General features: G+C 33.3%; 4 protein-coding genes, 1 long non-coding RNA gene and 1 other non-coding gene across 7 annotated transcripts; 4 read left to right on the top strand and 2 right to left on the bottom strand.

Moving 5' to 3' along the window:
- Nucleotides 1-23,186: 23,186 nt before the first annotated feature.
- TRNAN-AUU lies at nucleotides 23,187-23,258 on the top strand. The gene has a single exon. It is a non-coding gene; the product is annotated as a tRNA-Asn (tRNA).
- Nucleotides 23,259-25,134: 1,876 nt separating this feature from the next.
- Nucleotides 25,135-29,952, top strand: LOC114389126. The gene is made up of 3 exons (XR_003661703.1): nucleotides 25,135-25,301; nucleotides 26,612-26,667; nucleotides 29,694-29,952. It is a non-coding gene; the product is annotated as an uncharacterized LOC114389126 (long non-coding RNA).
- A 2,223-nt stretch (nucleotides 29,953-32,175) lies between these two features.
- On the top strand, nucleotides 32,176-35,527 carry LOC114390295 (abscisic acid 8'-hydroxylase CYP707A2-like). Of its 2 annotated transcripts, XM_028351002.1 has the most exons (7): nucleotides 32,177-32,655; nucleotides 32,789-33,104; nucleotides 33,285-33,674; nucleotides 34,248-34,422; nucleotides 34,546-34,652; nucleotides 34,788-34,906; nucleotides 35,031-35,527. In XM_028351002.1, exons 1-7 carry the CDS (start codon nucleotides 32,450-32,452, stop codon nucleotides 35,122-35,124), a joined length of 1,407 nt encoding a protein of 468 aa, XP_028206803.1. In that variant the 5' UTR covers nucleotides 32,177-32,449; the 3' UTR covers nucleotides 35,125-35,527. The 2 variants fall into 2 exon arrangements, with proteins under 2 accessions (XP_028206804.1, XP_028206803.1); XM_028351003.1 differs by lacking the exon at nucleotides 35,031-35,527 and having other exon boundaries at nucleotides 32,176-32,655; nucleotides 34,785-34,893.
- A 14,481-nt stretch (nucleotides 35,528-50,008) lies between these two features.
- LOC114389357 (AP-4 complex subunit epsilon-like) lies at nucleotides 50,009-60,347 on the bottom strand. Its single transcript, XM_028350010.1, has 10 exons — nucleotides 59,261-60,347; nucleotides 58,406-58,621; nucleotides 58,182-58,292; nucleotides 56,775-56,972; nucleotides 56,545-56,676; nucleotides 56,382-56,438; nucleotides 56,167-56,283; nucleotides 54,966-55,043; nucleotides 54,090-54,233; nucleotides 50,009-51,657 (listed from the first exon to the last, which is right to left on the bottom strand). Exons 1-10 carry the CDS (start codon nucleotides 60,047-60,049, stop codon nucleotides 50,554-50,556), a joined length of 2,946 nt encoding a protein of 981 aa, XP_028205811.1. The 5' UTR covers nucleotides 60,050-60,347; the 3' UTR covers nucleotides 50,009-50,553.
- Nucleotides 60,348-77,773: 17,426 nt separating this feature from the next.
- On the top strand, nucleotides 77,774-79,844 carry LOC114389634. The gene is made up of 3 exons (XM_028350347.1): nucleotides 77,774-78,376; nucleotides 78,485-78,687; nucleotides 79,203-79,844. Exons 1-3 carry the CDS (start codon nucleotides 78,263-78,265, stop codon nucleotides 79,441-79,443), a joined length of 558 nt encoding a protein of 185 aa, XP_028206148.1. The 5' UTR covers nucleotides 77,774-78,262; the 3' UTR covers nucleotides 79,444-79,844.
- Nucleotides 79,845-88,072: 8,228 nt separating this feature from the next.
- LOC114389523 (long-chain-alcohol oxidase FAO4A-like) lies at nucleotides 88,073-98,179 on the bottom strand. Its single transcript, XM_028350210.1, has 3 exons — nucleotides 97,769-98,179; nucleotides 96,575-96,844; nucleotides 88,073-90,176 (listed from the first exon to the last, which is right to left on the bottom strand). Exons 1-3 carry the CDS (start codon nucleotides 98,144-98,146, stop codon nucleotides 88,350-88,352), a joined length of 2,475 nt encoding a protein of 824 aa, XP_028206011.1. The 5' UTR covers nucleotides 98,147-98,179; the 3' UTR covers nucleotides 88,073-88,349.
- Between the last annotated feature and the right edge of the window lie 46,000 nt (nucleotides 98,180-144,179).

Here is a 144,179-nt window from a genome sequence, read left to right as displayed (position 1 = left end):
ACCAAAAGTTCTTTTGTAAATGATGCTTCAAGATCACGAACAATCACTTCGTGATACGTGTGCAAAGGAAATGCCTTAAAGTAGTTATATATGATCTTAGACAAGTTCTTCAGATACAACATCAACTTCTCAGCTATACTACAATCTTTGGTAAATGAAAAAACAACAAGTTCTTCATCAATTTTAGTTTTTTGAAGACGGAGAAGAGTATACTAAAATATTTTCTTGTCATACTATGCATGGGATTTATATTTCTAGAACTCTTGCTGAGCCGTACACTTGTAAATGAAAATATTGGGTAGCCAAGAAAGTATGGAACGAGATAAATAAAAATGAATAGGAAATAAATGAATAAATCTAGCAAGTAGACGAAACTAACTAGTCAGAAAAATCAATTTACATGTGTGGGAAAAATCATTCAAATATTGAGAAGAAAAAACATGCAAATAAGTAGGGAAATGGAAGAGAAAATTCATTTAGATGAACAAAGAAAATTACGTAAATAGATGAGAAAAATTAAAAATAGTGAAAAAAAAACCATACAGATAGACAAAAAATGTTGATAATAAGCCATTTAAATTGACAGAAAAATAGACAAGAAAAATATCAAACAAATGGGTAAAAAAGGACAGGTTATTGGACAATCCATTAATTATAGACGACAATAAGAATATTTATATAAATAATAACAAATGGAAAGTACTCAGATAAGTCTACTTTTATAAGATCCTCATGTCTAGGTCAAAGAAGGATACATCAGATTTATTCAAAAAGATGTACATGATTGGAAAAGTGGACCTACGGAGTTTCCACAGCCGGTATTAAACATCAAAACAAAATTTATTCTCATCCTAAACTTTCTTCTCATATATAAAAGAAGTGAGTTTTATTTTTAACCATAAGAAGTGTTAGTGAGTTGTATGTAAATTTTGAATTAATTTCTTTGTTTTAGTTTTCTATAAAAGCACGTGCAATGATTCATGTGTGTGCCTATTGGGTTCGACACTACATAATTTGTTTATCAAGCGACATCATTCTGGGTCTAAACGGTGCAACACCACGAGTTCATGCACATAGCATTCTTTTGCATGGTTTTTCATATTTATTTATGCTGATGACCAATAAACCAAATGCCAATAGAGGTGTACGTGGTTCGTACAGGTGACCTTCTGTTGCTTCCTTGGCTTGGTTACTTTCCAATATATTATTTTGTCAACACAAAACATTGGAAGACATTAATTCATTATTCTTTCGACAAAGTTTTTGTGAGCAAGGGAAAAGATTGTGGGTATGGGTGCAGATGTTTCATCTGTTAAATTGTGGGCCCATTTTTTTTAAGGAACTAAGATATATTCTATATTTAGCATCTTTTTTTTGGAAAGTTGAAACTTGAAACACTCTAAAATGGGGAAGTTTGATGTGCAACAATCCGCAACTTGTATCCCATTTTTATCGTTCAAGAAATTATAATAATAAAATGATGGATAGCGTATCAATATTTATTGGTACGAGTATTAGGAGGATTGGTTTCTTTGAAGTTGAGTTGAAATTATTATTAAATAAATAAAGATGGCTTAAAGTTTTGGTTTCATAAGAACTGAAGCGCCTAAAATTAGTAAAAATAAAGAGATTTTATATTTATGTCATGAATGAAATTGAAATAAAGTCAATATTGACCAGAATGTATTTACCTATAATATAACGCTAAATATAATAAATGATAATGAAGATAAAAAATCTAAGTCTATAAAGAATTATAGACAAAGAAATTATTAATCAGAATAAAAAGACTTAGTTGAGACAAAAGTGAATTCATTTTCCAAAGTGAATGATTTTTGGACTTATAGTCTACACACCTGAAGAGGTAAAACACAGTTAGATTTTTAGACATATAGTTCGTACACCTAAAAATGAAAAACTAGTTAGATTTTTGGATATGCAGTCCATATACTTGAAGACGTAAAACTAGTTGGGTTTTTGGACTTGTAGTCTATATACTTGAAAAGGTAAAACCAATTATGTTTTAGGACTTAGGTTATACACTTGAAGATGTAAAACAAGTTGGAGACAAATAGATTTTTGTGCAAAAGCAAAATAAGAACGGTGAAGTTGAGAGATAGAAACATTACTTGACATTAATTTTGAAGGCATATATTCACCTTTAGTGGATGTGAGTGCTTTTAATACGTAATCATTCTAGTAGCACATGAAGGGCTATGTTTACATCTAATGGATGTTGTTACAACTTACTTATATGACTCTCTTGATAATGACATTTGCATGAAACTCCCTAAAGGAAATCATTTGTCCAATAATGCATGTTCTCAAGAAGAATACTCTTTATGGACTAAAGCAATTAAGTCACATGTTGTATAATTGACTTAGTGAGTTCTTGCTAAAGGAAAGATATAAAAGTGATCATATCTGTCCAAGTATTTTCATTATAATCTGATAATAGATTTTTCATAGTTATTGTTTATGTAGATGACATAAATACTATTGAAACTCTTGAAGAGCTTCCAAAAATTATGGATTGATTAAAGAAATAATTTGAGATGAAGGACCTAGGAAGCACAAAGTTCTGTTTTGAAAATTAAGTGTTTGAATAATAAAATTTATGCACCAAGAAGCTTATATAGCAGATGAGCTTAAAAGATTTTATATGGAAAATCACATTCATTGTATGTTCCAATGATTAATGGTCTCTAGACGTGAACTAATATCCTTTTAGATCTTGAGAAAAAGGATGAAGTACCATGTCTTAGTGTTATTGAAACACTAATGTATCATATTATGCATACACAATCTGATATATCATTTTTCACTTATTCACTAGCAAAATATAATTCTTCACCAATACAAAGGCATTTAAACATATACTTCATCGTATTAGAGGTTATTTGTTAGATCCTCTTAATGATATGTCATAACTTTGCATGAGGTGATACAACAATTTCATGACAATATCTTAAGCAAGCCAAAATAGGCACATCAACTAATCATGCAAAAGTTGTAGCTAAACATGAGGAAAAAATGGTATCGATGATCACATGTGAAGACAATGTTACATGTATTGATCAGTCGAAAGAAGAATACATCAAAGGAGATAGAACAAAACATATTTTTATCAAACTTCTTTTTCATCCATGATCTTCAAAAGAATGAAGATATAAATGTTCAACAAGTTCGTTCACGTGAGAACCTAGAAGGTTTCTTTACAAAGTCATTATCAAGGAAGCCTTTTGAGCAATTATCTCACAAAATTGGATTTCTTCATTTTAAAGATGATTGTCTGCATGAGAGGGAGAAATAAATATGTTCTTCAATTTTTTTCCTTCGCCATGGTTTTGTCCATTGAGTTTTTTTGACAAGGGTTTTAATGATTCAGGTGATATGTATTGAAAGATGATGTACTCTTTTTTCTTCATTAGGTTTCTACCCCCACAGGGTTTTCCTAATAAGGTTCTAACGAGGCATATTCTTAGCTACTAAACATCCAAGGAGGTGTGTTATGAATAATGTATTTGTGGTTGTCCATATATTTCTTTATCTTTTATGATTTATCCTTATTTTTATTTATCTCTTGTAACTTCTCAAATATCTTTTGTATCTATAAGTAAACTACTCCTCTTGGAAATAATACACACAATTATCATTGTCTCTATATTTTTCTCTACTTCTCTCTCCCTCTCTATTATTCTCCTCTGAGCTACATTATATTTAACAAAAATGATATTATTAGAAGTTAAGAATTCCTTGTACTAGCTCATGGGTGAGGGAAGGATTGCTCCTTATGATAGGGTTGTATGATCCTAGTCAGTGGCAGACCTAGGACCTGGGGTTAGTGGGGGTAAACTATTTTAAAAATAAATCTAATAATAATTATCATGTATGCAAAGATAAAGACATGAATGGTTTAATAAAGCTAATCTAATAAATCACATAGCTCGCAATTGTCCTCTACGTGATTTCATATTTTGGTATCATTGAATGATCAACTCGTTATCAACATTATTGAACACATCTTTCAATATAAATGACTAGACAATCATTCATACATGCATCTTTCATTCAATTACGCAACCTATTTTTCACAATTTTCATAACAGAAAAGGCTATTTCTACTATTGTTGTGGCAACAGGAAAAATCAATGTTATCTTCAAAAGACGATAAACTATATGTCTTTTAAATTTTGTCATTTTCAATTAAAAATAAACATTTTTCCTAAACTATTCTTCATTGGAACTTGATATCAAGCATAAAAAAGTCTTTGGACTTATAAAATGAAGGGTATTATGGAGAAAGTCTCATTAAATAATATATAGGTAATTAAGATTTGTTTATATTTGAGACAAAAAAAATAAGAGTTTTTTTGTTGCTTATATTCGAGAGCGGAGGGAGTATTTTTTTTAGGTAACTAGAAAAAGTTTTTTTTTAAAAAAAAAAGAAAGAAAAACCTTTTCTTACTAGATAGATGCACCTAAATTCTCCCAATAGAAGCTTCACTAAAATGAGTAAATAAGCCACCAAATTAGAATTCAGTAGTTGTTGAAACACTACAATTAGTGATGAACCTTCTCAGGAAAGATTGAAAACAACCTCCTATAAATAAAATTAGTAAACAATAAAATATGAAATATAGAAAGCTACAACAAATAAATAAACAATTTACTAAAAGGGTTATAAAAAGAGAGAGAAACACAACACAATTTTTATCGAGAAACCCAGTGTAACTTTGAATGAGAAAGCTTATCTTCAATTGCATCGGCTCAGAGTGTAGGACCAAGAGGGAGAAAACTGGGATCTTTTTTTCTTTTTTGAAGTTTGAATGTGAAAGCACATGGATTGTAAAAGCAATCTCTACCCAAAAAGATTGTAAAAGTAAAAAAAGTTCAGAAAGAGATAAAACGGGAAGAGAAAATTATTCACTTAAAAGTTAGTACACGTAGAAATTGAGTGTGAACTAAGAACAAGTAGGTGGGGGGTCAGGTACACTAGAACAGGGGGGAGGGTAAAATTTTAATCTAATGTAAGATAAGAGTATGATCCTATGGAAATGAGTGGAGTGGCATAAATTGAGAGTAAATTGAGGCTTTAGTAGCCTTACATTTTAATATAGTGGATAGCTTGAAAGACCCCAAAGATGAAAAGTGTAGTCTAAGCAATAATGACTTAGCCAATTAAAGAGAGGACCATTATAGAAAAATGTTAAAAATAAGAACAAAAGCATAGGATGATAACAAGGGTGATTAGTACAATAGTTACGAGAAAGGTTGGGGAATCGATGAGATACATTGACAACAGAAAGGCATAGATTCAATCATAGTTGTGAAGGATTAGTTAAAGACCAAGTCAGGGTAAAACCTTTAGAGATAAGTAAATATGGTTAGCTTGGTAGAAGAGTTGAACTTATACCAGTAGAGTCTCTAGAGCATTCACTGGGATGTTATGTCTCATTCCTATAAGTTTCCTTTTTTTTTCAGTATACAAGTGGAGATGCTTGTTGATGGAGCACAGGATCACAAGCAAGAAGTATGAAGATTAGTTTTTTTGATGGATTTATCTACAATATTGTTGTATGTTAAATGCTTTGTAATTATTATGTTAAGTATTTAAAAGTTGTTGGTTTAGGAACCTTTATTCATGTTTATAACTTCTGATTAATGAACTCTAATTAGTTTTAGCTTTAAAAGATTTACATGTGCCTAGACATCTAAGCATAGTTACAATAATTAACTTTAGGATGTTATAGGTTCGAGGTCCAAAGGTAGGGGGTAAAAGGATTGTGACTCGAATTGTAAAATTCTCTCTAAAATGCAAAATTATATTTATACCCATATATATACATAAAAAATAACAATTAAAAAAATTATGACTCATAATATAAGTCATAAAGATTAAGAACAAAATAAAGAAAAGTTTGTCATCAGAACAATAACCCAAACAAAAAATAGAACAAAGATTAATAGAAGAACACACATCAAACAATAGAAAAATAAAAGAACAACTAATAAGCTAACACAAATGTAACACACCAAACATACAACGCACACCACACATTATGCAAATACAACAATCAACACCTACCACACACTAGCCATTACCCAATACACACTAAAGGCCAAACAACATCAAGCTCATGTGAGCAACAAAACATAAGATGAATCCATCAATGCATGCATGGACAATGACTAACGATTATCAATCATATCAACAATGACTAGTGACAATGATGGTAGTGTTGAAGGCAGAAAACAAAGAGGAAAGGGCAATGTTTGTTCATCACACCAAAGAGGAAGACTCAAGCGTTTGTTTTAGTTTCTTTGATCCCAATGTGAGTTTCCTTTTTTGGTTTTCGAAATGGGTTTTCATGAACAAACCATAGAAGCCCACTTCACAAAACTCGAAAGGGATCAACAATCCAATGATTTTCTACGGAAACTTATGATTCACAAGTGATATGCAAATGCAATGATCCCTTGTGTGAGTTAGCATGAGGATCCCCCAAACTCATAGACTCATAAAAGTTAGCGATTTACTTACAATTTTGATGATATTGTTATTAGTTATGCACCAAATAATTTATAGGATTAAAGTTTGTCAAGCTCTTATCATGTTCTTATTTTGCTATTATATTTGATCTTATCTTATTATATTTTGATCATTAAATGAGTTCTAAAAGTCATGTTTATCAAACTTTTTTTATTAGAGTATAATTTATTTTATCCTAACAATGCATAGAAATTCATTTCAATTTTATTTATATTTTTCAAATTTCTTCAATATATGATTTGTACTTTAAAATCAAATGTCACTGAGTGTGTTTTTGAACTGTCGAATTTATGTGCTTTTCATTGGTGTCGGTGGAATGGCAATGGAATTTTCAAAAAAAGTTGTGGGGTCCATCGTTGCGAACTTCCGCTCTATGATGCGCAGAAATGTGAAGAAATAAACATTTTTTACTTTATTATCCTACTTGTTCGTGCTTAAAGTTCCTTCACTATGTTGGGGAAGCTCCTTCCGATGTACTTAATCAGATTTGAGTCGCACAACACATGTGCAAAACTCCCAAGAAAGTTCTAAAATATTGGAAGAAAAAGAAAAAAAAACACAAAATTATAAGAATTATAAAATGACAACATTGTGCCTATTATCTATATACAAGAGAGTTCTAAAAAAAAGTTAAAATATATTTTTCGTCCTCATAAATATGAAAATATTTGGAAATTCGTCTATATAAAATTTTCAATATGTTTTTTCATCCTTACAAAATTAAAATGTGTTATTTTTGTTTGAAAATTCAAACATTTGAACATATGTGCATGGCTTTTTACATTGGTTATATGCACAACCAATGTAAAAAATGTCACATTTTACATTGATTATATACATAACCAATGTAAAAAAATATCACATTTGCATTCTATATATGTATAATTAGGGACAAATTCAGAAGTCTATTGAGGAGGGTTGAATTTTTTTTCTTTTGAAATTTTTTAAATGTCTAACTTATAATATTAATATTTTAAAAAAAAAATATTTACCATTTTTACACAAAAAATTGAAACTATTTTTTTTAAATGACAATAATTTTAATAGTATTCATAATAACAACAAACACACAACAATTTTATACAATTTTATATTAGTTATCATCTTAATCATTGTCATAATTACTACAAACAATTTTTTTTTACAATTTTACACTATCTAACCTTAACCATCATTATTTTATATCATAAAATTAATTTTACACAATTTTATATTTAGCAACTTAAAAATACATTTTGTAAGAAAAAAAAACTTAAAACACATATACATAAGAAATACCAAGAGGGGGGAGGGGGGATAGGACCCCTGCCTGCCCTCTTCTACATTTCTCACTATATATAATTGATGTAAAAAATCATCATCTTAATTTCGGACTTATTCGAACCTACATCCGTGTCAAAATAGATACATTTTGATTTTATGACAACAAAAAAGTACTAAAAGGTTTGCAGAAATGAATTTCAAATATTTTTATATTTATAAGAACAAAAAATATATTTTAGCAACACAAAGAAAATGCTCAAATATAGTAGTTTTTATCTTTTTGTGAATTTTTAAGTTTTGCACGATACTTGTGGGGGAATGGTGAAACATGTTTTTATTTTAGGTCAAGTAGGACAACGATTACATTTTTACTATTTATAGGATAAAAATATATTTTTATTTAATGTTAAATTTTTTTCTTTTATTTTTTAAACAACTTTAGTTCAAATATTTCTTTTTTATTTCTCTTCAATCAAACAATCTCTATTTCTCACTTATGTATTTTCTTTTTGTTTTTTCTGACCTACCTATTTCTTCTCCCCTGCCAAACATACCTAGGCAATAGTGAAATTCATATTTTATTATAATATCTCTCTTTTGATCTAGTAATTACTAAAATTCCCGTGATTTTTATCAACTATTATTCACTAACTTTATGGTACAAGTTAGCATTGTCAAACACAAGTTTTTTTCTTGTATTGTTATGAGTTGTAAAGCATTAGCATTATATAGGACGCTAGAAATGGATACATTATTGTGACCCAATTGTAAAAGAATCTAAACATTTATAATTTTCTTTATTCTGACAAATTAGAAATGCGGGTAAATCAAGATAAACCCGGGATTTATAATTAATTAAACAGAGCAGTTGTATTCAAACCAAATACTTATGCACGCAACCCGAAGCAAATGAAAGTACAATGGATCAACGTTTTGAACACTGCAAGTCAGCTGTAGGATTTACGTCGTCCTCAGTTTTTCACTTTTTCCATAACGGAACACAATTTCAATAATAAAATATATTCAATCTCGAATTCTTATCTCGTTAATGGAATACAATTTCAATCATAAAATATATTCAATCCCCTAAATTAACATTTAAAATTTTTTTAATGAAAAAATATAATTAAAAAATAATTTTTTATCAAAGATCGTTTGGTCCAGTTTTTTTTATAGAAATTAATGATTTCTTAAAAAAAAATAGAAATTAATGATTAACAAAGCTAATGACAAAAAAATATAATTTTAAATGTATTATAACTTGGTTTTTATAAATAGGATATGATGTAGCAACTTATAATAAGTAAATAAAAAACTTTATTTAGATTTGATTATGTTATTTTATTTATTAAAGTGATACAGTGATATGGGAAATTTTTATTAGATTTTTTTGTTTAGACTATAAGCATTTTTTTATTGAAATAATATTGATATGATCATGATGGACGATAAAAAAATTTCTTTAGATATTTTAAGTAATTGCATGCTCAAAATTCGATCTTGAGATAATTGATTAAATTGGAATAATCTTATATCAATTAATCAACACATTAGTTTAATTTTTTTTTTATAATTATCATAATTAGGACTTTTGACCCTTCAATTGATTGGATTTTAGATATTACTATAAAACTAATATCTGATGTAAGACTTACTTATATTTAAAATTTATTACATCTTTTCAAGAATGTATTCTTTAAGAATCGAACAAAAGTATTCTCTAATAAACTAAGTGTGCAATACTAACTAAGCTACACTTATTATTAGGTGCATTGGGTGGTTTATTAGATGCCCGTATACAAATTTTATATAATGTACATAAATTATATATTCTAAGTTATACTAAAAATTTAAATTGCATTTTTATTAAAAATTTAAAATTAATAATATATAAAAATGAAACTAATTTTTATTATGGTTCTTCTCAAGCATAACTTTTTCTTAAAATATTCTATAGCAAGAATTAGGCACAAACCAGATTACTAACCATATCTAAAGAAGCCTCTAAAATCATTGATGTCACTTATTAAATAATTTAAAGCTTACAAAAATAAAAGAAGCCTCTAAAATATGCTAGTCAATAAACCATAAAAATAAATTAATCGATAACTCAAAATTTTAGGATGATAATTTAATAATTATTTTTAACTATAACACCTATATATAATCAATTCATTAATTTTTAACTTCATTTAATTTATTTTAACTATTTAATGAAAAGTAAAAATAAAAATATGAATAAAATAATTTATTTAATACAAAAGATAAGTAATATATTAAATATTGAGTAATAACTTAATAAAATTAAAAATATTAATAATCCATAATCCATCCATTATTATAATAAAAACCAGTTAAGACCCACTTAAAAAACCCCGCTAGATCAACAGTGTTCCCGCCTGGAGCTTTTTATTTTCTTCAACATTCTATGGGTTTCTTAATTTTATATATATATATATATATATATATATATATATATATATATATATATATATTTCTTATTATCTAAATTTTGGTTCTTAAGAGTGTGAGACGATGATAAATTATTATTTAAAAAATGAAAAATTTAAATTTAATTATTAAATAAATAAAAAGCATGATAAATTAATTTTATTATTAATTTTATGAAATTAATTTATCATTAAATTATCCACAAGATTCATTTATCACATTTTTTATATATTAAGAGACTAAATTTAATTTTTTTATCTTTTAAGAATTAATTTGTTATTATCTCATGACCAAAATGGATATTTATCTTTTTTTTCTTTCTCTTTCTGTTTTTCTTTTTCTTTTTACGTTTCTTTCTGTTTTTCTTTTTATGTTCATTCTTTCTTTTTCTCTTTTTCCCTTTTATTTATAATTATTTTTACTATTATTTATAATATTATCATTATACTATGATTATAAATAATATAACATTATAAAAAATAATTATAAATATAACAACCGATATTTATTTTATATAATAATTATATTAAATTTTTTTAAAATTATATTTATAAATTATTTACTAAATATATGTTATTATCCATAAAATATTTATCTATGATAATTTATTATTATATAATTTTTGAAAAGTACATTACGTTTTATACCAATAAATATATTCTTTCTTTGACGATCAAAAGCATTATACGACTTCATTTCTTAACAAAGAAGACAAAAACAATTCTCTCATTTTATTTGCTAAATAACATCATATTATTTTATAGTAACAATATATTAATTTATTATATTGTTATAATATTATATTCAAGATGAGTTGTATTGGATATTTAGTATTATCTATAGTATACTGTTGGAGTTTCTAGTGTAACAAAAAAATTACCGTTGGAGTTTGCTACACTAGAATCCGTCAAATAACTGCACAGTAAATTTTGAAAATTTTCGAAACATGTGACTTTACCATTTGAAAGTTAAACTTTTGTAAAATAATATTATTAAAATAGTTTTTATCATAATAGAATATTCATATTGTAATTGCTAAATCCTTTCAATAAATTATAAATATTAGCATAAAAATAAAATGTAAAGATACTAAGAAAAAATGAAAAAATAGTTAAACGTATCACTATATATTATAATCATTAAAAAATAATAAAATAAGTTATCAAAAATCAGACAAATAGATTATAAAAAATAAAAAATTAATAATAAAAAAGAATAGATAAATGATATTATAAAATAAAAACCATTCAAAAATCAAATAATATTTTTGATATTAAAAATAAAATAATTTTTTTACTTCTGAAAATATTTCCGATATTTTATTTAGTTAAGTGATAACAAATTTATTATAAATGTTATTTTTTTAACGATAAATAAATGTTTTTTTCCCGAGTTTAAATGTTGTTTATAAAGTTGCGAACAATTTTTTTGGTTAATATTATTTTATAGTCTTACGCATATCATATTTTACTTATTTTTTGGTTAATATTATTTTATAGCCTTACGCATATCATATTTTACTTATTTTTTGGTTAAGAATATAAATCATTATACCATTTTGTGAAATCAATATATAATTATCTTATTTTATATCAAACACAAACTTTTAAAACATGAATTCTTTTAATATTTTATACTTAAATAATTATATTGAAATACTGTCTCAAATAATTTTTAGAAACAATAACACCCCGTGCATCGCATGGTGCTCTTTCTAGTATAATAAAAACTGGGTAATCTCATTAACAGTGTTGTCGCCCATTTTTTTTTTCTTTTGTACTTTTGTTTTTCCATTCTGTGTCTTTTTTGCCGAAAACTTTAATGTTCTTCAACCAAATAACGGTCATTTAAGTATGTTAAAATTTATCTTTTTCACACAGATTTTCTTATGACTAATTGTATGTTGCAATTTCAATTAAGATTTGACATAAAAGTTTGAAAATTCTCGTATGTCATAGTTAAAGAAATTCTTTCCCAGCTTTAAATGTTGTTTATTAAGAAACTTTTCACAATTAAATCTAAGTTACTTATATATTTTTATTTAATGTTGTTTATAATTATATAAATATCATGTTTTGCCTATAGCACCCATTTGAGGTGGTTGCAAATTTTTTATTTGAAAATATAATTTTTACAACAAAATATATTTTTAAAAAAATATGAAGTTGAAATTATATTTAAATCATTTTTTTTATTTTAAATTTGATTTCGTTTTAAAATACACATTCATTAGAACATAATCATTTTCGCAATCACATCAATATCATCTTCATAATGTTTGTCAATATCACTATCAACCATAATACTGTCATAATTATTATCATTATCACCATTATCATTATCACCATTATCATATGAACTTAATAAAATCCGCACCACCTCAGTAATACCATTGATTTCATCACCATTATCATCATACAAAAACATTCCTAAATTAATTTTAATAGGATAAAAAGTTTTAAAATAACTTTATTTTGAAAGTAAAAATTTAAGAAAAAAACTAAAATAAAAAATAAAATTTAAAAACTAAAAAATGATGGTTGCTTTTAAATTTTTTGAATCTCACAACTAAAATTCGTCCAAGAGAGACCTTGAGAATTTTAAGCATTTTACTTTTTGTGAAATTGATATTCATATTTCATTTTCTTATAATTACAACTTTATAAATTCTAAATTTTATATCAAAAAAAATTTTTTAGAACATAACTCATATATTCATTCAACTATTTCATTCTCATTTTATAAACTTAATTATACTAAAAAATTATCTTAAACTTTTTTTTTTTGGTGATAACATGCAGTTTCCCGTGTATCGCACGGGCGTTCTTTCTAGTATTTCTTAATTTATGTGTCAAAATTTTAAATGTCAAACAAATAAAGTATCAGTATATGATATACAGCGTGCATTGGACAAGTGGAGTTTATGGGGAAATGGGAATAAACAGATAAAAGTTTACTCGATCATATCAAATATCAAACTCATGATGGAGATTGGATTGAGAAACAAATCTAGGGCGGATTCTTGTTTGGTAAGATATTTCCTGGATAAATTTAATAATTCTTTTATGCCATAGCACTGTGTTGCGGATTAAAATTTCAGATATTTTTTAATAAAATAAATATTATTGTATTCAATAAGTCTTTCAATAAATCTCTTTGAAGTTTGAAAATAAGTAATTAGTTCATAATTTTGATTTTTTCGTTGATAATAAAGTAGTTTAACGTTCTTTTTTTTATTATATTTTGTAATTATTTTGCTTTAATACATTAAGTTTTAAAATTTTCATTCTAGTCCTTTATGTTTTTTAAATATATTATTTTGGTCATTTTCTTAATTTTCCGTTAGAAATGATAGTGTTTTGTTAACTTTTAAAATGATTTAATGTTATTTTTGGTTCTTTATGTTTTGTAATTGTTTCGCTTTTGCCCGTCAGAATCATCTTTCAATGAAACGTACTGTTCGATCCCTCTTTGTCTTGTTCGTCTTAGCTCGACTCAATTGTAGATGTCAAATGGAAAATTCTCTACTTGTTTGGTCCAATGGTGCATGGCATTGGAGGTCTTGCTTGCACAATTGTTTCGCTTTGATATATTAAGTTTCATAATGAAAAGTTTAATGTCACTTTTGTTTCATTATGTTTCACAATTATTTCGCTTTGGTATATTAAGTTTAAAAGTTTCATTATAATTATTTATGTTTTCGAAATATATCATTTTGGTTCTTTTTAAAAAATTAAAAGATAATAGAACACTAACATTTCTAACAAAAAATTGAAAAAAAGATCAAAATAATACATTTTAAAAATATAAAAGATATGAAACTTTTAAAACTTAATGTACCAAAGTAAAACAACTGTAAAAAAATAATTGACCAAAAGTGACATTAAACCTAATAAAAATGTCAACATTATTTATACATGACTAGTTTCATGAGGGAAAATATCCTAATATAAATAATTATCTATATTTGGAGTAAGAATATGTTAAATCATCTGATAAAAAAATGTGATTAGCCTATATTAGATCTGATCACTGTAATGACCCGTCAACATTATATGAAATTAGAAATTAATTCAAGTGAAATATTTTATTTTAATTTATTTAAAATTATTTTATTAATTTGATTATAAAATACTTGTAATTTTTCGCATTTTAAAAGGCAAAAACTAAAACACACAATGGATAAAACACCACATGATATATGTGTGTGTGTGTAGCCTGTTCTAGTTCCCTTACGAAAATTTCATTATTAGGTTAGCCATAATGGTTAGATTATGATTAAAAATAATATACGGTTGAGATTAAAGTATTTAAAAATTTAAATTAAAATCTAATATAACCAAAAAATCTCTAAAAAATTCATCAAACAAATCACATCCTAAAATATCTCAATTATTGTTAACCCATCGCCATCATCATGGTTGTCATCACCTTTGCTAACATGACCGTCGTCACTGTCACTATTGTCACCACTGTCACCACTTCTATTGATATGATCATTGTCGTTGGCAGTGATGGTGGTGGTGGCAGCAGTAGTGACGACGATGATGATTATAACGATGATGACAATGACAATTGATAACAGTGGTAGCGACAACGACAATTATGGTGGTGGCTGCAATGGTGGTCATGATGGTGACAGTGATGATGACAAAGGTCATGGTGACAGGTGGTGGCAGTTAATGATGGTGGCTACAACAATGGTCATTGTGGTGGCAACAACAATTATGATAGTAATAGGTTAATAAGATATTTTAGGGAGTGATAATTGCGATCTTTATAGATTTGTTTGTCATTTGGTTAATCTTTTAGAGATTTGATGATATATTAAATTTCAATTTGAAATTTTAAATGTTTTAATCCCAATTGTTTATTATTTTTAATCTTGATTCGATGGTTGTTATTAGTAGTTCTCATGTTCTTACATAAGATATTGTTCTCGTAGGAATCGTGCTCTTTCTTTCTTTCTTTCTCTCTCTCTCTCTCTATATATATATGTATATATATATATATATATATGTATATATATGGGATTGCTAACATACTCATTTTTCTTTTTTGTTGGCACTGATTCAGACGAGTTTTGACTGATGGAGGATTCTGACCAACAAGGAAGTTGAGTGAAGTGTCACCATGTAAAGTGTCATAGAGTGTGAGTCATCGAGACATCAATAATCATGGGTACTACAAATGGTATTGGAGCAAACCTTTAACCCAGTACGGTGTGGTTCAAGGATGAACCAATAAGAAGCTAGTGAACATGTAACACACTAGACAGATCACACCAGAATGAGAGAGATCCAAAGGTTGTGAAGGTATAAGACTATTCAATTGAGGATGATTTAAAAGGAATTAATTGATACTACGTATACCAACAAGATGCGTTTACTTTTTGATAGCCTATTACTTAAGAACTCCACAGTTAAGTGTGAGTGACTTGGAGTAGTGATTGGATGAGTGACCTTCTTGAATGTTTTTCCAAGAACGAGTGAGTGAGAACAAAACACACTGAAAAGTCTCGTGTCGGTTTGTGGGGACAGTCCATAATCTTGATTGCAGTCAAAACATATTTTTGAGTTCTTGGAACGAGGTATCTACGGATAATTCTGACTGATGGAGGGTTGTGACCGACAAGGAAGTTGAGTGAAGTGTCACCGTGTGAAGTGACATAGAGTTTGAGTTGTCGATACGTTAATAATCAAGGGCATTACACTCACCATTCTTTTTCTTAAAATCTAATGGTTGAAATAAGTAACTAATCTTAACTATTAGATCTAAAAAAAATGAATGCGAGGATCATAAGTAACTCTAAGGGGTTGTTTAGTTGTGAGGAAAGAAAATAAGAGAATGAAAGAAAATAGGTGAGAAGAGAAAGGAAGAGAAATATGTAAGAAATAGAATGGAAAGAGATGTGATTTGGTTGAAGAGAAATTAGGAAGAATAGAAGAGAAATATTTAAATTAAAGTTGTTCAATTAGTAAAAAATAGAAATAAAAGAAATTGGTTCATTGAGTAAGTTACCATTTTAACCATATTATTAAGGTTTATTTATAATTTTTTTTAGGGAAGATAGACATAGCAAGCAAAGAAGGCCAAGAGGAGAAACAATACAAAGCTTAATTTGTGAGTTATGTTTCACGATTTCAATCACGAAAATGGCATCTGCTGTGACTAGATTGAAATTCCAGCAGACCTTTCTCGCAATACCAATCCATTTTTTGGTTCCAATAAAAAAAAAAAGCATAAGTAATTTCATCATCTAAGATATCAACAATTAATAATTGGATCCAATTACTCCAAAACATGGTCTCAACAAGGAAAAAAACTTGATTAAGAAAAAGTAACATTCCCCACAAGTATATATTCAAGTGCAAATCACACAAACATTGTAACCTAATTCCAACCCATCAACTGTAATTTCAAATGCAATATCAACAACCCCCCTCTAATGGTCGCACACCTACCTTCCATCATTCATCAATGCCCCCCAAATCCAACAAAAAAAACACATCATAACCTTTCCCATCATCTTCATGTGCAACAACCATTATTGCAAACCCCAGCTACGATGCAGAGCGCCGCCAAATGCCTCAATGAAACTTCCACTACTAGCAATGACAAGACATTTGACAACCTTGGGCTGGCGGAATCGACAGTGAAGACATGTCAGGAGCTCAGAATGTGGAGCGCACAAATGGGGGGATAAATGAGCTTTTTTCTCTCCTCCAACACTAGTTGTTTTTTTGTGTGTGCCTAGCTCACAAGTTCCACGAGACAAGTAAAGGGCATGATAGTAAAAAAAATTACAATGAAAAATTCTTCTCCAATCTTCTCATATGAGAAAGAAAAATAAAACTTGTGGGTTCCACAAATTTTTTTAAAAATTTCTCCACACCTCTTTATAACCAAACCAGCACGGTCCACACACTTCATCAGTCTTCTGTGCCTCTCCTCTCTCTTATTCATTTGAACATAACCAAACTGGCCTTGGGGTTACTTTTCATCTTCACTATTCATTTTCTTGGAATCTAATGTTTGTAATAAGTCACTAATCTTATCCATTAGATTCCAAGAAAATGAATGGTGAGGATGGAGAGTAACTCTTGGTTTAAGTTAATCCTTCATCTCTCTCTCTCTCTCTTTCTCATATATACAATTGAATAAACCTTATGCCCTATGACACTCCATCATACATAAACTGATACAACATAATACAAAACCTCAGAACAAATAATAATAGCACAGAGAATTAAGGAAAATGAAAAATTGGAATTCTGTATTATACTGAAAATCAGAAAATTACAAAGGAGAATGTCTCCCTTGTCCCAGAGCTAAGCTCCTAAATAGAGCACCCCGTAGGTTCTCTCTATCCCAAGAAAACAAAAAATACAGAATGAATCCCAAAAGCTATCCATACGAATACTAAATAACGGAAAGGAAATTGCCCCTGATTCTCTCCCTCTCTCTCCTCTAACCAACTGCCCATGATTCTTTCCCCACTCTCTCCTCTAACAAACTGCCCTAGCTTATTTCTTTTCTACCCTTCTTTTCTTTCTACAAGAATACACTAACAATTCCCTTGAGCCTTTCTTCATCTCATGAGCTAGAGGCTCCAAAGGCCCATTGAGAGTTTGGTTCCTATCAACACCCTTTCCTTGAAGTTAAGTCTTGTCCTCAAGACTCAATTCCAAAAACTAGCTCCTCAATGCCAATTTGTCTTCCCAAGTCGCTTCCTCTACACTTTTCCCCTTCCATTGGACTAGCCACGGGTTGACTCTTTTGCCTCTCTTCATTATACTATGAGTTGCCAACACCAATTCTGGTTCAATTTCTCCTTCACGGTCATCCTCTAATCCACTAGGAAGTGTGCTTTCAACTTTGTAATCTCCATGTGCTTTTTTGAGCAAGGAGACATGGAAAATCGGGTGTATCTTGGAACTTGTAGGAAATTTCAACTTGTAAGCTACTTCCCTAATCTTCTCGATCACCTCAAACAGCCCATAGTATCTAGCGCTTAATTTCAAACTGATTCTTGCAGCAACAGAATGCTGCCTATGTTGCTTTAATTTGAGGAACACCAAGTCACCTATCTCAAAATTTCTCTCTTTTCTATGCTTATCCGCTTGTGTCTTCATTCTCTCTTGTGCTCTTGCCAAGTGATTCTTCAATTGTCTTAAAGCTTCATCCCTATCTTGCAATTCCCTTTGAACTACTTCCACCTTCACTTCTCCTTGTATACTCTTTACCATCATTGGAGGCTTTCTTCCATAAACTACCTCAAATGGTGCAGTGCCTATTGAATCATGATAGGTGGTATTGAACCAATATTCAGCCCACGGAAGCCAAATAACCCATCCTTTTGGTTGATTCGTGATAAAGCACCTCAAGTATGTTTCCAAACACCAATTAGTGACTTCTGTTTGACCGTCGGTTTGGGGATGATAGGTTGTACTCATCTTGAGTGTTGTACCTTGTAGTTTGAAGAATTCTTTCCAAAACAAACTCATAAACAACGGATCACAATCACTCACAACTGAATTGGGTATCCCATGAAGCCTAATCACCTTTTCACAAATATTTCAACTATGGCACGTGCCGTGTAAGGGTGTCTTAATGGAATAAAATGACTATATTTAGACAGTCTGTCTACCACGACTAGAATGGCCTTAAACCCTTTGGATCTAGGGAGCCCCGAGATAAAATCTAAAGATATATCTTCCCATACTTGATCCGGTATTGGTAAAGGTTGCAATGAACCTCCAAGGGCTATTGTTAAGTATTTCTGGTGTTGACAAACATCACAGTTTTGCATAAACCTCATAATATCTCCCTTCATTCCTTTCCAAAATAGATTCAAAGCAAGATGCCTATAAGTACGGTAAAACCCAGATTGTCCTCCTTGGGGAGTGGCATGAAACTCTTCCATTAACTTAGGAATCTAGCTTGAGGTTTCAACAACTACTAATCTGTCTTTGAAGAATAACACACCTTGTTTATACTCAAAACTGAGATGCTTCCCTTGACCTTGCTTCAAGTTTTCAATAACCTTCCTCCAAGTGGAACTTTCATGCACTTCAGTTATTAAATTTTGGCAATCTAACCACACCGGTATGTATGCTAAGGAATTAAGCTCCATCTCCCCCATGCTTCTTAATAATGCATCCGCCCCCATGTTTTCTAAACCCGGTTTGTATGCAATCTCGAAATTATACCCCAACAACTTAGCTAGCCAATTTTGCTGGCTTCCTGTGGTGATTCTTTGTTGGAGAAGTTGCTTCAAACTCTTTTGATTGGAATAGACAGTGAATTTCCTTCCAAGTAAGTAAGGACGCCAATGTTGTATAGCCAACGCCACTGCCATTAACTCTCTTTTATATGCAGATTTGGTGACATTTCTGCTACTTAAGGCCTAGCTAAAGTACGCCACCGATTTCCTGTTTTGCATCAAAATGGCCCCAATTCCTAAACCGAATGCATCATATTCAAGCTCAAATTCTTGTTCAAAATTAGGCAAGGTTAGAACAAGGGCTGAAGTGATCTTCTTCTTTAGTTCTTCAAAAGCCTTTTGAGCATGGTCATTCCACCCAAAGCCATCTTTTTTTGTCAACTCAGTCAAAGGTCTAGCTATCTTTCCATAGTCTTTGATGAATTTTCTATGATAGCTCGTGATACCAAGGTACCCATGTACTCCCTTGACATTAGTGGGAACTGGCCAATCCAGCATGCTCTTTACTATGTTTGGGTCCACCTTTACCCCTTGCTTTGAAATGACATGCCCTAAGTACTCTATGCTTCTTTGCCCAAAATTACACTTCTCCTTGTTGGCATAAAGATGTTGTTTCCTCAAAACTTCCAAGACACCTTTCAATTGCTCCATATGATCCTCCCATTCCTTGTTATACACCAATATATCATCAAAGAAAACTAGCACTCCTCTTCTTAAAAACTTTCTAAAAACCTCATTCATGAGAGATTGGAAGGTAGAAGGAGTATTCATTAGCCCAAAGGGCATAACTAAATACTCATAATGTATCTTATGTGTCCTAAAAGCAGTTTTGTGAATGTCATCCTTCTTCATTCGAACTTGATGGTATCCGGACCTCAAATCTAACTTGGAGAAATAGGTGGAACCATGTAATTCATCTAATAGTTCTTCAATCATCGAAATTGAGAATTTATCCGGAATCGTGGCCTTGTTGAGAGCTCTATAATCCACACACATCCTCCACTTGTTGTTTTTCTTTTTATCTAGAATTACCGGACTTGAATATTCACTTTGACTTGGCCTCACATGACCAATCTTCAGCAAGTCTTTCACTTGTCTTTCTATCTCATTCTTTTGATGGTAGGGATATCTATATGGCCTTACATTGATTGGATCATGTCCCGGTTTCAGGTTAATTGCATGCTCCTTCACACGAACAGGAGGTAATCCCTTCGGTTCCACAAAGACATCATCAAAACTGGTAAGAATGTCTCTAAGATCTCGTTGCTGCTCACCGCTCAGCCCATTCTCCTTCCATTCTTGTCTTTCATAAAGTACCCCACACACAGTGGCAAACAAAGGATCCTCTTGATTTACTCCTCTCAAGGTCTTCGTCCCTAGTTTTGTTTCAAACTTTATTATCTGAGTATTCCAATCCACCATCATTACCCCTAAAGTTTTCAGCCAAGACATACCCAAAATAACGTCAATATCTTCCAAATCGAACAAAACAGCATCAAGTGTGAACTTCCCTGCCTCTGTCTCAATTTTAATTTCTTTACACATACCCCTAGTTTCAGTTGTATGATCATCCCCCATCAAAATATTCATTGATTTTGCCTCCTCCCATGTCCAACCTAAAGCCTCAACCAATTTCCTTGAAATGAAATTGTGGGTCGCCCCATTATCAACAAGAAGAAGAATGGGAATTCCACTTAACTTCTCTTGTAGCTTCATGGTGCTATGACTCCCCATTTTTCCGTCGTCCATCCCCTGTAGAGATAAAGCTCTACATTCTCCATCTAAAATCACGTAACCTTCCTCCTGGGCATCCTTAAACGCATCTTCTTCTTCGCAATCGACCTGCAACTCATCATCAGCTAAGATGAGACGAAGCTGTTTTACGGGACATTGATGCAATGGGCCATAAGGTCCACCACATTTGAAACACAAGCCCTTTTTTTGCCTGTCAACCAGATCCTGATATGCCAAATGCTTGGCTCCTCTATCTCGCTGTCCCTGTTTATTTTTCAGCACCATCTCCCCTTGCATTTGGGCTTGGCCCATTAGTTCCATTTCCTCCATAATTTCTTGACCCGGTTCGACCCGTTACCACTAGGTGGTTTCTTTGACCCGACCCAACCCCAGATCCGGATTCAGTATGTGTGTCTCCACGTCCCACCCATGCTCTATTTTTGCTTGCCATCTCCATTTTGACGACCCTCGCTGTATTCATCAAACGTCTTCTTGTCAACGGATTGGCAGCATGCAAGCTCTTCAAATGAGCTCGAGTTTCCTCCTTCAAACCATGTGTGAAGCAAACGAAATATTGTTTGTCTTACAATTTGGGAATCTGAGCAATTAAACATTCAAACCATGGAATGTAGTCATCAACGCTCCCAGTCTGCTACAACGCCGATAATTGCTCATACGTTGTTCCCTTCCTTGTATACCTCTGCATCAATTCTTATTTTAATTCCTCCCATGTTAGATTCTTATTCTCAAGCAATAACAAGTTGAAGAAATAAACGGTCCCGCTCTCCATGCTAACCTAGGTGAGCCTCACCTTCACCTCGTCGCTCGTTTCCTGCACCTGGAAATAGATTTCGGCCCTTGAAATCCAGCTGACGGGATCTTCGCTAGTGAAAGAAGGGGGCTCCACCTTCTTAATCGATTATCGGAATTCGTCTAGTGCTTCTCCCTCTAAGCTTTTCCAAACCGAACCAGCCCTACTCGGATTTGGCCTTTTTCCATCATGCTCTCTGTTCGTTTTGGCCTTGCGACCTCTGCCATGTGATCCTTCTCCCTCTTCTTCATTGTTGACGTTCATCATTAAGCTTTTCGTCACCAGTTCTAGGATCTTCGACTAGTTCTCCTTTGCTTCCTTTGCTTTTGCTTGTATCGCCTCCATCATCGATTTCATCATCTCCAAATCACCTTCCACCTTTTCCATCCTCGCGTCCATAGCTAATTCATCCGTTAGTTTTCCTCCTCTCTACGTTTTGTCATTCACCGCCCTTAGAATCCGACAGGTCGGACCAATAATGCAAAACCTTAGAACAAATAATAATAGCACGGAGAATTAAGGAAAACGAAAAGTTGGAATTCTGTATTATACTAGAAATCAGAAAATTATAAAAGAGAAGGTCTCCCTTGTCCCAGAGCTAAGCTTTTAAATAGAGAACCCCGTAGGTTCTCTTTATCCCAAGAAAACAGACAATACAGAATGAATACCAAAAGCTATCCATACGGATACTAAATAACGGAAAGGAAATTGCCCCTGATTCTCTCCCTCTCTCTCCTCTAACCAACTGCCTCTGATTCTCTCCTCACTCTCTCCTCTAACAAACTGCCCCCTAGCTTATTCCTTTTCTACCCTTCTTTTCTTTCTACAGGAATACACTAACAATTCCCTTAAGCCTTTCTTCATCTCATGAGCTTGAGGCTCCAAAGGCCCATTGAGAGTTTGGTTCCCATCACAACATCAGAAGAACTCTATAAAGATAAGCTACCTAGACTTTAAGTCGGTCAACATGATGCTAAAAGGAAACAAAAGAGATATCACGTCTATACGTCCAAGTATGTATATCCATGAAGTCTCTAAAGACATAGGGCTACCTTTTATCCATCAACTCCCCACGTATGTCAGATATTAGATCATCAGAACAACACAAGGGTAAGCTTACAAAAAACAACTTAACTTAAGTCTGTTGTTCCTCAGTAGCTCAGTGGTAGAGTGGTCGACTATTAATTGTCTGGTCATAGGTTCAAATCCTACATGGGGAGTACAGTTAAAGCAAAAAACAAAAAAAACAAAACCATTATATACACATAGAACATAATATTCAAAAATCATAGTTAAGCCATAGTGGATTTGTGGCGGCTTATAATCGCCACAAATTGCAAGAACCTAAAAAAAATTGTTCAACATTGAAGAAGTCCACATCAAATGCACCAACAAGTTACCATCATCAAAAACTTTTAGATCCAACCAAATCCAAAAACTAGACCCAACATGGTCAAGCATTGCAACAATCACAAAAAACCTGTGACTCAACACACTCCTTCTTTGATCCAAATGTCCCCAGAATCAAGAACCCCGTCAAACTCCAATTTGGAATGTACCCACGTTGCAATCCTATCCCTAAGCCAAGTCCTCACAAATCTATGAACAAAGAAGCAAATTCAAGAATCAAATATCTTTATCAATATTAAAAAAGGAAATTGAAGAATCAAATCCAAGAATCAATGAAATCCAAGAATCAAATTCATATTCCTTTTGTGCCTAAGATGTCGACCTTGTGGGAGCCAATCAATGGTGGCACAATGGAGGCTTAGTGACATTGAAAAGTAAGGAGAAGAGGAGGCCGTTCGTTTTCAAGGCAAATTTACTCCGACAATATGGTTCATGGTAGTTTAAGAAAGGAAAATTGGAGGCTCATGGTGGTAACATTATGAAGGCCATGAAGAGGACAAGAATGTCATCATGGTGGTTCTTAATCAACTCCAGATCTGTGATGCTAAATAAGAACTATGATGCCTGACATCAACGACACACCCTTGAAACCCTAAAGCCAATTTCTTTTACCCACACAAAAACACCCTCGATTTTGACAAAAACCAAAGCCTCTTGTGGTTGAGGCTCTAGGATTCATCCACACCGAGTTTGATTCTCACTCTATGATGAGCCACGTTCCCAACAATATGAGCTTCAGGTTCCCCTTTCTTCACCACATGCTCATGGACGGTGTTGTCTTTGGTGTAGTTGGGACGAAGTGGAAGGGAGGTGGAAATTTGACTGTGTGGATGATTTTACTTATCTGGTGTTTCATATTAAGATTGTATTTGGGAAAGGAAATGTTCCTTCATGTGAGGTGGCTTCCCTATAAGGATTGAGAACCTTAGCAACCACGCAAATATTTTTGGCTTCCTTAAGCATTTTCTTGCAGTTTTTAGCCACCAAAAAATGTAATAAAATAAAATAATAAAAGCAACACTACCTCATTACTTAAAAACCAGAATGAACAAAAAATACCAACAGATTGGATGAAAAAAAAAGTTTAGGGATGAAGACCAATCTCCGAAGAGTTAAAGGACTAAAATCATAAGAGTTGAAAAGTTTGGGGACCAAAAACATAATCCACCTTTTTAAAAAAAAAATTATAAATCATGAAACTGCAATAATAAGATCTCTGATGAAAAGATTTAAGTTCTTATCACAATTTCTTCCTTAATTGCAGTTGAAAAGATTTAAGTTCTTATCACAATTTCTTCCTTAATTGTAGTCTAAAACAAAATAAAACTTCATCGTCAACAAAACACTTGCTAGATGCCTCATGTATTGCTACACTCTTAGATAATTGACAAATTGAAGTTTTGTAGAATTCATGTACAAAAATTCGCACAAAAGCAACACTTATTATGGCTATTTGTTATTGAAAAAAAAAATCCACTTTTTAAATTATTTAAAAATTTATCCACTAATTAGCAAAGAAAGAGGTCTTATGTAACATTCCTTTTTTGTAATTTTTTTTATAAAAATATATTAGTTTTTATTAAATATTATATGTTATTTGTTTTTTATAATAATAATAATAATGTGATAATAATAAAATTATGTTGGGTTAGATGTTTTTGAGTCTTTAGTCTTGAAAATCTCAATTCAACTCTAAAAACTGACAGGTTCTCTAAAAAATTAGTTTGTTCCTTATATCGTCTCTTTTTGGCTCTCTTTGAGGACCTTTCTTTAAGAATTGCAAACAGAGGACAAAGAGGAAACATAGAGGATCGTCATTTTTGCCGCTTTGCTTTAAGGAACACATAATCGAGGTAAGGTGGGAGTGGATCTATCTTTTCCTTTTCTTTTTCCCCTTTTGTGCCATTAGGGTTCTGATAGAAAAATTTGGAATAAAATGAATTATATTTGAACATTTATACATATGCATCAGGTATGTTTTTGTTTAAATGACTGAGTTTTCTTCCATATATATTATTTATGTTATTGTACTATAGCTTTTTCTATTCATCCCTTATACAAAAACGAGGAACTGGAGTATGAGGAAATTGCTTTCATTAGCGATTTAAGAAAACTGGTGGTGGTAGTATTATCATGTGGAGTTAACTAAAAAGCCATGTCCTTGTGAATATATAATTACATATAAACATTGAATCTAACTCAAAATAAAAAATTTAACTTTGAGAATCAAATCAACTTGTTTCGGACTTCTTAATTGCATTATATATATATATATATATATATATATATATATATATATATATATATATATATATATATATATATAGAGAGAGAGAGAGAGAGAGAGAGAGAGAGAGAGACATCTTGCATCTATGTGTGTGTATGTGAAATATTGTTAATTACATTATTATTGCTTAATGCTTATGATGTTATAGTGTTGCTATGACATGATTTCTAGAATTATTATTGTGTTGGAATTTGAAGATGTGATGGTTTTATTTGATGCATATGTGTACATTGTGTCATTGAATATTGCTATGAATGTATGCATATGTGTTATGAAAAGTGTTAGGAGAACCTAGTCCCCGCGGGATAGGAATCTCCAAGACAATTCGAAAATAAACCATGTTCATATTGTTAGTGTATCATGCATCATGTCTTGCATATGTGTTTTGAAGTGAAAGACGTTTATGAACCTAACCAAGGAGATCATGCATGAGTTGATGCATGACTCTAACCATGGGGGTGCAATGATTTGAAATCTCCTTTAAGCTCATGTTAATCACATTGGTTGGGGTATTCTTACAAAGCCGAAACACCATAACACGCCACCAGCTGTGTCATCTCGATGAGAGTGACAGTGTCGAGTTGCCCATTATGTGGCAATTCATCGACTACATGGACTCCCGTACTACATTCACAAAGTATTTTTTAAATGGTACCACATGAATATGAGTCCATAAGTTAAATGTGCATCATCGTGCATGTGTGTATATATGTTTATGGGACATTTGAAGTGGATGTTGTGTGTTTGTGTGATACAATTATTTATAGTGTATCTTATCTCTTTATACATTCTCTAAGCTTTAAAATTATTATCATATGTATCTCACTTCCCATTTTTTTGTCTTGTTTGTGTTTGGGTTGAATGTCACCCTTGCAGGTGAGACTCTACAAGGTCATGATGATGATGTTGGAGGAGATTAGAGAAGGTAAGAGGTTAGATCCTTTTTTGTCAGCCTAATTAGAGAACATAGCCCAAGGTAGTTTGGGACAAGATGGAGTTTTGAAACTCCAAGATAGGATTTGTGTGCCTAGTATTCCTGAGCTTAGGAAAATGATCCTCGAGGAAGGCATAACAGTAGCTTGAGTATTCACCCTAGAGCCACTAAGATGTATCAAGACCTCAAAAAGATATTCCAGTGGCCTAGTATGAAGAATGAGGTAGCCGTGGTTGTGTTTGCATGTTTGGTGTGTCGGAAAGCTAAGGTAGAACACTAAAAACCTCCAGGTATGTTACAAACATTGAGTATTCCTGAGTGGAAGTAGGATAGTATATCCATGGACTTCGTGACGAATTTCCCTAGAACCCCCAAAGGGTTAGATTTGATTTGGGTTATAGTGGACAAATTGAGAAAGTATGCTCACTTTATTCCAATCAACATTAGGTATCGCTTAGATAATTTGGCTAACTTGTATGCTAGTGAGATTGTGAGGTTACATGGTGTGCCCTTAAGTATAGTTTATGATAGAGACCCTAGGTTCACCTTTAGATTTTGGGAAAGTTTGCATGAAGCCTTGGGAACTAAGCTTAGGTTGAGTTTAACCTAACATCCTCAAACAAATGACCAAACTAAGAGAACCATCCAATCCCTAGAGGACTTTATTAGAGCTTGTGCATTAGAGTAGAGGGGTAGTTGGGATAACTTATTGCCCTTGATAAAGTTCACCTATAACAACAAATTCCATTATAGTATTGGGATGGTAGCTTATGAAGCCTTTTATGGGAGGAGATGTAGGGCACCCTTGTGTTGGTTAGAACCTGGTGAGAACCTTATGTTAGGACATGAAGTGGTGCAACAAACCACTGAAAAAGTCAAGTTGATCCAAGAGAGAATGCGAGCAGCTCAAAGCAGGCAAAAAAGATATCATGATAATAGAAGAAAAGCTTTAGAGTTTCAAGCGGGTGATCTGTATTCTTGAAAGTCACTTTGTGGACTGGGGTTGGTCCGGACAATGAAGTCTTGTAAGCTTACTCCTTGTTTCATTGGTCTTTACCAAATCCTAAAAAGAGTCGATGAAGTCACCTATCAGATTCCCTTGCCACTATCCCTTTCAAATCTCCATTATGTCTTCCATATCTCTTAACTCAAAAAATATGTCCATGATCCATCACATGTGATTGAGTCGGATAATATTCAAGTTAAGGAGAACTTAATGGGGATGACAAAACTGGCTAGACCAGGCAGGTCAGCCCACTAGCTCGCTATCAATTTGGCGGGATAGGTTGGAGATCTCAACCCGTCAGCCCACCAGGCCAAAGGCGGGTCAGGGTGGGTTGGTCTGCTCGCCCGCTATATTAATGATTTATTTATTTTTAAATTATTAGTCATATATTATAATAAAAGAAATAAAAAAGGGTAGTCATTACTATCTCTCTTAGTCTCTCTAAATGACCTCGTCGTTCTCCTGCCTCTCTATTCCTCATCTCAACATCTCCTTCGTACTCTGGTGATTGGTGGCCTTATGTTTTTACGTACGAATGACGGCCTGATGCTCTCTCTCAAAGTCGCTGTCTCGATCCTCTGTCTCACCACCGTGCTGTCAGCCCATCTCCACCGTGCAATAATACTGGACTTATGGTGTACTAATGGACTCCCTTCTGTGACTTTGCAGTTGTGTCCCTATCAATTTTCATTTTTCAATGTCATTTTCCCTTTTCAAGAACTTGTGGTTTATTTTTATTTTAAAAACGGGTGGGCCAGGATATTCACCCCACCAAAGCTTAGCTGCCCGCCCCACCCTATTTTTGGCAGGCTGTGCTAAAATGGGTCGAGCCAACCCATTTTGCCATCCCTAGAACTTAACTTACGAGGCATTAACAATGAGGATTTAGGGAAAAATGGTGAACATCTAAAGGGGAAGGAGATTTCTTTGGTTAAGGTTGTTTGGGGAGGAGCTAATGAAGATAGTGCTACATGGGAACTATAAAGCCATGTGAAGGAACCATATCTTTGATTTGTTCGTTTTAGGTAAATTTTGAGGGCCAAATTTATTTTAAGAAGGGGATTGTAACATATCTTTTTTAAAATAAAAATATGTTAGCTTTTTATTTAATATTTCATGTTATTTATTTTTATAATAATAATAATAATAATAGTTTGTATATACGTATGTGTTATATTGAGTTTATATATATATATATATAAAATATTGTTAATTACATTATTACTGCTTAATGTTTATGATGTTATAGTGTTTCTATAGCATGATTTCTAGAATTATTATTTTGTTGGAATTTGAAGATGTGATGGTTTTATTTGATGCATATGTGTACATTGTGCCATTGTACATTGCTATGAATGTATGATATAATATGTAAGCATGACTGAAGTGTGAATGCTTATGAATATGTGTGAATGCAATGTGCCATGGTATGCTTATGTATTGTGAAAAGTGTTAGGAGAACCTAGTCTCCTAGGGATAGGAATCTCCAAGGGATTTCAAAAATAAACCATGTGCATATTGTCAGTGAATCATGCATCATGTTGTTCATATGTATTTTGAAGCGAATGCCGTTTATAAACCTAACCGATGAGGTCATGAATGAGTTGACATGAATTTGACCTTGGGGGTCAATAATTTGGAATCTCCTTTAAGCTCATGTTGATCATATGAGTTGGGGTATCCTTGCAAGGCCAGAACACCCTAATGTGTTGCTAGCGGTGACATCTCGGTGAGAGAGAGTCAGGTTTCCCATTGTGTGGCAATTCATCGACTACATGGACTCCCGGACTACATTCACAATGTGTTCTCGAAATGGTACCACTTGCATACGAGTCTATAAGTTAAATGTGCATCATGTTGTATGTGTGTCTTTGTGTATGAGACATTTGAAGTGGATGTTGTGTGTTTGTGTGATACAATTATTTATAATGTATTTTATCTCTTTATACCTTCTCTAAGCTTTAAAAGTATTGTGAGATGTATCTCACTCCCCATTTGTTTGTCTTGTTTGTATTTAGGCTAAATGTCACCGTTGTAGGTGAGACTATACAAGATCATGATGATGATGTTGGAGGAGAGACTTAGGCCTTTGTTTATTATCTTTTATTTTTAGTTTTAGTTTGGGACCGTAAAACTCTAATGGGTTGTGATATAAGAGATTGATTTTTATTATTTTATGCCTGTTTTTTAAACTAAATTAGTAATTTTATTTCTTAAGGTTGATTATGTTTTATGGACTTGTAAGACCAAATGTAAACCAATATATTTTATTGACAATTAGAATAGTTACTTGAGTTTGAATTATTTGAAGTACATATGCAACTATCTTTATCGCAAGATTATAACTTTTTTTTAACTTATTATACTTTTATTTTGCAACATTTTTTATAATTTAATTATTAACTAACCATAAATTGGTGTCACATCTTACCTTAACATTTCAATCCCACCCAAGAATTCCAATACCCTTTTGGTACACAAAGAAATCAGTATCATTGTCAGCAATATTATCCTAACATGAATCATTAAAGGTTCCTTGATATTCATTACCCTTAAACATAAACATGTCAATAGACCAATAATTATACAATATTATAGGAGACCACTCAATCCATGAAGGACAAATAAGATCTCATAATCCTTCAAGTATTGGAAACATCTATCCTACTTTACAAATCATCACCTCATTTTCAGTTGTTGGAGCATGACGGTAAGAAGACTTGAGGACGAGTAGAGATATAAAAAATGTTTAATTACTCATTTGGTTTCTATAGTTTCATCATTTATACCTTTTGGTTCTTATAATTTTAAGGTGATTTTTTTAGTCTCCTATCATTTGGTTTCTATCGTTTATATTTTAATTTCCTTTTAGTCTCCGTCGTTTTGAATGTGGTTTTTTAGTCTTTATCATTTGTGTTTTAATTCCTTTTTAGTTCTTATAGTTTAAAAGTGATATTTTTAATCCATATATCTTATATTTTAATTCTCTCTTATTCTTTATCATCAAAATCACTGTAACATTATCCATTACAGTTAACTACACAAAATATTAACAAGTAATTTATAATTAATTTATCGCAAAATGATTTGTAATAAAAAAATAGTTTATAATTTATAATTAATTTGTAGCTAATTATTTTTTATAATAAGGATTAAAAGGTAATTAGAATACAAATGATAGGAACTAAAAAAATCACTTTCAAACTATAAGAACTAAAAGAGAATTAAAATGCAAATGATAAGGATTAAAAATACTACTTTTAAACTATAGGGACCATAAGAGAGAATTAGGATGTACACTATAAAGATTAAAAAATCACTTTCAAATCATAAGAATTAAAAAATACGAATCCTAAACCTATAAAGACCAAATGAGTAATTAAAAAAAAAACCCTAAGTTTCTTATCTATCTTAAACCTCATGGTTTCCCTAACCCAAACAAATCTACTTCATACACAAAGTAATATCTCACCGAAATGCTTTCATCTTTATTCATTTAGCCATTCTTCATCATCAGCAAAAAATGATATATTATAGTAACAATAACAATAATAAATTGTTGAAATGTCTAAAACACTATCGGCGAAGATAAAATGTACAGTTTGGGGCCATGAGAATTTCAATGCTAGTATTGCTTACAATAGGAATAAATGAATGAATCATGAAAGGTGGGTGCAGCTTAATTAATGTGAATTGTGAATGCTCGACCTACTCAATACATTGCAAAAATGTTCAAACCACATACAATTCCCATTTCAAGAAAATTCTAATATACAAACTTGTTCGTAACAATATTTATTAATTACTAATAAATTGTGACATAGTAAACAAATAATTCTTTTAATTATGTTGATAGAAATTCAACTTTTAATAACGTGTTGAAAAAAAAAAATTTGTTAACAATAAATTTACTAACTTGGGTAGTCTCTGTCTCCTTAGAAAAAAATTATACATGTTAGCTTTACACCAAAAACAAAATTTATTAAATAAAATTCAGGTTAATTAACAATATCTCAAACTGTATCTTGCTGATTTTACGACGTGAAATGTGTTGGTTCTAGTCCCGCAGAAAGTTTACTGGCAAGAAAGAATCATAACACGGAGAAGTAGTGTAATTAATTATTTGAAATAAAATTATAAATAAAAAAATTGATCATATAATCATAATCAATTGATACGAAGTTATTTTATTTTAATAAAAAATATCAAATTTTGAATCTTAAATATATAACTGTTTTAAATTCTTTGAAGAAATATTATATATATACTCATTTTTTTTCCAGTGCAACTGTTCTTCTTCCCTACTATCAGATTCGGGGATGCCCTTCCCAATCATATCCCATTGTACGAGTGACCAAATTCAATTTCTTCATATGTATCTGTCCGTATAAACATACACTCTTGGGACACGTGCTGACTTTTTTTCTTCCTTTCTCTCTCCCTCTTGAGGGATACTACAATACAAGTACAAGTACAACACAATTAGTCCAAAAAACATCATAAACATAAAAGAGCTAGTGGGAGAGAGAGATTCTGTGTGTGGAAATATTTGAGCTGCAATTGAAAACCTCCCTCTCTTCCCTCCTTTCTTGCTTCACATCTTTTCACTCTCAAGAGCCTATAAATACCTCAAATGTTCAACATTTTTTTTTCTCACACAACACATACCTCCTTATAACTTATCTTAATTTCTTCTTCTTTCACCATTCACCTACAATTACAACTATACAAGCCTGAAGAACGTACTCACACTAAACCATTATTATAATTAGACATGGAACTCAGCACTATTATGTTGTGCTTGTTTGCTTCTTTCCTATCCATTCTTCTGTTCAAATCACTCATCAAACCTTTCTTCTTCTCTTCCAAAGGGAGACAATTGCCACTTCCTCCTGGGACCATGGGTTTGCCTTACATAGGAGAAACCTTCCAAATGTATTCTCAAGACCCAAATGTTTTTTTTGCCACAAAAATCAAGAGGTTCAAAACAATTCTTTTGTCATTTTCATCAAACTTGTTCATGAAAATGGCCACTTGTCTTAACATACTATTATGCACTATTTGGTACTTGGGGTTAATTTGTACCCTCTTTTTTTTTGTGTTTTTTCAATAGGTATGGCTCCATGTTTAAGTCACACATTTTGGGTTATCCTTGTGTGATGATTTCTGACCCAGAAGCAGCAAAGTTTGTGCTGAACAAAGCTCAACTCTTCAAACCAACATTTCCTGCAAGCAAAGAGAGGATGTTGGGAAAGCAAGCAATTTTCTTTCACCAAGGAGCATACCATGCTAACCTTAGAAAGCTTGTTCTTCGCACCTTCATGCCTGAGGCCATCAAAGACAAAGTCTCTAACATTGAATCCATTGCCCTAAGTTGCCTCAAATCATGGGAAGGAAAAATGATCACAACTTTCCTTGAAATGAAAACCGTAAGCCCTCAAACAAGACCACAAAACATAGCAAAATCCCCTGTTTCTCTCTTCATCAACTAAAAAAAAATGAAAAATAAAGAAGCCCTTGTTGATTAATTTCTGTCATTTATTTACCAAAATGAAATAATGGGTTTTTTTATTAAACTTCTTCTCTTTGTTTGTTGCTATCTTATGCAGTTTACCTTCAATGTGGCCCTGCTTTCAATTTTTGGAAAGGATGAAAACCTCTATGGAGAAGCTCTGAAGAGATGCTACTGCACCCTCGAGAGAGGGTACAATTCAATGCCAATAAACCTTCCAGGAACACTGTTCCACAAGGCCATGAAGGCAAGGAAAGAGCTTGCACAGATCTTGGCTCAAATCATCTCAACAAGGAGGAACATGAAGCAAGATCACAACAACGACTTGTTGGGCTCGTTCATGAGTGAAAAAGCAGGACTCACTGATGAGCAAATAGCAGATAACATCATTGGTGCTATTTTCGCTGCTCGTGACACCACTGCCACTGTACTTACTTGGATTGTTAAGTACCTTGGTGAAAATCCGAGTGTCCTAGAAGCTGTAACTGTAAGCATTATATGCCTCATGACTTTTTTTGCCTTGCATTATCTTCAATTAATTTTCCTATTTAGTGCTTATTTAATTTAAATTATAGTAAGAAATGAGCCTCCCCTACTATTGCTAACAAGAGAATCCGGGTTGGCCCTTTGGGTATGGAATAAATCATGTTGGAAAGAAAATATTCACCTTGTGTGCGCTTAAAACCCCCGGAGGAAGATTAGTCACTTCTTGCTTTCGGCGAGACAACTTCGTACTAATACCATGGTTAAAAAAAAAAGAATAATGAGCAATCTGGTATATTCCCAATCAATATATCCTATCTATGCAATACTATTGTTTTAACATATTGTGCCAAACTTGCATTCCTCCCTACTCAGTATCCAAACCATTGTTTGTGTTCTTGTCTGTCACTGCAACAGACACTTAATGATAGGGTAAAAAACTTCCTTTTGTTGTTATAAGAGTTTTACTTTAGAGTTTAGTTTAAAACTTTTATGACAAATAAATGAAACTAAGTTATAAAATCTGGCATGTGGCTTGGTTTGGTACCTTAAAAAGTTGTTCCTTGTGACTTTGCAGGAAGAGCAAGAGTCCTTATTAAGAGGCAAGGAAGAAAGTGGAGAAAAAATGGGTCTGAATTGGTCAGACACAAAAAATATGCCAGTGACATCCAGGGTGATACAAGAGACTCTAAGAATAGCATCAATTTTGTCTTTTACTTTCAGAGAAGCTGTAGAGGATGTTGAATTTCAAGGTCAATAACCAAATCTGAATAGATACCCCTTTTCATTATTAATAATATGTCAAAGAATTCCTCTTATTTTTTTTTGTGATTTTAATTTGTGTTGTGTTGGGGACTACTTTTTTTCTTCTTCAGGGTATCTCATACCAAAAAGATGGAAAGTATTACCCCTTTTTAGAAACATCCACCACAGTCCAGACAACTTCAAAGAGCCAGAGAAGTTTGATCCTTCAAGATTTGAGGTATTTATTGTGCAGAACATATGCAATCCTTACTTTTTTTTTTTTAATTTTTTATTTACTTAGCTATTCATATCATTCCTACGTGTTTCTAAGCTCAGACTTCTAACAGATTCTGTTAAATTATTATGCTAGTAGGTTGCTCCAAAACCCAATACTTTTATGCCATTTGGCAATGGGACACGTGCATGTCCTGGCAATGAATTAGCCAACTTGGAGATTTTGGTGTTTTTACATCACCTAACCACAAAATACAGGTTGGCAAAATGGATTATTACCAAAGACACTGTAATTGCAACCTCTTTCAGTCTCATGGGAGGCATAATTCAAAATTAGAATGTTTTGAATGATTCTAATTGTAATTGCTATTATTTTATGCAGGTGGTCTTTGATAGGTGCAAAAAATGGGATTCAATATGGCCCTTTTGCCATTCCACAGAATGGATTGCCCATAACACTATATCCCAAGAATTAAATATCACTCGGATAAAAAGTGGAGGCACACTAACCATGGCATGGAAGCAACTTGCTAAATATGGAAAAATAACTCTTCCAAAGATATTTAAATTTGTTAACCAGAGAAAGTGATGAAAGTGACCATATAATATAAACAAAGGGAGATCAATTTTCCCCCTTTTTTTTTTAACCAAAGAGGAAGTCTTGAGATTATCATACTCAGAGGGAAGGCAGATCTCCATCATGTTTTTTTTACCGCTTTTCTTTTTCATTTTCCACTTCTAAATGTTCCATTTTTTCCTTTTACTTTCTATTTTCTTCAAATATGGCGAGGAAAATTCCTCGTAAGATTGGATGTATTGAACTGCCTAGTTTTGTATCCATGCAATACAGAAACAAGAAAATGAAGATGAAAGATTTTATTGTCCAAAATTGACACCTCTTTATTTTTTTCTTCAACAAGTGTTACGTATAGAAGCTGCTATGACGTATGAAATCCTTGCAAAGATGGTAACTAGTTTCCATGTTTCGTCCTCTGGATAAGAAATTCCAGTATAACAATTTACCATACTCGATCAACTATTAAGACATTCAGAAAAAAAAAACTATTAAGAAATTAATTTATATAAACTAGTAAGAAATTAATGCATTTCAAAAGTATTTATGAATATACATAAAGTAGGAAAGAGTATTTAAAAAAAACAATTTTAATGATTATACAATATAAAAAAATTCAAAATATAAAGATAAGGTGTTTGAAAATTTAAAATTAGAAAAACTATAAAAAATTAATTAATAAATTATTTTCATAATGATATATAAATATTTTATTTTACTTAACTTTGATTAAAATATGTAAATATCAATTAACATAATTATAAAACTAAAATTCTCGTTTGATTAAATTAGTAAGGCTTAAATATGTTCTTGATTTATTTTAGCTTAATTGCAATTTTAATCTTCATATTTTTTAAAATTTTAATTTTTGTTCTCAATTTAAAAATAGAGATATGTAGTCTTCATATTTTTTAAATTAAGCAGTTTTTGTTCCCTAATTTTAAAGAGAGACCTTTAATCTCTTAATTTTATAAAATCTACTATTTTGGTTCTCCAGTCAAACTAAAGTGTTGATGGTTAAAATATTAACATTGAATATATATATATATATATATATATATATATATATGGATTAAATAAATAATCTTGTATTATATCATTAAATTTAGATCATATCAAGTTAATATTTTATCGATCATTGTATTGAATTTTGATGAAGGACAAAAATCATGGAGTTTACAAAATTGAGGGACTAAATGTCTTTATTTTAAGATAGGACGATTAAAATTATGAATTTTGAAAAATATGAGAATTAAATATCTCTATTTTAAAATAAAGGAACTAAAATTGTGAATTTTAAAAAATAAAAAGACTAAAATTACATTAAAACCTTTTATCCTCCAAAATTTACATAGTTTAATTTTCACCTTTAAAGTTTTTCCAATAGTTTAAGTCTTCATATTTAATATTTTCTTTAAAAATAAAGTTGGAATTGGGACTAATGGTCAAAAATTAAGATTTTAAAAAATATAGGGACTAAGGAAAGGTTTTATCAAATTTATAGGTACTAAAATCATGATTTTGAAAAATATAGGAACTAGGATTAATTAGACCAAATTTGTACGAATGAAAATCATGATTTTTAAAAATACAACAATTAAGATCAATCTTAACCAAATCTAGAGAGATTAAAAATATATTTTATAATAATAATAATAATAATAATAATAATAATAATAATAATAATAATAATAATAATAATAATACAACCATTAAATCTTTAAAAAATAATGATGATGATGACTGATGAGGAATAATTTTAAAAGAGTTACTCTTGAAATAAGTGGATTTGCCCTCTAATAATAATGTTTCTTTACATACTTATTATTATTTTAGTGTTGAAAAAAAATGATCTTGGACTATAAATCATGAATGTTCTTCAACCCACAATGTTATAGGCTAATCTCACTCGCGATACATATATGTAATTGCCTCCAAGGGAATTTTGCATTTTACACATACAAGAATCAACACACAAGAATCGAACACACGAATTCTCTTATTAAATAGATCATTCTCTAACATGTGAATGCATTAAAGTCTTATATCACTAGGTCAATTCTATAATATTAAATAAATCTTTAAGAACCCTATCTAGTTCAGATGATTAAGTAAAGTGTGTGAGTATTATAAATCGTCTGATATCATCATGCTCAATTCCTATAGATAAAAAAATTAGGAACTAAAAACACATTTTACTTTAATAATAATTACTTTTAATAAAATAATTCCTTAAATCAATTTAAATCAAAACTTAACCGTAAAAAGAGAGAGAAGAAGAAAACAAATGTAAAATGTGCACACATAAAAACTACAAATATAATCATTACAAGACAAAATTGAACCTTAATGTAAATAGAAGAAATTGATGAATTAAAATAATACACCTGTAAACTTAACAAAAAAAAGGGTTAAGTGAAATTGATGCAGACAAACGAAAAGGTGTACAACAACAATTTTTATTTTTAACAAAATATTAATGCATAACAAAGTGTAAAACATCAAATTAAAATAGTAGGCAACCCATACTATATATTACTACAGTAAAACACTTTTTACAATAGTTAAAAATTGGTCTTTTGTAAATAAAACCAATGTTTTTAAATCAGGTAATTTAGAAAGTAAAAAATTTTATCATGATTTTCAATCAATCTTAAAAGTAACTTTTTAAAATCGGTTCCATACAACCGATAAAGAAAAACTGATTTAAATATATCATTGCATTTTTATTAAATAAGATATTTGACCAATGTAAAAGGCGGATTAAAATTCTGTTTTTTTCACCCATGCAACTTATGTGAAATAGTAAAAAAACGAGAGAGAGTGAGTAATTTTGCGCAGTTGAAATTAAGAGCAAGCATTTGTTGTTGTTACTCTCTTCTTATTTGGCCAAACTGCCAATGAAACAATGTTTGGCTCTTCAAACGAACAATCAAATGACCAAAAATCTTGGGAAATTGGGGTAGAGGTGCACAAGGTGCTATATACTGGGACATGGAAAAATGGTAGAAGGATCTGGAAATGAATCTCAGAGGTTCAAAAGTATGTCATTGAAGAAGGCTTCTGGTACTAATACTTCTTTTGGTCTCCTTTTTTATATTATCTACCCTCCACTATTTTTTTTTCTCTCCGATATTTTCTCGTGTTTATTTTTTCTATAGTTTAAGTGTTTTTCTTCTTTTCTTCTTCTTCTTTTTTTGCTATCTCACCCTTCTAATTGTTATCTCCTTTACTTTCACACTCTTATTTTTTAAAATTATTATAAATGTTAGTAAATTAGTATAATAGTTAAATAATAATAATAATAATAGGATAAAATGTGTTTTAATTTTAACACTAATTAAAGATTTAGTCAAACTTAATCTTAGTAATTCTTACATTTTCTAAAATTAGTGGATTTGATCATCCCATGGCTGATAATGAGTTGAACCAATACTCAAACATAGTTTAAAATTTGACAATTGACTTGTTGAACTTGGTTCATGAAACCAATAAATTAAACTTGAGCTACACATAATTTGATTCAATTAGTTCATGAACCAGTTTGATATATATTAAATATTTTATATTATTGAATTCCTATAATTTTTTAGTTAATTTAACATTTTGATTCAATTAGTTCATGAACCAGTTTGATATATATTAAATATTTTATATTATTGAATTCCTATAATTTTTTTAGTTAATTTAACATTTTCTGTATGAAATGAATAAATAAAAGCATGTACAAAAATTATAAATTGAACATATACACACACATATATATATAGTAATATATTTTACATTATTATTATTTTATTAATTTTAGGCTTAAATATATTTTCAGTCATTGATGATCGATTTGTGTTTTAAATCTCCGATAAATTTTTCCGTTATATTGAATCTCTAAGATATGAAAATTGTTTTTTGAGTTCTCATTATCAATTAAGTGATGATATAACATTATGTAACTGACGACAATGATTCAATTTTTTTTTTTTTGATATATCAGAGTTCAATGCTACAAAAAAAATTATTAGGGATCAAAACATACTTTAGTCTTAACTTTATTTATGCATAAGATAAATAAATAAAAATATATAAAATAATTATAATTTTAAATCGAGTCAAACTAACACGTTAAACCTGTTTGCGAGTTTAAAAAAAGTGAAATTCGAGTTAAAAATAAAAATTCATACATATTAAACTCAACTTGAGTTTAAAACTATTTTTTATCGAGTAAAATGAAGTTGAGCCGAAACTTACTCATTTTCATCACTACTTTCATCTTTTTGAAACTAATACGGTGGAATTAATTCCTTATGTCACGTAGTTATCATGTCGTAGTCGTTAGCCATGTTAGTAAAAATATTATAATTAACCAATTTCCCATATTCTAAAATATATGATAGCTTAGACTGCTGAAAAAAAAAGTCGAAGTATTAAAGAAGTGTAGCATCTTTGAAAAGATAAATATAAAGATCATGTTTGTGAGTAATGTTGTATTGGCAAACCACACAAGATAATTAACATTTATCAACTGAATCAAAATGGGTCCAATATAATAAACCACTCCAACTAATAAACATTTATCAACTGACAAATTAGTTATGTCATATATAAACTGATTTCATGCACATATATGACTTTTCAACACTCCTTGGATGAGAAACTGAAGATTGCAATTCAGAATTAAATGCTAGAAAATGACACGGTACACATTATTTTTATGTGTATAAAATGGAAAAAATAGGAATAAAAAAATATATGAAAAATGTGACAAGTAATGTGATATATAATAAAAAAATAAAGGTTAAAATATAATTTTCATATCCTTATTTTTTCAAATATTTATTTTTTTAATCTTCTACTTTTTAATTGAAATATTTTATCTCATTTTTAAAAAATTCACGATTTTAGTCTCTCATTATTCAATTGAGACATTTCGTCTCACACTCTTAAAAAATTTATAATTTTAGTTCTTATGATCAATTTCAAACGTTGATTTATATCTTATATAAATATTGATTGACAACTATTTATTATACACATGACAAATATTTTTTTAAAATTATTTAATTGCTAACAAACTTAATTTATTAAAAAAAGTACACATTCAATAAATTTGAAACTGATTAAGGAGACTAAAATCATAAATTTTTAAAAAGAGAAAAACCAAATGTGTCAATTAAAAAATATGGAAACTAAAATTATGAAATTTTTAAAAATGAAGGACATAATATTTCAATTAAAAAACAGGGGTCTAAAATTACAAATTTTAAAAAATAGGAGGTCAAAAATAAATTAAAGAGATACAAAAATATTCTATAAGTGTACGAATTCTATTATGGGAAACTAGTGTGTTAATACCAATTTGCACAATATTTGAATAAGAGGTTAAATTTTCCTACTGACCATTCAAAGTTCAGGAAGCAGATATTGCCATAATTGGTGTGTGTTTCGCATTTTACAAACACATATGCATTCGAAGATTCAAAGTTTGACCAATTAATACGATTGATTACGTTGCAAATCAATCAACATTAGGTTTCCTACTATTCAAACACATGTCTTTTCATGTTAAGCTACACATGGTAGCTTCGCAGTCGGAGAATATGGAATGAGTACTATTATTTACGTTTCATCAACATAATAAGATGTGTTTCTTCAATATATCCTTATCTATACTTTAAATACAAATATATATATAAAACAAGAAAATTAAAATAAAAAAAGAAGAATGAATACTGTGCAATCTATTCTAATAAATAAATAAAAATACTATTGAAATTTAAATACAAAGTATTCAAATTAACTCAATACAAAATACACAATCTAAACCATAAAAAAACACAACCCAATAACGTTCACCTTGTAGTTGTTGAGCACGTAGGTGCAAGTGACAAGATTTGACAAGATTTTCGCAGTGTGGCCATTGGTCTTATGTAACATCAACTCGTCGTATTCGTCGAGGTCGATGTTACGAGCTAAAAAGACTCAAGCTGATTTCGAGGTTACCAGTGCCTCTAGAGGTAAGAGGGAAGGGAAGAGAAAGAAACTAGAGGGAGGAAATTCTGCATTTCTCTTTCATGCCTCTTGCTTTATTTTACACTGCTATTTATAATACTTTCCTAATAACTGAATTTGTCCTTTTGCTATGTAGGAATATTACAAATAACAAATTTGTTATCTTGGTTCCCTGATGAGAGACAGCTTATTCTCAGCAAGATTACACTAATCGCACATAGCCAATTTCCTTGAGGTATGCTGGTTTGTGACCTTTCTCTTGGGCTTCACTATTTGCACCCCTGCTTGCACCTTTGGTTCTTTCTCCTTGAGTATGTCTCTTGCTGCTCCTTATCACTTCCCTAACACTCCCTGTCCCATCAAAAACACCTTGTCCTCAAGGTGTTGGGGCTACAACCATGGCTCCAAAATTTGAACTGGGATCCCAAATTAAAATGGGTGACGGGATGAGCGAGTGAAGACGGGCTCCTTTTCCACATGTCAAAGCTGCCTATGCTGTTATATGCAGATAAGACACAAACGGGAATAACAAAGGTTGGATTCAGGCTACCAAGCATTTCTTTGTTAATGAGCAAGTTGGCAACTATAGCATAAGAATGGAGCCCTGTTTGCGTGGCCACCTTGGGAAGGTTGATCACCATGACTGATATCATGGCAGGCCCTGATGACTTGTCTCTATTAGGCATTTTGTCGAACACCACCCTAGCAATGTTGGCAGCTCCATACTGAGTCAACATACCGGACTTGTCGTTCGATGCTCTGACATTTCCATTAATAGTCAGCTTGTGCTTCCCATTGAATTTTTGAACAATTTGGGTCACTACACTGTTGTCGAATTCATCACCTCCCAAGTGAGTATTAGTAGCAGTGGCTTTCACTTTAAAATTACCCTCCTCAATGGTGAGAAGAGAGACATCAAAAGACCCTCCACCAAGATAAAAAATGAGAGCACTCTTCGCACCTGAGCTAATGGCCTTCTCCTCGAGGCCATAAGCAATGGCCGCCGCGAAAGGCTCGTTGATAATACGTATCACGTTGAGCCTAGAATTGACACCATCATCCTTGGAAGCATGACCTCGTGAGGCATTGGAGTAAGCAGACATAGGGACAACTTTACAAAGGCTTGTGCACTTCAAATATTGGCCCGAAAGTGAGTTCAGATTAATTTGGGCCTGATATTGAACCGGGCTGTTGGGCGGGTCAGGAGCCGGATTCAGGTCGTCTGGCTCTATGTTAACCCAAGAGGGCTCATCTGCCTCCGCGATAAGGAGAAGAAACCTAGAGGTGCAATGATGCCCTATGTGGTACTTCACGTCGCAAGTTAAACATAATCCGCGCTCCCGGCGCGAGCTTAACTCTCCGGGGGTCAGGTGCTTGACTGGAGGTGGTGGTGGCAACGACGGAGGGGTCGGTGGAGTTAACGGCGGTGGTGTCGGCAATGGCGGAGGTGGGAGCGGAATCCGTGGCAGAGGTCCGGGTCGTCGAGGTAGTCGGAGGAGAAGGGCATCCAGTTGGGCGTCGAGGCGGCGCGTAACGGCCTCAAGTTTGGCCAAGGCCGCCTTAAGGCGGTCCTCGGTGGCTGACGACGAGTTGTGTGGGTGGTGGTAGTGATATGAACCCACATGGCACAAGGGCTGACTTAGGATCGTCTAGGATTAAACCTTGATGGAAAATGCGGAAATTGATTAAGGAAAGGATGAAAAATAAGGTGGCTAATTTCGTGGGTCTTAATAAGGTGGTTCTTGGCATAAAATGGATGAATGGGATGGTAAAACGTAGGTTAAGTGGTGGCTGGACAGAAATATAGAAATGGAAATAACTGAAGCTACAGGGCTCCAAATGAGGTGATTCCAAAACGAGGTGAAAGGTCTCGTTTTGAAATTCAATTTAGGCTCAAGAATCACTTAATTTGAGTGCGTAAATGGGAGTTATGGCCACGAGATAATTTTGAGCAGAGGTGGATTTTCTGGAATTGTGGTTTGAAAGAACAAGGGTGATGATGAAAGGAAGGAAAGAATCACTCTTTCCAGTGAGGGCAACACACAAAGGTTGTGAAAGTCCTTTGATACAACCAAGGTGTTCTTGAATCACTCAAGAATTTAGGAGAATCACTCTCACTAAGATAAAAGAGATAAACTCTAATTTTCTGAATAAAACTCAACTTGTGTTTATTGATAAAATGGTTTAGCTTATATAGAAGCTTTACAACAGATTTTAGTAATGACCCACTAACCTAGAATTAAAATAACTTAATGCCATTAACCTAGGGAATTAAAAAAAACTTAATGGCTGAGTGTAACTGAAATTGTGGCAACCAAAAGTCACCCCCAACAGCCAACAAGTCAGCCACCATTTGGTCTCCCAAAAGGCTGATGCCTAGGTTGCCAATTGGGCCCTTATTACAACTTGAACTAAACCTAACTAAAGCCCTTTTAATTGATTAACCCAAAACATATTTTTGGTCAGCCAACTTTACAAGGATTGGGCCATTATTTAGACAAACTAAACACTCTAAAAATTGAGACAAAGTGGTGTCATTTAGTCCTCCTCCATTTGGGCCATGATACAACTCACAACCTTGGACTTTTCTCCTTGAAACTTGGGCTTGTATTCAAATAGTATGGACAGCACATGTTGAAGAGCTTCCTTGGCTTTCCTTGCTCTAGCCCTTGTCATAGGTCCTCCAAGTCCTTCAAGTGGATCCTTGCCCTTGCTCTTGGTCATGTCCTCATCAGGTAGGCAGTCATGGAAGTGGCGTATGGTGAGTGGCAGCAATTGAAGGCGGTCGTGGGAGCTCCGTACGGCAAGTAGTAGCCATGGATGACAGCCATGGAAGCTTGGTATGGTGGTTGCTGAAATGAAGGAGGGGTTCTCTCGGGATCGAACAAGCTCAACAACCGTTGGCGGGTACTCTCAAAATCAATCCCAAGGGATTGAGCTAGGTGTACAAATGGATGAGGAGTGTGCGACAATGAAGGTGTGTGGAAATGGGTATGGAAGCCATGGAAGGCGGCCATGGGCTCTCAATGAAAGCACCAAATGTTACGAGCTAAAATGACTCAAGCAGCTTTCGAGGTTACCAGTGCCTCCAGAGGTAAGAGGGAATGGAAGAGAAAGAAGCTAGAGGGAGGAAATTCTGCATTTCTCATTCATGCCTCTTGCTTTATTTTACACTACTATTTATAATACTTTCCTAATAACTGAATTTGTCCTTTTGCTATGCAGGAATATTACAAATAACAGATTTGTTATCTTGGTCCCCTGATGAGAGACAGCTTATTCTCAGCAAGATTACACTAATCGCACACAGCCAATTTCCTTGAGGTATGTTGGTTTGTGACCTTTCTCTTGGGCTTCTCTATTTGCACCTTTGGTTCTTTCTCCTTGAGTATGTCTCTTGCTGCTCCTTATCACTTCCCTAACAATTGAGGTCGAGGAGGCGCAGGCAGCACAGTCTATTAGCTTTCATTTAACTTTTTTTTGACAAGAGCTTTCATTTAACTGTTTAGCATTATATGAATATCTTCATTTTCCTTTAAAAAAAAGCATTGTATATTCATTTTATGGATTTAACATCTCGACCCGTGATGCTTGTAGTGGGTTTAATTCTTTAGTTTAGATGTTATGGAAAGCTTTTAAGAAAATAAAGTTATGATCTATTACTTTTATTAATTATAAATTTGGGTTCAACGGGAAGCATTTCATTCAACAAGAGTTATACCATAACAAAGATATGGTTTCAATACTCTGAATAACACCCCAAAGGCCAAAAATAATTAATCAAATTGTTGAATCGGTTTACCATGCATACTTAAACAACTTAGAAAAAATCAAAACATATTTCTCATTAAGCATAGGCACCTGATAAAGGTCAAGAGCCGACTAATAAGAGAGGGAGAGAGAAAGAAAGGGTGGGAAACATTAGGGAACATTGACATCTTTGGACAGACCTAGGCAAAATGAAAGAACACATGTGGAAGATCTTTGTACGGTAGAGTGTGTGTGGGTGATAACTGATAAGTGGGCAAACCATTTTTGGCTTTGCAAGATTTAATGATGTTCAAAATGTGGGTGAACTGGTGAAACGGTTGGATAAGATCCGAATTGGGACTATCAAACTGAATGTTAACATTCCCAAATATGGCGATGCTACAAAGGGAGTTGGAGGTGGAAGGCGTAAACAAGCTCAGATGGGGGTACAACACGGGGGGTGGAGACCAACAAAGGAAAGGGAAGGAGGGCGAAACCACATACGCACATATATATGGTACAAAGACCTTAAAAGGGTACAAGAGATGGTAGAGTATGGGTAAAGAAGCAAGGAACAAACTGCAAGGAGAAGGCGCAGAAGTAGTGGGACACAGAACGGGTTAAGGAAGAAAACTTGAGTGGTTAGAAAAGTGTAGGGGTAGGGAGACTGAGTTTCATGGGTTGGAGGATATTTTCTTGCCTGAATAAATGCTTCGCAAAAGTAACCCACTCAATGAGGGAGCTGATTACTATTGATAAAGAAACCAAGAGTATGGAAAGATTAAGCTATGCAAGATTGCTATTGAAACTGTCTTAGCCCAATCACGTATATCAGAACAAGAAGATGAAGGTTAATAATAGGTAAGGTTGTTCAAAACTGAACCAAATCCAGTGTAAAATTTAAAATCACATAAAAACCGATGGTATGGTTTGGTTTAGTTTTTTTTTTCCAAACCGTGCAGTTTGGTTTGATTCACAATTTGAAACAGGTAAACTGAACTAAACCAAACTGCACCGCAAACACTCCTAGAAATTATTGTTGCACATTAGTGTTTTGTTATTGGATATTTACTTTCTAATTTTATATAGTTGGAAGCAAGTAATTAATGTTCTTTTTCTGTTTTTTTTTTAAGTTCAATTGTTGGAACTTGGAATCAAGTATTATTTGTTGTTTTTATTTTTAAGTTGAATGGTTACTTTTATGTTGAATAGTTATTATATTCAAGTATTATTCAATTTGAAAATAATTAGTGTTTTACTTTTAGTTCAATTGTTGAAACTTTAAAATACTCATGTTTGTGTGCAAGAAAGTATATCCATGTATATTTTGAATAGTCATCAACTATAACAAAATCATATTTCTTACCTCCCACGACTCAACGTTCTAGTTGGTTCAAGCATATTCACATGCAACAATTGTAATGGTTCGAAAGTGGAAACAACATCTTTGGATTTGAAAGAGGTTCTGACATGTTTCCCTAATTTACATGCTTAACAGAGAAGATGAGTTTTTCAACAAATCATAGACAATCCTTTTACTAAATCATTTTTAGATAGTTTTGAAATATGTTTCAGATTGACATTCCAAAGTTTTTTGTGCCAAATCCATCTCTCATCTTCTCTGGACAACAAACACGTTGCGTTATGTTTGCTAAGATCTATCAAATCAATCTTGTACAAATTGATGTGTCGTCTGGCAGTGACAAATGACTTTTCATCTTCTGTCTTGACTATGCATTTGTCTTTGTTGAAGGACACAATACAACCATTGTCGCAAAATTAACTTATGCTTAAAAGATTATACTTCAGACCTTCAACATATAAGACGTTGTGTATGGAGGCTAGAGAAGGAATACCAATTTTACATATACCAATTTTAAGGAAGTAGTAAGGAGTGTTAAAATTGATTTATGGCAAAATTAAAGGACAATAGATTTAGACGGATAAAATTGCTAGAATTAAGCACTTTGTGTTTTCTGGATGACATGATTGAGCATCTTGGACCTTTTATTTTGAATTTTTGTTGTTTTGAATATGAGTAAGACCATGAGAGTGTGAAGTTTGACACTATTTATCTATGGCATGTGAATTTTATTCTAGTCTGGAATCTCTATCAGTATGTGTGAAATATATACATTGATTATCTTTTTCTGTATGCGCTCTGGGTTGGGTCCGGGGTTGTTCGACCCTTGACAAATTGTTTGTTATAGATGTTGGTTGGTTGATTTTTAGCCGTTACGCTATCCGTGAATCGACGTGTTACGTGTTCTTTTTGTTACTTGAGAGATTGAGATTGCTTTCATGATAATAGTACGTATGCTTGATCCTTGTCTCTATTTCTTGTTGTGTGAATGTTTGAATATGTTTTTCATACGTGGCACGAGGGCATCACATAGGACATGGCGACAAGAGCGGGAGAACCAAAGGAAGAGTAAGGAACTGAAGTTTCTATGCCATCTGTGAATGATTGGGTTGTGTTGAAAAAGTGGATGATGGGTAGAGATACACTGGGTGTAGTGGGCAAAAAGGTTTGCAGGACCTAGGGGAATTAGCAAGTGGTGACTACTTGGCATTTGATGCACTTATTTGGTGTGGGGAGCTCACATGCTTCACTTTGTTATTCTTGTATGCCTCTAAGACTATGCTTTTTGAGTTGGGAACTGGGGATTGATGTACAAGGTATCTGTATGTAGGGATCACTCCTGATTGTCATCCATATAAAAGTTTAACACCATCATGACCTGGGAGGCTTGGTGGTAGTGGTTGGGGCCTATTTTGAAACAAGTGGAATAGTTATGCACTTAAGACACAAGAGTGTTGTTTGCTTAAACAATTACATGTTATGGTTACGTAGATTGTATAGTATGGTTTTGTTTGTTGTTCATGGTGTTTGAGGAGCAAAGGACTCACCCCTACAATCAACAACTTTCAGGTTTAGGAGATGTCGAGGTAGTCGCGCCCTCTACGAGCTTGGTGTAGTAGGTAGACAAAAAGAGTGTAGTTGTGTCGGGGTACATGCACATCGCTTTACACGTGTCACACTCTAGTGCACATGGTGCCGATAAATAGACCAGATGTCACGCCCAACACCATCGATCACTTTCGATACTACTACACTCCTTAGGGATTTACGTCTTGCAGCAACTAGAGTGGTTTGAAGACATCAATTTTTATCTAGGCATGGAAGTGTCTCATGATGCTCAAGAATTCATAGTGACCCAGTGACATTTGATGCGAGAGGCAATGTCTTGAGTTGGAGATTTGAGTTAGTACGTCCCGTATAGTTCATTGAAGATCAGGGAAATCACATTGATATGTCACCCGAGGAGGAGGAAGAGTACCGCGAGCTTCTACGAGACTTAGAGCCTTCATCTGAGGAGGAGGATTAATTACCTTCTTCTGTCTATACCTTAGGCATAATTCAGTACTTTTAGTTGGATAGTGACCTGCTTTGATCTTAGATCCATTTTTATATTTTGATGTATTTTGAGGGGCGGGATATTCGCTATAAATGTATTTTTTTTATGTAGCAAATGTATATCGATCGTTTCACTACTTTTACACTTTGGACTATATCCAAATTTCTTCTACCATGATACTGTTTTTTGTTTTATTTAAATACAAAGACTTCGTATTATAAATCTATGTTCATTTATCTATGAATTTAATTGCGACATAAAAACTTAAAGCTTTCCAAGCAAAGTGTTTATTTTATTTTATCTTATTTATAAATAGAAAAAAAAAGTGAAGAGATATTTTGTCAACTTAGAAACAAAAATTAAAAGTTAATGATACATATTACACAATATTTATTATTTAAATAGTTGTTGAAGCAAAATTTTGAAAAAAGAATTTAAGATATTATATCACCACAACGAAGCCACCATGGACCTTGACATCTCTAGCAGGCGTGTGAGAGTATCATGACGTCCAGGAGAACGCATGCGTACCACATGGGCGGAGATGAGTTCACAAATATGCAAGATCAACCTAAGGATAATCCAACTAAAGCTTAAACTTTAGGTCCACCAACAAAAATAATTATTTAGTATTAGTTTTTATAAAACAAAGAAGCCATATATATTGGCAAGAAATTCATGTATATTGGCAAAAAAAAAAAGGCCTATTATATCACTATGCCATTTAAAATAAAATTTCTCGTTGGACCATTCTTGCAAATATGTGAACAATGGGAATCGAGATTGTCAACAAGTAGAGCAGCATGACATACGGTGTTTCCCTTCGAATGTGAGTAAAAGTAGAGTGCCAACAACAAGCACGACCTTGATGGTGGAGGGTTCCTTACGAACATGGATGAAAATCCTAATATCGTTGTCTTCCTTTATCTTTTATTGGATGTTACATTTTTTTTATTTTCTCGATCTGGGAATAGAACTTTTTAGCCATTTCCTTGAATGCTTATCTGATTTGGAATTTCTCAATCATTGATTTTATTCACTTGATTACGCTAAACAATAACAGATTTATATCTTAAACAAAGAAAATTATGTTTTATTAAAAAAATTGATAACAATAATTTATACCTAATTATAATCTTTGTTAACTATGATTTTATTTATCTTTAAAATACTGTCAAATTTAAAACATGAAAAGAAAATGAAAAAAAAAAACAATTCAAACTCGTTTTCTACACCGATTTTGACCATTTTTGGTTGGCAACTCGCTGATTCTAAAATCCTCCAATTTTTTAGAATTAATGGACCCGGTTAAATCAGCAGGTCTGGTCCGATTTTAAGAACCATGACTTTTACACCCAAAAATAATTTAATGTCCAGATTTTTGGCCATCAATATGTAATTACATAATCTAACATTAAAACTCGTTCTTAGAGTGAAATTGTTCTCATGTCGTCACACAGAAAAGCGCTCATGTTCCCACGTAACATCATATAATAGCAAAACTGGGAATTCTGGGATAGCATAAACACCCGAAACATCTGCAAGATATTGAAATAGTGAGCTAAGGGCAACCGAAGAATGAAACAACCCACCATGCACACAGTGGTCTTCTACAAAGGAATAGATGAACTTACCCTTATTTATTACTAAAATTTTCACGTATACAAATGTCATACATCAAACTGATTTTGACCGCATTATCAAGCTTCTCAATGTTTTAAAAACCATTATATTGACAGATGGATAAATGCACAAAATTGTGACCAAAAAACAAAAGTACAGCTTTGGTATAACAAGGATGGCCTGGAACTTCCAATGAAAGTATAAAATGCAATGACCGAGCACAACAGCACCTTTCCTTCAGAGTCTAGAGTGGACAAAAAAACCCGGATGCAAGGAGGAAATCCTCGTGCATTCAATTTCTACAAAAGCTATTCTGCACCTAGAACAAATCTTTACCTGGTTTAGACATTCCTGGTAATGGAATCACCCCATTCTGGGTGGCTGAAATCATCCATGCCTACTCACAATTCATATTATTCAATTTTGCATATATCAGATGATACCCAACTGTTTCTGGAAACTCCAACGAGCAGTAAGTCGCAAGGTAATCTATCCTCAAATGTTATGATTTAGAATTTGTCCTTTAAATCAGACTAGCCAAGCAAGTCACTGAACAAGTTGGGGTTCTGACCTGAGGGTGTCACACCCATCTGCCTGACTTTTGCATCCTTTTGCAAAGAATCTTTAACATTTGGACCCTTTACAGACTGTGACAAAGGCGTCGCTGTTGTTTCTCCAGTAGTACCTCTGGCAGCTGCATTTGACAACTCTGATAAAAGATTCACATTATCTCCAGTCACAGGGATAGAATAGCCACCACTTTCGGTCTCTCTACTTGCTGGAGTCTCTGCATACAGTGCCATGATATCTGGTGCATTCGTAACAGCGGCACCACTGTGATTTGTTGTAGAACTAAGGTTTGGGTCAAGAAGTCCTTCCAGTTGCTTGAATGGGTCCACAGAGGGAGGTGCAACAGTGACAGTTGGTTCACCCAAGTCAAGCAAATCTGGCGGAGGAGATTGTTGATTAGTTTTCTCCCGAGCTACTTCACTGGGTACAGCTGCAGCTTTCGATTCCTGAGTTCTGTCTGCAGCACTAGTACTAGCCTTAGGAACCTTATTGCTAGTTGATGATCTTTTATCAGTTTTAGTTGAACCACCAAACAATTTATCTGCAAGTTTTTGCTTTTCGGGAGAAATTTCAATTCGTTGCTTTCTAGTATCATAATTATCACGTGCTTTTGAATTTACAGCAGTTGCAACATCCATCTGAGTCACCCCATTCACTGAGTTTTGGGAAGTAGAAGTTGAGGAAGATGATGTTGGGGATGAATAAGTTGGCCTACCCCATTTCTTCTGAACACCATCAAGCTTCAGCTTAAGTCCTGAGGATCCAGTCTCTGATGCTCCCACTGATGACATTGGGTGAGTCTCCATAGAATATAATGGCTCAGGTACTGGAACAAGGTCTGTTGAGGATGAAAGTGAAACTGGAGCAACTTTTGATGGCATTGGAGGCTTTGGAACTTCATATGCCTCAAATCTCAGACCATGTTGTGCAGATTCATGTTGATCCTGGCTTCTGAAGTTGCTCACATTCACTGTTCCATTGCGCTCATCCTCTGGAATGTAGGGTAGAGCACCCCTTTCCAGAGACTGCTGAACATATTGATTGAGGAAAGCAAGATTCTTATCAACCTGCATAGAAGATTCAACACAATAATCTTAGGTCAGAAAAAAAGGTTCATATGGTGATATGCATTGTTCCAAAGCACATTATTACATTATAGTGAAAATAGAATATGTATATGTTACAAATTTAAAAAGTTTAACATGTTAACAACTCAATGGTCAAAAAATGTTTCTGGAAAAGACATTAATTGAGAAATCCATGACCAACAAAGTTTAAAACAGACAAAAATAAAGATTTGGGCAGAAGAGATTCCATTATCTGAATTTTTGTTAGGGATCAGAAATAGTAGTTAGGAATAATCGGATTTCAGATGAGGGAATGCTTGTAATTTTCAATAACAAGTTAATACAGAGGGAAATTAATCTAACTGCCACAGAGCTGAGCTCCTACAGAGAGGCTAAAGCCCTCTGTCCATAACAGAATTCCAAAATCCAAGATGCCTTTCTCTCTCCTCAACACTCCTATAAGATAAATAATGGTAAAGTTGTTGGTACTGATGATATTCCTATTGAAGTTTGGAAATGTATAGGAAAAAAGAATATCATTTGAATCACTATGCTATTTGATGGGATTTCGTAATCCAAGAAAATACTAGAGATGAGTAGAGGAGGAAAACTTTGATTTCAAAGTATAAGAACAAAGGAGGTATTCAGAATTGTGTACATTACAAAGGGATAAACTTATGAGTCACACCATGAAATTAGGAAAACTGAGATTGGGGATTAAGAAAAGAGACTAGGACTGCAGAGAATCAATTTGGTCTTCCACGAACAGGCTAAACACATTGATATAGATTGTCACTTTATCAGAGAAAAGGTACTCTTGGGAGAAATCACCACTGACTTCATCAACTCTAATGACCGATTGGCAGATATGGTCACTAAATCCCTCAAAGGCTCATGTGTACTTTTGTTACAAATTTGGTTTATATGATATATATGCTCCATTGAGGGGGTGTTAAATATATGCTTTTAATATATGCATTAATGCAAATATGGAAATGTGTAAAGTTTCCATTGCTAGAAATTTGGGATTGACTTTATTCTTTATCCTTAATTACATCCTCCTATCTTGATTATAAATAAATATTAGATGTGTGGGTATTACACATCTAAATAGGGAAACTATTTATTAATCTTCATGGGTTCGAGAGCCTAGAAAATATACTACGCAGACAATTAAGAAAAGAAAGGAGCCTAAAGTGGTAAACTTCTAAGAAAGATTCGGGTGCAACTTAAACCTTTTGAGGAAAAAAGAAAATGGTCCAAGACAATATGAATCAGAATCAGAATTTAAAAATAATTGTGAGGAATTGAAGAGAAGAGGGATATGCCTCACTAAATGACAAGGGAGAAAAAAAAAAGCATGTTAGGGTTGGGAAGGGGATTAGGTTTTTCATGTTTGTCTTAATTTTCCATTATTTTGTTGTTACTTGAACTTGATGCATTTTTTACTTCTAGTGAACTTATGTTATGAGACATGTGATATTTGCCTATAAAGTTTAAGAATTGTGATATTTTTAGTTTAGCAATTACTGAAATCGTAACTTTGTCCAAGCCTGAATGCTGAAATATGATATCTTAAAGAGATCTTTCTTGACCACACATTTTTCTATGCACTAAATACCAAAAAAGTGAGTAAAGCATTATATATGAACACAGGAAAAGTATTATAATACAAAACAACCAAATGTTTTCCCACCTAGATGAAGTCAGCTACATCAATCGAATAACTCTATCATAAATCATATTTACAAACTACAAACCTTTAAATCCTTAATGGTTTCTCCTATATTTTTCTCACTTTCTCTCTACCTCTAGCAATTGGGATACCCTCCAGCTGATCTACTCTTCTAAACAATCGTGTTTATAAACAAAGAAAGAATACAAGCATTCTTCTCACGATTTCCAGAGCGTGAGATCTCTCCCCAAAACCAAATTTTCACTATAAACTGAATGTCCCCAGTCTTCTCTTACTGTCTATTTATTTTGCTCATTCTATTAGAAGCATAACTAACAATTACTCCTCCAACTAACAGAACCAGCCCATAGGACTAGCCTAAAACATTCATTTCTAATCCTATCTTGTCTAGTTCATCCACTCATCCAATATTCACATCTCTGATATGCTGAGTTTATTCTCTTATTGACGCTTTACCACCCAACATTAACTCCCTTTCAACATTGGATGCCGTACAATTTTGCCTTCAACTTGAGTTGTACCTTCTATCACAAATAACACTTGAAACACTTCTTCCATTTCATTTTTCCTACTTGAATCCTATGTTTACATTTCCCTCTATTTCTTTGTCATTTTCTATGAGACACATGGTACTTAAACTGTGACTTGAAGTATGGTATGGTCTTCAATTTTCACTTCTAAGAAAAATACTATAATCTTAAAATAATATAAGAATGGGAAAAACATTAACAATAACCTCAATATCTTCACCACTTGCATCTTGGGGCATTATTGTTTCAACAGCTTGGGCATCCAAACCAATAAGAGCTTGCAATTCATATGCACGTTGCTGCAAATCAGTGGAGTGGGATGCTAATAGTTCTTCAATAAAAGATAGACACTGCATGTAGACAAGAAAAAGTTACTCATTGCCAGGCACTGTATCAGTCAAATATCAGCATCACATTGTATTGTATGTAAAGAAAGTAGGATTCTTTCATTAACAGTCTAGCCACATGAAAAATGACATTAGATAATAATCATACGCATAATACAATGGAAAATAAATATTTAATTATGGAGCATTTAGTGGAGGATTTTATTGACAACTTTTTCACAAAAAAAAAAAAAAAAACAAGGTTCAAAATTAAAAACATATAACTCAATAAAAAAGCACTTCCAATAAATTTATAAATATGCGGTGCGTGTTTAGATTATCTTATTTTTTTTGTTCAAAACAACTTATAATAAAAAATGCTACTAAGAGCATTTGAGGAAAAAAAATTCCCAAAGAAATTAGCAAAACCAAACATGCTATTAATCTTCATATTTCTCAGTGTAAATATTTTGTTAAATTATCAAGCAAACTGAACTTTGAAACTTCATGGATTATAATAGCCATGTAAATAACAACATTTATGCAGTTGTCAACATTTTGGAAGTCAGAAGAATTCATCAAACACAATATTGTCAGAGCAATTCATTTGTATGATGACAAAGATGTACATACATTACAAAACATAGTCAAAGGTTAGATGTACAACATTTAAAATTTTAAATATTCACTTCCATCACAGAAAGCCCATGATACAGATGAGACACAGAACTTTAACCTTATTCTTTCAGCAATTACCTCAGATAGCAAATCTACTTTCCTCCCAGCTGCTATTTCAAATGCATAAATTTTTGTTAATGCTGAAACCGCATATGCCTTCAAATCAAGCAATAAGTTAGTACCAATTCAAAAATGTTCAGACAGGAAGATTGAATAAATTGGTATATTAGACCAGAACAAAGGGTTAAGGCCAAAGAAGGGTTATGCAACTAACAAGATGAACATCAATAATTTAATGATATAGCAGAAGTCATGAAGAAAATGTATCATCAGCATTCAACAATCAAAACAAAAATGTAAAATCAAGGATTGGTCGTACTATATTGTGCTCCCAATGTTGTAACATCTAACACCAATTGCAACACCATTACACCCTTGACTCAGAATCAAGAATACAAAAATGAGACAAGGCAAGAGGAATGCTAGCAACACAATATTATTGGTTCATTATCTAAATAGTCAATCATAGTGTGTTAAAAGGGTGTATTGCTAGCATTCTTCAATATACAATATCATTACATCAATCAGATTTCATTCCAAAAGCATTATAATTTATTTGTTCTAAAAGATCCACACATTTATACAGAAAAGAAACAAATGGGATCTCTCCAATGAAATCAATATAGCAGTGTAACTGCTAGAATATACCAAGCAATATAGCTTATTCCATGCTCGGCCAATTCAATCAGAAAGAGGATAATGCTTGTCCAAGCATGTATTTTTAGCAATGTAACTGCTAGAATAATACCAATCAATATAGCTTATTCCATGCTCAGCCAATTCAATCAGAAAGGGGATAATGCCTGTCCGAGCGTGTATTTTTAATGTTAAATAGTTATCCCAATTTACATGCCAAACTATTAACACTAATCAAATTGCACATCTGGACAAGAATAAGCTATCAAAGAAGTAAACTGAAGTAGTTGATTCTTGAGAATGTGTATCAGTTGAAGTGAAGAGAGACAGGAGTGAGCAAAAGATTGAAAATCCTGACAAAAACTTCTCAACAAAACTGGAATGAATCTATTGGCTATACTTACATGGAAATTTAGATTATGCCTCAAAATTAGTCCAGTTATGCCTAATTTCAAATTGGTAGCAAGTTAACTTGATATTGATGTCAATATCAAAGGGTATCATTACTTTTCCCCTCTCTCCTTATCAGTAAAAAGTTGGATTTCACTAATACAAAACAAAATAATTGGAATTAGATAAATACCTTAACAGTTTCATCATTTGAATATGCCTCTGCAACATCACATAGCTTCCCAGTGATATACGAAGCAGAATATTTTCCATCAGCAGTGCCATATTCCCCAAGAACCCAACAGATTACCTGTAATCAGTACTACGAATTATGCTAAAAGACAGATCTGGCTTCTTGAAAAGTAAAACAAGTGGGGAAATATAAAACATAAAAGGGATAGAAAGTACTTGAAGAAATGCTGACGGAAGCTTTGGCTCCCCAATAATTCGCAAATATGACTCAACCTACATCTCAGAAAACAGCTTCAGTTCAGTAACATGTGTATGCACATGACCAATTCTGTAGTGGACATGTACAAAATAAACTGGTGCAATTATCAAAATAACATACAGCAGATGATCTCAACTGACTATATGCAGCATTGTCATCCTCTTCAAATCCTTCACCAATCAATCGCATTAAATTATGTGCCACCTTAATATTCACAAGATCTCCAGCATGCTCAAAGACTTTATTCATGGTCTGCAAAATCAAAGAACAAGGTATTATTGGTTATCAATGAATGTTTGCAAAAAATAACTAATTCAAAATCAAGAACATAAAAGCAACAACACCATTACCTGTATAAACCAATAATTACTAGGAGCAAATTGCTCTGCAAGTTCGACACATCGAGATGCTATATAGGTTTTATAATGATCATCACTTATGCTAATCATGTAATCAATCATTCTGTCAACAATCACTTCCACATTGGAAGACTTGGTCATTTTGTAGAGTAGTTCAAAAGTTTTTCGCTTCAGAGAATCATCAGGGTCCTGCACCATACAAATTGAATTTTAATGTGAAGTTCTGAACTGCATAGTTTGGGACAAACTTAAAATATTGAAATATATTCCAGAAGCTCACAATTTGTGTGTGTCATTCTAAAGAGTAAAGACAAATTGAGATTAATTACTAGTTCTCAAAAGCAAGATACAATTGCAAAATTTTCATAAATCAAACCAAAGAAAGGGAAATCTGGCTGAGTTTCACATACAATTGTGAGTAAACACTGAGTGGAACCATCTAACAGATTAAAATTTGGTAGGAAAAATAGATAAACAGACAGATACAGGGGCAACAGTTAATGACAAACACAAGGTGGATCCATTTAATAGATTAAAATTAGGCTGATTCTCACAGTCAATCCAGGTAGATACACATGACAAGCATTATTGCATGACTGCATTTATGGGAAAGATTAATTTCCCAAATATAACAGCTTATTTTCCAAAAAGCTCCTTTAGAAAGCTGGTAGAAATAAGCTATTATTTCTCCAAAATAAGTTGAACAAAACATGCCCATAATTTATTGTCTGACTAAGTATGTTGCCAAATTTTTCTTAATGCCATTTTTTCAGTCTAACCACATCCCTACACATCCAGATAAATTAATTCCATTCTCTTGCTGAATTTGTTAGCAAGAGGATAACATAAAGAATTTATAAGACAAGACACTAATGGGCAATGGACAACAGTCTCCGATACTAGTCTAAAAAAAAAACCTTCATACCCATAGAACAGAAACTGCAAAATTGTTAAGGGCAGGTACGTTTTAGATAACATATGTTAATTAATTCCATAATTTGTTGAATGTGTAAGTTCAATGCTGAAGCAATCAGCGGACCAGACAAGGTCAACATTACATATAACAATTCAAAATGCTTATCTCTTTCAGAGATGCAAGAACCATTAGTACATGACTATATACATGACATAACATGTTCTTTGCATTAGCACGTGCTTTATTTATTTTGTCACAAAAGATAGGTATTCATCATCCTCATAACAGAGATATTTACTGTTCTTTTTCATATAAATGATAAATTATGGCATACATTAAATGAAAAACATACTTCTAATCAATAAGTAATTAACATAAAGGGGAACAAACATACAATAATTTATAAAGACCAAAATCGAAACCTGGCTATGCAAAACCCATCCATCTTAACTCTTAAGCATTCAAGACAAAGAGATCCTCACCTCTAAGCAGTCAATGACAGCCAGTTGATGCTGTTCTGCAACATGTGGACTTATCTTTATCAGCCGACCAAGCGCATCAATGCCCATGTACTTGAGATTATGGCTGTCACTCTGCCCACATAACATCAACACACATGTAACACAACATAGCCCAGCACAATTAACAAGCACAGTATGCACAAACGTCAAACACAATTCACTTCCACCAACACCAAAAAACAAACCTTCAAAAACTTTGCATTGACATCTGCAGCCGCTTCTAACAACTTAGCATTGGGATATATGGAAGAGACACAGCATATGCACCCATAAAGAATAGCATTCCCTATATTACTCGACGAATCGCCCTTCCTAATTATTTCCCCAATTACTGTATACATCTGCTCACTAGCCTGCTTGTCGCCACTCCCCAACAACGCAAGTATTTTCAGCAACTTAATCTGCACATTGTCTCAAATCAGAAGGCAATTCAACAACACAGGTGTTTTCAGCAACTTAGACCCTGTTTGGATAAACTTCTCCATAAGCACTTGAAGGAGAAGAAAATACAAAGGTAAGATGATGAACTGAGTTCCTCCCACAGGCTTTAATCAACTCTACATTTGGCTTAAAATTTTGAAAGTACTTTTGCAGATTCTAATGCATAATAACCAATTCCAATACACCGAGAAACAAGAAAAAAAAAAAAAAAGTGCTGCTTCCAGACTAAAAGTACTTTTGGGTTCTCCCAACTTTAATCCAAACATGAACTTATGTTTGGGTGCACTTATGTTTGAATTAAAGTTTGGAAAATACTTTCGTGAATTCCAATGCACCAAATGAAGAAGGGAAAAAATTGTAGCTTCCAGAGTAAAAGTAGTACTTTTGGATTCAAACATGCACTTACACACTTACTTAACTGTTGCAAGAAAATATCTCATTTAACTTGTCCACAAGATGAAATGCATAAGTTAATTGTAGCTTATGGGAAAGACCTAATATTCAATTTTAACTTCCTACTTTCTTCTACTATATAAGTAATTATGTAAAAGTTCATTCAAATCAGCACATTTTCTCTCAGATCAATCACCAAAACAGACCTGAATGAACGGCGCCGGCATCTGGTGATAGTCATAGCTCTTAGGCAACCTGTGTTCCGCGACCTGTTTAAGAATGCTAACAAAGCTAACAACAAGGTCCTTATAAGGGCTAGGATCAACCGCAATTAGGTCGAAGAGAGGGCACAATGTAGCACCCATAACCCCAGGGTCATTATCACACAACTTCTTCCGAAAATTCGAGATCAAATGCGAAACGGAGGACGGGGACTTATGATGAAAGCGGTGCAGCGCCATGACGGCCTTCTTCCTCACGGCATCCTTGGGGTGGGCGAGGAGGTCGACGACGGAGGGCAGGACGGCGGGGATGGTCTCCTCGCTGATGAGGCGGCAGACGGCGTTGAGCGCGGCGCAAACGACGAGGTAGTTGTCGGATTTCAAGTCTTTTTGGATGGTGTTGACAATGAGGATGATGAGGTCGTCGTCGTCGTTTAAGAGGAGCGTGACGGCGAGGTAGCCGGTGCGTTTGAGGAGGAGGCTATCGTCGTGCGTCATCTTGACGGCGTGGATGTGACCGAACGATGCGTCGTGGCCGAGCATCTCCACGTAGAGGAGGCGGATGATGTACTCCTTCATCTTGCGCTTTGGTATGTCAGGCTCAGCGATGCGGCGTTTTAGGGTTTCGATCTCGCGCAGCACGATGCGGTCCTCCTCGGCCTTTGAGCGTGATTCGCCGATGGACTTCACGAGCTCGAGAAATTCCTTCGATTGCCCAAACCCGCCCTGCGATCCCATCGCGAGTTCGCGACCGATCGTCTTCAATTGCTCCATTTTGGTTTTAGTTTCGGTGATTGGTGGGATCGGGATCGGGGATTTGGATCGAGAGTGGTGAGGGGGAAAAGCGAAGTTTGGGTTTTTGGGAACTGTGTGAGAAATTGATTGAAGAAGAAGGAGAGAGGTTAGACGGCGTCGTGTTGGTCGGAGAACCAGTGAAAGTGTGGAGGGAGACACCAAAAACAGTTGCTTCCTTCCTTCCCTGACTCGGTCGGCTGCTGGTGAAACCGAGATCAAACAATTTTATTCGAAAAAGAAACTGGTGTTGATGTACGATGAGTTTTATTGATGTTTGGCTTTTTACGAGGATAAGAAAAATACAATTATAAATAGTAATGATGTGGGGGTAAATTCATCTTTAAAATATAAAAAAAAATAAATTTATGATATTATTTTACTAATAAATTATAATATTTAAAGATTAATTTGATAATCAATTATATTTTTAGAAGATTAATTTAACATTTAATGGAAAGGTTTATATAATTGTCATTAAATTTGTTGATATATCATATTTTTAGGAACAAATTTGGTTGTTTATCCAAAATATAACAATGAGTTAATTTATTTTTATTTTTTTGTGTTGTTGTTAATCATGGAAATTATATTTATTTTTTTAAAACAAATTATCATTATAAAAGAGTAATTTCACTAAATAATTCTATTAATAAATAAATATTTAAAAATGAGACATAAAATCTATTCTCAATTGTAAGTTATTTTAAATTAAATAAACAATTTTATAGTTTTCAACTTATCAAAAAATTATTTAATATTTAATGCATATGGTGATAATGATTCCGATAAAGACATTCATAAATAATTATAATTGTGCCATATAATGATTTATAAGATTAAATAGATTTCGTAATAATGTTATATATATAAAAGTCATTTTTTATAATAATTTTGATAAGAAACAAAGATTGAAATAATAAAGGTTTTGAGAAGAAATGGATATTGAAAAAAGTTAACAGTTTAGAAAAATATAATAAAGTAAAGAAACAACAATTCATTAAAAGTGAGAATAAATAAATACACGATGACCCCTTCTGAACCAATAGTTAATATTGATGTGCGACGTCTTTCGATGCTTGAGGAATTACGCAATAATGATTCAATCTACCTAAAAATGATTGTCACATATCTTATTTATAAATTTCACTAACGGTTGAATTCTATGATTTTGACACGTAAAAAAAATAATATTCTTAAATACACATATCTAATGTTACTTGATGACTTCATACACCTAGTATTCCAAAATTCGAAACGATCTTGTTTCTAAGCGCTTTCAAATTACACACATGTTTTAATAAGGTTGTTGAAAACGTCAATTTCTATCAAAATGAATTCTTTCGATGACGAATTCAACTTCTCAAAATTTACTTCAAATGTTGATCATTCTTTAACACACTCTTCATTTTCCTCATAAACAAGTTCATAAAAATTATTAAGTTTCATAACTTAGACAAATTTTACATAACAAAGATAACAAATGCCCCCCAAAAATAGTGTGTTCGACTACAATCTTTCTAGAACATAGTATTTTTCAATTATTTTGAGGTTATTTTAATATGTTGCCAAATCAAAGCATAGCATATCATTAAATGTCCTTGAGAACACAATCCAATCATGGTCATGATTATCTCTATTACGACTATAATCGACTTTCTATTAATGTGTGAGGCTAATATCATCATTAATTCAAAAGTACATTTAATTATTCAAATTTTGAATTTTATTTTATCTTTGAAACCTTATATATATAAACCAAACCTTTCCTTTTAGCTCTTACTACTACTCTTTGCCATCCCTAACTCATAAGCTTCCCTTTTCTGCACTTAAGTATCTTCTTTCAATCCTTCTTCATCCTCATCAATGGTTGTCTCTCCACAATGCAACGTCTCCACCGATCAAGACACTTCTGCTAACACTAAGAGAAGCACACCATTGCCAACACCACCAGTGACAATGATAACAACGAATAAGGGTCTTAAGTTGATTATCATTCCAGGGCATGAAGAACTATGAAGCTATTAGCAATTGATTTCCTACCTATGATAATGAACACCTTATAATTCACAAAGAAAATATTAGGAGTGACTTTCTGAAGAAAACAAAAAGTGGAATTTTTAGAGCTTCGCCTCCTAAAGACAGGAAAATATTTTTTAGTTGGTTTGCTCATATCGAAGCCAAAAAAATCCCAACACTAGAAAAACATAGGCATCCATGACTTGATTCAACTAAGTAAATATGGTATTGTTAGTTTAGATATGCCTATGTTAATAACCTTTTTTTTGTTTTGAAATTGAAGCTTGCATGCTTTGGAGCTTCCCTATGGTCTAGTTACTTTAACCTTAATTGACATAGCTAGGATTACTGGCCTCAAACCTTTGGGTAAAGCCTATGTTTTAGGTTTAATTGAAGATTAAATTGAAAGAAGCGAAGTAGATATAGACTTTAGTGCTAAGTCTTATGGTGCTTTTACCAAAAAGAATGCAAAAGACACTAAAGAAGATGAAGAACATATAGCATTTCTAAGGCAAATTTACTTTACAGGGTTTCTTTTAGAAACAATTTACGCAATGGGGTCTCATTTATAACAAATTACAGAGGGGGTTTGTTTCTTACGTGGGTACCGCCATTGACACTGGCGGGAAGCTTGAACCGCCAGTGCCAATGGCAGGATAGTGGGTACCGCCAGTCGCAGCAACGGGACAGGTAAGGGGTAAAACGTGTACATAGTGTACCGCCATTTCTCCTGGCGGGACATGCCTACGTGGGCAGTCCTGTCTTTGGAGCTGGCGGGATAGGGGCATATGATTCTCTCTCTCCTGTTACGTTATTACGTTTGCAGATTGGAAGCTGATTTATTAGTTCTTGTTAGTCTTTGTTTTCCCAAAATGTGGAAGCAGGAAAAGGCAAACAAATGACGAAAAAGGTGAGGCTCATTATCTTTTTCATGGTTTAGCTTTTTATTTAGAAGACTGAAAACATTTTTGTGGGAATCAAACTAAAAAATTATTCTGTTCAAACATAGAAGATGGAAAATAGAAAAAACTCTTTCATGCACAAATTAAACAATTTTTTTCTCAATTTTTTTATCTTTTTGTTTTAAATTGTTTTATAATTTTACACACATTTTTTATTCTTCTTTCTATACAACTATACAAAAAGAGAACAATACTAATTTTCTTATCTTTTATTTCTTTCTTATCATACAATTTGAAAAAAAAATCATTTATATATTTTCTATTCCTTTTCCTTCCTTATTTTTCTCTTCTTACACTTTTTTTTTCCATAAATCAAACATACAGTTTTCTATATAATAATAATAATTTTAAACCACTCCACGTGGACAGGTTTGATGGGACTGAAGCTTGGAGAGTGATGGTGAATGATGAGACTCAAGCCTGATCTGATGCAGCTAGGGTTCACATGCACCTGAATTTTTTTTTTTATGCAGGGCTAGGGAGGAGAATAGGGCACTGTTTGCATAGGAAAATCAGAAATCACATGCATGCATGGCAGCTTAAAGAGCTAGGCATCTAGGAGGTGACCATACAGAGTTACTTTAATAATGGTGTATAAATTTGCTACGTAGCTTTTTGCTAAAAAATTTCTTTAAATAGAGCAAACTTCAATCATTCTTTGCACTTACATAAATTTGAGACTGAAGAGAGTATTGTGAAAGAGGAAGAAAGAGTTTTGAAGTTTGATTCTATAGTAAGGATGTTTTATATTTATTTAATTAAAGTTTTCTTTCATTTTGTTTATTTATGATGTACAAATTTTTTATTTTGAAGTAACAAATATTATGGTTAGAATGAAATTTGAAGCTCAAATTTAAGTGTATTAATTTTGTTAATTACATTTTAAATTTAAAAAATATTAGTAGTAATTATTTGTAAGCCTTTTTGTTAATGGTTTTTGCGTCTAAAGTATTATTTGACATATAATTTAATTTAAGACAAAAAATAATTACATGCTATTTCTTAAGTATTTTGTGGTGTGTTCTGAGTACGAAGTTTTATTTTACTTGTAATAAAATTTAGTATAGGTTAACAAAAAGAAATTGTAATTTTAATTATAAAAACAATAACAAAAATATTACCAATTTTAAAAGTCCTGTCATTTAAATTTACTAACATGGGAATAACAATTTTTCGTTACTATATTTATTAGTAATTTATTGATTTTTTATAATCTTAAAAGAAGTTTACTTGGATTTTTAGATTATTTTATACTAGATCAGTTCTAATACTTGTCAAGTTTTTGAAAAATAATAGGTGAATATTTTATGTCTCCAAGCAATCACTAGTGCAGAAAATTAAAAAATATAGTTGAATTAATTCTTTAACAGTCACTAATTTTGTATCTCTTTGTTTTTATCACATATATCATATTAGTTATTATACTTGAATTGTATATATTTCTTTTATCTCCTTGTCTCACTAAGTTTCAAATTAGTTGTTCACCGAGTATTTTTTGCCTTACATATACGTGCATGTAATTTAATTAATTAACCATTGAGACTATTAAGTGGAGATGGAGGAAAAATTACGCCCTTATTTGTCTGTCTCCTCCACTCCTATATATAGACAATATACTTTCCTACTAATTTTCTCATATGTATATATATGATATATCCTTCATTACCGAATATATGTCATTTGAGTTAAGTAAAGTAAGTTGTTCTCGTTAATTAGTACTGAAAAACGACTTCGAAGATACAAATATTGGGGTGCCTAGGCGTGTTGGCCATGTGCCGTCTGAAATTTTTTTAAGTGTAATCCTTTCATTTATAACCCTTCCATTTTGTGTCTGTCTGGAATTTTTTTGAAGTTGAGGAATTTTTCATAAATTATTTAATTAGAGTACTTTTTTTTAGAATAAAGTATGAATGTGTAGTTTAAGTTTAATAGAGGAAGCAAATAAATATTTTATATTTAATTGAAGTAATGATTTTATTTGTTAGACTAATATTTGAAGCTAAAGTTTAAGTGAATTAATTTTTTTAATTAGAATTTTTATTATAAAATTAGTATGAGTAATTATTTATTTTAAAACTACTATTGTTATGATTAATTATTTTTAATTTTGATGATGTAGGTATATCATGAATTCAATTATTACAGTGTTGTATTTCAACGGAAGAGTATATGAAGATAATGATGGTGTAATATTTGAAGGCAGTAAAAAGGCCATTCAGATTAAACGCGGAATTAGTTTCAATGCTTTGAAAAAAAAATTGGAGATAAGGTAAAGTTAGAAAATAATGAAATTATTTCTACTATAAGTTGTAGATTTTTAGTTTCAGGAAAATATGTTGCGTTGCAAATTTGTGATGACGAAGATGTTGAAACTATGATCGAAAGTTTTCAACAACAACAACAAATGTCAGTTTTGGAATTGTACGTAGAAAAGGATGTTGCAGGTGGTTCGATGTTTCATGCTGCAAATTTTGTTACGTCATGTGGACGTAATGTATCTCATCATGAGTCGGAACTGCCAAGAAATATAAGCAATTTACATGATGATGAAGATGATGATGATGATGATTACCTTGCATCTAACTCATACGTTGAAGAGTCTTTCGATGAAGATGATAGTGATGATGGAATATCTGATACAGACGATGAAGTCACTGACATCGTTGAACCAGTTTCAATTGTTCACCCAAGCGAAGGTAAATGTTTGTGAAATACAAAATTAGTTGAATACATCTATCTTTTTATGAGAATTGTATTTAATGGTAACTAAATAGGAGTAGTTTGTTGACATGATTTTTTTTTAAATTATTAGGTGTACCACAAATTCAAAATCCATTTTGGAATGATGCTATGCATTATAATAATATCAATTGGAGTCATCCGGACAAGGAGGACATTTGTGGTCTGGACATGCCAACGACTTTTAATGTTGGACAAGAATTATATGTTGGCATGGATTTTGACAGTAAAGATGCGGTCAAAAATGCACTGAAATAATATGTGATGAAGGTGCATCAAACTTTTAAGGTTGTTGAAACGAAATCACACAAATATATCGTTTGTTACCCCAACAACACCGAAGAGTCTCCTTGCCTTTTTTATATGAGGGCAATTTTATCCAAAAAAACTGATGCATGGAAAGTGACACATTGGGGTGGACCGCACACATGTCTAAATATGACTATGACACAAGACCATGAGAAGCTTGATTCAAATTTAATTGCAACTTGCGTAGTAGGTACGTTTTTTATGTTCATATTATCCTACTTTTGTGTTATTTGTTATTTTAATTTGTAATTTGATTTTATTATTTAAATTACAGGCATGATCAGAGAAGATCCATCAATAAAAATTTCTTTGATTCAAGAAAGGATAAATAGTGAATTTTCCTATAAGGTTTCATACAGAAAAGCATGGATGGCCAAACAAAAGGCGATTGCAATTGAATATGGCGATTGGGAAGAGTCGTATGCGAAACTCTCGTCATGGCTAACACACATGCAAAATCATTCTCCTGGCTCTTACTTTCAAATACTACATGACGATTTTATTGTTGGTAATAGGGTAAGTCGCGAACATCACCAGTTTCATCGAGTATTTTGGACATTTGGTCAATGCAAAGAGGCTTTTAAGTACTGTAAGCCAATCATACAAGTTGACGGCACACATTTATACGACAAATACCGTAGGACCCTGTTAATGGCCACATCGCAAGATGGAAATGGTGGTGTTCTTCCTCTAGCATTCGCCGTGGTCGAAGGCGAGACGCTAACAGCATGGTCATGGTTTTTGGCCCACTTGCGTGAACACGTCACAGATAAGAATGGAATTTGTCTAATATCTGATCGTCACGCGATTATAAAGTCTGCTGTTGCTAACGAACATCTTGGTTGGCAACCTCCCCACGGATATCATGTGTACTGCGTCCGACACATAGCCAGCAATTTCAATCGCAAATTCAACAACGCGAAACAAAAAGAGATGTTCAAGAAATTGGGTAAGGTTTATTTTATACATTAATTTAATTTGAGTTTGATGTCTACGTACAACTTTTGATGATAACAAATTTGATGCAGCGTACACTCCTTGCAAGCATGTGTTTGATCAAAACTTAGAAAAATTTCGTCAACTGAGTCCAGCCATAGCAAGATGGATTGATCGCATTTCAAAGGAAAAATGGAGCATGACTTACGATACATCTGGACGACGATATGGTCACATGACAACCAACCTATCAGAATGTGTGAATAAGGTGTTGAAAGATTGTCGCAGCATTCCAATAACAGGGTTGGTCAAGTCAACATATAGTAGGTGCCGAAAGTACTTTGTTGATCGTGGTCGCCAAGCCCAAAGACAATTAAGAGAAGGCCAAGTTTATTGTTCTAAGCTTGTTACAGAACTTAGGAAAAATCAAGAACAAGCTTGTTCGCACATCGTTCGCGTGTATGATATCCACTCGACAAGGTTTGAAGTAGAGGAGACCTTCAATCCTATAACGCAACGTGGCGGACAAAAATGGGCAGTTAACTTGAATGACCATTATTGTCAATGCGGAAGGTATTTTGCGCTTCACTATCCATGTTCACACATTATTGCAGCTTGTGGTTACGTGAGTATGAACTACTACCAATATATAGATGTTGTTTACACCAATGAACACATCTTAAAAGCATACTCCGCACAGTGGTGGCCTCTTGGGAATGAAGCGGCAATTCCTCATTCTGATGAGGCATGGACACTAATCCCTGACCCAACTACAATTCGTGCGAAAGGTCGGCCAAAATCAACAAGGATAAGGAATGAGATGGATTGGGTCGAACCATCTGACCACCGATAAAAATGTAGTAGATGTGGAGCTGAAGGGCACAATAGGCGTCGATGTCCAATGCAATCTGACCGTGGGAGTAATTCATTTAATTGATTTATGTATGTTTCATGAGTGACTTGTATTGCTTTAGGTTTTGTTCAATGTATTTACTTGTTGGTCTTCAATGAAATCGTCAGTTACTTTTTGTTGAATGTGTGCTTCTAATGAAATAAAATTACATTTAGAAGTTGAAATAAATGGAGTGGATCAATCGAGGTTGAGTGACATTGGTGTTGATCGTTAGTTAGAAACGTTAGTGTCTAAGTATTTTGTCTACCTTAGTTTTTTTTAACTATCTACAATGACAAACTATGGACTTAGTCATTATGGTTTAGTGTCTAAGTATTTTGGTTTAGTGTTTAGTGTCTAAGCCTTAGGTTTTAGTGTTTAGAACTATGGGATTAGGGTTTACGCTTTATGTTTTAAGTGTTAGGGTTTAGTTTTTTTATTTTAAGGGTTAGGGTTTAGTTTTTTTATTTTAGGGGTAGGGGTAGGGCTTAGTTTTTTTATTTGAAGGGTTAGGCTTAGTTCTTATTTTTTAGGGGTTAGGGGTTAGTTCTTATTTGTTAGGGGTTAGGGCTAAGTTTTTTTTATTTTAGGGTTGGGGTTAATTTTTTTATTTGAATGGTTAGGGTTACTTCTTATTTTTTAGGGGTTAGGGGTTAGTTCTTATTTGTTAGGGGTCAGGGCTAAGTTTTTTTAGGGGTTAGGGTTTAGTTCTTATTTTTTATTTTAGGGTTTAGTGCTTATTTTTTAGGGGTTAGTGTTAAGTTCTTTTTATTTTAGGGTTTAGGGTTACTGTTTTTTATTTTAGTGGTTAGGGCTAACTTTTTTATAAGTGTTAGGGTTTAGTTCTTAATTTTGAGGGGTTAGGGTTATGTGCTTATTTTGTAGGGGTTAGGGCTAAGTTTTTTAGTTGAAGTGTTAGGGTTTAGTTCTTAATTTTGAGGGGTTAGGGTTGTGTGCTTATTTTGTAGGGGTTAGGGTTGAGTGCTTATTTTGTAGGGGTTAGGGCTAAGTTTTTTATTTATTTTAGGGTTTAGGGGTAATTTTTTTATTTTAGGGGTTAGGGTTAAGTTATTTATTTGAAGGGTTAGGGTTAGTTCTTATTTTTTTAGGGGTTAGGGTTAGTTCTTATTTGTTAGGGGTTAGGTCTATGTTTTTTTATTTTAGGGGTTAGGGTTAAGTTTTTTATTTGAAGGGTTAGGGTTAGTTCTTATTTTTTACGGGTTAGGGTTTAGTTCTTATTTGGCAGGGGTTGGGGCTATGTTTTTTTATTTTAGGGTTAGGGTTAATTTTTTATTGAGGGTTTAGGGTTAGGTTTTTTATTTTAAGGGTTAGGGTTTAGTTCTTATTTTTTAGGGAAATAAAATTACATTTAGAAGTTGAAATAAAATTACTTTTTTTTGAATGTGTACTTCTAATGAAATAAAATTACATTTAGAAGTTGAAATAAAATTACTTTTTTTTAAGGGTAAGGGTTTAGTTCTTATTTTTTAGGGTTAGGCTTAGTTTTTTTATTTTATGGTAAGGGTTTAGTTATGAAAATTTTAGGGTTAGGGATAATTTTTAGGGGTTAGGGTTAGGTTTTTTTATTTTAGGGTTTAGAGTTTAGTTCTGAACATTTTTGGCTTAGGTCTAATGTTTAGTGGTTAGGGTTAGGTTTTTCTATCTTACGGTTAGGGTTTAGTTCTGAATATTTTAGTGTTAGGGCTAATTTTTAAGGGTTAGGGTTAGGGTTTTCTATTTTAGGGTTAGGGTTTAGGGCTGAACATTTTAGGGTCAGGGCTAATTGTTAGGGTTAGGTTTTTATTTTAGGATTAGGGTTTAGTTCGGAACAGTTTAGGGCTAAGTGCTTATATTTTATAGGTTAGGGTTAGTGTTTCTATTTTAAGGGTTATGGGTTACTTTTTATGTTTTATGGGTTAGGGTTTAGTTCACATTGAAGTTCATCGTTACTTAGAAACATTAGTTTTTTCGTTTTGGCTACCTTTGTTATTTGGTTTAGGGTTCATTGATTATTATAGTTTGATACGCGACATAAATTCTATCCATAAGTAAGCCTTAATAAACTGAATATCATACATTACGCCATGAATGTCAAATTACAAATATACAACAAAGCCTTAATAAACGGAGACATGCAAATCATTCATTTTGGTGTCCGTGATGCCGTGAGGATGTGCCACATGGTCGATCCCATCTTCGTGCTTGGCGATCAAGATTTCTTCTGCCCCGATGCCTCCCCACTTCTTCTTCGTCAGCCTCCGCAGAAAATGCGTGACGCAAATCAACACCGAATAAATCACCCGTATTAGGTATTTGTCCCGGTACATTCCATTGTGTTCCTAACGGGGCATTAGGTGTTGGAATTGGGCCATGATATTGCTGTGAAGGGGTCATTGTGGGCCATGAAAAATGAGCTTGTGTTTCCGCAAAACCACCGAATGATTGCTGGGTTGCAGAAGTATCAGTGTGATGACCCTGAAAAGGATACTGATACATCTGTGTCGGATACTCAGCAAATATTTGTGGCGTGTAATACATTCCATGGCCACGCTCCGCCATTTGTTGGGAATATTCTTCCGCTTCAACAGTGTCCCTTCTTCTGTCTATCCCCTGAGTTTCAATACTTGACTGAAGCATGTGAAACTGTTGTGCGGGAAATTGACGCTCTGATGCGGGACCATGTGACACTGGCTCAGTGACTCTCTCTTGCTCTTCAGATAAAATTGTAAATTTTTCCACATAAGGCACGAGATCATCAATTGTGCATGTATTCCTCCCTTGAGGAGACACCATGTATTGTAATGCCTCCGCAACTTCACCCTGCATTTATAAGGGTAAGAAAATTAATGGCCATCATTAAATAAAAGTTCAAGTTAAAATTTGAAAAAAATTAAAAAATACCAATGTAGTCGTCTTTGCATTTTCTGGGTCAACAAACATCTTTGTCTTTCGCCTATACCATACCATGTAGTCCGAGTTAAAACTCAATAGGCCTTCTTGTCGGGGATAAGCGTCGACCCTAAATGCATGGCGATTATTCCACTGCTGAATCATTGGGGCGAACAATTGCCCCCAATTTTCGTCATGTTTCCCCTTTAATGTTATGCCATGAATGTTTAGGGGTTGTGAAGGAGACTCTGGAACTGGTTGCTGCATCCCAAATTGTCTCAAGACTCTGTCCGGTTGGTGCCACTCAATAACTTGGAAACAAATTAGTGGCACCACCGCGTACCACGCGAGACTTCCGACTAAACAAACGGGAGTCAACAATGACATAACGGTTGATGGGTAAGGCTCCCACACAAACTGCATATAACAACATAGTTGTGAACATTGTAGTAAAATAAGACATATAATTTTTTATTTTACAAATACAATAGCATGGTTCTTATCTCATGACGTTTCATAATATCGAACTTGCGACGAAAAACTTTCACATCATCATTGTCGATATGTTGGTTTCCACGTCGCAGCCACCTACAAAGAATAAAATTTAATATACCCTAAAACCATTTATTCTATTAAAATGAAGGACACTGTTAAAAATGACTGACCTGTGCCCTAGTGGTGTATTTTCTATTTGGGAAGGAGTTCTCTTTGGAGCCAAGGTGGGACATCGTTCCCATGCCCACAATTGTAGTAAGATGCACATACCTCCGATTGATTTAGTTTTATAATCGGTGGCACTGCACATCTCTCTGTATAGAAAACTAAGTACGGCAGCTCCCCATGCATATCTGCCACATTCTTCAAAGTCACGTAAAAATTGAAGGTACCTTACCGAAACTCTGTTACTGGTTTTGTCAACGAACAAGACACCTCCAATAAATCTCAGTATCCATGCACGGGCAAACCTTCCTACTTGTTCTTCGTCGTCGTCATTATTAATTTGATCAAAATGGTGAGCCAACCAACTTAATTTAACCACACTACCTTTAATTTCACCTTCTTGTGGTCTGACTCCCAATAATTCCTCACATAAATCAGCCCAATCAAGATTTGTTGGACCGATTAATGGTAAACCATCCACACTTATACCTAACAACACAGAGACGTCTTGTAGAGTGATAGTACACTCTCCGCATCTCATGTGAAACGTATGTGTTTCCGGCCTCCATCTTTCTATCAGAGCACTAATTAGTGAGACATTTATTTTTAAGTATCCCATCTTGATAATCCACCCGAAACCAGATTGTTGAAGAAAAGGAAAAATTTGTTTTGGAATTTGTTCTTCCCCTTGATACATGGGGACAGCTCGTCTGATATGTAATTTCCTTTCTTCTTCCCCATTCCAAACATGTTCTAAAACATGCTTAGGTTGCATCCATAATACATCAGTATCGATGGGGTCAGATTTAATGTTAATATGTGATGAAGATGATGATGAAGATGTCATTGCTACTGCAAAATAAAATATAATACATGTGAAGAAAACTTTAATTTATTAGTAAACTTTAAATATATAACAATAAATTTGTAAAAAATCAAACTGGGCAATTTTTAATATATTCTATACATAAATTAAAATACATGTGAAGAAAACTTTAATTTATTAGTAATTTTTTTTCTACAATTAACAAATAAATAATTGAATAAAATATGGACTAACAAATTATTTATAATACAAACAAATATTGAAATGCAAAAAATCATTTCAATAATATATATACAAAAATAATAATAATAATGTACAATGTATCATATATTTAATCACTTAAATTTTCTAAAACAAATAATATTAACGTACAAATTAAAACTAACAAATAATATATATATCATTCTAACTAAAAAATAATTAACTCAAATAATATTAAATTATCAACTTATTTATTTAAAATACAAAATTATAATACTAAAAAGATAAATTTACGTGTGTCAAGTGTCTAATATTACAATTATTTATTTAAGTGTCAAATATTTAATATTACAAAAACTAAAAATTTAGGTGTGTCTAAAATTTATAAATATATACCTAAAGCTAATATTAACTTGTGCCTAATACTAAAAAATCTAATATTACGTATGTCATCCTAAAGTATCATGCATGTATATATATTTATTAGACTAAACTATCATCCGTCTAAATATATACCTAATACTACAAAGCTAATATCACATGTATAAAATTTAAGAATATACACAACAACTAAATATATATACACGTAATATTTTTATACTAACTAAACAAATATATAATATTCTTTTCAATTATACTTACTCATACAATTTTTTTACGAGAGATTAAGTTATAAAATAATTTCTTATTTAAAACTCATAAGAATAATTAGTTTGTCAACCCCCTGCAAAAGTACATCATATATTTTAATTCTACGAATAATTAAGAATACAATTAATTTAGATTCTATACAACATATGTAGTATACAAATAAAATAAATTTAGAAAAATAATTGAAACAAGTTGATAAGAAAGAATAATTATTTTAGAAAACTTTATATTTCTTGAGTTAGAATATATTTTATTTTACAGATATTTCTAGAATTCATAATAAAATTCTCATTCTTTGATAAAAAAATTAATAATAATATTCTATGCTATGTTGTAATTACTACTAATACTAAAATATTATATACAATAACCAAATAACATCTAACAATATATACAATAACAATAAATAAATAAAATTTTAATTCTAACTAACCAAATAATATTTTCATACTAACTAACCTAACATTGGAATATTTATTAATAAGTAAAAAATAATAACACAATAGCTACTCATACGAACTAATTTAAACTTAGAACTTTTGTTAATAATAACTAACCTACTATTTACATACTAACTAACTTAGAATATTTGTTAATACTAATACTAACTAACTTAAACTTATAATATATATTAGCATATTTACTTTGAAAATACATACCAGGAATTTAAGGGCACTTGAAGGGCACTTGAAGGATGAAAGGACAGAACAGCACAACAAGCACACCACAAACACAATAATCTCTCAAACTCAAGAAGAAAGAATGAGAAAGCAAAGTAAGTTGTGTAAGCGTAAAGAATGAGTTCAACATTTTTTTTTTATAGCTGAAAACTTAAACCCCAACCCCAACGTTCAAATTTTTTTAATGTTCACATCCTATATAGTATAGCCTTTTCAGAAGTGAAAACTAAACATTGCAAGGTGCAGACCATGAAAGCCTTCAACATGAACCCTAGGTGCAGGCATAGGCTTTTCAGAACTGAAACAAAGCTTGAACACGTGAACCATGGGTGCAAAGCTTGAACACGTGCAGTCCCATCAAGCCTATCCCGCAGAAGCTAGTGGCGGCATTCCTCTCTCCCCCTGTCCCGCAATAGCAACTGGCGGCATCCCTCTCTCCCCCTGTCCCGCCACAGCAACTGGCGGTACCCACTCTCTCCCCCTATCCTGCCATTGTTGTTGGCGGTACCCACTCTCTCCCCCTATATCGCCATTGCTGTTGGCGGTACCCCTCTCAATGGCGGTTCAAGCTTCCCGCCAGTGTCAATGGCGGCACCCACGTAAGAAACGAACCCCCTCTGTAATTTGTTATAAATGAGACCCCATTGTGTAAATTGTTTCTAAAAGAAACCCTCTAAAGTAAATTTGCCCATTTCTGATGTATTGGGTGTCTTCACATCTTCTCTGCACTCGCTCTCTTCAAACTCCCATATATAGTTATAACTTAGCCCAAACTCTTCATTTTGGAGAAGACATTTGACTTAGTAAGTTTCTACTAGCTTTTGTTTACAAGGTAATGGGTGAAGTTGTCGAAATTATGGACACTTTAGGAAAAAACGAAACATATTGTTGGACCCTTATGGATTGTGCAATTATGGTTGAATGTCATTCTAGCCACTCACATAACTTCTGGAAGGGATATTCCTAACAATCTCAATCTAAAAATCAAAGGAGCTTGTTTCATGGTAAAAACTTGTTCGGAAAAAATGATTCGTGAATGCTAATCAGTAAGTGTACTGAGTCGCACAAGTAATATAAAACGGTAAGAATCGAGTATCGAATCACAGGAAACTTGTTTCATTCAGAAAATATGCATTCAATAGGTAAACATTTGTGTAAAACAAGTAAATAATCAAAAGAAAGTTTTTGTCTACAATTCTAATTAACTACAAACTAAAGTATCTAACAGTGAGATGTGAAAACAGTTAAGTAAAAGTGTTGAGTCATTCTACTGAACCTACCTTGATGTTACTAAGTATTTTTTTCTATTTAACGTTGTTCTAGTGTTCTTATGCTAAAAACAACTACCCAGATCAAGATCTCTCGAGTGAATGGGTCTAACTCTATTTAAACTTCGTCCTTGATCTTTCAACAAACTTGGTTTAAACGAGTCGCATTAAGATTACAGAATAATATAAACTAAATCACTACACTCCGTACCTAGGCATACAGTTTTCTAGTCTGCTCTATCAATTTCTAAGGTTTTAAAGCACTTCCCAATACTAAAAATCCTAACTTTACATACAAACGGGTGATCAATTCATAAACATGCAAGAAATAAGCACAGATAGAAGCAATGAACACATAAAAACAACAATAGATAGTAAGGAGATATTACATCAAGTGTTCAGCAGAAAATCTCCAACAAGAGGTCTAGGCTTCCATGGCAAGTTAGCAACTTTCAGCACAAAGGATGAGAATTAGAAGAGAAACTAATATTACAAGTGATGAGGATGTCTCCTCCACCCCTAGAACCCTAAAATAACTCCTAAAACCTAAACTCTCTTGAAGACAGGAGCTTTGCTTTGTTTTTCGTTTTTCTATGTGTCTCTTCGTTTCCTCCCTCTCTGTGTATGTATCTTTTTACGCTAACCCTTGACGTTTCAGATTCTGAAGGCTCGCTTAACGTCATTTTTTTGCTAAGCGTGAGTTAGTGAATTTTCGCTTAGCGAGCTAGGCGCACTGAGTGCGAGAAGGGACAAACAACTCGTTGGGTGAGCTTGCGGCGCGTTGGACACGGGCATCTGTGACTGATCATCTTCTAGGGTTTCCTCACGCGCTAAGCGGGCTGAGTGCCTCGCTTAGCGAATGTAACTCGCTAAGCGCATATGTCTCGCTTAGTGAGACACCAGCTGCTTAACCTTCTCTTCATTTGGTCTGAAACTGAAGTTGATTCACATTAATTAACAAAAATGAGAGTATCTGCTGAGCAAAATCAACTAAACATGAAAATATGTACAATTCTTACAAAAAGAATCATAAATTGAGAAAAAAATATTAATTTTATATAACTATTCAATATAAAAATTAATCGTAAATGACGAATAACACCTATTTTCTACTATTAATCGATGAGACAATTAAGCTTGTATAGGTGTTCTCTGAACCAACTCAAGAATAACAGCAAAAATAACAAAATATCATACAAATATGTCCTAACAAACTGGTACAGCAATTTATTGGTTCAAGTTGTTTATTACCCATTTGACACATTGACAGTCGAGAAGCTACTTTAATTTTTCAAGTTTATCACATAATCCACAAATATTAAATATGCTATAACAACAATATTTCTCAGCAAATTCAAATTTCCAGAAATTATAAAAGATAGAAACTCCCCTGCTTTATAAATACCCAACACGTAGAAATTGCTCAAAGTCTTCACCGACCAAAAAATTGAGTCAATGGTAATTCCCCAAAATTCAATAATAATAATAAAAAAAGAATCAAACATTTGAGACAACAAATCTGCACCTAACTCGTTCGCACACCCTCCCTTCTCCAACGCGTTAGGTCCTTCAATCTTGGTCACCGAGTGAGATCGAACTCCACTCCCCAATAGGTACGGCTTCGAGAGATCTGGGTCGCAGATCTGGGTAACGTTGAGATTGGCTACAAAAGAAATTTATTTCAATGAAAGAAATGAGTGTCATAAGTTCTAAAATGAGGAGAATTAATACTACGATAAAATGCATAAACATGATTGTTTTGAGTGGCTATGACATTTGTTAACCATTAATCTTCATTGAAAAAATTTGATAAGATTTGTTAAGTATTCTCTGTCAATTACATTTCTACAGTTTTTTCATTAAATTTTTTTTAATCCTGAAATCTTACTTAATCAAAGGTATGAAATCAATAACTTATTGGTGCGTAAACATTATTATTTTAAAAAAAAAATTCTTCTTTTGATGATTGTAAAAAATTAGGTGATTTTATTAGTACGGAAAATTATGTAGTTGGTTTCTTTATTTCATATTTATAGAAGTAAGCATATTAAACTTATAAAGAAATGTAAATAAGCAAAATAATAAAGAAATATATAAAAAATGATTTACTAATATAATTATCGGTTCTATATTCAATCGATTGATTATATACAAGGAAAATTATGGGTATAATGTTTAATTGATTGAGTAACATCTATTATAAATTTGAATCAGAATATATTTCAATATTATAAATTAACTTAAATAATTATAATATATATTTATATTATTCATTATTAATTTGAACATTCAAATCATGAAATACCTTAGTTACATATTATTAATTTAAAAAATTATCCATCTTTATAAACTAAAACAAGAATATAAAATCATTTGTATATACATATTGATATTGATATTGATAACTCTAGAGTTAAGTTCTTCCGAGACCCTGTCAACACACAAAAAAGAAACTTAGGAAAGAGATAGGAAGAAGAGCAAAACCAACGGAAACTCAAAAGCATCCAAAGTTGACCATTCAAACACTGTGTTTTAAAAGGAAAAATTGTTAAGTGATCCAAAATTACTACATTATCTATCATTTGACCAATAATCCGACCTACATTGTCTAATAATTTCTCGAACTAAAAACATTTTTGGACCATTTACATATTAATTCTCCTTATTAGCAAGGACTCAAACGGAGAAGGTTGGATTATTCCTTAAGCACTAAACCAACCTCCTTGTCCTTTTAACTATTGCTGATATGCATACATATGCATAATGCGAATATATATTTTTACTCCAATCACCGTTTTAGTGAATTAAGATTCTTCTCTTTCTAGGATGCACACCACGTTCTAGGATTAAACAATTGAAGAATTTGACCAGCTAGTCAGCTACCATAGATACCAAAATAGTTTCAATAAACAAGAATTTTCCAAAGGAAGTTCTCATTCAACAAGGAATGGTATTATCTCCTTCAAAGCAATGGTAGACTTACTTATTAAGAAGTCTCAAACATCACAAAGAAAAAGGGGTGTGGGCAACACAACACCTTCATAGCACCAACTCATCTTTGTATGCGTTGAGAAGGTTCCAATTTCCAAATTAAACTTATTCCTTACTCTGTCTTCTCTTCTCAAGTGATTTCTCTTCATACAAACAAAACCGGTACCACAGCATGGAAAAACCTCCTAGATGCAAATTCACAGTGTTCTTCTTCATCATAATTTCCCTCTCCCTTGGCTTGATTTCCTTTGTCTTGTGTATCGCCGCCGAGATAAAGAGGAATAAGGTGGAAAAATGATTACTACTGTGTTGTTTAATTGACTTTTTAGTCCTGCAATTAGGACTTTTGAAAAGGGTACTAATTAGTTATTAGCTTAATTGGTTTGTTTTGCAGGAGGAGGATCTCAGGTGGAATGGGAAACTATGTTATTTGCCATCAAGCAAGGCATTTGGATTGGGAATTGCAGCTTTGGTTAGTTTCTTTCTTGCCCAGATCATTGGGAATTCTATATTATTAAAGTATTCTTGTTGGAGAAGAAAAAATAAACCCCACTTCAAGGTGCCTGCTATCGCAAAGATTCTGGTTTTGATATCTTGGTAGGTTATCAATATTCTGCACTCTTGTTTGTTAGTTGTTACTTCACATTCAGCAATTAGAGATTGATGAAATAAAGCTGGTTAATCTATTATTGGCTTATGCTTGATCATCATTTTTGCTATTAAAATTGACACATACTTCTTGTTGTAATTTGTAAATACAAATATCCATATTTTTTATTTCTGCTATTAAATTATGAAAAATGAACACCATCGAAATTTTCTTTTTTTTATATTATTGGCTTTTGTAACAAAAAGGCCGGATCACTATGAAAATGTGTGCCATGATATGGCCAGCCAATGTTGGGAAGTGGGAACAGGTTGGCAAATGTTTCACTTTTAGGAAAGAAGGCCACATAAATTAGTACAACATACATAATTGGTTTGCTATTTATCCTTGGAAAACCAGAAAACCCTTTTGCTATTGAAGAAGTTATTAATTAATCTTGAGATCAATTATGTTTTCTTGCCTTTGAAGCATAAATTGTAAGTCCCAAAATTGTAATATTTGGCAGGGTTAGCTTTGGATTTGCAGCTATTTTATTGATTGCAGCCACAAGCATGAACAGAAAGCAGCCATATAGGGTAGGGTGGTTGAAAGGTGAGTGCTACCTAGTCAAAGGGGGAACCTATGTTGGATCAGCCATATTGGTCCTAGTCACGGTGTGTTCTGTAAATGGTTCGGCTTTCTCAACATTAAAATCAAGCCAAGCAAATCAGCATCAGCATACAAAAAGACACAAACAAATGGGGTGACATTGTTTTGGACACCATAATACACACATTTTTTTGAAAAGAAAAAGGTTTTAGAGAGAGGAGAAATTATCAACTACACTAGACGCCAGCAAGTTGTAGAGGCAAAATTCAAAGGTCAACAATTTGAGACCAATGAGAGGCTTCCAAAGGAATTCAATTCTTTTATTAATTATTATTATTATTAATTATGTAAAAGAAAGTGCCAAAGCTAGCCCACTAACTGGTTTATCCAATGTCCAAAGGAATAATTTATTTTCTTTTTCAACTTACACCAAAGAGTGACACTTTAATTTGTCCACATTCTATCCGAGGTGGTTACTCCCCTGTATAGGAACCCCCTGGATCCCACCTTCATAGATTAATGATGGTTTGGTATATTATTTTGCATTTACATTATTCAACCCACTATTTCTCAATTGCTTCTACAGTTTTAAGCAATTCCGCAGGTCGCCAAGGAATCATAATTTCACCCAGAAAAATAGATATTATTCAAGGAACAAACTCATAAACGCTAAAAGCGTCCCGGGCCAAATTTAGTATTTTAAAAGCTTCATTCAATTTCGTAATAATGAGATCACGCTTAGCATGGCTATTTCTTGTACAGTATATTTCAAGATGAATCCCAAGTTTGATTAATTTCACGCTTGGTATATGCACTATAGCACATAACTTCATCATATATATATATATATATATATATATATATATATATATATATATATATATATATATATATATATATATATATATATATATATATATATATAAATTCACTTATTATCACCATTAGATTTTAAAAAATAAATAATGATGATAAAGAATAATTCTAAAAGAATTCTCTAAAAGGAATTAATCTTAGAGTAAGTTGATCTCTCGTTTTCTTAAATTCTAATAGATAAAATTAGTGACTTATTATAACCATTAGATTTTAGAAAATAAATGATAAAAATAAGAAAAAAATTATTCCTAAAGTAAGTTAATCCTCCTCCTTTTTTATTATATTAGTAGTTATAATTTAATATTATGCTAAATCTTGAGACTTAAGAAGGGAGGAGTGCAGGAGATAGTGTCGCGTGACTCATAACAGAGAAAACATATAATCCTAGCTTAAATACCACATAACAACAACAATATATGACAACATAGCATTATTTCCCTTCTCTTATTTTTCTTGTATATATATTACATTTATGAGCTATCCATAAATAATACAAGAATATGCTTTGATTTCATCTTATCCTCCTAGATTTTAGGTCATTCTTTCCCATTGTACAGACTATGAATGATGTAATAATTGCTATTATTAAAATATAGAATTTCATACCAATTCTCTTTGCCTCCTTTCCTTTATTTTCTGTTATGGTATCAAGAGCCCTCTAGGGTTCCAGCCGCCATCTCCCTATGGTTACCTCCGACTCATCTGGTGAGGAGGATCTTACTCCACCTCCCACTCCACCACCACCACCTTCCTTCACCGATCCCAGTCAGAACCTAGCCAACCCTTTCTATATCCATCCCAATGAGAGTCCCACATCTATTATTGTTACTCCTCCACTTATCGCTAATAATTTTCAATCTTGGCCATGTTCATTTCCAATGGCTCTTATCTCCAAGCACTAAATGGGCTTTCTTAATGGATCTATTCCAATTCCTTAGCCCATAGACTCGATTTATTCTTCCTGGGAGCGATGCAATACGCTTCTCATGTCATGGCTACTTAACTCGCTTTCTCCCTCCATTGCTCAAAGTGTTATTTTCTTTGAGCATGCTATTGATATTTGGAATGACCTTCGTGAACACTTCTCTCAAGGTGATTTGCTTCGATTCGTCGAATTACAGGAGGAAATCTATGCTCTTAAACAAGGCTCTCTCTCTGTGACTGATTACTACACTACTTTTAAGTCTTTGTGGGAGGGATTAGATAACTATCGCCCTTTGCCTCCTTGTTCTTGCTCTGCAAAGACTTACCACCAACAAAATTTTATCATCTGTTTCCTTAAAATCCTTGATGTGCGTTTTGCCATGGTGCGTTCTCAGATTCTCTTGCTCGATCCTCTTCCCTCAGCCAATTGAGTATTTTCCATGATTATCCAACATGAACGACAACATTCCAACCCAACTTCTTTAGCTCTAGACACAAACCCATTTGTTAATGCTGTTTCTGGCAAAGGCCGAGGCAACCCACAACAAGAGAGGGGGGGGGGGGGGCAAATTGACACGTAAATGTAACTTCTGTGCTCGCCTCGGTCACACCATTGATTCTTGCTTCCAGAAATCGAACACCACGCCGCCAAAATGTAGCCACTGTGACAAACTTGGTCATACCAGTGATGCTTGCTACTCTAAGTTTGGGTACCCTCCTGGACATCCGAAATACCCAGGTCGCCCACATCTCTTTAACAACAAATTTGCTTCTGGTGGCAGCACAACCTCCTTAAGTGGAGGTGCGGTGAACAACGCAGAAGTGGCAGCCCTAACCCATGGAGGAGAAAACAAGAAAGAAAGCTCAGCTCAGGGTCATGGGTTTCACATCACAATGGCCCAATACCAATAGTTGATGAATCTTCTCAGCAAATCCTCTGGACCTAGTGGTGTAAGCTCATAGACTACTCTTACACGAGCCAACCTCACTCATTCTAGCCCAAATTAATTTCATAATTTTGGTTTTGGTAGTCACTTTGTTTTTTCTATTTCCACCACACACACACTTAACGCTCTTAGTTCACACACCACACCATGGGTAATTGATTCTGGAGCCACATGCCATATAACTTGTTCCTTAGACTGTTTTTATACATATTCTACAATTACACCAGTAAAGATTAATTTACTCAATGGATCCACTGTCCAAGCCCACATTTCGGGTAGCATAAAATTCACTCCAGATTTTATTATCCATAATGTTCTTTTTGTTCTTGATTTTAGCTTCAATCTTTTGTCTATCCCAAAGTTATTATACACTTTCCCATGTCATATTACCTTTTCTAGTGATCTTTCTAAAATTTCTTGTGAAATACAGGACATAAGCACGTTGAAGACAATTGGTTTGGCTGACTTGAAGGAAGGCCTTTTTCACTTGATATTTGGTAAGGATAGAAGCCCATCTACCAACAATATCACCACCACCAACATCAATAACCCCAAGCTTTGGCATTTTAGATTAGGTCATTTATCTGGAAATCGTCTTAATGTCTTAAATCAACAATTCCCTTTTATTTCAAAAGATTCTAATGAAATTTGTGACATTTGTCATTTGGCTAAACAAAAACAATTTTCCTATTCACTTAGCTCGAGTAGAAGCTCTAAAATTTTTGAGTTGATTCATATGGATATTTGGGGACCATTTTCTAAATCATCAATTCATGGACATAGATATTTCTCAACTATACTTGATGATTTTAGTAGATATACTTGGGTGGTTTTATTAAAATCAAAAAGTGAAGTGAAGACACATGTTCAAAATTTTATTAATTTAATTGAAAATCAATTTGAAACAAAAATTAAATGCATTCGATCCGATAATGGCCTTGAATTTTTTCTTAAAGAATTTTTCTCTTCAAAGGGTATAATTCACCAAACTAGTCATGTGTATACCCCTCAACAAAATGGAAGAATGGAATGCAAACATCAACACATCCTCAATGTAGCTAGGGCCCTTATGTTTCAATCTAAATTCCAACAAATTTTTGGTCCTATGCTATAAAACATGCCATTTTCCTCATAAATTGCATTCCCTCTCTCATTATTTCTTATAAAACACCATTTGAGCTTTTATACAAAACTCACCCAGATTTTTCTATGATCAAAGTTTTTGGTTTCTTATGCTATGCATCAACTCATAATCAAACTCACAAGTTTCAACCTCGTTCAAGAAAATGGGCATTCTTAGGTTTTCAAAATGGTACCAAGGGATATGTTATTTTAGACATTAAAACAAGAGAAATATTCATTTCTAGAAATTTTGTTTTCCATGAATCCTTCTTTCCCTTCCACACAAACCAAAACCTCTCTACTAGCGAAGCCTAGCCAAATTCACCTATAGACCCAATTTCATATACATACCCACACCACCTCACTTTACCCCATCCACACCTATCACAACAAACACTAACCCAACCACTCCTCAACCCAATGGCTCATCATCACCTTTCCCAAATCCTTCAACTCCTCCTGAAATCGACACACCAAACCCTAACATCATTGATCAACACATTCAAGAACCACCAAACTCACCACCGTCTAACCATGCTTTACCACGTCGCTCCAGCCGCGACACTTATCCTCCTTCTTACCTTTCTGACTATCAATTTCAAATTCCTTCCCTCAAGTCTGCTCAATCCTCATCAACAAGCGCATATCCCATTCAGAATTTTCTCTCATACACTCATGTCTCTCCTTCTCATCGCCATTTCCTTATGACTCTGTCATCTGAGCACGAACCCACCAGTTTTCATGAAGCTGTGAAACATCAATGTTGGCGTGATGCCATGAAATGTGAGATCAAGGCTATGTAGTTGAATCAAACTTGGGACACTGTTCAAATCCCTTCTCATGTACGACCAATTGGGTGCAAGTGGGTATATAAGATCAAATGACTACCGGATGGCAACATTGAGCGTTACAAGGCTCGTCATGTTGCAAAATGATACTCTCAAATTGAGGGCATAAATTACTTTGAAACCTTCTCCCTTGTTGTTAAGATGATCACTGTTAGAGTTGTTCTTGCTCTGGCATCAATAATCGATGACACCTTCATCAATTAGATGTTAGCAACACTTTCTTACACAGGGACCTCAGGGAGGACGTTTACATGGAAATTCCTCCTGGCTTGCTTGGTTACACATCAAGTCAGAGTTGCAAATTGAAGAAATCACTCTATGGATTAAAGCAATCCAACAGAAAATGGTATGAGAAATTATCTAATCTATTGCTGACTTGTGGTTATTCACATGCCCAGCTGATCATAGTTTGTTTATCAAGGCTCATAATTTTGAATTTACTGCTTAATTGTATATGTTGATGACATTATGCTGATCAGTAATTCCCTAGCTGAGATTGAACGCATTAAGCGTATTCTTCACACTAATTTTCACATTAAGGATTTGGGGAAACTAAAATATTTTTTGGGGATTGAAGTTGCACATTCTGATAAAGGAATTTCATTGTGCCAACGTAAGTATTGTTTGGATTTATTGAAAGATTCTAGTATGCTTGGGTGTAAGCCATCCTCCACTCCTATGGATAGTTCTCTTTGACTCCATAATGATTCCTCTGGTTTTCTTGATGATCCCTTACCTTATAGATGCCTAGTTGGAAGATTGGTCTATTTGACAAGCACACACCCTGAAATTGCCTTTGCTACATAGAAACTAAGTTAATTTATGTCAAAACCAACAAAAGCTCATCATGCTGCAGCTGTTCCCATTCTTCGATATCTCAAAGGGTGTCTAGTCAAAGGCTTATTCTTTCTAAGGACTTGCTCTCCTCATCTACTTGGGATTAGTGATGTTGATTGGACAACGTGTATTGACTCTAGGCGCTTTATTACTGGTTATTGCTTCTTTATGGGCTATTCGTTTGTTTCATGGAAAACCAAGAAGCAAACTACAGTCTCATGTTCTTCTTCCAAGGCTGAATATCGAGCTCTTGCTTTTGCAACTTGTGAATTACAATGGCTTACTTACTTTCTAAGAGATCTACGGATTCCCCTTTCCAAGCCTTTCGTACTTTACTGTGATAATCATAGTGCTCTTCACATTGCTGCCAATCCGGTCTTTCATGAACGCACCAAACACTTAGACATTGATTGTCATCTAGTCCGTGAAAAATCCCAAGCTGGACTCATGTTGCTGCTCCCAGTCCCTTCTTCAAATCAACTTGCGGATATATTCACAAAGACTCTTCCTCCTCAATCCTTTAACACCAATATTTCCAAGCTGCAGTTACAAAACATTTTTGCACCTCCGGCTTGTGGGGGGCTAACAGAGAAAACATATAATCCTAGCTTAAATACCACATAACAACAACAATATATGACAACAGAGCATTATTTCCCTTCTCTTATTTTTCTTGTATATGTATTACATTTATGAGCTGTCCATAAATAGTACAAGAATATGCTTTGATTCCATCTTATCCTCCTAGGTTTTAGGTCATTCTTTCCCATTGTACAGACTATAAATAATATAATCATTGCTATTATTAAAATATAGAATTTTATACCAATTCTTTTTGCCTCCTTTCCTTTATTTTGTGTTAATTCACCCAAGAATGATAGGGGAGAGAGGATGATGAATGAAACTCTAAGGTATTTGGTAAGAGAGAAATTTTTTCATGTTGTGTTTTTTCTTTTGGAGAATTTCAAAAAAATTAAATTTGAAAGGGTTACCAGATAGATGACAAATTTAATATTCTAGATTTTGCTCTGTTGCAATTTCAATTTTTTTAAATCAAAATCTCCAGATAGATGAAAATATTTTTGCTTTTTAATTACTCTTTCTTTCTCTCTGAATTCTATTTCTTGTTCTTGCCAAATTTTGTTCCATGTTCATAGGAAAGGTTTGTTAAATCCTAGGGTTTTGTGTTTTACCTGGATAAATCCTTAAAGATAGCGTGTCTAACACACGTTTGAGGCTAATGTCATTGTCTTGATGAACTCTATAAGTTTATTGAGTTAAGGTTTGTGTTTATCAAACATTATGTGTTCATGAGATCGTGGTTTGTGATTAGACGGTCTTAGAATAAGAATCTCAAGAATTTAAGATAGACTTCTAATCCTAATCATTCAAATGTTAATTTGTTTTATTTTTCTCTCTTGTGGTAATGGTTTGATGATAGTGAGATGTCATCTTAAGTTGAGATGTTCTTAATAAATAATTTAATTGAGAAATTTGGTATTTTGATTCAGTTTTGAATTAACAAAAAAAAATTGGTAAAGAAAAACATTGATGTTTATACCAAAATGTAAGAGCTTTGGTTTTGTGATGGATGAGAACCAACCCGAGTGTGGCTAGATTGAGTTTATATTATTTTTGTTAATGGGTTTGTGGGGCTTGAAACTATTTCACCATATATGAATACTAATGGTGTAGAAAGTTTGAAAAGTGTTACTTATGTGATTAATTCTAACATGTGTGAAATACTCATGATTAATTTGTGATAGTGACGTGCGATATGTGATAGATTATAAGTGAGAGGTAATTTGATAATATTATGGGATGTTTTCATGGCAATTTTTTTCGCTGTCTTTTACGGTGATTTTTTTTTTTGTGTTCCTAAATTGTTGTTATATTTATTGGATATACATCCAATAGTTAGTGGGTCATCATAGACATATTAAGTTAATTCACATATGTTTAGATTTTCTTTTATATTTATTGGAGAAAGCTTTAAATATAATTGCATTGTTTGGTGAGATATTAAGCGGAAAAAAATGCTTCGATGTTATTAGATTTTGTTTTTTTTTTTAAATGTTAGAAACATTATTTGGTAATGTTGTTTAGCTGTTTTTAAATAGTCTGTTTTATTACTTTTGGAATATTATTATTAGCTTTTGATGCTAATATTTTAATTAAATATTTTCTTGATTTCAATTTATAATTGAATATAATATTAGAATATATGTTTCTTTGTCTGTTTTAATGTGCATTAAATTCACATTTTAATTGGTCTTATTACTTGTTTTATATATATTAGTTAGTGATTATATTCTGTTAATTAGAGTTATTATACATTTTTCATACATGTAAATTATTCATGTAAGGTGTTAAATTCAGTGTTAGGAACATAATTTATTTAATGTTCATGAATTTATTATTTGGTGTATTTAAGAACATTATAAGCTATTAGATATTTAGGGTGAAGTTGTTAGTATTTAAATACATATTTTAATTTTTAGACTGTACAATGTGGGGGTAATTTTTTTTTCTTTGATTTTATGGAGACTTAAAAGTGATATTTTGCGGATTAGGTGACTCACAGTTTGATTGCTTATCGAAGAGTACTGCAATGCTTGAGAGGTATTGTGGATTTGTTATATTTTAATTAAATACTGTAGCAGTGTAGCTTTCTTCACATTCAAAACATGCAACAAGTCCTGTTAGAATATTATATTAGCTTTATTTCATCTGTTCCCTGCACCTTTGACCTTCCCAGAAAGACAACAAATACAGAATCTGTCTTTGATAGCACCCTTAACCAAAAAACAGCTAGACTGTGTTACTTCCCTGCAAATCAATGCTCCCCCTTTAATTAGATTTGTTTGCCTTATTTTGTTTTTGGTTGTTTCAATATTGTTGAACTTGAACATTGTAATTTGCATCTAAGATATATCTTCATGACTAATTACGGACTCTTGGACACTTTAGAAAAAAATCTTGTCCCGTTAGCAGTTAATATTCCTTTTTCGTAGACATACATATTAGTTAGGCTTATTATATAAAGTATATGATGAATAGAATAAAGCACACATCAATGGTTACATTTATGGGTCTATTTAGATAAACTTTTCTATATGCATTTGAAGAAAATGAGAAAGTAAAATGAAAAGAGCTTTTCTCATAAGCTAGAATCAACTTTATGCACATTAGTTTTAGAAAAATTCAATAAAAGAACTTCTATAGAAGTTAAGTGCATAAATTGATTTTATTTAGGAGAGAAAGACTATTCACTTTACCTTTATGTTTCTTTCTCCTATAGATGCTTATAGAGAAGTTTAAAAAAACATGGCCTAATGGCCTATATATCTGATATTACAAAAGTAAAAATATATCCACTGGTATGTGGAATACACTAATGCTTCTAGCATGCTACTTTTTGATTGATTGTTGAATTGAACATCACCCTTAATATTATTGAAACTGAAGTGCTTTTAGCACAGCAAAAGTTTTTTTGTTTCTCTTTTCTCTTCACTTTCTTTTCCTTCTAAGAACTTCAAGAACATATTGTGCTGTGCAGTAAGAAATAGCCTGAACAGTGACCATTGGATTCACACCCAAAGCTGTGGGAAACACACTTGAGTCTGCCAAATAAAGACCCTCCACTTCCCATGTCTCTCCCATTTGGTTCACAACTGATTCCCTTGGATTAGTACCCATTTTACAGCTTCCCATTTGATGTGCTGAACACAATGGGGTTGAAATGTCTGTCAAAGACATTGAACTTTCCTCTTTCACAAATTTCTCAAACTCATGATAGCTCACTTGCTTCACATTTATTCTCCTTCCCTTGTTGTTGTGTGTCCCAATTTCTTCAGCTCCAGCTGCTGCAAGAATCCTCAGTACCTTCTCAAGTCCAACCTTTAAATTCTCTTTGTCAATGTCTTTCAACTGATAACTTATACACGAAGGCGAATTCACAGTTCCTGATCCTTGATCCCTTGCCAGCGCAAACACATGAGCCGTTCTAGAGAACTTGCGCATTCGATCTTTTATATCCGCACCAGAAGTCCATGGCATTAGAATTGAGAACATACCAGGATGCAATGCAGGTGTCTGGATCACTGTACCATATCCAGATTTGTCAAACTGTGCAACAACTGTGGACATTGCTGTCATAATCCCTCCTTCATAGCTCTTCTTATGTTTCTCAGGCCACAACTCAGGTGAAGGTGAATCAGGGAAGTAGCCCCAAGCCATTGCCACTGGATGAAGGTGCAAGTTTCTCCCTATGTTTTCATTCTTCAATCCACTTCTTTTAAGCAATGCTGGAGTACTAAGTGCTCCACAAGCAACAATTGTGACCTTTGACTCCACTACACAAATGTCCTTTTTCCCCTTGTATTCAATTGCAAAAGCCACACCCCTTGCTATTTTTCTGTGCCTTCCTTTCTTTTTCTTATGCAAGACTTGAATAGCCTCACAACTTGGAATGATTGCACCATTCCCTGATTTCACCAAGTCCACAAGCCATGTTTCCAATGTACCTTTCTTCCTTCCATCCTTGCACCCCAAGCAACACCAGCCACAGTAGTGATCAGATGTAGCATTCCTGGGAATGTTGCACACAGGATACCCCATTTCTACACACCCTCTTCTTAAAACAGCATTGTTGAACCCTTCATCATCAATCTCAGATTGCACTCCCATTTTCTCACACACAACATCCAAGGCTTCTTTGTACAACATACTCTCGAATAGTTCGAGCTCGTGGCGATCGCACCACTCCTTGCACACATGTTGAGGAGTTCTAATGCTGGCCGACCAGTTGATTGCAGACCCTCCACCAACTGTGGAGCCTGCTAGTATTAGCACAGACATGTCGTTTGTAGCAACCAAACCATTGGAGAGGTACATTTGATCCATGCTTGGTCCTTCAAGAAGGGAAAGATTGTTCCTAGCAGAATAGCTTCCTTTCTCCAAGACCAGAACTTTGTAACCAGCATTTGCAAGAACTCCAGCTACTACCCCTCCTCCAGAGCCAGAACCAACAACCACTGCATCACATTTTATAACTAGAGAAGGAGATGATAGGGTAGAAGCCTTGGTCTTTTTGGGAGTAGCAGAGACAGAGAATCCAACTCGTCTTAGAGAATCTGTAATGATGTCTCGTGGGTTATTTATGCGGATAAGACCTTTGTAAAGAGGTCCTCTAACATCTTCAGTGCCATCATCTTCTTTTTCTTCTTGTCCTCTTTGCTTTGTAAAGAAGTGGTTCTTCAACTGTGATTTGAACTCTGGATCAGGTCCACAATACCCAATTGCCTTCCATGATGGGTTGTCTTCTGCTTCATCTAGCTGAAAATGAATTAGTTATGGTTAATATGTCAAACACTTCGTGACAACATATGGTTTTGTATATATATGCAAGGCATTCACTTACTCGAGGAACAAGTCTTATAGACACTTACTTCCCTTATAATTTTTCTAAAATACAAATTTCTTAAATCCAACCCTTGAATCTTGATAATCATGTGTATCAAGTTTTAATAGAATATTCATTGTATGTAATCTTCTTTTCTGGTACAAATTACATATGCATTTTACGGAAGGAAACAACACGGGAAGATTAATTTAGGGTATTTTAATTTAGACTGTACAATGTGGGGGTATTTTTTTTTTTCTTTGATTTTATGGAGACTTAAAAGGGATATTTTGCGGACTGTATAGTGACTCAGAGTTTGATTGCTTAAAAAAAATTGATATCGAAGAGTCCTGCAATGCTTGAGAGCTATGGTGGATTTGTTATATTTTAATTAAAGACTGTAGCAGTGTAGCTTTCTTCACATTCAAAACATGCAACAAGTCCTGTTAGAATATTATATTAGCCTTATTTCATCTGTTCCCTGCACCTTTGACCTTCCCAGAAAGACAACAAATACAGTATCTGTCTTTGATAGCACCCTTAACAAAAAAACAGCTAGACTGTGTTACTTCCCTGCAAATCAATGCTCCCCTTTAATTAGGTTTGCTTGTCTTATTTCGTTTTCGGTTGTTTCAATATTGTTAAACTTGAACATTGTAATTTACATCTAAAATATATCTTCATGACTAATCTTAGTGAACGTCACCCCTCCAAGTTTTGGTCCCCCCCCCTCTCTTGAAATTTGCTTTGGAAGAATGGTTTGACACCTATTTTGACCTCACTAGGTTCCTCATTCCAACAACCATCCTCCATTAACCCCATCAAAGAGTTCTCCTTCCTCCTCCAATTGACACTTTGGGAGTTCTGCTTCCTCCTCCAATTGACACTTTGGTGAAAGAAGCAAAAGTTACTATCTCCATCTTTTATCCACTTTGACCTAGACTTTTGATGGAGAAGTGACTCTTGCCTATTCAAAATTTCTCAAAGTTCTCCTAACAAAGATTTTATTTTAACTATATCCTCCTCCCCAAGGCCCCAACATCATTTTCTTTGTCCAACAACAACGCAATGGACGCTTCCACCTATACCCTCTTTTGATGGATATCCCCAAACACCACTTTGTTCCACTCCTCAAGTTTGCCCTTTAAGATTTTTAACCTTTCTTTCAAAATATAGACTGCCCATCCCTTCACATGTATCTTCCTCCATTCCTCCTCCACAAACGATTTGGAACCTTTATGCTGGAACCAACAATTCAAGACCCTATATGGTTTTGCTCCCCAATTAAAGTTGGACACCTTGAGCAAGATATAGGGCAATGGTTGGATACATTTCTATCTACACATATTGTGAGCACCCCGGCCAAGCATCCAACCAATCTCTAGAGATAAGGAATCTATCAATCCTACTCTTAGATCTCCCATTTGGCCTAAACCAAGTGTACTATTGAAAATGTGAAACATAATTTTCAGTCAGGAAAGAAAAAGAAAAGAGTGATGTACCCATAATAAGAGTTGTATGAAATTTCCATAAAATTTTATATTCATTTTCATATGTCTGAAAATAATTAAGAAAAAAGTTATGATACATATATAAATTAATCAACACATTGCTATTGTCTTAAATGATCATTATACTGTAACCATATTTCCTTTTCATCAAACCCCATTAGATGGAGGACCAAGCTAATGTCTGAGACAGTTTTTTTCTTCTTCTGAGGAGTCGGACAGTCTACACAAATTGACATTTTGATTTGTTTTATCAGCTATTTTTTGTGCATGACACAGGAGCAGTAGCTTTCACAATGAAAGCTAAGTGAAAATAGTATTCCAGCTTCAATGTTTTCCTTTTCTTGAGCTGGAATCATTTACTTTTCCCATTATTGTGGGACACTTGGTGTTTTCCTTGCGTAATGGCAGTAGTAACACAGCTTTTAATTCAAAACCAGTGTATAGACCTTGTGGGTCTATATTAGTTTAACAAAGGAAACGTTTTAGTATAGTTAGGATCCACAATCTCAATTTTTAAGAATAGTACCTGAAAATTGAATGAGGGACACATGAATGACCCTTGAGAGGGACATTATTCCTACCTTAGGTACGGTTGGATTGAATGTCCGAGCTGTAAGTGACCACTTGGACTTTAATTTGGATATTTGCACATGCTAATCAAATATACAATAATTATGTGGAAAAACACCTAGAGCCGTTCAGTATGAATGCGTACGCTCCCTACACGCAGTGAGCATTTGTTGCCTTGATTTATATATTTGTTGCCTTGATTTATATATATATATATATACTCCGTATTACAGTAGTTCTTACATCAAAATAGAAGATCCCAACTTAATTGTTAATATTGAATGAACTTATAGTTTTAGTTGTAAATATTAAATATACCTAAGAGAGTCAATATTAAATGCACGTGCATTTAATATTAACCATTAAATTTGGACCTTCACTCTTAATCTAAGAATTACTATTTAATCATTTTAACTTTTATAATAAAACACTCCTCTCACTTTGACTTTTGGGACATTAATGTAAAAAATCTATGTAAATACTTGCATATCACCCCATTCAAATAGAGCCATTATTTGAAAACTTCTTAACTGGATACAAAAGTTGTTTAGTTCAAGTGATCTTCCCTATAATTCTAAACTTATTAAGAGGGATGATTGTGTAATATCTTTGACGATTATAATGTTTGGTTTCTTTAATATTATAAAGAAATTTGTTTGAGCTACAGTTAATTTGTATTGCAACTAATTATTCAAAGTTTTTAGTTGTACCTTCTTTGGTTCAAATTAATCTTCTTTAAAAGGGCTCATTTGTTTGTGTTTTAAAAAAGTAATTAGTATTTTAGTTTTTCAATACAAAGGATAAATGTATATTCTATATAATTAAATTTATAATAAATAAAATTTTAAATATACAAATTATATGATTATATTATAATCAAAATTTCTATCAAATAAATATTTTGGACGTATAAATTACATTATTTTTTATTTATGATGAATAATTTACAGTGATACATGGTTATTTTAAACTATTAATAGTTTTTAAAAATATTAAAATTAATATGAAAATTAAAAAAATGATAGATTAAGGAGATAAGAGGTTAGTAAAACCTCTAAAAACATTCTCGCTAGAGAGTAATTTCTAAAATACTCTTATTGAAAATAATTATTCTAATTTATATATTGAGGGTTTATTTTGAAATTTTTTTTATATAAACTTAAGCTAATTTGTGTTTGGCTATATTGATAAAAAAAACACTTTTTAAAATACAAATGCTTTTTAACTTGTTTGAACACGAAAGTTTAGAAGTACCGTTTTTTTTACAAAATTACACTCAAAGCATTTTGAAAGTAATATATTTATTTAGCGAAAAAACACCTTTTTATATATTATAAATTCAAAACAAATAACAGTAAAAAAATACAATTATAATTAAATATTTTTACTTAATATAATATTTAAAAAATTATTATTAAATTTAATCCATAAATAATGAAACATTTTAACAATTACTTCATAAATGATTATATGCAGTATTTATATATATGAAACAGTTACACTGCATTTTAACCCTGGTGGTGCACGTAGACAAGAAACAACCATTCCAAAGTTCCAAAGGTGCACGTCTGCAATTTGGTCACTCTCATTTGAACCACTTTTTTTTTTTTTTGCAATTATAATACGCTTTCTCTACTCTACCACATGTATTTTTTATTTTTTTAGAAAAGCATGTACAGATAGTTTCTAAAAAATATCTCAAAAAAAGAAAAAAAAAATGCTTTTTTGTTTTTTCATTTCTGATTCTTAAATTTTTACCTAAACACTTTGTAATTTTTCACCAATCATTTTTTATAAAAGAAGATTTTTTTAAGAAAGAATTTCACAAAAAGTACACTCATAATAAACTATTTAGGCATATTTTTTTATTTAAAATAAATACTAATTTTAGTTCTACTTTCTCACTTTTTATATATAAGATTCAATTATTTAATTTATCAAAGTTAGGAAAAATCATTAATTTATTATTTGATTGGTCCTTAATTATAATTTTTTTAACTTATTAATGTTTTTTAAGAAAAGTAATTATCACATTAAATTTGTCAATTATTTATATTATGATTCTAAAATTACTTTTTTCTTCTCTTTCCACTTACTTATTTTCTTATTAACGTTTGGAGAAAAATAATTAAGTAAAAATATATAAAAAAAAAATTAATACATGTAAAAATTAAAAAATAATCTTATAAAAATGAACAATAATTTTTTTTAAAAAATCTTATAATTAAAAATAAAGGGACTAGATAATAATAATAAATTTTTCTTGCATTTATAAATTTTTATAAAATTATTCTTATTATTAATATTTTTTCTTTTAATTTTGTCAATATATTTTCTTTTCTTTTAACTACAGAGACATTTTAGTTTAAAAATAATTAATAAAAAACATTATAAATTAGATTTGATGCTATAAAATGTAACCAACAATATTTTTAAATTTGATTCCTATAAAATAACAGCCGAGGAAGTATCTGAATATATCTCCTCTAAATTAAAGTCTTAAGTGTTGTGTTGAGTCTGTGAACAGAAGTTCGTGCTGCCATGCGTTTATTGTCATTTGTCATGAGTGTATTTGCTCTTGTGCATGCACATTATCATTAAGACATCCAGCTTTTTGGGTGCAAACATCTAGACTACAATTTAAGTTAGTGCATTGTTTCTTTTTTTTGGTATACAAGTCAACCAATTAAAAACACTAGTATTAATCAACAGCTAGCATTTAATACTTTTTTGACTTTTATATAATAAATCTCTATTATTTCCTTAACTATTATTCCTATAGAATTAACTCTTGCCTTTCAGTAATATCAAAATAAAACATGAAGTAAAATTTGAATCGAACTTTTCAACAAAAAAAATAAAAATGAATGCCTTTTCCCAAACTGGAACTTCAATTCTATAAATGTTAATAATCAATCCTTTTAAAGATATAAAATTTATAATTATAATTAATTATGTTTTCAATAATGGGCCTGCATTATTGGGTATTTATTACATAGAAAACTTGTCATAAAACATCTCCCACGGGTACCTAAGAAAAGAACAATTCTTTACCAAAAGAATTATCTTTAAAAAAAGAAAAAAAACAAGTGAAAAATAGAGTTAAATACTTTTTTAGTTCATACAAATAGAATAAGGTTTACCTTTAATCTATAAAAATTAAGGTGTTTTCTTTTAGTCTTTCATTTTTTTTATCAGTTTTAGTACTCTTTCATTTAAGATATGTATTAATTGCACAATGTAAATTTTACATAAATGAAATACTAAAAGGATTTTTTTTTTTTGTGGAGAGCAAAAACTAAATATAATATATTTCTATAAATGAGAAACTTAAAAAATTATTTAAAAAAATTAAAAGTAATATTATTTTATTTAAAGAGATTAAAAACATATTCTACCTAAAAAAATTATTACGAGTTACAAAATGATTACCGCATTATAGTAACTTAGAGAGGATCTTATTTCCTGATCAGTTCCTCTTATTGACTTCAACTGTCAAATTGAGATTTTTGTTTTTGTTTGTTTGTTTTTCTCAACACAAAAGGATACAATTTAATCTCCACCACTTGACTCCCTTTCCTTCCATCTTTTTCCTCCCCGTCCCTTTCTCTCAACTATATTTCTAGACATAACATTAATTATACTTTTATTTTAATAAACATTATCAAGCACTATCTTTAACAAAAAGATACCCTTGATTTTAAACACTAATTAAACAACGAAAAATCTAGTACTTAATTATATTCCAAATACTATTCACAATTTGGAAATATAAAATTCACTCGTCTATGAAAGCTAGCTAGCTGATAAAAGCGTCACTTATTAATTTTTGGAAAATAATATATACATTGTTAGCGTAAAGTATGTTTACAATAAATCAACTACTTAATCGACATATATATAATGAATTTGTTAATTTTTATAATTAATATCACTTTAAAAGTCCTATTTAACATGATTTTTTTTTATTAATTGGACAATTTAAATTTTACAGTAATAATATATAAAAATTAATCTCAATTACTAATGCAAAAGAAAGAAAAAGAATAAAAAACTTTTTTAAGTGATGCCAATTAAAGAAAGAGAAACAAACACATTTTAAGCAATGCCAAAGAATCGAAAGAAAAAACAGTGAAAGAAAAACGAAGCAAGAAAAGAAGAAGCAAGAGAGACATTAAATGCATGGTGTTTCTTAATTTGTGTAAGGTCTGCTCATGCTACAGTTCGATAAGAATGAGGTCATTAATTACCTGAGTGAAGAAGACAAGGAGAGTGAGAAGCTTGATGGTTCTGAAGAACATCCTAAGGGGTCGAAGGTAACTGAGAGACCAAGACTGCATAACTTTTTGCCGTTTGAGAAGAGACAATTCTGGGTAGCTATGGAAGAAAGGAAACTTTGTTGAGAGGCTCAACGTACCACACAGTATGAATGTGCCAAACCATGTGGATAGTAGCCATAGTGTCAGCAACAACAGCCATGTACTTGGGTGCTTCAGCTTCTCACTTATCAATATCCCAAGCTACAAAATAAATTACACCCCCCAAAAAACAAAAAAAAAATGGTAGTTAGATATTAGTTCAATATATATGATAACCGACAAAATTTGTATCAACTTGGGAAAATATAATTTGTATATGTTTTTAAATGACAGAAATGATGAGGAAGTTATAATTAAGATGATAAAATGATTTATTCAGAAAAAAAATGATAAAATGATTTTACTCATTGTCAAGTGACACAAGAAGTCAAGAGGCTTATTATGATTCTAGAAGTGTTTTTCTTTAAAGTTAGGAATTGTCGGTTGAAAGTAAAGTAACAGGCAAAAAAAAAAAGCTCTTTTAAATTTAGAGAGTTTTGTGAAATTTGCATGTATTATCTCTCCGTTTAGAATCTTAGTTTCATATTATATTATTATAATATTATGCAAAATAAAGAGAAAACAGTGGAAAAATTATCTGCAAAATAAAACTAATTATTATTCCAATCAAATAAAGAAAAACTTAACATCCTTTTGTGAAGAAAAAGTAAAATGTATTTTGTAAATATGATTGAATGTATATTTCGTCCTACTTTTTATTTACTTTTATTCTTTGAAATTTTTGAAATTTTTGCAGTAGTTTCTGTAATGATTTGACATATATGCAATTATGTTATGTCACTTGTTCATCTCAGAACAATCACCATTTTAATATAGTTAAATACATGTCATTTTATTGTTAAGTGGAAGAAATTATTTGAAAAAATACATTTCAAATTGATAAAGACTAAAATAATTGAAAAATCAAAATCATGCAAATCAAGTCCAAGACTAAAATCTCCTTCTTTCTCTAGAAAAAAAGAGTCCAAGATAGACTAGCTAAAAAATAATATTGTGAAAAAAAAAAAAGAGAGAAAGAAGAGAGATATAAATCTTAAAATTAATGTTACAGGTGGCTAGTCCTACATGCTCAGGTGTTCCAGCCAGGGAAGCCGAAGTCTTGTAGAAGTTGGCAACAGATTCATCATCAGAGCCCCAAACAACGTTGTTGTTGTTGATGGAAGGTAAGAGGGTGTCACAAAGAGCAACAAGGGACTTCATCTGCCTAGGAGATAGAGAGTTTGTAAGAGGTTTTCTTTGCTCTTTCTCTCTCTCCTCACCAACATCATCATCATCACCATCTTGAAGAAGACTAGTAGTAGTAGTGTGTGTATAATCAACACTACCAAGCTCAACCAAAGTGTGAACTTTTGCCTCGTTCGGAGCCAACCCGAACCCCTCCCTGAAGCTACCACTTCTACTGCTATGGCTCTCCCCATTGCTCTCCATGTTTTTTCTGTTCATCTTTTTTTTCTTCTTAATGGAAAAGTGCTATATATGCAAGTATATATGAGTGCAAACCATCCTGGCTTGTAGTTCGTATAATAATAAATATATACCTGCATAACCTGTTCACCAAATTTAAAAATAAAATAGAAATAGAAAAAAATGATGTAATTAATTAATAAGTTGTCTATTTCCTTTTCATTAAAGAAGTGCATCTCATCAAGTTTCTCCACTTGTAGAATTTATTGTTTGGTAAATCTTAACTTTTTTATACAAAAAAAATCAATATATCATATTACATTAGTTCTTTAAGGATATTCTTATTTATAAAATAATTTTTCAAACTAAGAAACCACTACTTTAATCTTTAAAATTAATTACAGGATGTTGTAAACTTATTCTCTAAAAGGACTAAAATTCTAAGACAATCTCTAAAATTGAATACTACTTCCTCTCTTGACTCAATTATAAGCAGTCAAAACAAAGGTTTTGGTGGACTCAAACATAAGTAAATGTTAACTACTTTGATTCTATTTAAGGATATTAGCCCAAAAATATCTTTCAATTAATTGAATTTTATTTTTAATAATTTTTATTTTATTTTTGATTTCAAGTTTAAATGGATGAAAGCCTTTGTAATTAAGCAAGGTTGTGCAGTAGCTTTGCCATGTGATCATTGTAGTATTGAAGTAGAACCATCCAATCATTTATTTCTTCACTACCCAAAGACGTACTATATTTGGAATTGGCTAGGACAATCTTGAAATAAATGAAACACGTTAAAAGGAGGAGTTGAAGACTGTGTTAGTGAAAACTCAATTTTCTTTTTCAAAGATAGAATCCTTTTCAAAAGTAGATATGGATATAAGGTATGAAAACGAGTTTAGAAGAGATTTGTCCAAAGTGTTAAAACAAATTTTCACAATAGCGTTAAATAGTTATTGAGAAAGAAAGCAAGTTAAATACTAGAAGGAAAGTATAAACACTTGTTAATTTTATACAATTCATTGAATTTATGAGTTACCTTGAGTTCTCCTTTAACCTTAGAAGGATTTTACCAATTTAAAAAATATTACCTATGAAATATGAAGAGAAAAAAGTTTTAGCTGTATCAGTAAGTTTAATTTGTGTGACTATATTTATTTTTATATATGCAAGTTTTGTTCTTAATCTGGATAAAATGAAGTTTATGTATCTTCTTTTTTTTTTTTTTTACCTCTTATTGGTCAGCCTTGTATTTGTTGCAATGTTATTGCCTAACATGTATAATGTTTGATCCTGTAGCAAATGTCTTTCCCATGGGCCAGGAGGCTATGCCAGTCAATGTTCATTTATAATTTGATTAGATTACACCCTCCATGCTCATCTGGCTTTGTTCCCCCCACCTCCTATTAATCCAGTACAGTACAATACTTGATTATGCTACTTGCATTGACAGAAAAAAGTGGACTTGTTTATGGTGTGAAGTTGTATCCTGCTGGTGCTACAACAAACTCCCAAGATGGTGTTACAGATCTTTTTTGGAAATTATTTTTCTGTTCTTGAGGAAATGGCTGAGCTAAATTTACCATTATTTGTGATTTTTTTTTCCTTCTTGTTTGTGGTTTTTGTTTTGTTTATTTCTTTACATTCTCTCTCACCACCCCAATTTTGCGTGTGTCTATGTTTAATGTTCTTATACTGATGCATAAGAATGTATTTAATTCTTTATGCTTCCATGCTTGCCTTCATAATTCAAATCAGTTCTGGTAAGTCACATTTTTCATGAATTATTTTATGCCATTGAATAGAATGTAATTATTACATACTATGTTCGACAACAGTTTTGGAGCATGTCTACTATGAAATCATCTACTAATACTTCAACACTTAACTAGGAGCTGAGTGATGCTTGTGGTAGTCAAATGCTTCCTAGTGGCATGTTTCCTTCTTTATGTTTGTCCTTTATTTAATATGTAAAACTTAGAAGTTTACATTGTACTCTTTTATCTGTGAATCATTATGTATGACAGGTTCATGGAGAGGTTACAAATTCAAGCGTTGATATTTTTGACCGAGAAAAAGTCTTTATTGAAACAATTTTAGAACCTTTAGTTCAAAGACTTCCACAGCTGATCGAAGGTTTTGATGGAGCATATTACTACCGCAGATGCTGTTAAATTTGTAGAGTCTTGCAAAGAAGGTAAAAAATAAATTACTTGAAAGATCTAATTTATCATTGTCTTGTACTATTTAATTTTAAAATTATTCTCGTGATTTGTGCATTTGTAAAGTTACGTAGCAGCAACTGTTACACCACAGCATCTTCTTCTGAATCGTAATGCTTTGTTCCAAGGTGGCTTACAGCCTCCCAACTACTGTCTTCCATTGGTCAAAAGAGAGACAATTGTTTGAGCACATTGCTTATGCTCATTCTGTGACAGAAACATCACAATCAATCATATACCTCAGCATCTAGTTACCTATTTTTTTGTTTACATTTCCACTCATATAATTTAGATTATATAACATGTTTTCTGCAATTATTTATCTCCAAAGACTTAGCCAATTCAACATATATCATGATATCAACAAGTATGCTATGATTTGGAGTTACAGCGGATGGTTCTTTGGAGAATGAAGAATGAATTAGTTTTTGATAAAAAGGCTTATGGACTCCTCGGCCTTAGCCAATTCTTCCTTCAACCTCTCGTAGTTGGAGAACCCTTGAAGGTGTTGCGTAATGGTTGCCGCCCTAGACTGAAAAGCCCAAAAGTTGGTCCAATTGGCGACGTCATCATTCTTGTTCAGCACTTGGTGACCATGCTCTGAGATAAACCCTTGATCGACAAGAGGCTCCAACACAAAATATTTGACAAAGAAGCCTTGATTGGTCAAGACCGAGAGGTTGGTCAAAGGATTGGAAGGAAGGAACTCCAACATGTGTTGCTTCAACCTTTTGCAGCGATGGTTGACATCTTTATGGCTGGAAGCTTCCTCTAAGTCGCTCCTATGGTCTCGATTGCTACTTTTCTTGTGATTGTCCTTCCCTTTAGGCTCCTTTCCAGTCAGAGGGACCATGTCAACAGGGGGATTCCTCGGACTAGGCGTTCGATTGATGGGAGTAAGGATGGAGTTACTGGCATCAGAGGGTATCCAGTTCTTGTAGGAAAGGTGGAAGGTGGTCATGTTTGCACATGCTTGAGCCATGATTCTTGAAATAAATTACAAGTAGTAAATCAACAGGTTAGGGCAAGGAGTCGGCAAACACTTAAAAGATAAACAAGAAGCCCTCAATATCCCAAATGGGATTGGGAGACCTAAGAAGGAACACTATTGGCTCGGAGTTTGAGGAAGGTAAGGTCTCAGAGTTCTTCCTCATCCAGAAGCTCCTTCAAATACTTGTCGTATTGGTGAGGACACTGTTTCCAATAAAAGGGAAACAAAGGTTTCCCCGTCGAATCATAAAAGAACTTTTTAACAATGATCGACCTTATTATTAATTTAAAATAGTCAATCTTGAAATTTATATACGAAGATGTAAAAGTTTGAAAAAGAGAACTTTTTGGGATCCAGATTAAGGACACCCATCGGGCCATGTCATGGGGACGACAAAAAAAGTAATGGAGGAACAGGCCTGGCGTCGCCTTCACCTAAGTGTTTAAGCAGAGGGCTCAAAATGCTTGGATGGTCGCCAACCCATTTAGGTGTAGTTGAGAATGCCATGTTTAGGATTCAAAGGACGCCCATTGTGAAGTTGTTAAACGGGACCCTTACATGTAGACTGTGGAACAAGCAATCATACATGTAAAAGAACTCTTTATTCATCCCTTCCCTATTCATGAACACGAATTCCAGAGGTGGGGTGGTGTCCGACTGAACCGTGCAAAGAGTAATCGGACAATGCTCTGGTTCTAGGATCGTGCTTATTGGCAACCAACTAAAAAGGTTGGTGATGTTCGATTTGTCAATGAAGCAGGAGAAAAAAGTAACCATGTGCCCGCGCTGTCCACCTATGTATGAAAAGGTAATGGGAGGAGGCGTTTTCTTCTCCGTTAGCATGATCATGCATCTTCTTTTGACCACTTTAACCAAATGCTAGGGAGAACCCGACTTGCGCCTTTCGGTTGCAAGAAAAGGAGGCCTCAAAACCTTCTCCACCTGAGCAACATCTATATTCGCTACCCTCTCCATGTTATTGACCACTCCTTCCGAAAGTTGGTTTAGAAAGGCCAAGAAGTTGTTGGACCCTTCCTCTTCTTCAAAAGTTGAACCGCCTTCGGATGCCAAAGACTCTGTAATCGATGTTGATGTTGTCACAAATCAAGCTTGAACTAGAGAATCACCACGCACAAATCTGCACATTAGGTGCAGTAGCTATCGAGATAAAGAAAAATAGAGGCTATTGCTCGAGAAGATAAGAGGAAAAGCTTATGAACAAGAAAGCAAAGAAATTGAGCAAGATGATCAAAACAAGCTTCTGTCTTATTCATTGAGCAAAAGGAACTTATATACAGATTGAGAATAGATGCAGACACTAACACAAAAGCAATTACAAAGTTTGTTACAAATCTGTTAGAGTTCAAAATGAATTTGGCGGGAATAGATGTTCATCATTCCCAGCTTGCAAAAGGAACTTAAGAGCCCCCCTCAAGCTGGGAATAGATGTTCATCATTCCCAGCTTGGAAATCATGAATTTGAATGAAGCTGGCTGCAAGGCTTTGGTAAATGCATCGGCTAGCTGCATAGAGGACCAGACTGGTAACAATTTCAGAAGACCACTCAAACATTTCTTCCTAACAATGTGACAATCCAATTCAATGTGCTTAGTTCTCTCATGGAATACTTGGTTGGAAGCAATTTGGATTGCTGAATTATTATCACAGAAGAGGTTTGATGGTTGATTAAATGAAATGCGAAACTCCAGGAGGAGATAAGTGAGCCATTGGATCTCACAAGTAGTTGCTGCTAGTGCTCGATACTTTGCCTCAGATGAGCTACGGGAAACAGTCGATTGTTTCTTAGATTTCCATGAAATGAGAGAATTTCCAAGAAAAATTGAGTAACCAGTAATGGAGAACCTGGTATCACGACATCCAGCCCAATCAGAGTCACTAAAGGCTTGAATATGAATGGATCCTGAAACTGGGTAGAATAGGCCCTGTCCTAATGATCCTTTCAGATATCGCAAAACCCGCGAGGCAGCCTTCTGGTGATCTATGGTTGGGGCATTCATGAATTGACTAAGCTGCTGGACAACATAGGAAATGTCTGGCTTGGTATTAGTTAAGTATATAAGTCTGCCAATTAATCTTCGATAGGATGAAGCAGTTGTAGCTGGCAGGGGGTCACCTTGGCTTTGAAGATGAGTAGTACAATCCATTGGTGTAGCAGCTGGACGACAAGCTAACATACCCGAATCAGAGAGAATATCTAGAGTATACTTTCTCTGGCATAAGTGGATGCCTTGAGGAGATCGAGCCACTTCAATTCCAAGGAAGAACTTCAAATTACCTAGATCTTTAATCTTGAAAACATCATCTAGTAATGAAGTGATCTAATTGATTCTTTTAATGTCATTCCCAGTTAGAACTATGTCATCTACATAGACTAGGATTGTTGTAAAACTCTCATTATTAAAGGAAAAGAACAAGGAATGGTCTGATGATACTTGAGTAAACCCATTATTCAGAAGAAGGGTAGACAATCTATGAAACCACTGTCTACTAGCTTGCTTAAGGCCATAGAGTGATCTGTTTAATCGTCATACTTGATTGGAATGAGGGACTACCATTCCTGGTGGCAATTGCATATAAACCTCCTCATTCAATTCCCTATGAAGAAAGACATTATTTACATCTAATTGCCTAAGATGCCAGCCATTTATGGCAGCTAAGGCCAAAACCAGCCTGACAGTAGTAAGTTTGGCAACTGGAGAAAATGTGTCCAAGAAATCTAGCCCCTCCATTTGTGTATATCCTTTAGCTACTAATCGGGCCTTGTACCTCTCAATGGATCCATCTGCATGATATTTAACCTTGTAAACCCACCTGCAGCCAATTGCTTTCTTGTTATATGGTAATTCTGTCAGAGTCCATGTATTATTCGATTGGAGAGCTTCTAACTCAGCTTTCATTGCCTTAAGCCAGCAATCATGCTGAGATGTTTCAGTGTATGTCTTTGGTTCAACAGTTGTGGAGATGGATAGGACAAAATGTTTGTGGGATGGAGACAATCTAGAATAGGACAAAACTGAATCAAGAGGATGAGTTACAGAACTCTTGCCTGGATGCATCATTGAAGCTGATATTGGATTGAGTGTATTAGTTGAATTGAGAAATGTGTGGTAATCAGTAAGGAATGTGGGGGTTTTCTTATCTCTTGTTGACCTCCGTAGGACTGGTTCAGATGACATAAAGGTATTTGAGGGGTTAAAAGCAGGTGTATCAAATGAATATTGTTCAAACTGGAATGGTGTAGCAGAAACTATGGCTGGTATTGGCTGTGTTTCAATTTCTTGGGTTGTATGATGCAAAGGAAAATGATTTTCATAGAAAACCACATTTTTGGATGTTGTTAAATCATTTGTGTGAAGATTGTAAACTAAAAATCCTTTTGTATTGGTTGAAAGCCTAAAAACACACATGGATGGCCTTTTGGGTCTAGCTTCTTCCTATTGGCTGACAGTGTGGAAATGTAACATAGGCATCCAAAAACTTTAAGATTTGATATATCACATGGTTTTCCAAAAAGTATTTCATATGGAGATGCATCTTTCAAAAAGGGAGTAGGTATGCAATTAATTAAATGAGTTGCATGAGTCAAAGCAAATGACCAGACACTATGAGACAAATCTGCTTGAAATAGAAGGGCCCTTATTACATTCAATAAATGCTGGTGCTTTCTTTCCACAATTCCATTTTGCTCAGGTGTTTCAACACATGTGGTTTGATGCACAATACCTTTTGAGCTATAAAAATCATTCATAAGAAATTCTACCCCATTATCAGTTCTTATAACTTTAACTTTACTATCAAATTGATTATGAACTAAAATAATGAAATCCTGAATATGTTTTCTAGCCTCAACTTTGGTATGCATAAAAAATGTTCAAGTGAATCGTGTGTGATCATCAACCACTGTTAGAAAATACCTATGTCCTAGCATTGATGTTTTTGCACATGGTCCCCAATATCTATGTGTAAAACTTCAAAACTACATGATGCATATGTACCGCTATTTAAAAAAGGAAGCCTTTTATGCTTAGCATAATGACATGCATTGCAAACTAAATCTTTATTGAATTTCAGAAAGGGATAAGTGCCTTGCATTTTCTGTAATCTTTCAAAAGACAGGTGTCCTAATCTAGAATGCCATAGATCTATTGGTATGATGGTACAATTTGGATGAATAATTTTTGTTTCAATACTACAAGTGGCTGGTCTGGTTGGAGTGAGATAGTATAATCCATTTCTCATTTCAACTATACCAATCTTGGCTTGAGTGAGTGCATCTTGCATTAAACATGAATCAGAGGAGAAAATGAGCTTGCAATGGTTTGTAGAAACCAACTTAGATATTGAGATCAAGTTAAAAGAAAAGGCTGGAACATATAGAACTGAAAACAAAATTATTGAGTCAGAAATGCATACATTACCCGAATGTGTAGCTGACACATGGTGACCATTGGGAAGCTTAACTAGGATTGGAGGATTCAGTTTTGTATATGATTTAAAAGAACTAAGAGATGCCGACACATGGTCTGTTGCACCTGAATCTAAGACCCAAGTGCAGTGTGTGCATGTGTTATTCACAAAGAATGGGTGCTTACCATGGACTGGTGTTGTATCAACTGAACAAGAGGCAATCTGTTTTGAACTGCTAGACATACTGTCTGAATTCCCTTCACTTGGTTGCTGGATTAAGGCAAGTAGAGGTTTGTATTGCTCAGGTGAAAATCAAATTTCTTTGGGCTCAATTTGCTGTGTTTGATCATTGGTGATTGTTTCATCTCCTGTCACCAAGCTATTTGCACTGCTCCTTGAATTAGAAAACTTAAAACCTGGTGGAAATCCATGTTTCTTATAGCAAACCTCAACTGCATGGCCTGTTTTCCCACAGTAAGTGCAGATCTTATTATTTCTAAAGCTATTCATCTTGTTCCTTTCATTACTACCCGAAGGCATGCCATGTTTTTTTATAACATACACTTTCAATGTGTCCGGTCCTTCCACAATAATTGCAAACCAGTTTTGCTGCATTAACTAGGCTGGGTTTCATTTCTATGCTGCTAACATTTATCAAACTATTTCCAAGCTGCCTCTCCTGCTGTGCAACATAGGAAAAAATTCTAGAAATCTTTGGAAGTGGATCCATGAGAAGTACATGTGATCTTACATTTCCAAATTGCTCATTCAAACCTCTAAGAAACTGAATTGCCCGATCCTCTCGTTTTCTCTGTGCTACAGTTTTAAGTGCTATACAAGTGCATCGTGAACTACATGTACATGTAGGATCAGGCCTAAAATTCTCTAACTCATCCCATATTATGCGTAGTTTTGTAAAATATTCTGTAACTGATAGGTTACCTTGTCTAATCGAAGATGCTTCCTGTTGAAGGTCTTAAATCCTGAGTAAATCGCTTTGTGCATATCTGGATCTTAGATCTTTTCAGATCTCTTCAGCCTTATCCATCCATAGAATGCTTTGTCTAATTGTCATAGACACAGAATGTACAATCCATGAGACTACCATGCTATTGCTCCTCTTCCAAGCTCCATAGGTCCGGTTAGTTTTCAATGGCTCAGCTGCTCCTCCATCAACAAACTCAAGTTTATTTTTGGCACTCAAAGCAGTCATCATTGATCTGCTCCATGAGTGATAATTTGTGGAATCAAGAACTGGAGATAAAAGCAAAACCGTGGGATTCTCGCTTGGATGCAAGTAAAGGAAGCTGTCTATGGCTGAGATGTGTGTATCTCTTTCACTCATTGTCACAATCGAAGATCAAAGCCAGATGAAACTCAAAACAGAGGTGAAGAAAGGATAAATTGCTTTAGAAACTTCTCTTGATTGCGCAGCAAAGCTCTTCAATGGAAGAGCTCTGATACCATGTCACAAATCAAGCTTGAACTAGAGAATCACCACGCACAGATCTGCACATTAGGTGCAGTAGCTATCGAGATAAAGAAAAATAGAGGCTATTGCTCGAGAAGATAAGAGGAAAAGCTTATGAACAAGAAAGCAAAGAAATTGAGCAAGATGATCAAAACAAGCTTCTGTCTTATTCATTGAGCAAAAGGAACTTATATATAGATTGAGAATAAATGTAGAAACTAACACAAAAGCAGTTACAAAGTTTGTTACAAATCTATTAGAGTTCAAAATGAATTTGGCGGGAAAGGTAGTTTTCTGTTAGCTTGCTTCCCTTGATTAAGAGATGTATTGGATGACAACACCAGCACATCCTCTTCGAAACTGCGAACCTTAGACGCAAACCCTTCTATCTCCCTTGACAAAACCTCTAACGAAGCCATTATTCCTAATGTACACATGTACTTGAGATAATGAAGGAAAGATGCACTAATTGTTGAAAGAGTAAAGATTAGAAAGTATATGAGGTCAATGATGATTCAACGCCCCCCTTTTATAGGAGTTGGGCCTCCAATGAGCCTAAACCAAACACAAATCTTCATTGTTTGATTAGTTCTTATCAATGGCTAAAAGGGAAGGGCATTTCGGTTACCTATGTTGGTAGTTGAAGAGACGTAGTGTTAGACCACCATCTAACCATTATGTCATTTCCTCAGGAAGCATAATCGTCCCTAATCGCCCAAGTTTAGAACCAAACACCCATCACCATGAATGTATCAATGCACATAAACCCATTCTCGGTCAACTTAGACCAAAAACGGTTTAGAGGACATGTATACCGGATAGGTATTCAGATAGGGCACCAAACACCTATTTGACTATAAAAGAAGATGGAACAACCTATCATGTAGGTATTCGGCTAAGGTGGCCAAATACTCATTCAGCCCTACCAGAAATCGATAATCACTAGATTAGGCCACCTAAACCAAGTTAGAGGGCATATTACCTAGGTGTAATCAGTACATTCAGGCCCAAGGTTCAAGGCCCAGGGTTTAAGGCCTAATAAGGTTAGTATAAAAAGGATAAGATCCCATGTAAACACCATTGTTCATTGAATATACATTTATTATCATATGTATGACTCTTGAGTTGAAGCATTATTTGAGCCTAAGAGTATTTTTTGGAGGTAACTTTTCTTTCATACTATATCATTCAAACAAGGGGGAAGAAGAGAAAAAAGGCAGCAAAGATTCTTCAACGTAACAAAAGACCCTTCAATGTAAGAAATAACGTCCGGTCATCTTGTGATAGGATCACGGAGTTTGACTGAGTCAATGGCTAGTCAGCGCATTATTCGTATGTTGATACAGGAGCATATCCCAATTGTCATTGCTTCTTTGTACGTAATAAGGTTATGCCATTTACCATTTCGCCATTGCATTCGGAGTTGACTGTGTTGGTATGATCGAAGAGACTTTTGTTTTATGTTCCTCATGCAACTTCCTCATGTATTAATAACTCATTTATTTTGACTGTGTGCTTATCTAACTCACTTATAGCTAGTACGGAGTACCATTCACGTTCTTGTTTATATTTTCTATGTAAGTTAAACTTAATGTCCTTGCTCTGTAACTGGGACCTGCCACTATAGCTGTCTTGGTCACGTAGTTAATATATGCTAATAGGATGTTAAAATTTTGTTCATATCTGTTTATATTATTACTTACTTTTTACTTGTATGAAAAATTCTGCACATTATTAACTTTAATTTGATGTTTTCTTGTGAACGAAGAGGACAAACATTAATATTTGATGAGTTGCACTAGGGAAAGTAACGCTATAATATCATTTTGACCTAATTAATTAATAAGCTTAGAGCTCCAGCTAATTACTTTGTTGTCATCATCGTATAAAAAAAGGGTAATTCAAAAAACACATCTCATTATAAGGACAAATTATAAAGCTTTATAAGAATTGGAATTAGTACTTAATTATCATGTCGTCAAATTAAAATGGTACTGAGGATGTTACATTTATTAAGACCCTTTTTTGAAGAACAGTGTGAAGAATTCTTTTTATACAACCAATTGGTTTACAACCTGAAGGAGTTCTGTTTGCATGTTAAATGAAAATATTTACGACATCAAGTCACGAAGACTCATTCCACAAGTCAAAGAGAAATAAAAGAATTCATAAAAAGGTATGTAAAGATTTCGATGAGGAAGATTAAGACGTACGTTGAATAATTTAATGTTTTGATTGACGAAAGAGGTATGTTTATTAAAAATATCGGAAAGAGTGGAGAATGTCTTTCTTTTTTTCCTTGAGACATATCTTGCAGTATTATGTAAGAGAAATAGGTATTATTATGTAAGAGAAATAAATTGACTGAATAGGATCCATACAGTTTCACTTATAAATGCATAGGATCAAAAGTAATTATCGTAACATGGAAAATAGGTATAACTCCAGATGAAATTTTGATAGAGAAAATAAAAAAAAATGTTTGACGGAAAAAATTCAAAATCAAAGTAGTTCATAAAAAAATTTATTTTAGTCTCTAAAAATAATAGACATTTTCATATTAATCTTTGAAACTAAGAAAATGTTAAATAACTCTCTAAGGGGTGTTTGGTTTGGTTGTTTTCTGTTTTCATTTTCACTGAAAACAGAAAACGGTGATGAAAATGTGTTTGATTGGATTTTTGAAAACATTTTCAGTGAAAATGAAAACAAGAAACAACCAGAAAATGAAAACAATAAAATCTCGTTTTCAGTTGAAAATAGAAACCTCATTTTGGGTAAAATGAAATTGTGGTGGCAATGAATGTAATTTTAAGCAAATTTAAAAATACAAAAAAGACAAGAAGTCAATATATCATACATTTTTAGTATTTTTATTTCATGAAAATAGAAAACAAAAAGTCAAACCAAACATATTTTCAGAATTCTAATCTTTTGAAAATGAAAACAGTTTTCAGAAAATGAAAACAGAAAATGAAAATAGAAAATGAAAATGCAAACCAAACACACCCTAAGTTTGTCAAATAGATTTCTAAATTTAACTAATATACTCTAATCTTAGCCCATAAATATATGTTAAAATTATAACTTTAATTACACTTTTTGGCAGCTGTCAGTAAATACATGATTAAAACTTATCCATAATGTATTTTTTTTGTTGGTTTTTAGCCACCAGTAAATGTTGAGAATTTTCACAACCACTTTTTTTTTCTTTCTTTTTGTAGTGTGCAACTTTGCTGGACTAAAAAATTTTAATGGTTGAAATTAATTCATTGGATAAAGTTATTTGTAACTCTTTCAATTAAGTGGAAACATCTTCTGAATCAAAATCCAATAAATCTCCATGAGAAAAGTAAAGTAAAAATTAACACAATATTGTCTTATTAAGTATCATCTAATAACGTAATTTCTTTGTATCAAATAAAAATCTAAAAATATTGTTAAAGGTCTTTAATTGCTTTTAATTCATGAATGTGGGAAAATAGTGGAGGTGAAATGTGAATAGGTGTTTAATCATTATATTGCTAAACGAATTAAATTTTTTTTCCTCCTCACATTGAAGCTTTGTCTATACTTTTTTTTTTTCCAACCATATATGAGCTTTGAGCCATTGCTCCTCAAAATTACCCTTGGAATTAACCCTGCTCACACAACACTGCTAAAACAATTGCTTTAAAAGTTAGAGACAAAGAGTAAATTAAAAATTGTTTAGGAACTGAAAACACCATTAATCATTTATAATTTAATTTCTATGTATTATCAACATAATTTTCTTAGGTTTGTGTTTTTAGTTCCTATAATATGCAGCTTTTTTTGTTATGGATCTTGTATTTTTTATTTTTTATTTTAGTCCTTGTTATTTGGTTTTAGTTCTCGTAGTATATCAATCATTTTTTTTTAGTTTCTATAATATTTTGTTCACGTTAACTTAGTTCCCTTGAAAAACATATGGTAGAAACCAAAGAAACTTATTCACACATTACAAGTCAAAAATGAAAAATGAGTATATTAGGAGGTCTAAAATAAAATCATAAAGACTAAAATAAAATAAAAATTACAAGGATGCATGATTTAAAAAAAAATAGAAAGACCAAAATAAAAAATGATATATAGCAAGGATTAAAAATATATTTAATTCATTTTTTATATTTTAAAAAATAAAAAAATCATTTAAGTAAAAAAAAATCAGAAATCATGTGATATATAAAATTTAAGATAATTATTATAAAAATAAATAAATTTATCATACATAATAATTAGTATACACTGGAATGACAATATAATTTTTTTAAAATAATTTAAATAAAAATTTATACATTTGCGCATATAAAATAATTCATGTATGATAACATCAATAGAGATATATGTCCATGTACGATGATTCAACCAATTAAATGTTGATTGAATCTTAAATTATATGTCTTTCGGTGCTTTTTATAAAGAACTGGAAATAGTGCTATAGATATATCATTTCTTAAAATCGGTCCTTTGTTCACTAATCGATTTCTTTGTTTATCTGCCAGCTGAGAAGGGTATCTAATTATTTGTTTTAATAAAATTAGTTGTGAGAGACAAAGCATAGCTTGCTGTTGAGTAGTTGATCGTTGGTGATCATTTTCCTCTCAATCTTAATGTGCATTGATTGCACGTTACATTATGTGATGTCTCTTTATAGTTAGTTAGTAGATCAATCAACTTGTGACTTTCAACTAAGGTTGACTACCTTATGTAGAATAGTGTTTGGATCGATCAACCTGTGTGTTTTCTTTATATAAAAGGAAAAACCATATATTTACATATTGTCATTACCATCCATATATATATAGTGTTTGCCTTTATTTTATTTTAGAGATTTTGCTAGCCTTTTGTAAGAGGATTTATTTTCTAAGGATATTGTTATGGTGTAGGATACATAGTGTGATTTGATTTGTGTAGCATTGTATAGATTGAAAAGGAGAGGAAGAAAATGCAAAAGAGAAGTAAGAGAGAGAGAATACTTATAGTATTGAGTTATATTTGTCAAAGTTGTCCAAGTGTGTTGACAGAGTATATATTTATAGTGTTTGCTTGCATGAAGTTATCATCCATGTGGCGTGTTACAAATGTTTGCATTAAGTACTTTATCTTAATGGTTACATTGGATATGTCTAAGCTGGTTTGCTACTAGGGCATTTCATACTTAAGTTGGTTCCCTGATCTTGCAACTAGCCAATAATCTCTAAATTGATCTTTATGTCACTATGTTTTGTATCACGTGTTCATCATATGTAAAGTTGATATTTATCCCGAAATATATATGATTGTGAAAAATATTATAATTATAAATTATAAAATCAAGTTTTTCTTGTATCAAGACTTATTATGGTATTTCTTTTCTTTTTTATAAATACTAGTAAATTATTTTAGTTTGTATAGTACACATGATAAATGTTCATTTATATAAGTAAAATTTATAATTATTGTCGCGTGAAATAACAAGACTAGGAGAATGCATTTCAGGTAACTTTTGTTCCAACATGATTCTGAAATTTGAATTTGTAATCAAGTGATTTTTGTGCTAAAAGGGGAAATCTGCCTTTCAATGGAAATGAATTTTCAAGTTACTAAAAAGCACTTGGTTTCAAAGTAAATTGTAATAGAATTCAGAAAATTTGGGGAAAAAAATTCATGAATTCAAAATAATAAGACGAAAACAAGTAAATTGGAAGAAAATTAGCAGAAAAAAGATAATTGCATTGGTTGATTTGTTTGGTTGTCGTCAATGTTTTTTCAAACACATATTTATACAAAAGATAAGAAATAACAACCTAAGGTTGTGCTTGTCCACATTAAACCACTAATTAGCTGCCATTTTAACAATTTCGGCTAGCTTACAAAGGTTTAGGATAATCTTATCTCTGGTCATGCTCTTGTGGCTATGATTTTTGCTTATATCTTCAAGAACTAGCCATCTGAGCTTATCTTTCACTAAAACTTTTTTCTGAAACCGCCTCTCTGAGCATCCCAAGTTTTTTGGACCCATGATCAAACAAATATCTTTTACTAACTTTGGCTGAATTCGTTTGCCCCAAATCACAATCTTTTAACAATGATAAATTTAAATAATTCAAAATAACTTTGAATATATTTTCCTTTATCCTTATAATTCGACAACACTTATCTTTTAACCTTATCACACAGGCTACTCAAAATATATTTTTCAGTGACAGCAAATGCCTCCTTATATCTTAATGTTGATTAGGTCAAACGAAGCATATTTAAGATATAATTGTTCTTCGTCTATGTTTTTCTCAACTTAATTTGAACTGTTTTTCAAATTCTAGCTGTTACAAATGCTTATTTTACCTTTTTTTAAATAGCCTACTTTATTGCCTTGTCATCCATGTTGGATCTTAAAACAACACTTTTGAATTAATCAAAGTTTCTTCAAAAGATCATAATAAACCAAAAATTTCTCTGATTATAACATGTGTAAAAAAAATCTCTTATGATGACCCTTGAAATCAATTCCAGAACCAAGATGAGTTCAAGACTAGGCGTTTAGAGAATAAGAGAATCACATAAGAATTTATACTGGTTCAATTCAATTTGGACCGACATCTAATTATTCTAAGTCCTTTTAGAACTTTCACTATATAGAGAAAAAAGTACAAATATTATGCACACACAATTTTATAATAAAAATCAAATCTTTCTCTTGAACCCTACAAGAAAAGACATAGAAGTGAAACTCTACCAATTCTCTGACCAAGAAACACAATATAAAAGAATGAAAGATAAAGGATTGAATGCACCTGAAATGTGTAGATCTTCAATTAATCTTCAATTTCTCTTCATATGATGATCAATTCATGATGGTAGAATGAATGATTCTTTGACCAACTTCAATTTTCAGACTAAATGCAATCCAATTCTTTTAGAAGACTCTCTTGAAATGTTTTTCTCTAAGACTGAACATATCAAGAGTTTTTCATAAACACAAGGGTATTTATAAATTTTGATAGTTAAAACAAATCTAATTAATTATAAAACTAGATAATCAATTAATTCGTCAAAATCCTCTTTAATATGCATTTCTATAAACTTGTTAATGGATTATCAAATGGAGTAATCGATTAACTCGTTTCAGTCTAAGCAATTATGTTTCTTTTGTATTGTTTGAGTAATCGATTATCGTGTGTGGTAATGAATTATAAAATCACACAAGGAGCATATCTTTGTTTCCAGGTGTTGGGTAATCGATTGTCATATGAGGCAATTGATTATCCTAAGCTACAAATCCTTCTTTCTTTTGAAATTGGCTTGGGCACTGGCGAAGTTAGACAATCGATTAATTCGATGCTTTTAGCTAAATTTCAAGTAGAAGTAAGTTCTTAAGAAATTTGGAGAATAAGAATATTCCATTCACTTCATATTAGATCAACACTAAGCATGAAAAAGACTTAGACTATATCACACGCATGCTTAGTCTAAAACATTCAATACAAATGCCTTAATTATTAAACATGTTAGGCATTCCAAAATTATCAAACCAAAACTAAAACTTAACGGTTTCAAGCTTTGATCTAACAATCCCATCCAAATTACCTTTACATTTTTTCTTCCTTTACAAATCTTTTCTACTTCTTACTTTTCTTGCTCCTTAATCCACCATGTCCTCTAACAATAGCTCTTGGTCTCACCATAGCTATGGCTATTACAACAAAGATGAATCTCATTCACCCTCTAAATTCTCCAGCTTCTCTTCAGGTGAAGAATCAACACTAGGGGGTTTTGGTCAACCTTTATGCGCTCATGAAGGCCATTACTACCTTCGTCCAAGTGCCTTCGATATTGAAGATGGTGTTACACTCCTCAAACACTAGCTTCACCAACAAGGTGATTAAGCACTGTTGATTACCTCCTGGTTCAAAATCCAAGATATTCCTTCCAGCATTGCCACTTGGCCACGCAGTACCGATCTCTATTTCAACTGGCTTAGCCGAATGACCAAAGCTATGGAAACCGAATGTAAACATTTGAAGTGGACAAAATAACACAGGTGTTGAATTGTGTTTTAAATCAACTTTGATTTATTTTTCTTAATGTTTCTTTGTTCAGAAAGAGAATCCTTTATGAGATCAGAAGGAAACTTTATCTATTTTTGAAAAATATTAGTTCAGAAGAAAACTTCCAATCTTTTGGTTAAAAACAAAAACCTTCATTGAAATTCTCTTTATAAGATTTTCTTAATCAATTATTTTTCTTAACTTATAAGATTAGTGTTTAGAAACTGATTAGAGAATAAATATTTAAATCTAAAAGGGAAGGAAGATCACTATACAAATCTATAATGGTTCACCCCAAATCAAAGGGCTATGTCCATTCCTCACTCAATCAAGTGAGATTTCACTATTGTGTGATTCTCTTATTCTCTAATTACACTGGTACACAGCAACACAACACCTTAACTCAAGGTGTAGACAACCCAGAACTTCACTTAAGTCCGTAAACAACAACTCAAGCCTTAATCAGTGACAATCCCACTAGCTTAAGGTACACACACTTGCTCCCTCACCTCAACACCAACACTTGGCCTTGGATCATAGACTTTTCTTAGTTTATAGTAAAAAAGGTTTTCTGTGGGGATACAACATAGACACAAATTCTTCCTAAACTAGGAGGTTTCCACTTAGGAACACAATTCACACTTCTCATATTTACAATAAAGCTTAAGTTTGGAAGTGGGTCACTCTTTGCAGAGAGGGAGAAGCAGATTTTCTCAGACAAAGAAGGCTTGATGTGTTTGTCTTTGCTTCAATAAAGTTGCTTGCTTCAAATGTTAGCTTGGACTTCCTTAAGAAGGCTTTAAACAAACTAGGCATTGGTTGTAGGGACCATGCTGATGGTTTGTCGCAGAAATTCAAATATTGTCAATTGTGTTATGTTTTGTCAAAATCTAAATTTCATTTTGAACTTTTTCATTCTAAAGAGTAGTTTAATGAAACATATATAAAAAAGTCTCTTTGATAGATTTGAGTAGAGATCTATGATCTTATAGCAACTTCTCTTGAATCAAGATTGATGATGACTTTTGAAGTTGATTCAACTTCATTTTATACATCATCAGTCCCTTTTGAATAATCCTTGTATTGATCAATCTTCTGATTCTGATGAATCATCAGAATGTGACTCATGAGGGAAACTGAGAGGAACTCAATAACTTCATCACTTTGTTGTAGTTTCAATACTTCAGATGACACATCAGAAAGTGAAGCAGAAGGATAGCTTGATTCTCTCTAGATTCGTTCTCATGATTATTTAGCTTGCTTTGAGATAGGTTCTTTCTTTAATTCAATCAAAAGTGAGTTAAGAGTAATTCAGAAAAGTCATTCTGATGTCTGCTTCTAATGATGTTTCCTTCTGATACATATCTCATTATGAGTTTTCTGTTAATTCCTTGACTTATTTCTTTCAATTTGTTTCCATTCTGAACACATCAGAATGCTGGACTTTCATGATTTGTTATTGAAACGCTAGAAAACAACAAGTCAGTCTAGATATTTTCCTCCATCATCCTTATAATTTGCCTGAATAATGGTTTGTTATCATTAAACCCAAGGATGTGGATTCCACAATCTCTCCCATTTTGATGATGATAAACCCCTTAGGAGCAAATTTTAAGATGAGGAGACCTTTCTGAGTTTTTTAATTAAGCTCTCCCTGAGAGTGTGCACTAGTTTTGATTTTCATAAGGAAACTCACCCTCAACATAAGCATCAATGTATATTAACCAGAGTTTGTTAAAAGAAAGTTACATCAGAACAATACTTAAATAACACAAATCAACTTTTTTCATTAATAGCCAAAATGACATATAGGATCAGAACAAAAGATATCGCAAAACAGATATCAGCAAAAGAAAGAAAACTATCAACTGACCCTACCTACAAAAACTGATCTTCACCACTTAATCCTTTATAAACTCCTAAAAAGTCTCCTAAGCTTAGTTCATTTAGATTAGGAATGAACCAAATAGAACCTCAAAAGAGCAAAAAAGACAGATAGAAAAGAGAAGAGAAGAGAGAGAAAAGGATGAGACCTATTTCTGATTTTGTCAAAATGAACCAAAAGTCTCTACAATTGATATTACAAGTTCTTTAAATAGAGCTAAGATTACATTAAAATTTTATGCCTCAAAGATGTTTCGCTGCAATGAAAGCATAACTCGTTACAACAAAATTACATTAATGAACTAAGAAATTCTAAGTTTGATATTCATGCTTTTGGACATTTATTCACCGGAGCAAAAGGTTAACTCGCTGGAGCTAGTTTCTCTTAATTCTAAGGTCTTCTACTCTTACAGATTTGTTGTGGTGAAAAACAGCTTCGTTGAGGTGAGTCTCTATCAATTCTTACTGATCAAGCATCCTTATTTTGTTGCGGAAAGATCATCTCTGCAGATCCTCAAATCTTTATGATCAAAATCTACTCTTGTAACATTAAAATATGCATAAAAACATCCAAAACTACCTTTTTAAGTTTTAAAACCATTTCATACAATTTATTAACAAAAATCACAATTATCAACAAAATAATTCTAAAGAAAAACTAGTATAATTGCTCACAAAATAAAGTGTGAAAAACAATTATCAAAATAGCCCAAGCTTCTGACATTTACTTGTCCCCAAGCAACACAAATTCCACAATATAGGTAAATAAAATATTTACAAAACACAATAGTTGTTAGAATCATCAAGCACATACATCACCACAATGAATTTTAAATTATGCATAATCAAGGAAATTACATTTGCAAGAATGTTCACAGGGAGTCATCAAAATCATGGGAGAAAATCTTTGAGATTGAGAAGTATAATATCTTATGGCTGAGAATTCATTATTTTGCATAGCCTCTCACAAGTCAAGTGTTTTACTCAAGGTATAATTTACCAAGATGATCATTTTCACTCATTCACACATTGAAATTCCCCAACGTAACTTTGTTTTCATCCTATTTTTTATATAAAAAAATATCACATAAAAGCATGAATCACTTTCACTCATCAAAACCATGAATCACTACTCTCACAAGTCACAACATTATAAACCATATCACAAAGAAAATAACAGAAGCACTTAATCCCATTTCAAGTTTTGAAATGTTTTTCAACTTGCTCTAATAATACCTGTTTTCCACAACAAAGAAATGATTTATTCATATTCAATCTTAAACACCCTTACATACTTGATCTTTTCTCTTTGCTCTTATAAAAATCAGATCTTACTTTTGACTTTGTTCAATCACTATCATTTATATATGATCTCTTCAGAGAAATCTCTAAATTAATGTTAAATACATCTAACAATTACAATAGATTGCAGCGCCTTCTTGTTTAACCAATATCTAGAAGTACATATTAATAGAAGTACAATGGTTGCTACCTGTATATAGTTTTATAGTTCTTGATAATACGAAGACTCCATATCAACAGTCTCTGCTAAAGGAGTGATAAAATTAAATATATACAAACATGTAATGTTAAGAACAAGGATATTTATAAAATCTAATGAATGCAGGATAAAAGTGCATATACAGATAACAAATATTAGAAGAAAAAAAGTGTTGATATTTATATATTTACATTTTCTATGTAAATTATTCAAAATAGTTTATATGAATTTTTAAAATTTTCAAGTTAATCTTTTGTCCCTAAAAAAGGTATATAATCTTTTTTAGGGAAATAGTTATAACACGAAAGGTATAGAATTATATAATTATTATAAGTTGAATAGGAATTTTTTTAATATATAACTATGTGTATTATATAAGATTAACATTCAATGTATTATACTACATATATTTACAAAAGTTAACACTTAAAACTAAAAAGTATTATATATATAATTTATAATATTATATTGTGATAAAAGTTTCTTAATATTACAATTTATTATAAAATAATCAATGTTAATTTAAAATTAAAGTATATTACTGTAAAATATGCACTATGCTGGTCACTTTTTTTTTCCCAATCTCATTCCTCCACGACCTTGAGGTTTGGACTCTCCATTTCTTCCTCGAGCATTTCCATGTTTCCAGCCTTATGCAATGTTCTATTGATTTCATGGATAAGAACTATGGTTATGTATAGTGTATTACTAATAATTAAAAATAATCAAATCCAAAGTCAAGATACTTTTGTGTAAAATTAATTACAGTATATTATTACTCTACGTCAATAGGGCTTCATAGCTTTCAAGTTTCAAAAGTTGCAGTGCATGTATTAAAAATGTTCACTTCTCCCTTGAAAGTTAGAGAATAAGAATACTTCGTATTTAGAAACTTAACTCTTCGAAATGAAGTAACAGGGGATGAAGAAAACAGTTTTCAATTTCAATTCCTCACCAAAGCACATGTATCAATGACATTAAAATAGTTTTTTTATAAGCCAAAAAATATTATTAATGTCAATCCAGAACATAGCACCAGAAGTGTAATGAAAGGAAGCAACTACAAAACATCATCATCCACAAATTAACAAACACAACCTCCCCCTTTATACTAGATCGAGGCAACCAAACTAAACAATGTCTAAGATGCAAGCAGAACAACCTGAACTTATAACATACATCAATCTATGCTCCCGCCCAAGATAATAGAATCATGCATACATAAAGCAACAAAAGGTAACTATAAAATGCTACATTACAGTTTTTTCCTGTTTTTTGTTACTTGTTGAAACTGTCCTCATCAAAGTGTGTTGGCTATATTCGGTGAATCCAGTTGTCTATACTAAATACATGTTCAATTTCACATCCATTACTCACCAAACATCGATGTAAGTACTGAACCAAAACAAAACCTCCCTTCCCTGAACATGTACACACCAGCCATATGTTGGAATTTTTAATAATAAACCTTATTAAATACCAAATGAGCATCATATCACATTACGTCAGATTATCAAGAGGTTTTAAGAAATACCTGGATCCATAGAGCTTGATCAACACGCAGCGGAATCTTACCGCGGTCACGAATAATTAGTTTGATGATCTTCCTCAACCAAATCACCTTCTTTCTTATGGGACATTCGTTTTCTCTACAGATGGAGAGAGGAGAAACTATTTCTAGATTTGGTATCTTGGGAACCATAATCATGCCTTAGGTTTTAACCTATTAGGATTCTCATTATTCCCTAATAGGCCAAACTGGTTTTCGCTCATTAAGCTCATATCAATTTTCTATTGGCAGTCTAATGGGCTCATTGAATTAGATCACTTTATATTGAACTCATCTAAATGTAAATAACTGTGACACCCTCTACCCCTCACATATATATTAATAAAGGAATAAAAATTCAAATATTAATTAAAAGTATTTTTAAATACAAGCTTTTCAAATGGGTAAAAGGCTCACATTCACTTTCTTCTACATCATATTCAAACTTGTCCAAATAAATAATAAAGTTATCTCGACTCAAAGAAAGTCATATAAGTCTCATACAATTAATATAGAACCTATATCCTAATGTCACATCCTATCAGAGCGTGGTGTTCCCGTGTCCTCTAGCATGAGGTTCTTCATAGTCATCCACCTATTCATTTGCTCCCCCAAACACAAGTTCAAGATCATCATAGGATCCAAACACAACAACACACAGGGAGTGAGTTATCACATTCCTAGCTAATAGAGAAACAAGACAATTAAATATACATATTATATAAATGAGATACCACTTGCTTAAACATAGCTCACGTAACTTCACCACTTCGTCATTCAAAATTCACTTTTCAATTATCAATCACATTACACAAGAATCCCACACTTCGATCAAGATATAATAACACATCAATTAGCAAGCATATGCAATAGTTATGCTAAGACTCAATTCTATATGCAATGTGGTACCATGTCAGTGAAAAACCACCCTGGGGTGCTTAGGAGTACATAACAAGACACACCACACAATGGGTTTGTCAGGTCACTCTCACTAAGTAAGATCATAGGGAGACCAGTCAGGGTCACGATGTTTTGCGAGAATGCTCCAACCATATGAGATCAGCATAGGCTTAAAGGAGCACTCAAACCCGGTGACCCCCAAGGCCTACACTCCGAAGAGTCCGTCAGGGCCTCTCCCTCCTGATTCAGGTCCAACCCCTAAAATAATTTTTTTTACATGCAGACACTACTCATGAATTATACAATATCCACGACCTTACACTCATGTTTTAAACACGTTCAACACAATTGCGCTACGATTTAACACTGGTTCCTAAATAGGAAACCTACATTTTCTCTTTAACACTGCGCATCAACGCTTTTCTCAAGATAACGCTGGTCGGGTATTGTACAATTCATAGCTTACAACACAAGTAATTTCACATCAAGTGTTAACTACACACTTATCCACAACTAGAACTCATTCACAATTTCACATCTCATAGTGTCACAATCCACCATCACATGTTTACACGTATCTCACAAATTAACACATGTTCAACTTTACACTTATACTCAATCTCAATAACAATATTATAATCTCAAAGCAACATGTTATTCTACAATTCATCACATACTCACAATTTGAATTATCATTTCATATCCTCAATATAACAATTTATATAAAAGACTATCACAACATGAGGACTAAAACCCCTCAAATAATATTACACAATTATATCCAAATCATAGGTCCAAATATACAAATATCAAGAGCACAATTTATCAAGCAATTTTCATCAGGACATCAATATTTTATTTATAATCATAAAGGAAAAATTGCAATTTAACAAACATCCCAAAATAAAATCTCAATTTAATCCTCTAAGGATCCCTACAAATGTTCTCACTAAATCCCCAACTGTGAATAACTCATCCCTTACCTCTAAGCGGGCTCACGTGTCTTCAGCCAACGATAGCAACATCTCTAGTGGTTCCCGGAAATTCTTTCAATTATTCATCCGACTGCTCCGATAGAATTCCCAAACGTCAGAGAGACGGAGAAGAGATTGAAACCTCCACTTGTACTGTCTTCATACGATTCCTTTTTCTCCCTCCACGAATATTATCTCGCAAATCCCAACGGTAGAAGCGTGCGGAATTGAATTTCGAACAACATATCCAATTTTCACAATAATCCAACGGTTAACGAAACCGGGATCGTAGTTTTACCAAGACAGCTCTGGGTTTCTGCGGGAAAGAAAAAAGCTACAATGCGAAGGGTTTTTCTCTCAGTTCAGACATGATATCGAAATTCCCAACGGTGAGAATGCTCGGAATTGTGTTGCAAACATGATATTCAAATTTCACGACGATCCAACGGTGAATAAGTCCGAGATCATCGTTTTTATGAGACAGGTTTTGTGAAAGAAAGGGTTTTGAGAGGAAAAGGGGAAAAACGAAAATGAGGCCAAAAGGATGCAACTGACTTAACATAACTATTTATACCTAGGGTACTCAGCCTATTATTTGCTCTATATTTATTTATTTATTTATTACTAAAAAGCTTTTTAAATTTATTTACGAAAAATTGGGATGTTACAATAACTAATATAAATATTATGATATAATATGTAGCCCATATTAATTAATTAGAAATTATAAAATTCCTAACAATCTCCCACTTGAACTTCATATTAACCTTAGACATTTATATCACAAAATTCTTTAGGCGCATGTTATTTACTTTTAAACTCTTTTTATACAATCTGGTTCATCTCATATAGCAACGGGAAACCACTGCAATTTTCATCACAATTCTGCGTGACTAAGCCACAACGATCACCACTGTTACTCATACTCAATGACATAGATCAAATATGGATAAGCGGCATGGAAATTACATACAATGTGATCTTAATCATGTTTATTTTCAACTAGTCCAAACTTTATTCTTTTATAGAGATCAATCCAAAGTGCAATACAAATATTGCACACAAAACAAGCTCATAATAGAATGATAAACATCAACTTCATTTCTGTAGAAAATCCAAACAATACAAATATCAGGAAAACATAAGATATAAAACATAAATGGGACTCCCACTAAACTAAGGTACTGTTAGGAGCTACACCCATATGAGCAGTGTGCTCATGAAAAATTCTAGGTACCAAACCTTTAGTAAGTGGGTCAGCTAGCATGGAATCAGTCCCTATATGTTCTATGGAAATCTGCCTATTCTGAACTCTTTCCTTCACAACCAGAAACTTGATGTCTATGAATTTTGACTTAGTTGTACTCCTATTGTTGTTGGAGTAAAGAACTGCAGAGTTATTGTCACAATAAATTTTCAATGGTCTTTCAATGCCATCGACCACACGCAAACTAATGACAAAGTTTCACAGCCATATCCCGTGATTAGATGCCTCAAAACAAGCAATGAACTCTGCATCCATGGTTGAAGAAACTACAAGAGTCTGTTTAGTAGACTTCCAAGAGATAGCTCCTTCAACCAACATATATATGTATCCAAAAGTGGAGCGTTTGCTGTCTTGACACCCAGCAAAATCAAAGTCTGAGTACCCGATGATCTCTAAATTGTCATACTTCTAATAAGTGAGCATGTAGCCTTTTGTTCTCTTCAAGTAATGCATTATGCGTTTCACTGCCTTCCAATGCTGCAATCCAGAATTACTCAAGTATCTGCCCAGAACTCTTACGACAAATGCTATGTTGGGACGAGTACAAATTTGAGCATACATCAGACTTCCTACTACTGACGCATAAGGAATCTTCTGCATCTCAGTTCTTTCAAGGTCATTATTGGGGCATTGTTTGAGACTGAATTTGTCTCCTTTAGCTATTGGGGTATCTCCTGGTTTACTATCTATCATGTCGAATCTATCAAGTACTTTATCGATATAGCTCTCTTGTGATAACCTTAGGATACCTTGAGAGCGATCTCATAGTATCTTAATACCTAACACAAAAGAAGCTTCCCCAAGATCTTTCATTTCAAAATTTTTTTCGTTAGAAATCTCTTGGTCTCTTATAAGAAGCCTATATTTCTGCTAGCAAGCAGTATATCATCGACATATAATACCAAGAATATGTATTTACTCCACTGAACTTATGATATACACAATCATCAACTACATTTGCCTCGAAACCGTATGAGGTAATGACTTGATGGAACTTGTAATACCATTGACGGGAAGCCTGTTTTAGACCATAGATGGATTTCTTTAGTTTGCATACCATGGACTTTGAGTCACCTAACACAAAGTAATCTGGTTGCACCATATAAATTGTTTCTTCAATGTCAACATTTAGAAACGCAGTCTTGACATCCATCTGATGTAGCTCCAAGTCAAAATGAGCTACCAGTGCCATTATTGTTCTAAAAGAATCCTTTGAAGATACTAGAGAAAAGGTTTCTTTATAGTCAATGTCTTCCTTTTGAGTAAAGCCTTTAGCAACTAGACGAGCATTATATCTCTCGATATTATCCTTTGAATCCTTTTTGGTTAAATATCCATTTACAACCAATAGGTTTCACACCTTCAGGAAATTCGACTAGATCCCAAACTTCATTGTCTTTCATAGAATTCATCTCATCCTTCATGGCGTCAATCCATTTTTGAAAGTTAGAATTGCGCATAGCTTGACAGAAATTGGTTGGATCATCCTCTGTTAAACTAACGTCATCCTCATGTTCTTGGAGAAATATAATATAATCATTTGAGATTGCACTTCTTCTCTCTCTAATGGATCTCTTTAATGACACTTCTTGAGGTTGTTGAGGTTGCTCTAAAGGTATTTGAGGGAGAACCTCATTGTTGTCTTGTTCTGGAACAATGTCAATAGTTTAAACATTGTCTTCTATTATTGGAGTTGCGTCTTGAATAGTAATAGGTACGAGAACTTGATCACTGTAAATAACAGGTTCTTCCTCAAAGACAATATTCCTTATGTTCTTATATGTATAAAACAAAATACCAACGTCGGACACGTACAAAATACCAACACTGGACACGTACAAAATACCAACGCTGGACACGTACAAAATACCAACTTTGTACAAGAACTTATGTTCTCTTCCTTCCCAAACTCAACTTCCTCAAGAAATCTTGCATTTCCTGTCTCGAAAAATGATCTTAAGGTAGAATTGTAAAAATTTATAGCCCCGAGAGCGTTCAACATAGCCAACAAAATAACAACTAATTGTTCTTTGAGTCCAGCTTTCTTTCATATGGCCTATAAGGTCGTGCCTCAGCCGGACAACCCCAAATATACAAATGTTTAATGCTTGGTCTTTTACCAGTCCAAAGTTCATAAGGGGTTTTGTTAACTGCTTTGCTTGGCACCTTATTAAGGATGTAAACTGTGGTCTTTAAGGCTTCTTCCCAAAGTGACTCTAGCAAAGAAGAATGACTAATCATACTTCTCACCATATCCTTAAGAGTTCGGTTTCTTCATTCTGCTAAACAATTCATGCTAGGTTTGCCCGGCATAATGTATTGCGGAAAAATTCCACACTCTTTGAGGAAAAGCGCAAAAGGTCCTGGACATTGTTCTCCTGATCCATGATATCTGCCATAGTACTCACCACCACGATCAGATTTGACAGCCTTAATTTTCTTTCCAAGTTGAAGTTTAACCTCAGCCTTGAAAGTCTTAAAAATGTCTAGGGATTGGAACTTCTCATGTATCAAATATAGGTAACCGTATCTAGAGTAGTTATCTATAAACGTAATGAAATATTGTTGTCCATTCCAAGAAGTTATAGGAAAAGGATCACAAATGTTTGTATGCACTAGTTCTAAGACGTCTTTAGCTCTTTCAACACCTAATTTCCTTATGTTTGTTCATTTTCCCTTTATGCATTCAACACATATCTCTGAATTCTCTATTTAGAGATATGGCCTAAATGCTTATGCCATAAGGTAGCTGAATTCTCATTCAACTTTCATTTTGTACCACGCAAACTTATTTGCAGTATTTCATTATAGGAACTAACAACATCAAGCATGTAAAGATTATCAATTAAAGAACCAGAATCAACCATATTTGAATTTTGCTAGAGACTAACTTTATTATTTCCAAATGAACAAGAAAATTGAAATTTGTCCAAACTAGAAATAGAAATCAAATTTTGTCTAAAAGATAGTACAATAAAAGTCTCAAATAAAATCTAGTTTTTAATTGTAATCTAAAAGTTCCAATAGCTTCCATTGCAACCTTCTTGCCATCACCCACAAAGATGAACCTTTCATCATCACTTGGCAGTCGGCTCCACAGGCAACCCTGCATAGTCATACTTATGTGAGTAGTAGCACCACAATCTACCCACCAAGTATCTTTAGGTACAAAAGCCAAATTAACTTCAGAACAAACTAGAGTATGAAATTTACCTTTTTTCACACGTCATGCAGCATACTTGGGACACTCTTTCTTCACGTGTACCGACTTCTTGCAGAAGTAACAGGTAAATTCCTCATCCTTCTTTTGTTTTTTTTGCTGAGAAGTCCCTTCCGCAACACCCTTAGTCTTCTTCCTTTTCTTATTCTGAGAGGTCGAAGTCAAGTGAGCACTTTCAGTCCTATCTCTTTGCAGCCTCTCCTCCTCTTGCACACAGTGAGATATAAGCTCATTGAGGGACCATTTGTCCTTCTGAATGTTATAGATCACTTTGAATTGCCCAACATGTGAAGGAAGCGAGATCAAAACCAAGTGCACGAGCAGGTCTTCACCAAGCTCTAACTTAAGTGACTTGAGTTTTGATGCAAGATTGGACATCTCCATAATGTATTCCCTTATGTTCCCTTTGCCTTTATACTTCATGGAGATCAGTTTAGCCAAAAATTTACTCGTCTCCGCTTTTTCAATTTCTGGCAAAGTATTGCTCAATTTCCTCCAGGAATTTTTTTTGCACTTTGACCCTCAGAAATAAAGTCCCGAAACGCCTCTGGAATATAGTGTTTCATGATCATAAGGAACATTCGGTTGTACCGATCCCACTTCTCAATTTTTACCGCATTAGAGGTTTCCAGAGTGGAAATGGGTCGTTCTGTCCTCAGTACCAAGTCCAAATCCATACAGCCAAGAACAATTTCTACGACTTCCTTCCAGACCTTAAAATTTGTCTCATTCAGCATTGGGATAGAATTCACTTAGGCAGTAACATTTGTAGCACTAGCAATATTAACTAAAGATAGAACAAAAACTAATAACATGTTCACAAATAATCAAGCAAGTCATATAAAGTATATATAACAAGACATGCAAATATTTCCCATAACAGATCCATCACAAGATACCTAACACAACATTAATTCTAGTCTTTGAACAGAGAAATTAATTTGTAATTGGTACTTTCAATGCAATAATCAAATATTGACAATTAGTTTTGTTAAATAATGGTCTTTCTTTGGACCGACTATTATTCACATGAAAAAAAAACTTTACAATTGTCACATATTTATCATTGCAGGTATGTTATTATTTGGCCAAATTGTGTCTTCCTCTGGGCTGAGCACAATTCGCATAAATAATTTCATACTAACATCCATGAAATTTAATTAAATCAATTTACAGAATAGAGGTTACTTTGGCAACATAATTTACCGGACACACAAATAAATGGAAAGGATTCGTAATGGTTAAATTTGCACCCAATTATGATAGTAGTAAATATTCAAAAACCATGGTAAACTAATTATGTATCCGAAACGCATATACCACGGTACTATCACAAATTTATACTAACCACAAGAATATCATAAACTATCAGTCTGTCACTGATTCATGAAGGAAAAATAGTTGGCAAAAAAAATTATTCATATAAAACAAAAGATCATTGTCTTATTATATATATATATATATATATATATATATATATATATATATATATATATATATATATATATATATATATTGATATATATATGAAATTGTGCCATGTACAAAATATCATGATAATGGCATACATGTAGATTCACAAATCGCACGCAATGACCTTATATAAAAATATAAGTCCCTCTGGCTTTGTATTCAACGTAAAGAGTTTTCGTAAACCTTATATGTATAAAACAAAAAAAACTTTCTTGCTCACGAAATATATATTGTTCAAGAAAACCAACGCTGGATACGTAGAACCTTTATCTCAAATAGAATAATATGTAAGCACATGCGACACAAACCAAAAACTGTGTACAAACCCATAAATCAAATGCAGAGGCCTTTTATTCATTTGAAAAGAAAAAAAGAAAAACTTTACGATCATGATATAGAAATTTACGGGTTTTACAATTTTATTGATCGAAACAGTTTCTCCCCAAAATAAAATTAGGGTTCATACAACTAAAATGATCCAGATATAATACATATCAAGCAACTTTAAATCCCAATAATCTAACAGTAATGGAGACTTTGATACCACTTGTTGGAATTTTTAATAATAAACCTTATCAAATATCAAATGAGCATCATATCACATTATGTTAGATTATCAAGAGGTTTTAAAGAATACCTGGATTTATAGAGCTTGATCAACATGCAAAGGAATCTTACAGTCATGAACAATTGGTTTAATGACATTCGTTAACCAAATCACCTTCCTTATGGGACCTTTGTTTTCTCTTCAGATGGGGAGAGGGAAAATTGTTTCTTGATTTGGTGTCTTGGGGACCATAACCATGCCTTAGGTTTTAACCTATTAGGGTTCCCATTATCTTCTAATGGGCCAAACTAGTTTCCGCTCATTAAGCCCATATCAATTTTCTATTGGCAGTCTAATGGGCTCATTGAATTATATCACTTTATACTGAACCCATCTAAATGTAAATAACTAACATAAATGTTATAATATAATATGTAGTCCATATTAATTAATTAGGAATTATAAAATTCCTAACACCATATGCTAATCCAAAAGTTACCTCCTCGCATATTCAAGATTTATTCATAATTTTCTCACAACATGCACAACGCCACAAACAATTGCATAGAATAATAGTAGCTTAACGTTGTTTTTCATATGTCAATTAGGAAATGATAAAATGCCAAGAGCAAAGTATTGGAGTGAAATAAATTGAGCAAATTATGATGTGGTGTTTAAATTGATATTAAGGCAAATTGAGCAAAGGGATGCATCATTATGAGAGCAAAATGTTGATTGGAGAAATCAAGAACGACATTGTGAATTGGCTAGTAGGTGTCTTTTTGCCTCTATCACGCTATTCTCGGCAACTTACCTCCAACATGTCACGAGAGAAAATTAGGTTATGTATGTTAGAAAATATTTATTTTATAATTTAAAATTTATAAAAATATGTTACTCATATTAATTCTGTTTTTATAAAATAAACTATTTGTTTTAGAATCTGTTAAGTAAAATTAGATTTTTGTTGTTGCAAAAGGGAGTTTATGCCTATATATATATATATATATATATATATATATTGTCTTTTCCTTTCTTGTAAAAAAAACTTATTTTTAAGAGCAATAGCATGGTGTTCAAAAGGTTCAGGGATCCTTTCACTACACACGATTGGAATCAACGGGTTGTCGTATCTTGGGAGATGAGCACAATAAGATTTTCCTACCAATGTAGTGGGGGCGTTTTTCTCTCTACTAAGGATAGCGTTTGCGCGCTTCATCCCAGGCTAACAAAATTTCTCCCTTGAATTATTTTCCTTTCTTCTTGCATAGTCTTTTCTACAATAGTATTTCGTCTTATCAAAATGTTTGTTATGGATATGATTAAGTCCTTTTCTTGTAAACCTGAAAAATTTATGGATGAAAACGCAATATATTATGCTTTATTAAATTTTTTATTATATTATTTTATTTCTTTAAACTTTAAATTAGTGGAAAATTGTTGGAAAATATTTTCTTATAATTTAAATTTTAAAATTAAAATATATTTTCTTTATCAATTATGTTTTCTTTAGATAAAATGCTTTTAGAATGAGTTTCCATGAAAAACTAAAAGCATCTCACTACTTCCATTCCTATATCCTTTACTTGGTCAATTTTCTTTGTGAACGTTATAAGTCTTTAATGTTAGGAAGTTTGTTGTTCGGTTTTTATTTTCTGTTTCTTAATGTTATTGTTACAAGTATTTTATTGCTACACGTTGATGAATGATTGTCTCTATATATGTAGTTCCTTGCTAAAAAAATAAACATGTGAAAATACAATACACAAAACAATAAAATGAACACCTAGGTGAAGCTTTATATTCTACATGTCATATTCTTATTAGGGTACCTTATAATTTTTTTTTTGAAAAAAAACCCCTTATGAGCTATGGAGAAAAAGAGAACTAAATTTGAAATATCTTAAAGTGTGGTGGGGTGTCTAGTAAAGATTAACATCCTTATTAATAAGAAAAGAAAAATTGGACCAAAAACAGTTGATTGTTTATTGGATATTCTTTGCATAGTACTGCTTTTAGATTCTTGGTTGTTAATTTAGAAGTGTCTGAAATTTCTAATGATACATACTACTATGAAATCTAGAGATGTCACTTTCTTTAAAAATGTTTTTCCTTTGAAAAGTAAATGTCTAAATCTATTTGTGATACTTCTTGTTCTAATTTATCATCTTATAGTAATGCTAATAAGGACATTGTTTTTGAACTTAGGAGAAGTAAAAGATCTAAAAAGGTTAATGATTTTGGTTTTGAATTTTGCTCTTTTCTACTTGAAAATGATCCTAAAACTTATGGTGAGGCCATGAGGTCAATTGATGCATCTTTTTGGAAAAGAAACTATTAATGATGAAATGAGTTCTCTTAAAACCAATAAAAATTGGATTTTTGATTCTAATGAAACAAAATTGACAAGTGGTTATGTCTTTACTTTAGCTAGTGGTGTAGTATCATGAAAATCTACTAAACAAACTATTATTTCATGTTTTACCATGGAAGCAGAAATTATTGCTTTAGATACTACTACTAGTGAGGCTGAGTTTCTTAAAAATTTGTTATGTGATTTGTCATTGTTGAATAAGCTTATACTTCCAATTCCAATGCATTGTGATAGTCAAGTTACTATATCTAAAGTTACTAGCAAAAATTTTAATGGAAAAAGAAGACACTTAAGAGTGAGACATAAGTCTATCAGAAATTTGATTTCTCATGGTGTCATTTCTCTTGACTTTGTCAGGTCAGAAAATAATATTGCGGATTTGCTTACAAAAGGATTAACGTGTCAACAAGTACTTGAGTCGTCAAGGAGAATGGGACTAGAGTCCATTATGTAGTTACAACAATGGACACTCGTCTCCGTGTGATTGGTGATCCCATGAATGGAGTTCAACGGGTAACAATGAAATTACTTGTTGACTAAAGTACACCAAAATAAAATTTTGTGGAGTTGTTCTGTTCCTCATTCCTATGATGAGGTGTATTATAAATTGTGGCAATATTAAGGTTGAGGTATTTATATATGTGTATTTTTTGGTATAAAAAATACTTCTTAATGAATCCGATGACAATTATTATAGGGATGAAGGTCACAAACCACTATTTGAGGATTCACCTAGTGAGTATGGTGGTGGGGCCGTCATTATGAGATATGGGCTAATCTCTAAGGCTCAAACCCGGAAGGTTATGTACTAAAGTGAACGCCAATATTGTAGGGGTTGTGTACTAAAGTCCAATTAAAGAAGGTGTAGTTCAAGACAATTAAGTCACTACATTTTTCTCGTGTGGAAGTTCATAAACACTAGGTATAAGGCTCAAACCCAGAAGGTTCCTTATACTGAAATACAATATCTCATGCTCATTCTTTTACGTTTCTATACAAATTATTATTTTTTAAAAAATATTTTAAAATTTTAAGTTATGTGGGGAATGTAAGTAAATATTTGTTTTATAATTTAAAATTTGTAAAAATATGTTACTCATATTAATTCTATTTTTATAAAATAAACTATTTGTTTTAGAATTTGTTACGTAAAATTAGATTTCCAATCTTTTCTAAGATTTTGCTTTAATGGGTCAATGCAATTTGCTATGTATTTGTTAGGTTTGTTTTGATACCTGTAAGTTGGTTTCCAACAATCAAATTTTTGTTGTTGCATAAGGGGTCTATGTCTATATATATCTCTTTCCTCCTCTCTAGAAACCACACAGAAGTAGACTAAACAATTTGTTTTCTTTCTCTCTAAATTTTCTTTTCCTTTCTAATAAAAAACTTATTTTTAAGAGCATGGTGTTCAAAAGGTTCAGGGATCCTTTGGCTACATACGATTGGAACCAACATGTTGTCGTATCTTGGAAGATGAGTGCAATCAGATTTTCCTACCAGTGCAGTGGGGACGTTTTCTCTCTAAGGATAGCATTTGCGCACTTCAACCCAGGCTAACGAAATTTCTCCCTTGAATTATTTTCCTTTATGCTTATTGTATGATATAGTGCATTGTTGATTCATGTTCTGAAGTTATTTTACTACTGTTGTTTTGTTATTTAGTTTAAGACTTTGTATTTCTTCTCATTTATTTTATTTTAATTTTCTAATATGTTAGTATACACTTTGTTGGAGAATAAGTGGCTTACATGATAAGTTAGAAGCAAATAAAGAAATGCATAAAAAAGTGAGTTTGAATTCAAAGTCATAAGTGTTAATGTAATTCTGAAAGACCTCTATCTCAAGTAAAGCAAGATTAGAATAAAAAGTCTATAATACTCAAACCAAGCAACAAATACATAAAAGTTGAAACATTAGCACAATTATACTTGGGTGCCACCAGTCAAATATAAAAAACTACTTAACATACCTTGGGTGAGGTGATTCCTTGATTAGCTTCTACTCGTACCTCCTCCATGAATAATAATAATAATAAAGAGGGATATATGCAACTTTGTTGTTGGTAATAGACACCTTAATTGATTTTATCACTCTATGTTCATGCATAAGACACAAAGCAATTAATGGCATGTCAAACTGAAATTTTAGTCATTATTTGTGTAATCCCACCTTTGGACATTATGCGTGTGTCCTGGTTGATCTTGATTTTCCAGGTACCCTGCCGAGGGATATTACAATGGAACATCATGATTTTAATTCTTGTTTTTTTGGAGGGGTTGTTTATGAGAAACCCTGTTAGCCAAGGCAGTGACCAACATGGGACCAAACCTAAGTGTAGCACCAAGAGACCAACATACCTTAAGGATTATGCTTAGGACGCGGGGTCAACAACAAACTTCCCACTACGTGTGCATTCCACTGCTCCCTTGTCTCCACCACCAAGGCCATTAGCAACAAAACCAATTTTGTTATACCATAGCAATAGACCATTCTGTTATATGTCGTAGTAATCAGCGCATATGAAATATCCAGCCTAGAGTAGTTATAGTATTCAGGCTTGTATTTCCTATATAAATAACGATTAGCAGTGGAGTAATAAATAAGAAAAATATACTTATCTTTTAATTCATCTATTTATTTTATTTTTTATTTATCTTCAAGCTCAATGACCTAACAACTGGTCCGACCCGCCACTAACTATGCCTGAACACAATACACGCCAGGCCACAATTGAGAGATTGGAAGAAGCAGTCAATCGACTTACTCAGGGTCATTCTGTCTTATCCCAAGCCCAAACAGCATTGAATTTGAAACTCAACTCCACCTAGACAGTGCTGAAGTCAAAAATTGATTCCATTCTAGAGCGCCTCACTACCATGACACCAACCCCCACCTCTCCCAAACTGCCACCATCCCCGTTACCTTCACGCCCACCCATGAGGTTGGATGTACCTTGTTTCGGCGGACGAGATCCCTTGGGTTGGATCTTCAAAATTTCTTAGTTCTTTGACTACCAGGGTCTTTCGGACCATGAACGATTAATTGCGGTCTCCTTTTACATGGAAGGTCCGACCTTATAATGGTACCAATAGATGTACCGCAACGGTTTCTTCACCTCATGGCCCATGATGCTCCAAGCTCTGGAGTCTTGGTTCGCTTCGTCCATCTATGACGACCCACAAGGAGCTTTGTTTAAGTTGCAGCAAAAGGGAACAGTTACAGATTACCTTACGGACTTTGAACGCTTGGCTAATCGGATTTTCGGCCTTGCCCTGACGTTCCTGTCGAGTTGTTTAATCTCTAGCCTCACATGGGAACTACTCCGTGAAGTTCAAGCCCATCAACCTCCCTCCCTCACTTAAGTTATCGCTCTAGCCTATCTTCAGGAGGATAAAATCAATGATCGATGCTGCGATCTGTGATTTACCATTCTCACTCTGCCTTCCCCACCTTTGGGCGGAAACCCACACCCCAAAATTCCTTTTAAGCGATTGACTTTAGAAGAAATGACGGTGCACAGAGACAAAGGCCTCTATTATCATTGTGACGAGAAACGAAATATCAGTCACCGATGTAAGCCTCGTCTCCATTTATTTATTGTCGACGATGACTCATAACCCACAAACCTTGTTCCTAACACTGATGCCGACATCTTCCCTACCATTGAACCTTCCTCTAACGCTTTTCCTCAGATCAGTCTCAATGCTTTGACGGGGACGCCTGCACCGGAAACCTTTCGCGTTTTCAGAACCCTTTGCCACCACCGCGTTGTTATCTTGGTAGATAGTGGTAGCACGCATAATTTCATTCAGTCTCGACTTGCCAAATTTCTCATTTTCTCATCTTCACCAACGCCTCCCTTCCAAGTGATGGTAGGCAATGGAAGCATCCTTGAGTATAACAACACTTCCCCACAGGTGAACATGGATATCCAAGGTCACAGATTCACTCTCGATCTGTTTCATCTTCCCTTAAGTGGCGTAGATATTGTCCTTGGAGTGCAGTGGTTAAAGTCACTAGGCCCAGTAACCACTGATTATGACAGCCTCACCATGTCCTTCATTCATTTGGGCCAAACTATTCATCTTTTTGTGATGTACCCCTCAACTTATCCACTGCCTCAGCCCAATGTTAGCACCTTTAAGTGAATTTTCATTTAGCGAGCTGGACGCGCTGAGTGCGAGAAAAGATAAATGACTCGCTGAGCGAGCTGATGGCGCGTGCATGAATGGCAGATTCTCTTCCAGATGTTTCCCACTCGCTAAGCGAGTTGAGTGTCTCGCTTAGCAAATGTTATATGCCTCGCTTAGCGAGACACCAGCTACTTCAACCTTCTTCTTCTTCTTCCTCCTTTAGCCTGAAACTGAAGTTGAACCACCTTAATTCACAATATTGGGAATATCTACTGAGTAAAATTAAACTAAACATAAAAATATGTACAAACCTACAAAAAGAACCATAAATTGGGGAAATGATATAAATTCATGAAACTTTTCAATACAAAAGTTAGTCGTAAATGAAGACCAACACCCAACAGCTCAAACGTTTTGCCCAAACATAGAGTATATCATCCCTATTCCATATAGCACCAATATCGGCCCACCCCACTTCTTCTCCTTCACCATAACCCCCCTCCCCCCCCCCCCGACCCTGAAACACCCACCCCCATCACCTCTATCCTTAACCACTTCACAAACATCTTTCGTGAACCCGATTCCCTTCCCCCTTATCGAACAATTTCCCACCATATCCATCTCCTTACGAACTTAGCCCCGGTAAACATCAAGCCTTACCGGTACTCACATTACCAAAAAATAGAGCTTGGACAAAAAATCCCTTCCACGTTAGAATCAGGCTTGATACGGCCCATCTTTAGCATATTTTCCTCCCTTGTCCTTCTCGTCAAAAAGAAAGATGGAAGTTGGAGGTGCTGCATAGATTACAGGGCCCTTAACGCCATTATGGTGAAGGATCGCATTCCCATGCCCAATATCGGCGAGCTACTGGATGAACTCGGTCATGCTTCTTGGTTTTCCAAGTTAGATTTACAATAGGGATTCCACCAAATTCACGTGGTGGAAGAAAATATCCACAAAATCGCATTTCGCACACATCACAACCACTATGAGTTCAAAGTGATGTGGTTTGGCTTATGCAAAGTGTCGTCCACCTTTCATGCGACCATGAACGCTGTCCTGCAACCATTTCTCAGGAAATTCACGGCTGTCTTCTTCAATGATATATTGATTTATAGCCCATCCCTTGAAGCACATGTTTCTCATTTAGAGGCAGTACTCTCTTCATTATCATAGGGTCAATTTCTTCTGTGACATTCTAAATGTGTTTTTGCGAAAACCCAGCTACAATATCTGGGGCATATAGTGTCGACACAAGGGGTTGCTCTAGACCCTGATATGATTCAAGCGATGCTTAATTGGCCTCCCCCATCCACCCCTTCTGAATTGCGTAGTTTTTTGGGCCTCACATGCTTTTATCGCAAATTCATTCACTGATATGCGGCCTTGGTGGAACCACTCACTTTGTTACTAAGGAAGGATCAATTTACATGGAATTCAGCTGCGCAACAGGCTTTTGACAAGTTAAAACATCTCATGACAACGACCTCTGTCTTAGCCACACCTAACTTCTCTATCTTGTTCACTTTGGAGACTGATGCTTGCGGCACAGCCATGGGTGTCGTCCTCCTCCAGAACTCACGTCCTATCACCTATTTCAGTAAAGTTTTTTTCCCTCGCATCCAAAGAGCTTCTACTTATGTGCACGAACTCCACGCCATCACCGCCGTAGTCCGAAAATGGAGTCACTACCTTCTGGGCAGTCCATTCATCATCCTTACGGATCATAGAAGCTTGAAGGATTTGATGACTCAAGTAATTCAAACACTTAGAGTAGCAAGTGTATCTATCCAAACTCCTTGGGTACGATTACACCATTAAATACAAATCTGGCTTTCTTGATGAGCTTCGAAACTCTCTTTGCGCCAATGCCACTTAAGTCGATTTACTACAACAGCTTCGCCATAATGCCAACTCCCACTCAGATTATACACTCCAACGCGATCTCATCTTTCACAAAGGCAAAATCTGGCTTCCCTTGGATTCCCAGTTCATTCCTCCCTTGTTAGCAGAATTTCACACTACCCCATTAGGAGGACATATGGGCTTCGCCAAGACCGTTCATCGTCTCCAATAGAATTTTTCTTGGCCTCAGATGTCTACGGACGTCCGCCGGTATGTATCTCAATGCTCCACATGCCAACAAATAAAGTATGTAACTAAGAAGTCTGTTGGCTTATTACAACCCTTACCCACACCGGCCTTCATCAGTCTGGGAAGACCTTTCCCTGGATTTCGTCACATGCTTACCTCCTTCCAATGACTTTGTCGTTATCTTAGTTGTCGTTGATCGGGGGCACACTATGGAGCACTACCAGCCCAGTTTACTGCTTACAAAACTGCTTGCCTTTTTCTGGATATTATATGCAAGTTACATGGTTTTCCAAGAAGCTTAGTCTCCGACAAGAGATCCCTTGTTCCTCAACACCTTTTGGCAAGAACTATGGATGCATCATGATTCATTCCCAACTTCTTTCAAGCAAAGTCTTCATCTTATGTTTTTTGCTGTAAATGATTGGGGCTTTCTTCCGCCGAATCTTTGGGCTGTTTGCAGCGAGAATCTTTAGCCCACAGTGATCTCAACTTCTCTCCAGCATCTGTCCATTTCTATCTTTAGCCCATCTCTTGTTGTACCTTAACAAGATCGCAATTTGACCACTTCCCAATCTTGTTCTCGTTTCGACGTGGTTTAAGATCCTTTGCTTTGCCATTAAGATTTATGTAGATGTGGTTGGGATGTTAGAATTTATGTCTCATGTGAGAGGCATGTGACTTATGTAGGGACTAATAAGTAAATAATTAACGATTAAGGACTAAATTGTAATTGGGCTTAATAGGAGAAGTTTCTAGGGTTGACTGCTACTTGATGGGAGTAGTGGTTATAAAAGGGGCTTAATACCCACTAACGTTAAATAAGGTCCCCTTCCTGACCAGAAAAGTGTTCTCTCTCACTCATAACCATCACTAACGGAGAGAGGTAGAAAAGAAAGGCCAAAGGAAGTGAAATCTTATTTCTCTCCTCTTTCAAGGAAATCAAAATGCACCGGAGAGAAGTTCCTATGGAGAAAGGTACAAGTCTTCCTATGGAGAAAGGTACACATCATTATCTATTGTTATTTATTGATTGTCTGTGAGAACCATAGGTTTCAAGATCCTGTTGTTTCCTATCATTGATAGTCTAGGAAACCCCTTAAGAATTTTTACATGTGGTATCAGAGCATGTGTTATGAAATTTATGATTCTCCAAGAATGATTTAATTTCTCCCAATTATGTATGAACCCTAATTATGAAATTTAGGGATAATTTAATTTCCCTCAATTATGTATGAACCCTAATTATGAAATTTAGGGATAATTTAATTTCTTCCAATCATGCATAAATCCTAATTATGAAATTTAGGAATTTTATTTTCCGCTGCATGTATTGTTTTATTGGCAATATTTTGTTATTGTTGAATACCAATTTTTGGAGAAAGATTATTTGAAAACTTATGATTATCGGAGAGAAAGCTACACGACATGCATATATTAAATTTGGAGAAAGTTTTTACTTCTAATGGTGAAAGAAAGGAAGTGTGCCATTAACGTAAAGATTCAATTCCAATTTTGAAAAGCTGCGCAGGTACGAAATTTTGGAAATTGCTATTTGCAACCTTATGTTTGCTATTTCCAATCCCACTTGATCCTCTTTTTTTTCAAAAAATTATTGTTGAAGGTGATTAAAGGATTGAAAGTTTATATTCTGTAATTAAATTAATGTGAATGTTTTGCAATTATTGGTAGCAGTAAATATATGTATATGCTACATATTTGCTTGAACGTGTTTGAATGCAAAAACACAAATAAATGCAAATATTATTTTATGGCCTGGAATGAAATTAATAGAATGGCTATGAATTGTTAATAGCAATAAGTATGTGCAGACCATACATATTTGGTTGGAATTAAATGTATGTTGAATTTGTTAGTCACCAAAGTGGCCAAATTTGTAAGGTTATTTAATTCCAAATTAATGATTATTTCAATTATACTTGGTTGGAATTAAATGTATGTTGAGTTTGTTAGTCACCAAAGTGACCAAATTTGTAAGGTTATTTAATTCCAACTTAATGGTTATTCCAATTACTCATAGAATAATGGATGCTAAATTATATGATTATTGGTTTATGGGTAATTGAAATTCATTGTTGTAAGGCATTTATGGATCGCCCAAAGGTTGATTAGTTGTTCTTATAATTAATGAATATAATTATAGGCAATTTGTGTGTATCATTAGTTTTATTTATATGCCCAAAGGAAATAAATATTACTAATTGGTGCATATTTAATTGTCAAATAATGTTAAAATTTTATTAGCATCATTATGTTTGTATGTTGTGTGTTGGTGTATCACCCAAAGGAGAACATCAATATACATTAACCGTTATCTGAATGAATCATTATGTAATACATGTTTTGAATTCATTGGATTCTTATGTATCATCTGAGCCAATTTTAATGGGCTTAACTTCTTTGACTGAAATGAGCAAGTCCAATTTCACCTTAGTGTTTTGGATCATGATCTTGCTATGTTGGAAGAGAAGTTTGTTACTTTTATTGATGCTAGTAGCAATGAAGAGAAAGTCCATTATAAAACTTGGGCAAGATCTAACAGACTCAGCCTAATGTTGATGAGAATGACTGTTGCAAACAGTATTAAGACAACTCTCCCTAAAATCGAAAATGCTAAAAAGTTTATGTGGTTAGTGGGAGAGTGCTCTCAAACAGCTGATAAGTCTGTTGCTGGGACATTAATGAGTACATTGACCACCATGAAGTTTGATGGTTCACATACTATGTATGAACATGTCATTGAGATGACAAACATTGCAGCAAGACTTAAGACCTTGGGAATATAATGGTTGTGAATAAGAACTTTCTTGTTCAGTTTGTTCTAAACTCATTACCGTCTGAGTTTGGCCCGTTCTAAATGAACTATAATACCATGAAAGATAAATGGAATGTGCATGGATTGCACAATATAGTTCAGGAAAAAAAAATAAGGCTTAAGAATCAAGAAAGTCACTCAGTTCATTATGTAAGCCACCAAGGAAATCAAGGAGCTTGAAAAGAAATTTATGAAGAAGCATGATAAAGGCAAAGGGTCATTAAAGAACAATGACGACTCTTTGCAAATCCAAAGGAAGGTATCAAAGGGAAATAATTGTTAATTTTGTAGGAAATCCGAACATTTCCATAAGAATTACCTAAAGTGCAAGTCTTGGTTCGAAAAGAAAAGTGAGCTTAATGCTCGTGTATGTTTTGAATCAAACTTAACTAAAGTTTTCCATGATACATGATGGATTAATTCTGGATGTATGACTCATGTTTCTAACATTATGCAGAGATTCCTTACAATCCAAACCATAAGCCCAAATGAGAAGTTCATTTTCATGGGGAATAGAGTGAAACTCCAGTGTAAGCAGTCGAGACTTATTGCGTAAAACTCGACACTGGACATCATTTAGATTTACTGGAAACTCTTTATGTACCTAGTTTATCTAGTAATTTAGTTTCATTATCTAAACTTGATGTTACTGGATACTCTTTTAATTTGGTAATGAATGTTTCAATTTATTTAAGCATAATCATCTCATTGGTACTGGTATTCTTGTGATGGTTTATATAAATTGAAAATAAACAGTTTGTATGCTGAAACTGTTTTAACTCTGCATCATAATGTTGGCACTAAACATAGTTTAGTGAATGAACGATCTGCTTTCTTGTGGCATAAACGTTTAGGTCACATTTTTAGAGAAAGGATGGAAAGATTAATAAAAAAATGAAATTCTTCCTTATCTAGATTTTACGGATCTAAATATTTGTGTGGGTTGTATTAAAGGAAAACAAACAAAACATACAAAGAAAGGAGCTACAAGAAGCACTCAGCTTCTTGAAATTGTGCATACTGATATTTGTGGACCTTTTGATGTTAGTTCTTTCGGAAAGGAATGATACTTTATCACCATTATTGATTATTATTCACGTTACAGTTATGTCTACTTACTGCCCGAGATTTCTTAGGCAATGGATGCCTTAGAAATTTACTACAATGAAGTAAAAGGGCAATTAGACATAAATGTGAAAATTATTAGATATGATAGAGGTGATGAGTATTACGGAAGATATGATGAAACTGGGCAACACCCAGGTCCATTTGCTAAGCTTGTTCAGAAACGTGCATTTGTGTGCAATACACAATTCCCGGTACACCACAACAAAATAGTGTATCAGAAAGACGGAATGGAACTTTAATGGATATGGTTAGGAGTATGTTAATCAATTAGACTTTATCCGTATCCTTGTGGATGTATACCTTGAAAACTGCCATGTAGTTGTTGAACAGGGTTCCTAGTAAGGTATTTCCAAAGACACCTTTTGAACTGTGGACAAATAGGATACCTAGTATAAGGCACCTGCATGTTTGGGGTTGCCAGGCAGAAATAAGGATTTATAATCCGCAAGAAAGAAAATTGGATGCAAGAACAATCAGTGGATATTTCATTGGTTATCCAGAAAAGTTAAAAGGGTATATGTTTTATTGTTCTGATCATAGTATGAGAATTGTCAAAACTGGAAATGCAAGGTTCATTGGAAATGATGAAATCAGTGTGAGTACAGTTCCACGAGAAATGGAAATTAAAGAAGTTAGAGTGTAAGTCCTTTTAGCTTATGCCTCTAACAGTAAGGTGATTGCTCCTTCAGTTATTGCTACAAAATTAATGAAGAAGAGCAACACAATAATGAACCCATGATGCATAATGAACCTATTATGGAAGAACCACAAGAAGTAGCATTAAAAAGGTCTCAAAGAGAAAGGAGACCAGCTATTTCGAATGATTATGTGGTATACCTACATGAAATAGAAACAAACTTAAGCATTAATGATAATGATCCAGTTTTGTTTTCACAAGCTATAAGTTGTGATAATTCTGAGAAGTGGTTAAATGTCATGAAAGAAGAGATAAATTCCATGGAATATAATAGAGTTTGGGACCTTGTAGGATTACCAAAGGGTTGTAAGAGAGTTGGTTGTAAGTGGGTCTTCAAGACTAAACGTGACTCTCATGGCAACCTTGAACGCTACAAGGCTAGACTTGTTGCTAAGGAATTTACTCAGAAAGATGACATTGATTATAAAGAGGCATTTTACCGGTCCCACGAAAGGATTCTTTCAGGATTATTATGGCATTAGTATCCCATTATGACTTGGAGCTACATCAGATGGATGTGAAAACTGCCTTTCTTAATAGAGATTTAGAGGAGAATGTTTGTATGGACCAACCAATGGGGTTCTCAGTTGAAGGAAAGGAACACATAGTGTGCAAACTAAAGAAATCAATATACAGTCTTAAAGTAAGCTTCTCGCCAATGGTATTTGAGGTTTAATGATGTCATTGTTTCCTTTAAATTTAAGGCAAATACTGTTTATCAGTGTATGTATCTGAAGGTCAGTGGGAGTAAGGTTATTTTTCTAATTCTGTATATTGGTGATATCTTGCTTGCAACTAACGATCTTGGTCTTCTTCATGAGACTAAGAAATTTCTCTCTAGAAACTTTGAAGTGAAAGATATGGGTGAGGTAAGCTATGTGATAGGGATAGAAGTATTCCATAATAAATCACAAGGATTGTCAGACTTATCTCAGAAAGTATATATATCGATAAAGTACTAGAGAGATTCAAGATGGAAAGGTGTTTAACACCACCTATTCTAATTTAGAAGGGATACTAATTTAGTCTCGCAGAATGTCCTAGAAATGATATGGAACGAAAATAAATGAAAGATATTTTGTATGCATCAGTTGTTGTTGCATCTGAAAGCTGAATTTGTAGTATATTTTGAGGCTACAATTCAGATTAATTGGTTGCGGAACTTTATTTCAGGGCTTGGAATTGTCGACAGTATTGCTAGGCCACTGAAAATGTATTGTGATAACTTCGCAACAATATTTTTTGTAAGAACGACAAGTACTCTAAGGGTGTTAAGCATATAAAATTGAGGTACTTTGTCGTGAAGGAAGGAGTTCAGAAACAAAGAGTATTAATAGAACATATTAGCACAAACCTTATGATAGTTGACCCTTTAAATAAGGGATTATTGCCCAAGACATTATAGAACATGTTGAAAGTATGGACATTATTGTTATTGATGATCATTAAGTGTAATTTACCTTAAGTAATTTTGCTGACACTCTGAGCTCAATTATGATATGTTTCTGATTACCTGTTATCTATGTTTGCATGCATGTTTGTGTTAGAGTAATGTTAACAGGTTTTGTCTTAAATGAAGACATTATGTTGGACCAATTATGTACTCCTAACTAATGGTCACATTAAGGAGAAGACTAATTTGTAGTACATGGAAGGGACTATGTCGATTAGATGATGTACAACCGCCATAACTCAAATTGGTTCTTATTCTTAATCATGAAATTATGATGTACCCAATGTATAGAACAATTTAGTCAATTTTAATGCGCATTATGTTAGTTAATCTATTTATTTATTTATTTAGTCCATAATGTTTATTAATATCACATGAGCCAAGTGGGAGAATGTTAGAATTTATGTCTCATGTGAGAGGCATGTGACTTATGTAGGGACTAATAAGTAAATAATTAACGATTAAGGACTAAATTATAATTGGGCTTAATAGGAGAAGTTTCTAGGGTTGACTGCTACTTGATGGGAGTAGTGGTTATAAAAGGGGCTTAATACCCACTAACGTGAAATAAGGTCCCCTTCCTGACCAGAAAAGTGTTCTTTCTCACTCATAGCCATCACTAACGGAGAGAGGCAGAAAAGAAAGGCCAAAGGAAGTGAAATCTTGTTTCTCTCCTCTTTCAAGAAAATCAAAGTGCACCGGAGAGAAGTTCCTATGGAGAAAGGTACAAGTCTTCCTATGGAGAAAGGTACACATCATTATCTATTGTTGTTTATTGATTGTCTGTGAGAACCATAGGTTTCAAGATCCTGTTGTTTCCTATCATTGATAGTCTAGGAAACCCCTTAAGAATTTTTACATGAGAAACCCAGG

Source organism: Glycine soja, chromosome 16, assembly GCF_004193775.1.
Source record: "Glycine soja cultivar W05 chromosome 16, ASM419377v2, whole genome shotgun sequence".
NCBI classification, from domain to species: domain Eukaryota; kingdom Viridiplantae; phylum Streptophyta; class Magnoliopsida; order Fabales; family Fabaceae; genus Glycine; species Glycine soja.
The sequence above is the reverse complement of the archived record's forward strand: the minus strand, read 5'-3'. Positions and strand labels throughout refer to the sequence as shown.

Excerpts from the sequence above, each read along its gene's own strand:
- LOC114390295 (XM_028351002.1), top strand. The coding sequence starts at position 32,450 with ATGGAACTCAGCACTATTATGTTGTGCTTGTTTGCTTCTTTCCTATCC. Across the intron at positions 33,675-34,247 it reads GTGTCCTAGAAGCTGTAACT|GAAGAGCAAGAGTCCTTATT; the intron begins GTAAGCATTATA and ends GTGACTTTGCAG. Across the intron at positions 34,423-34,545 it reads AGAGGATGTTGAATTTCAAG|GGTATCTCATACCAAAAAGA; the intron begins GTCAATAACCAA and ends TTTCTTCTTCAG.
- LOC114389357 (XM_028350010.1), bottom strand. The coding sequence starts at position 60,049 with ATGGAGCAATTGAAGACGATCGGTCGCGAACTCGCGATGGGATCGCAG. Across the intron at positions 58,622-59,260 it reads TGCCGGCGCCGTTCATTCAG|ATTAAGTTGCTGAAAATACT; the intron begins GTCTGTTTTGGT and ends GACAATGTGCAG. Across the intron at positions 58,293-58,405 it reads TCAATGCAAAGTTTTTGAAG|AGTGACAGCCATAATCTCAA; the intron begins GTTTGTTTTTTG and ends TTATGTGGGCAG.
- LOC114389523 (XM_028350210.1), bottom strand. The coding sequence starts at position 98,146 with ATGAACAGAAAAAACATGGAGAGCAATGGGGAGAGCCATAGCAGTAGA. Across the intron at positions 96,845-97,768 it reads TGGCTGGAACACCTGAGCAT|CTTGGGATATTGATAAGTGA; the intron begins GTAGGACTAGCC and ends TTTATTTTGTAG. Across the intron at positions 90,177-96,574 it reads TCCTTGTCTTCTTCACTCAG|CTAGATGAAGCAGAAGACAA; the intron begins GTAATTAATGAC and ends ATTCATTTTCAG.
- LOC114389634 (XM_028350347.1), top strand. The coding sequence starts at position 78,263 with ATGGAAAAACCTCCTAGATGCAAATTCACAGTGTTCTTCTTCATCATA. Across the intron at positions 78,377-78,484 it reads CCGAGATAAAGAGGAATAAG|GAGGAGGATCTCAGGTGGAA; the intron begins GTGGAAAAATGA and ends TTTGTTTTGCAG. Across the intron at positions 78,688-79,202 it reads ATTCTGGTTTTGATATCTTG|GGTTAGCTTTGGATTTGCAG; the intron begins GTAGGTTATCAA and ends AATATTTGGCAG.